The 143,845-nt window shown below is 39.7% G+C and overlaps 14 protein-coding genes across 14 annotated transcripts; 9 read left to right on the top strand and 5 right to left on the bottom strand.

Annotated features, from left to right (window-relative positions):
• Positions 1–7,463: 7,463 nt before the first annotated feature.
• On the top strand, positions 7,464–9,924 carry LOC128017583 (sterile alpha motif domain-containing protein 9-like). The gene is made up of 2 exons (XM_052603026.1): positions 7,464–9,311; positions 9,448–9,924. Coding segments are annotated over exons 1-2 (1,797 nt in total). The 5' UTR covers positions 7,464–7,516; the 3' UTR covers positions 9,450–9,924.
• Positions 9,925–28,395: 18,471 nt separating this feature from the next.
• Positions 28,396–32,747, top strand: LOC128016375 (uncharacterized). The gene is made up of 8 exons (XM_052600852.1): positions 28,396–28,408; positions 28,538–28,609; positions 28,750–29,289; positions 29,566–29,670; positions 29,992–30,141; positions 30,326–31,062; positions 32,274–32,369; positions 32,478–32,747. Exons 1-8 carry the CDS (start codon positions 28,396–28,398, stop codon positions 32,745–32,747), a joined length of 1,983 nt encoding a protein of 660 aa, XP_052456812.1.
• A 2,724-nt stretch (positions 32,748–35,471) lies between these two features.
• Positions 35,472–35,937, bottom strand: LOC128017612 (histone H2B). The gene has a single exon (XM_052603058.1). It carries the CDS (start codon positions 35,892–35,894, stop codon positions 35,520–35,522), a length of 375 nt encoding a protein of 124 aa, XP_052459018.1. The 5' UTR covers positions 35,895–35,937; the 3' UTR covers positions 35,472–35,519.
• A 1,282-nt stretch (positions 35,938–37,219) lies between these two features.
• On the bottom strand, positions 37,220–37,639 carry LOC128017657 (histone H4). Its single transcript, XM_052603102.1, has one exon. The coding sequence runs from the start codon at positions 37,577–37,579 to the stop codon at positions 37,268–37,270; it is 312 nt and encodes a 103-aa protein (XP_052459062.1). The 5' UTR covers positions 37,580–37,639; the 3' UTR covers positions 37,220–37,267.
• A 64-nt stretch (positions 37,640–37,703) lies between these two features.
• On the bottom strand, positions 37,704–38,827 carry LOC128017626 (histone H3-like). Its single transcript, XM_052603072.1, has one exon. It carries the CDS (start codon positions 38,759–38,761, stop codon positions 38,351–38,353), a length of 411 nt encoding a protein of 136 aa, XP_052459032.1. The 5' UTR covers positions 38,762–38,827; the 3' UTR covers positions 37,704–38,350.
• Positions 38,828–39,759: 932 nt separating this feature from the next.
• On the bottom strand, positions 39,760–40,302 carry LOC128017645 (histone H2A-like). The gene has a single exon (XM_052603091.1). The coding sequence runs from the start codon at positions 40,270–40,272 to the stop codon at positions 39,886–39,888; it is 387 nt and encodes a 128-aa protein (XP_052459051.1). The 5' UTR covers positions 40,273–40,302; the 3' UTR covers positions 39,760–39,885.
• A 4,312-nt stretch (positions 40,303–44,614) lies between these two features.
• On the top strand, positions 44,615–53,697 carry LOC128017577 (NLR family CARD domain-containing protein 3-like). The gene is made up of 10 exons (XM_052603021.1): positions 44,615–44,711; positions 44,799–46,556; positions 47,033–47,200; positions 47,821–47,994; positions 48,161–48,337; positions 50,155–50,343; positions 51,728–51,883; positions 52,183–52,356; positions 52,622–52,668; positions 52,748–53,697. Exons 1-10 carry the CDS (start codon positions 44,641–44,643, stop codon positions 53,368–53,370), a joined length of 3,537 nt encoding a protein of 1,178 aa, XP_052458981.1. The 5' UTR covers positions 44,615–44,640; the 3' UTR covers positions 53,371–53,697.
• Positions 53,698–66,261: 12,564 nt separating this feature from the next.
• Positions 66,262–67,434, top strand: LOC128017607 (histone H1-like). The gene has a single exon (XM_052603052.1). The coding sequence runs from the start codon at positions 66,493–66,495 to the stop codon at positions 67,105–67,107; it is 615 nt and encodes a 204-aa protein (XP_052459012.1). The 5' UTR covers positions 66,262–66,492; the 3' UTR covers positions 67,108–67,434.
• Positions 67,435–68,207: 773 nt separating this feature from the next.
• On the top strand, positions 68,208–68,641 carry LOC128017632 (histone H2A-like). The gene has a single exon (XM_052603078.1). It carries the CDS (start codon positions 68,208–68,210, stop codon positions 68,592–68,594), a length of 387 nt encoding a protein of 128 aa, XP_052459038.1. The 3' UTR covers positions 68,595–68,641.
• Positions 68,642–70,404: 1,763 nt separating this feature from the next.
• Positions 70,405–70,888, top strand: LOC128017628 (histone H3-like). Its single transcript, XM_052603073.1, has one exon. The coding sequence runs from the start codon at positions 70,437–70,439 to the stop codon at positions 70,845–70,847; it is 411 nt and encodes a 136-aa protein (XP_052459033.1). The 5' UTR covers positions 70,405–70,436; the 3' UTR covers positions 70,848–70,888.
• Positions 70,889–72,638: 1,750 nt separating this feature from the next.
• On the top strand, positions 72,639–73,026 carry LOC128017664 (histone H4). The gene has a single exon (XM_052603110.1). It carries the CDS (start codon positions 72,665–72,667, stop codon positions 72,974–72,976), a length of 312 nt encoding a protein of 103 aa, XP_052459070.1. The 5' UTR covers positions 72,639–72,664; the 3' UTR covers positions 72,977–73,026.
• Positions 73,027–73,838: 812 nt separating this feature from the next.
• On the top strand, positions 73,839–74,276 carry LOC128017615 (histone H2B). The gene has a single exon (XM_052603061.1). The coding sequence runs from the start codon at positions 73,854–73,856 to the stop codon at positions 74,226–74,228; it is 375 nt and encodes a 124-aa protein (XP_052459021.1). The 5' UTR covers positions 73,839–73,853; the 3' UTR covers positions 74,229–74,276.
• Positions 74,277–85,032: 10,756 nt separating this feature from the next.
• On the bottom strand, positions 85,033–89,102 carry LOC128017609 (apoptosis-associated speck-like protein containing a CARD). Its single transcript, XM_052603055.1, has 4 exons — positions 89,000–89,102; positions 86,525–86,792; positions 85,659–85,736; positions 85,033–85,437 (listed from the first exon to the last, which is right to left on the bottom strand). The coding sequence occupies exons 2-4, from the start codon at positions 86,781–86,783 to the stop codon at positions 85,187–85,189; spliced, it is 588 nt and encodes a 195-aa protein (XP_052459015.1). The 5' UTR covers positions 86,784–86,792; positions 89,000–89,102; the 3' UTR covers positions 85,033–85,186.
• A 14,293-nt stretch (positions 89,103–103,395) lies between these two features.
• LOC128017585 (NACHT, LRR and PYD domains-containing protein 1 homolog) lies at positions 103,396–124,963 on the top strand. The gene is made up of 13 exons (XM_052603028.1): positions 103,396–103,508; positions 110,175–110,274; positions 114,256–114,410; positions 114,551–114,641; positions 120,043–120,107; positions 120,216–120,427; positions 120,749–121,005; positions 121,392–121,511; positions 121,635–121,761; positions 121,847–121,873; positions 122,034–122,063; positions 123,218–123,379; positions 124,339–124,963. The coding sequence occupies exons 1-13, from the start codon at positions 103,468–103,470 to the stop codon at positions 124,587–124,589; spliced, it is 1,638 nt and encodes a 545-aa protein (XP_052458988.1). The 5' UTR covers positions 103,396–103,467; the 3' UTR covers positions 124,590–124,963.
• Positions 124,964–143,845: the final 18,882 nt, after the last annotated feature.

Here is a 143,845-nt window from a genome sequence, read left to right on the forward strand (position 1 = left end):
AGAACTGGACAACAGCTGACTGTTAGCAGAACGGTAAGACTGCATGCATTTTATATTTATATACAGCAACTAATATAGGACATATGCCTACTTCCAAATTATCTTTTTCACAGACTGTGATGGCGGTTTCCAAAGTTATTAACATTTAAAATAAGCTACAGTCTTTCACTCTTTTTATTTATTTGTCTTCTCTCCTCGGTTGCTGAGTTGCCATTGTTTGTTAAGCTGATAATTACTGTCAGTCTTTATGCTTTAGCTGGTATGTTGTATTTATCCCGGATTAATCTTGTTGTGGAATATCTTATTTCTGTTGATCAGCGGCCGCTTTGTGACTAGATCCTTCAAATTCATCCTCGTTTGCCAAACCGTAACAGCTCACTGTAAAAGTAATTTAAGTTTAGGGGAGACCGGGTATGGTTGTAACACTTTTTTCTTCAGCGCCTAAAATTATCTTTTTTTTTTTTTTTTTTTTTTTTTTTTTTGCTACACATCTAAAACTTCTAGACAAAGTACCCACATGTTTATACTACAAATGGCAACAATTTAAATTCATTCAACTATATCACAGACTTTGTGAGATGATGACAAATACAAGGTGGTCCTTTGTTACAACCTACCCCACTACTGGGGTAGGTTGTAACACATACTGGGGTAAGTTGTAACAGGTAGACAAAATATACAAAAACTAAGGGTACTCCAAGTTATATGCCACAAAAACAGTTTTATTTTAAATGTATGGCTGCAACAATAAATATGTTTGAATATGGGGAGTGTATGAGCATATTGTGTTTTTGTGCATGTGTGCCTTTGTGTTTGTGCATGTCTGTACGTGCACATTCGTGTGTGTGTGTGTGTGTGTGTGTGTGTGTGTGTGTGTGTGTGTGTGAGAGTGAGTGTGTGCTCTGGTTTTTGTGTCATATCAGGACGCAGCTCTGTATAATGACATGGGTATGACACAGGTATTACAAGGAGAGGGTGACTTATGAGGACATAACCCATGTCCCCATTTTTCAAAACACTTATAAATCATACAGAATGAGGTTTTTTTTTTTTTTTGAGAAAGTAAAAATGCACAAAGTTTCCTGTGAGGGTTAGGGTTAGGTGTAGGGTTGGTGAAGGGCCATAGAATATACAGTTTGTTCAGTATAAAAACCATTACACCTATGGGATGTCCTCACTTTTCACAAAACGTGTGTTTGTGTGTGTAGAGAGAGAGAGAGAGAGAGAGAGAGAGAGAGAGAGAGAGAGAGAGAGAGAGAGAGCAAATTAACAGACGTATGTTTATCCCCACTCCAGAGAATGAACAAATGAAATGCATTCTTTACCAGTCACAATGGTGACAAGAACAAAAAAAAAAAAAAAAAAATCACTGAAAGTCTGGGTTTCCGCTTCATCAACGAGCCAAACCAATCAGGCCCTGCCATTTTCTTCTCATTTTCTTCTCTGGCTTATGACAAAGACTCCTCCTGCTCCCTGGTGGAGACCTGGTGAGGACTGTAGTATCCTACACGAGGAAGGTCCCTCAATCCCTGGTCTTTCAGTTCTTTATATTTCTGCCAATATCTGTTCAAGGTTACATGGCAGATTCCGTGGGATTTTCCCGCTGTCCTAACAGACTTTCCTTTCCAAACTTTCTCTGCTGCTCTTTTTAAAAGACTAGCATCGACTCCAATATCTGTTTTTCCCAACCAAGTTCTAGGCATTCTGTGGTATTGTTAAAATCACTAAAATGTTCTTGGTTGTATGTAAGGGGATGGTTGTAACACTTTCAAAACACGTGTTACAACCTACCCCTTCACTGTCACCCAATGTTTAGCAAGCTGTATTAGCATGGTGCTTTGAAATTGGCAGAAGGTTGATACACCATTCTTTACTAGAGAAACTACAGTTTGACCTGATATAACTCATACAACATTATCTACAACGGTAGAAGTACTAAACAAAATATTATCTTGTTATTTTTTTTACTTTCTAACCTCAGAATTAGATTTTCTGCTGTAGCTTCAGGAGAGATAGCAACACAGACTGGAAAACCTCCATGTGGGATTGTAAAGGAAGCCTGATGAAACTGAAATTGTCACATGACTCCTATCTTGTCCCGGATTCATGAAATTGGTAGTGTTACAACTCTCCTCGTGTTACAACCATCCCCGGTCTCCCCTACTTAATTAAATTGTGCAAGCTCGTTGCCTTAATTCAATTAAAGGGATAGTTCACCCAAAAATCTAAATTATGTCATTAATAGCTCACGCACTGTGTGTAGGGCACCAAGTGCTTGGGGGGGCACCAAAAAATCTGAGTCGTGAAAAAATAATCACAATTGGCTACTAGTATAAATAACAAATAAAATATTTCTAAAAACATGTTAATATACAAAAGCAATACAAAAGTAATATAGGCCTAGACCAAATTAGTCGAGAAAAAGATGACGTCCAGATGACGTTCAAGTTGGGTCATGGTTGCACATCGAATACATGTTCAGGAATGGTCATGGACCGACAGACCTAATATAGACATGATAACACCCTCTTTGGTGATAATGGGATCTTTGAATTATTTTGTTTATTGGTGATTGCTCAGTCACTATTTTTTAATTGTCCTAGACCATTGAAGTACTCATGATGGAATAGATAGCAAGTGGTCTGAAATTCACCATCAGGATTGTGGAATATTTGACAGAGTTAGCAGACTGAAGGACTGTATATGTAATGCGGTCGAAGGGTCACATGATCTCCGACCTTCTGAATTTCTGTCTGTGTCTGTTCCCTGAACTAGAAAATACAAATAACATCCAAAACTATTTAAGAGTAACAATTTAATTTTGTAAATGATATGATCACTGAAGTTAAGCTATACAAGCTCTGTTTGACAGAAACCTGGCCAAAACAAGATGATTACATTATTTTAAAGGCCATGTTGCAGGGTTAATTCTTCAATGAATTTGTGCAATTTACATGTTGGTAATAAACATTTAAACTGCTATCCATTGTATTTTATGTTGTTGGGTATAACAAAACGGAATATAATATGAAAAAGTAGGTACTATCTTACAGTGGTCTCCTTTCCCACACGATGCATTGCATCACGTCACGTTGAGGAGATAATTTACCAAAGCCCACCTTGAGAGCATTGAGAGTCACTAGAGAGACGAGAGTATTCAGATAGCGCAGATTATATATAAAGATAGATAGATAGATAGATAGATAGATAGATAGATAGATAGATATTGACCAAAAGCGACCAAAACGCACTCACTTCCCTACAGCACAAGCTTTCCAACACAGTTTCCATGGGACAGCACGGGTTTGACTGCCGTTCCAGTGCACTTTCACGGGTTTAAGATTGGAAAAACACGGGTTACGGGTTGCCTGGAATGCGGCATCATACTAGGCTGAGGCTATCTTTCCTCCACTTCTCCCCAACGTGACGTCATCACCGAATTGCGTAAACAAAAAAAAAAAAAAAAAACTTTTTTAATACCAAAAACTTAAAAAAATGGTCCTTAAGAGCATTTTTGAGACATTTTTTTTTATTATAGTATACATATCTTGAGTGACTTTTGTACCCATTAATCGACAGTGGTGGCTTACCTGCAACATGGCCTTTAAATGAGTCCCCCCCACCACCACTACCAATATTACTTTTATAAACATGAACCGGGTCCAAAAGGTAAAGGGGGAGGTGTTGCTACAATTTATACAAATATTTTTAGTATTTCTCAGAGGGCGGGCTTCAGGTATAACTTGTTTGAAATAATGTTGCTTCATATAACATGTGCTGATTTTATATCCAAATTAGTGCTTGTAGCAGATTTTAATATCCAAGTTGATAATGAAAAAGATGCATTGGGATCAGCATTCATAGACATTTTGAACTATATTGGGGTTAAACACATCTCAGGAACTACTCATTGTCGAAATATATTTAATATATTTAAAACTCACATGGAATTGATGTTTATGGTGTTGAAATTATGCATCCAAGTGATGATATCACAGATCATTATCTAGTCTTGTGTAAACTTCATATAGCTAAAACTTATAGCTAAATTCTACTCCTAAGCATCACACCTACCACAAAAGGCTACTTTGCAACTAATCTCCCTTAACCTTAGCACATCCAAAAACTCGATGATGTAACAGAAACTATGGACTCTCTCATTTCTATCATTTTAGATACAGTTGCTACTTTACAGTTAAGGAAGATTAGGGAAAACAGTATCACACCATGGTATAATTAACACACTCGCACCCTGAAGAGAGCAGCCCGGAAAATGAAGTGCAGCTGGAGGAAAACAAAACTATAGGTATGTCAAAATTGTAACCAAGCAGCCATTAGCTACAATATCACATCAGACAGTGCAATACAGATTCTCTGAGGAACAGTTCCACTCATTCTCTACTATAGGAGAGGAAGAATTGTATAAACTTGTTAAATCATCTAAACCAACATGTTAATATTATACCCTATTCCATCTAATCTTAAAAAGAGGTGCTTGCATAAGACATAGATCCTCTTCTGACTATTATTATTTTTTCATTGTCATAGGGATGTGTCCCCAAAACCCTCAGTCTGCATGTTATTAAGCCTTTTATTTATATATATAAAAAAATAAGAAAAATAACACTAGACCCCAAAGAACTAGTTAATTACAGTCTGATCTCAAATCTTCCTTTTCTGTCCAAGATAATAGAAATTGTAGTATCCTAACAATTATATGTGTCTTTGAGGCTTTCCAGTGAGGATTATGACCATATCGTAGTACTGAGACTGCTCTCAATAGAGTTACAAATGATCTGCTCTTATCATCTGATCGTGGTTATCTCTCTATTAGGGCTATTGGATCATAATCTTGAGTTCCACATTATTGAACACTCTTTTCTTGAATACACTAGAAAAAATGTCTGGCATTATTGGAAGTGCATTAGCATGGTTTAATTTGAACTTATCTGACTGCTATCAATTTGTTGCAGTGAATGAAGATGTATCATATCAATCAAAAGTGCAGTATGGAGTACCTCAAGGTTCAGTACTTGGCCTGTTACTTTTCGCGCTTTACATGATAACCTTGGGAGATATCATCAAGAAGCACAGTGTTTGATTTCCCTGTTATGGTGATGATACTCTTTGCTTTGCAGAGAAACATACCAATTTGAAAAAAATATGGAATGCATAGTTGATATAAAAACCTGGATAAGGAGTAATTTATTGCTGCTAAATTCTGGAAAAAACAAAACAAAAAAACAATAACAAACGGTAATTAATTATAGGACATAAAAACTCTGCATGCAATAACCTAGAACACTGTCTAAGACTTGATGATTGCTCTGTCAATTCTTCGTCATCAGTTAGGAACCTAGGTGTGCTACTTGATCGCAATCTTTCCATTGAAAGCCACATTTATAGCATTTGTTAAACTGCATTTTTACATCTCAAAAATATATCAAAATTCTGACCTATTCTCTAAATGTCAAATGCAGAGATGTTAATTAATGTGTTCATGACCTCAAGGTTAGATTATTTTAATGCTTTATTGGGTGGTTGTTCTGCATGCTTAATAAACATACTCCGGATAGTCCAAGATGCAGCAGCTAGAGTTCTTACTAGAACCAGAAAATATGATCATATTATACCATATATAGACAGATCCACAGTCAAGACCTTGTTTCCTAGATGGCCATCGGGACAAGACATCAGGAAAGAGATGATTCTTTTGCACAATCTGACTTAAAATTGAACTGTAGGACCCCCAACTGCGCCTGGTTCTTCCAAAGGTTTTTTTTTCTTTTTTTCTCTCTCAATTCTGTCACCGATGGAGTTTTGGTTCCTTGTCCCTGTCGCCTCTGGCTTGCTTAGTTGGGGACACTTAGTTTCCAGTGATTTCATCAACTTCACAAATACTATTTAAACTAAGCTGGATGATGGCATCACTGAATTCAATGATGATCTTCCTTTTTGCATTATTTACACATTATTTTCCTATTTAATGATGTTCATTTGCTTTGTCCCAATCTATAGACGGTTTCATCGGGCGCACGTGCCTGGACCTAAGTTAACTTCCGGTCTGTGTCGTGTATATCGGTCTGGCTGCGGTGCCATCTACAAATGCAGTTAAAGCCAAGGTGATGAGTAGACTGAAGTTGGGCTCAGGTGGCTGAGCTGCGGGATGTGTTTCCCATACATTTATTTATTTTTGGAGACTCGCAACAATTTTAAAACTGATCGATTTTCAAAAAGGCTTCTTTTAATAAACATGAGTAATGTAACGTTACGTAACGTACTGCACTTATAATAATAATTCCTTACATTTATGTTTAAATATCAAAACGAGGCACGGGTGTTTTTATATCGCTGTATTTCTGAAAGAAGACGTGCATGTTATATGCGTGATAAAGCAGCGTGTGAGCGTACCAGCTCTGCTTTGTTTACAGCTGTTACTGGGGAAACCTCTATTTCTCGCACTTTATGTCTATGCTTTAAAACATCTCCTGCTGGCAAATAATGAATTAGCATTTTCATTAAGTTCGCCTGATCCCCACAGAAAACACATTTTGTTTGTTATCAAAAAATATCTACTCTAGAGGGACTTGACTGTTGTTATTGATTCTATTTGGAGTCTACCGGAAGTTAAGTTAGGTCCACAAAAGCGCTCACGCGCATTAACGTTTGTTTATGTTGATGCCGTTGAAACCGTCTATATAGTTAAAAGTGCTAAAGGTGACTGGACTTGTATGAGGAGCGTTGTCCTCCTAATGTCCAGAGTTCAGTAGAATCTCTCCTGAGGCTAGTCGTTTCTGTCCAGATTGTGTCCATGTAGTCTCATTAACTCCTAGCAGGGTGAGGTTGTAATTATTTGTCTCCGCTGCTATTTTTAATGTCTTCTCTAACTCCCATATGGTTCTTACGTTCCATGTACCAATGTTGGTTGCTCTGGTCAAAAGAAGGGGGGGTATCGGCCTTGTAGATCCCAGAGTCTAATCTGGAAGCTACAAGGCTTCCACTACCAGTTGTCTTAATCCCTCCATTTCCAGGGCTAAGTTTCCTTGTTGATTCTTTGTTGGCGTATCTGTAGCAGGGTACATTTTATGGGATGGGGTTGCTAACCTTATGCCCTACCCTCCTCCTTTACCCAGGCTTGGGACAGGGAGGTCTGTTTGGTTTGGAATTTGGTTAGGGAATATAAGGGTGCAGGAGTCATATTATTTACATAAAATGAAATAAAATCTGTATATATGTCTCTCTATCTATTAATTAATGTCAAGTAATGTTTTTCTAATATCTGCCTTAGTCACATTTCTCTTTTTCTCGACAATGAAACTTCCAGATCTCTGCCAGGTGTAATATTGTTTAATATTGTATCATTGTTCTTTCATTTTTATTAAGCCATTATTTGTATTTATTCTTGCATTATTATAATGCCCATCTCATCCTTCTTGATTTCTGATTTTCTATTTACAGAAAAGACTTGAAAATTGAACAAAAGGAAGTGACACAGAAGTTTAAAGCCTTTAACATAATGGAGGGAGGTTTCCGGAAAGAAGATGCTGAGAAACTGATCACAGCAGAAATGTTGAATCATATTGGAAAGGACATGAAGTCCAGCAGCACAAGACTCCTCAGTTTTTTGGCTTTGATAAACTCATATGTCCCAGATTCACATTTATCGAAGCTTTTTTGTGAGGAATTCATTTCCAAAACAGAACAGCGATTCAATGAGGAAAACCCCAACCTTGAAACGATAATGAAGCCTTTTGAGGGTCTCATAATAACATACTCAGAAGGAGAACAAGAAGACCAGTGCATTCGTCTGGCACATCCAATGATTGCTGATGCCTGTCTAAAAATACTAACTGAGCACAAACTGACAAGATTTGACATTGCTCTTGACTTCTTGAACAGCATGGTGAAAGGAAACGAGAGTAATTATGGACAAATTTGCAAGAATATATTAATCACAAGACAAGGAAAGGAACAGTTTTCCAGACTGATTCTTGACATCATGTATGAAAGGGGAAATAATCGTAAACAATGCATTCATTTGTTGGAATTGGCTGCAAATTTGTTTTCCACAGAGCCTTATTATCCTCAAACACTTGCACGTTTTTATTACATTAAAGTAAAAGAGGACAGCAAATATGAAAAGGCAGAAGAATGGGCAGAAGAGGCCATTAAACGAGATCCTAATAATTCTTGTGTTAGGGACACATTGGGGCAAGTTCTCAAAAACCAACTGCTGAGTGAAACTAAAAAGCCATCCTCAGACTTTGAAGAGTGTTTGGCCATTGCAAAGTCTGCCATTGATGCATTTAAAAAAGAAGAGGAAGCAGCTGAAAATGACCCAGAAGACAACACCACATTCAACTATAGCGGGCTGTTGGGGTTTCTCCAGGTTTGCAAGATTATGAATGATACAAGGTTTGCTAAATCATACGTGCGTAATAAGCACATCGATTTCATCAAAGCTGTCAAAGGTGATATTGAGATGAAATATGATTTCTTTGAATGGTATCTGGCATTCTCAAAACCAAGGATCAATAAAGAGGAACCAGTCTACATTCATAGAGATGTTGAAAATTGCTACAAGAAATATTTTAAACAGAGAGAGCAGACTGATGAAGCGACCCTGAATGAGAAAAAGATGAAGTCTTTCGGAGGACTGCTTCATTTCCTAAAATCAGACATCAATGTGCTTAAACGACATAAAAGTACATTTGATAACCCACAATCTGATGATGAAACCCAAACCGTTCTCTACATCCTTGCTAACATCATCTTGAGTCAATCGGGTGATCCGTGTGAAAAAGCAGAAGATCTTCAGGCCAGGTTACAGAGACTTTGGCTGAGAGAAATGCAAGACAGAAGCCCAGAGTTTTACCTCTTGATTCTTTTGCTCTTTTGGGCTGATGAAGCACCGCCAGGAATCACAAACCCTCCAAACCTTGAAAAGTGTCTCAGAGGAATGCATCATTCATACAAGAGTAAGTATCAGAAATACCTCCGCGGTCGCTACCTGGTGCCTCTGTTCTTCTTTGGGAAAGGAAAAGGTTTGCGGAGACTGGTTCACACCTCAAAACTAAATCAAATTGATCTGGAGCTCCTCACTGAAGGGGATGAACACGCAGACGTCGAATGTCTTCAGCGTATCAATGGGGAAGTCAAGAAGGACAGAGTGTTTGCTGTTAAAGATGGACAACAGATTAAACTCACTCCTCACAATCCGTCCAGTGTGTGCAAACCAGGCCAGGTGTCTTTCTACCTGGGCTTCACCATCAGAGGACCAGTCGCCTTCAACATCAGATATGAAGAGAAATGTGAGTACAGCAACACTTTTTACTATTTCAGACTCATAAAACACTGTAATATACTTCAAACATTCAGTAGTATTGAGCGAACTGTATTTTTATTTTATTTTTTTCAGTGAAAAATGTAATTCCCTTTTCTCTGCAGAGATCATGTGAACTGTGTGATTAAACAGCTGGAGACGGTGACTGTGGGACCGAACGAGTCTCCGAACTCAAATGTCCTCAGATGGCACAAATATTTAAATGTCTTCTTAATTTTTGTGTTTCTTAGTTCTGAGGAAAGAAAGGGAGAAAGACAAGTTGGTATCATTTTTAGTTATAAGTAGAGTTCAGTCATGGTTCTATTCACTTATTTTTAGTGGAATTCATGTATGTTTTAGTGTTTCTTATATATATATATTGGTGGTTTTGGTGGTGGATCTGGTGGTTATAATTATTTTCAATTGTTTAAAACACTTATTATTTATTAACCTAAATGCTGTAGCACACTTTATGTTTTATTTATGTCAAATACACATGAGATGCACTTATTATTATGTGTTATTTGTTTTGTTTCTTGTTTGGAATTCTTGTTTGGCCGCATTTATTCCAGTAGAAGCCAGATAAATTATTATGTAATTTGCATAGTATGTAACTTTGAGATCTATGTGTTATAGTTTGATGAAGGTCGCAGGTTCTGGTCTTGGTGCTGGCAGTAGTGGTGTTTGTTTGGGGGTGGGGGGGGGGGATGGACAGCGCTCTCCTCCTCCCTCAACACTTCTCACTGCTGCGTGCGTGCACTTGGATGGGTTAAATGCAGAGCACCAGCTCAGTGTATGGTTTACCATATTTGTAAAATGTAAAACTTTCACCTATTAAAAAAAAAAAAAACACTAAAATGGCACTTACTCTCCCTCTGCATTCAGAATGTATATTTGGCAAAACAGTACACAACAAATACAAACAAAATTATGTATCATTGTCATAAGAGTGGTGTTGTTCATAATCATAATTTAATCAGCTGTTCTTTGTGTTTAGCTAAAGTCACAGACCAACACAGATATTGTTCACCATTTATATTGTTAGCCTAATGATGAAGAGTAAATTGAAATAATTAACAACAAAGAAGAGAATTACCACTGAAACAAACAGTGCCAGATTGCTGGGTCATTTCATGATTTATATGATGTAAGAGTCTTTAAACATGACCAGCTTGTTCTATACGTGAAGGAAATACTGATGTTCACTTTTATTGAAGCAACACAGGTAACTAGAAGTAAATTTGAATATATCCACAGCTGAATGTCTGAAGCACATATCTGGACAGAATTTAACTTGAACAAGTGAATTTAGATTTTATGACACATTAAGACCACATTTTTGGCGAGAGGAGAAAACTAAAATCTTTTTACATATCTCCTGTTAAGTGTATTGACGTTGAGGAATCGGTAACGGTTGGAGGAGACCAGAGAGTAGTTCCTTGGGAGTCTTGGATTGAGCACACGTTTGTCAGGTATTGACATAGGTTACCACATCTCTGGTCATCGATGGCCATCAGAAGGAGTTTTTAATAGGTGGAGAGTCGAGAAATTCCAGGATGTCCTGTGCTCAGAGAGGTGTGAACCCATTGCATAACTCTGAGACATAATCTTTGAGGCACAAAATGTTTGTTTGGGGGACTGTTTGCTGCTGGTGGTTCCTGATGATGGGCTCATTGGATTTCTTCCATGATGTATATATAATAAATAATTATGATCTGTGATGACTTGGAATGGATGGACTGCTCCCTCAAGCCAATGCCTCCACCCTTCTATGGCTGCCTTCATGGATAGAAGTTATTTGTTGCCTACATAGTAGTTGTGCTGAGCAGAAGTCAGTTTTCTTGAGAGGAATGTGCAAGGTTAGAGTTTTCCTGGTTGACCATGATGCTGGGAATGAATGGCTCCAATCCCAGAGTCAAATGCATCAACTTCTAACACAAAGGGAAGGTTAGGATCAGGATGCTTGAGAATCGGGGCTGTGGTTAAATTGTTCTTGAGTTTGGTGAAAGCTTGGGTAGCTTCTTCAGTTTTCAACAGAGTTTTGATGGTTTGCCTTTTAGCAGTGAAGTTGGGTGGGGTGGGGGGGGGGGTGCAATCAAACTATAGTTATGAATGAAGCATTTGTAGAAGTTTGCAAAGCCAAGAAATCTCTGAAGTTCTTTACTGTAGTGAGTCGAGGCCAGTCTGTGACTGCTCTGACCTTGGCATCATCCATCTTGACACCTTGATGACTGATGTTGCACCCCAGGAGGAACTTTGCTTGACATGAAACTCACATTTTTCTGCCTTGACATATAGCTGGTTATCCAGCAGACGGGAGAGTATGGTCTTGAAATGTTGGATGTGTTCGGTTTCAGACATGCCATCACAGAGTGGTTTAGCAGGAATGTCATTAATAAAAGACTGGAAGAGCATTAAGAAGTCCAAGTACTCATAGTGCCCCCTAGTGGTGAGGAAGGCAGTCCTCCATTCATCACCTTCACAAATCCTGATCAGGTTGTGTGTGCTTCTGTGGTCAAGCTTTGTATAGATCTTGGATCTTAACGAGCAAACAGTTTAACAATCAAAAAATGTGGGGCAGAAATCAGAGTCGTGGTCACAGGCCAAGAAGTCATATCACAGTAATCAGTCAAACTAGCAAACAAGTATAAGGGAAATCCAAAAGGCAAAATCCAGAGAAACAGGCGATAAATCATACACATAGCAATCAGAACAAGGCAATGTAAATGCTCGGTAAGGCAGTGATACTAGCAATACTTTGAAATGCCTGTTTGGCCTGACCATGCTTAAATGCCTGCTTAAAAGTAAGTGATCACAGAAGCAGCAGAGGGAAGTGATAGGAGTCAGAACTCAGGCGAGGGCTCTCTCTGCTGGCGTGGCATTACATCAATATTTTTGAGCTACTGTATGTGTGCTCATAGAATCTGTCTTCATTGTCATTAAACATCTTTACAGAATATCCAATAAAAAATGTAAAAAAAAAAAGAAAAAAAAAAAAAAACAACCAAAACAAAACAAGTAAAGAAATTATATTTTTGTGTCCTGTGTCTCACTTCATGGGCTGCATCAGGTCTCGATGTGCAGACGCAGACAATGTTACTTCCTCAAGCCCAGCTTGCGGCATTATTTAGAAGATGACATCAATCAAAGTTAAGTTTGACACAGATAAAGGGACAGATGCATGTACTTCTAACATGTTTGGTTGTTAAAATAAATGTTGTAAAATCAACTCGGAGCATCTTCCGTGCCTGGAATGGATGCATTCTTGAGTCTTTAAGGTAACAATAATATAATAAAATAACCTTGTTTGAAATGGGTTTGGCTAAAAATAAAATTTTGTTTTTGTCTATACTACTAGATACTATATTTACTGGGTTAAAGAGAATTGCATTACTAATAAGAGACTAAAATGAAAGTTAATTTAGTAAATTTTCATTGACTAAAACTAGACTAAATGTCATCAGTTTTTGATGAATGTGATCATCAGTGTAATGAAATGTGTTTGTGCGGTTTAAGGTTCAAAGAACACATTATTTTCCACATATTGTACATTATCGTTTCTCCTCTATGCCTCACCTTCTGAAACGCATCGATTTTTACCAAGCTCTTCGTTCTGAAAAGCGAGGTTTGCTCTGATTGGCTAGCTATCCACTGCATTGTGATTGGCATGTGACGGAAATGTTATGCCCCTTAACATACTATGATGACCTGTCATGCCGGAGAGATGAGACATGAACATAAAATCCATTATAAACATGATATAAACATGATTTATAGTCGTGCCCTCTTTTGAAAGGCCAAACAAAATAGTTTTGCTTGCTTTCTCAACGAAACAGCATCACACACCACGGCCTTGAGTGAGCTGATGCTGGAGTGATCCGTGTTGAATCGATTGTCATTAAAATTGAACCAGATCATCTTCAGAGCACGCTGGCAAAAAAGTTATGAAATTAAATTTGATTAGTCATACAATTTCTGAAAAGCACGTGAACTAATTATATGAAAAGCATGCAAAAGTGGATTTGAGGCTATATCTCCACAATGGTTTGGCATATTGAGACCAGTGATGCACGGGTTGATCCAAAATGAGCATTTTCCTGCGATCACCCGTTGTTACGAGTCATCCAAAAATATTTTTTTATGATATTCGGGTCGCGGTCAGTCAGGTCGTTTGCAGAGCTGGGGACTCAAGTGCGACTTAAGTGGCACACACAGTGACTTCAGACTCGACTTGAGACTCGTCCTCGAAAGACTTCAGACTCGAATCGGACTCGAGCTGCGGGACTAGTGAACAATGTTAATTTTTAGTAAACGTCTGATGAGCTCGCTGTTATTCCCTCCCTCCGTTACCTATATAACCTGCCCATGTAACACGTGACGTACTACTATCTGCTGCGTGCGGGCGCAGCCACACAGAGGACAACGAACGAACAAACATGTCGACTACTGTGCCAGTGCCATTCATTGTTAGCTTTGGATTTATAAACTTCAAACAGGACAGCACAAACAGAAGAAGCGCTCAATGCAAAATATGCGAAATTAGGATAAAAGATTCAGGCTTAACCACATTAAATTTTATCAGGCATCTGAAAACGCATCATGATAGGTCAGTAAACATGTTTAGCTCAGCGTTGACCATCCCTTAGCTTGCTTCTTGCTTAGCTACTACGACCTAACATTAACTCCAGAGGTTAACTCCGACTGTCTGTCTTTCTTATGAAAAATAAATGATCGTTTGTTTAAGCCTTGCTGTATGGTGTTCTGTAGGACCCCTTTTCAAAAAGTGGGAAAAAAAAAAGTTTTTTAAAAGTGTGGAAAATCCTCTATAACGATTGCTCGTTCAGTGCCATGACCGCTGATGTTATTTATTTGCTATCATCTCCGTGCTCTCTGCTCTGCATCGAGTCTGAATTTGACCACTTAAATTAAGATTAAACAAGATGGTTGATTGATATTGTAAAATCTAAAGCGCGATTTGGCAGTCCCTCACTTGAAGCTCTGGTAACTGGTTGCCATAGAAACATGAACGCGCTTGAGACTGCACATGCTCGCTAGCTGGATCAACCTAAAATATTTTATTTTGAGTGTCCTAATTTTACAAGTTCCAAGTTACAAAAAAAAAAAAAAAACACAAGCAGTGTCTAATCACAGCCGGGTTTTCTCCGAGTCTGATCTGATGACTGGTATTACATACATATGTTAAAACAGACAGACCCGGGACCCGAAGTAATTGATTTGGACCCAACCCGGCTGATCATTCACTGTGAAGACCTCACAATACTGGGACTCTCCATAATCGTAATGGTTTTACTAATGTACAAAATGTATAATCTATCCTCCTACACTAATGTAACCCTACCAATCACAGAATACTTTTGGCCTTTTTTGAATTTCAAAAAATAAAATTTAGTAAGTTTTTTAAGCCATTTGGGGGATGTCCTCATAAACCATGTCCTCATAAACCATGTTTACGTTGAAAAACCCATGTCATTGTACACATTTGTGTCCTCATAAACCATATACAAGAACAAACAGACACTTACAGCAGGCCCTGACATAAAAGTACACAGGACCTACAATTTCCACACTTTTATTAGCCCCGTACAGTGGGTCTCATTCATGAAACATTCGTAAATATACAAGTAAATATGTGAGTGATTTGCGCGTAAAGAGAACTTCCCGAAAACTCTTCTCCTGATTCACAAAAACTTCGTAAACTTCAGATGTGATAGTGAAATGTGTGTGTGTTAATGAATTCCAATCAGTCGTAAATGGGATGCGCGTGTACGCTCATTCTCAATTATCATAAATCCCGCCCATTAAATCCAACTGACAACTATATATGAGCATCATATTATGACACCAAACGAAGGATTTCAACATGTCTTTTCAAAAGTGAATGAAAAATTTAAATTTCTCAGCTGCAGAAATTGAAGTTTTACTATCAGAAGTTCATTCAAAACATGAATTTTTTTTTCAAGCGTATATAGTGGCGTATCAGGTCCTAAAAAAAGGAAGCTTGGCAGCATATTACAGATGCTTTTAATGGAGTTTCATCTGTTAATCGAACAGTCCCAGAAGAGAAAAGAAAAGCCATATGTAATTACTATATACAGTATTGTTCAAAATATTAGCAGTACAATGTGACTAACCAGAATAATCAAGGTTTTTCGTATATTTTTTTATTGTTACGTGGCAAACAAGTTACCAGTAGCTTCAGTAGATTCTCAGAAAACAAATGAGACCCAGCATTCATGATATGCACGCTCTTAAGGCTGTGCAATTGGGCAATTAGTTGAATTAGTTGAAAGGGGTGTGTTCAAAAAAATAGCAGTGTGGCATTCAATCACTGAGGTCATCAATTTTGTGAAGAAACAGGTGTGAATCAGGTGGCCCCTATTTAAGGATGAAGCCAACACTTGTTGAACATGCATTTGAAAGCTGAGGAAAATGGGTCGTTCAAGACATTGTTCAGAAGAACAGCGTACTTTGATTAAAAAGTTGATTAGAGAGGGGAAAATCTATAAAGAGGTGCAAAAAATGATAGGCTGTTCAGCTAAAATGATCTCCAATGCCTTAAAATGGAGAGCAAAACCAGAGAGACGTGGAAGAAAACGGAAGACAACCATCAAAATGGATAGAAGAATAACCAGAATGGCAAAGGCTCAGCCAATGATCACCTCCAGGATGATCAAAGACAGTCTGGAGTTACCTGTAAGTACTGTGACAGTTAGAAGACGCCTGTGTGAAGCTAATCTATTTTCAAGAATCCCCCGCAAAGTCCCTCTGTTAAAAAATAGGCATGTGCAGAAGAGGTTACAATTTGCCAAAGAACACATCAACTGGCCTAAAGAGAAATGGAGGAACATTTTGTGGACTGATGAGAGTAAAATTGTTCTTTTTGGGTCCAAGGGCCACAGGCAGTTTGTGAGACGACCCCCAAACTCTGAATTCAAGCCACAGTACACAGTGAAGACAGTGAAGCATGGAGGTGCAAGCATCATGATATGGGCATGTTTCTCCTACTATGGTGTTGGGCCTATTTATCGCATACCAGGGATCATGGATCAGTTTGCATATGTTAAAATACTTGAAGAGGTCATGTTGCCCTATGCTGAAGAGGACATGCCCTTGAAATGGTTGTTTCAACAAGACAGTGACCCAAAACACACTAGTAAACGGGCAAAGTCTTGGTTCCAAACCAACAAAATTAATGTTATGGAGTGGCCAGCCCAATCTCCAGACCTTAATCCAATTGAGAACTTGTGGGGTGATATCAAAAATGCTGTTTCTGAAGCAAAACGAAGAAATGTGAATGAATTGTGGAATGTTGTTAAAGAATCATGGAGTGGAATAACAGCTGAGAGGTGCCACAAGTTGGTTGACTCCATGCCACCCAGATGTCAAGCAGTTTTAAAAAACTGTGGTCATACAACTAAATATTAGTTTAGTGATTCACAGGATTGCTAAATCCCAGAAAAAAAAAAAATGTTTGTACAAAATAGTTTTGAGTTTGTACAGTCAAAGGTAGACACTGCTATTTTTTGAACACACCCCTTTCAACTAATTGCCCAATTGCACAGCCTTAAGAGCGTGCATATCATGAATGCTGGGTCTTGTTTGTTTTCTGACAATCTACTGAACCTACTGGTAACTTGTTTGCCACGTAGCAATAAAAAATATACTAAAAACCTTGATTATTCTGGTTAGTCACATTGTACTGCTATTATTTTGAACAATACTGTATGTAAATATGTACCCGATTATGAATTAAAATGCAGCCGTATTAATGAGCAAAACATTCAGACGTTAAACGCACTATTTACGCGTGGCTGGGAGCAGGTGTAGATTTATTTCGTACCAACTAACATTTGTAAAATACGAACGTTTTAATGAATCCGAAAATTTATGCCAGAACCACTTTACACGCGATTTACACAAAAATTAGTTCTGCTCGTGTTTCATGAATGAGACCCAGTGTGTGGTCATTGAGAAGATATATATTCTTCACAGAAAATGAGCCAAGGCCAATGAGTCTGAGTTAAAAAAAAAATATATATATTTAATCGTATAAAAAAGTTATTTATTGCTTATAAATTTTGAGTTGGCTAACATTCTTGCAGTTCAGAACCTTGTGGTTTCAGATGGGCTTTGTTGCACATAAAATTGTTAGCTATAAGGTAAGCATCTTACTAGTTGTCTTTTCATATTCATTGATGACATCTTCAGGTTTAATGAGTTCAACAAAGCAAAGAAAGGGGCCAGTGCACAGGGACAGAACAGCATTGATTCATTCTTAAGCCAGACAAGAGGTGTGCAGCTATACAGCCAGGGGCATCCCAGACAGAAGGCTATTACTGAATCCATAATAGAGGACCTCATCATTTCATGCAACCTACCTATATCTTTGATTGACAAGCCTAGCTTCAGGAATTTATGTCAGTGGTAGAGGAGAGATACTGCCCAGTAAGTCAAAGCACCGTAACCAGACGTCTGAGTGAGCTAGTAGCAGAAAAAGAGTCCAAGATAAAATGTAAAATACAAAAGACTGACAATGTGTCTGTGACAGTGGACATCTGGACTGACAGGAGCATGCGTGGCATCTTAGGGGTAACAGCCCACTTCATGGCTTAGGCCACTGAAAGACACCTAGAAGCCAGAAATGTTTTTGTGGCCCGGTTAACCAGTCTAATCTCATCCTTTGGATTTTTATTTTATTATTTCTAAACATTTTGTTCTTAACAAGTTACAGGCCATAAGTTGGTAAGTTGCTTCACATTCACTCTAATAATGTTGAGCGTTTGAATGTTGTGCTATCCAGCCACTAAGTAAATAACAAATAATTGAGGATTCTCTGTCATAAGGAAGTGTACAGTGCGTGCAGAATTATTAGGCACATTGATTTTTGATAATTTTTTATTACCAGGCACAATAAAAGAAAATCAACGTGCCTAATAATTCTGCATGCCCTGTAGTGTGTTAATTTTTGTGGATAGTATGGAGAGTTCAGATGCAAAAGCCTCTAAGTGCAATCTGAAATTTTCTTCTAGAATAATCATTTTTATAAAGCTTGTATATTTAAGTTCAGTAATTTCACTTAAATGACAATTAATTTGCATTGTGATTTAAGTGAAATTATTGAACTTAAATGTACAAGCTTGATAAAAGTTATTATTCTGGAAGAAAATTTCAGATTGCACTTAGAGGCTTTTGCATCTGAACTCTTCGTATATTTCACATTCCAACCTGACTCGATTCCGGAGAGTCCACCGGAACCTGACTCGACTCCTGAGAGTCCACCGGAACCTGACTCGACTCCTGAGAGTCCACCGGAACCTGACTCGACTCCTGAGAGTCCACCGGTACCTGACTCGACTCCGGAGAGTCCACCGGTACCTGACTGGACTCCGGAGTGTCTGTGAAGACCTGAAGTGCCTTGGCTTCGGGCACTGTCTCTGGAACGGTCTCGGGCACCGCCTCGGTCAAGGCATCGGGAGCGGCCTCGGACACTGCATCGAGAATGGCCTCAGGCACCGCCTCGGTAACGGCCTCGGGAGCGGTCTCGGGCACTGCATTGGGAACGGCCTCGGGCACCGCTTCGGCCTCCGGAACCGCCTAGGTCTCCGGTACAGCATCGGGCGCCGCCTCGACCTCTGGAACAGCATTGGGCACCACCTCGGCCTCTGGAACAGCCTAGAGCACCGCCTCGACGTCCGGAACAGCCTCGGGCACCGCCTCGGTCACTGCATCGGGAACGACCTCGGGCACCACCTCGGCCACGGCATCGGGCACTGCCTCGGCATCCGGAACAGCCTCGGGCACCGCCTCTGCATCGGGCACCATCTTGTACTGTGGCGCTGGACTGACAGTCATCTTGTGCTGTGGCGCTAGTCTCGCGGCCACATTAGGCTGTGGCGCTAGGCTGACGGCCATCTTGGGCTGTGGCGCTGGGTTAGCGGCCATCTTGGGCTGTGGCGCTGGGCTGGCGGCCATCTTGGGCTGTGGCGCTGGGCTGGCGGCCATCTTGTGCTGTGGCGCTGGGCTGATAGCCATCCTAAGCAGTGGTGCTGGGCTGACGACCACCCCGCCGGAAGAGAGAGGAGTGGCTGGGGCATCCCACCGACACCGATGCTGCAGGTAGCGCACAAATTCCCAGAATTCCAGTGTCTCTAATTGCGCCATCTCATCCTGAGACACTGGATCATCCAGCCCATCATTAAAATAGTCCTTAAGGGCCGCATCGTTATAGCCCATGCCCTCGGCCAGGGAACAGAACACCTGAGCCAGGGCACCCACTTCATTGCCCTCTTGGCGGAGGGTGGTCAACCTCAGATACTTGACTCGCCTCTCTGCCATCTTGGCTGGGGAACGGAAAAACGACATACCGCTGGTTCTCGTGTTGACGGAGTCCATCTGTCACGGCATGTGATGCAATGAGGCATGGAGATAGAACAAATTGCAGGTAGTCATTTATTTAGGGATAATCCAAAGGGGTAAACAGTCCAGGCAGGGTCAAAACCAGAGAATCCAAATCGGAACATAAACAGGACACGAACACGGGGCAAGGCAAGGCAAGGCAAGGCAAGGATGACGGACATGAAATAACATACATTAAACAAGGACTCCGTAACACAGACTAAGACAGACTGGGTATAAATAGACAGAAGGATAATGAGGGGACAAGAGAACGGTAGGGGACAATCAATTACACAACAAGGAGGAAGGTGACCAAATAAGGGAGGAGGAAGTGATCTGGTGACAGACACCGTGAGCAAGGAGGACATCTAGTGGAACCCCAGGGAACAACAACCCAGACTCTGTGACACTATCCATCTAAAATAGTATGCAAAACTAGAATTAGTACGTCCCAAATCGTAGTATGTTGAAAAGAGTATTCCAAAGATACCCGGATGGTCTACTATTTCCGGTTAGAATTCAAAGTGCAGATCAATGCACACTCTAAGTGCTAATATTGCCCACAACCCATTGTGTGCGGGCGGGAGGAGCTTTGCAGTGATGTAAACATGGCAGCCGGATGCAGCAGCGGAGATGTGCCCTCAGCTTTTAAGTGTAAGAATTAAAATGTTTAACCCTAATTAAAGTTATATTTTATTTCGTTAGACACATTGCACATGAACGTCAGAACCAGCTGCCTCACAAACGACCTGTGTTTCGTTCTACGCAGTGGTGGTAAGTAACGAAGTAAAAATACTTTGCTACTTAAGTATTTTTTTTCGGGGATCTGTACTTTACTTGAGTATGTTTTATTTTTATCTACTTTCACTTTTACTCCACTACTTTATTAAAGACAAAGTTTACTTTTTACTCCTATACATTTCCCCATGCCCGCTTCAAGTATGTATTACACTGATTTTACAAACCAATGAAAAATTTGATTTTCTTTTGAAAAAAAAATGCGCGACTTTGTGAGTTCTTTGCCAACATACGCTCAGGCAGCAGTTTGTTCGAGGTGGAAGATGACTGCTAAATAGGTGATAGTGCAGCTCTTGCTGCCCGCAATGATCCCGAGTTTCCCATAGGGTGACCACCCATCCCGCGTAGCACCTGCGCACAGAGTTTGAAGCCCTATTCAAGCATCCCACAAATTGACACTTTGTCACATATAATCAATGCTTGCTCAAAAAAAGTTGGTCACTCATCTATATCTGGAGTCATCATCCCGTCAATCACGGTTGACAAGTCGATCTTGGAAGCATTTTAAGTCGATCGCGAAGATTTTTCAAAATCTGAGAAAAAAAGGTGTGAGCCTCTGGTGCGAGTTGGGAGGTGCGAGTCTCCGCTGACTGCGCGCGCATCTCCTGAAACAGACGAGACATTTATACTTGATGCAACTGTTTTAGACTGAACATGAAACATGACAGATAAAAAAAAAAAAAACCTGGACAAATCATTCACTCTTGTTCGACGCAAATACTGTAGTAATTTATTCTTAAAGTGAATAAATTGCAATGAAAAATAAATCAAATTAAATAGCTAAAGTAAATCGTAAGTGGAAGTGCATTTGTCAATTCTTTCATAAGCATACAGTACATCAGCAATTACACATGTTTAGGCGAATAGGGCATTATTAATATACCATGTAAGGTGCTATGTGCTAGAAATGGGTAAACCACTATCAGTGAGTCTGCCCATGGGGTGGGGGCACCACCGCGCAAGGCAGTGCCCCACATTGTCCCTCAGAAACATACCCCTTGTCCCCCCTTGGGTTTATTAGCAGGTGGTCACCCTAGATTCCCGACAGGGATCACTAATGGCCATATCTCAAGGATATGTTTGAATTCACTGAAGTCAAGGGAGATTCTTATTGGCTGAGATGTCTTCTTTGCCTGCCACGGGTGAATGACATTTCAGTAGTGGCTGTGCAAAAAATCGAATGTGATTTTCATGCTCATCTCATCAGTAACGCTCCTGTAATTAGTGTATTTCCACCACTAGCAGAGGATCATCCGACAATGAGGTATATTCATAATAATAATATTTTCCAATTAAATTTGGATAAGACAGAGATATTAATTATTGGACCAAAAAACACTACACAGAATCTTGTAGATTACAATCTGCAACTAGACGGATATACTATTACTTCCTCTACAGTCAGAAATCTGGGTGTTATATTAGACAGCAATTTGTCTTTTGAAAATCATATTTCCAATGTTACAAAAACTGCATTCTTCCATCTTAGAAACATTGCCAAGCTACGAAACATGTTATCTGTTTCTGATGCAGAAAAGCTTGTTCATGCATGGACTGGATTATTGTAATGCACTTCTAGGTGGTTGTCCTGATTCTTCAATAAACAAGCTACAGGTAGTTCCAAATGCAGCAGCTAGAGTCCTTACGAGGTCAAGAAAATATGATCATATTACCCCAATTTTACAGTCTCTGCACTGGCTACCTATTAAGTTCCGTATCAGTTACAAATTATCATTACTTACCTATAAGGCCCTAAATGATTAGCTCCTGCGCACCTAACTAGCCTTCTACCACGCTACAACCCATCACGCTCCCTAAGGTCACAAAACGCTGGACTTTTGGTCGTTCCTAGGATAGCGAAGTCCTCTAAAGGAGGTAGAGCTTTCTCACATTTGGCTCCCAAACTCTGGAATAGCCTTCCTGATAATTTTCGGGGTTCAGACACACTCTCTCTTTTTAAATCTAGATTAAAAACACATCTCTTTCGCCAAGCATACAAATAATGTATCTTTTAAATTGTGAGTGTAGTTGCATCTAATCAAATGTGCATTTTTATTCATTAGCTTGGGTTAAACTAATTTTACTTTGTTGGATCAGCAGCTATGCTAATGATGTCTCTATTTTGTTTCTATGATCTACACAAGCTCCAGTCTGGATCCAGAACACCAGAGAAGAGATGATGCTAACCCTCAGGGGACCCCAGATGATGCTAACCTTGAATCAACAAACAGAACTAACAATTATTGCTAAATGTGTGACTGCATCATGTAATAACTATTAATTACTAATATTGATAGTTCATCGTCTAGCTGACTACGTCTTCTATTATTATTTGTTTTTTTTTTCTTAAATCCTGTCAAACATGCACAAACTACTAGCTACTACTAAATATTTTAGAAACATAATTTTCTGTAAAGTTGCTTTGTAACAATTTGCATTGTAAAAAAGCGCTATACAAATAAACTTGAATTGAATTGAATAAGGTCTTGGCAACGCAATATGACCCTCTAGGATTCTCCATTCCTTTCACCACCCGAGCCAAGGTTCTCGTTCAGAGACTCTGGAACAAACCAAGGGATTGGGATGATCCGAATCTTCCTGCAGACCTGCTGGAGAAGTGGAAAGTATGGGAGAAGGAGCTGCCTGATCTCTGTAAGCTCCAGCTTCCAAGGTGCTATCTTCCTGCCGACTTTGATGTGGAGAAATCAAAATTAAGCCTTCATGTGTTTGGCGATGCATCCAAGGTTGCTTATGGGTGGGTGGCTTATCTCCGTGCAGAGCAACATGGTAAGTTCCCCACTACCTTTGTCATGGCTCGCTCTAGGGTAGCCCCCAAGTGTCAACTGTCGGTGCCACGTCTCGAGCTGTGTGAAGCATTGACTACCGCTCAGCTTGCACAGTTTCTCAAACAGGAGCTAACCATTGCCATAGAGACAGTGACATTATGGACTGACTCGACTACAGTGCTCACCTGCATCCAGTCTGAGTCCTGTAGATACAAGGTGTTCGTCGAGACAAGGGTGGCAGAAATACAAGAGTTGACTGAGCTCCACTCTTGGCGATATGTTGACTCCTCGAATAACCCGGCGGACGATATTACCAGAGGGAGAACGCTCAAGGCCCTGGCTAACTCTGACATGTGGAGTTGAGGCCCAGGATTCCTCCGTGAACCGCCAGATCATTGGCCAGTCAAGCCCCTTGCAGAGGCCCGAGAGGATACCTCAGAAACAAGGAAAGCTGTTTTCTGTGGATTAGTCACAGACGATCGAAATCCAGACATGCTTGATGCATCTCAGTATACTTCTTGGAGTGCCTTAGTCGACGCGACCTACCGGTCCCTCCATGGGGCGGCCGCCCAAGATACTAGTAAAGCATCCGTAGAATACAGGCGTGCAGAAGCTCTCATCTTGAGTCAATGTCAGGAGGAGTCTTTCCCAGAGGAATTCAAGACTTTAAAATCAGGGAACCAGGTGCCCACAGCCAGCCGTCTGAACACGCTTGCACCCGAGTTCGACCCTGAGTTCTGTCTAATTCGTGTGGGAGGTAGGCTACGCCGATTGGATGGCTTCAGCAAAACCGAGATACACCCAGTGGTTCTAGATCCCCATCATCAGGTGACAAAACTCATCGTTAAGCACTTTGATGAGCGTCTACTCCATCCAGGACCTGATAGGGTCTTCGCAGAGCTACGTCACCATTTCTGGATCCTAAGGGGCAAGCAAGCCATCAAACGACACCAGAGAGAGTGCATAGAATGTCAGAAGTGGAAAGCTAAGCCGACTCTACCTATTATGTCTGACTTACTCTCAGCTCACCTACGATTGTACCAACCCCCCTTCTTCTCTACTGGATTCGACTGCTTCGGGCTATTCATGGTTAAGATTGGCCGTCGGACGGAGAAGCGATGGGGCGTCATCTTCAAGTGCCTGACAACCAGATGCATTCACCTTGACCTGCTCAGCAGCATCGACACTGATGCATTCTTACTGGCATTAAGGCGCTTCATAGCATGCAGAGGAACCCAATCTGAGATCAGGTCAAGTCGCCAAACTTGTCAGACTTCTGGCACTTCCGGACGGAGGTGAAACGGACTCCAATGACTTGGGAATTTATCATTAACATATTAGCTATGCTAATCTGGGGGCGGCTGTTCTAAATTCCCTATGTGTGTTTATAGTGGAAGGAGTATTATTATGAATGTGTGCCGCTAGTTTATGTGAGTTCCGCTATTCCGGTTTCACTTTCATTTCCAATAGCCGATTGCTCCGCCATTTTCATCAGGTGTTAATGCACGTGATTGAATGTAAGTTTATTTAATCATTCCTGATTATAGGTCAGCTGTGTTTATTTCGTTGTTGTGTTTAAATATTCAACTTGTGTAATCGAACTTTACATTGTTTATAATGTTGTTATATTTAAGATATACCGTGATTCAAATGTGTATGCTGACTACCGTTAATCCTCTCATGTTGATTAATGTATAATGTGACAGTAGCAAGTTGTTAGTTCCACTACACGACTGTGATTTACATTTAGCAGATGTAAACTGATGTTTGTTTATTCTGTTTATTTCAGAAAGACCACATTTAACACTTTGTGGCCATAACTTGTACACTATCCAGTCTAATTGGAGCAATGTTGTGCCATCTGCTGTGAACCCTAAAATACTTCAGATAAAGAGTTGAACAGTGCCCTGTCTCCTGTCACACTTCTTACCGGAGTCCCGTGGTGGATTAGCATCAACACCCCTACCGATCTATTAGTCCCGTTCATATATAAACATATATATTAGTGGTGGGCCGTTATCGGCGTTAACGTGCTGCGTAAAAAAAAAATATCGCCGTTAATCTATTCTCAAAGTTGGGTTGGTAGCTGGGTCTATACTAAGCAAGCTATGATGACTTTCACCTTGATATTTTATATAACCGACTGGCTGAGGCCAGCATAAAAGACAGCGACACGGAACCGAGCTCTCTTCTGCGAAGTTCTCCTAAAAGTCCCTCCTGCACAGGATCGAACAAATACAAATCGCAGTTTGAAACAAACAAAAAGATGTGAAAGAGCCCAATTCAGTACTCACGGTGTTCTGGTGTTCAGGGCTCACGCAGAGAAAGGCGTCTCGACGCTAAAAATAATGGGACGCTAAAAATGCTAAAAAATAATGCTAAAAATAATGGGATGCTATATTGGATGCGTTCATCGTCTATGAAAGTGACCGCGCTTAATTTAGCTACTGGCTGCTGTAATGTTAATCCAAGAAAATGAAAGAAAGAAAATCACTCACTGCTCTTGACTACTTTGTAGTTTTAACAGTCAAACCAAAAAATATTCATACACCAGATATATTTTTGATATATATAGCAAAACTGTAATAATGTGAGAAATGTTGATGGTGTCTGAATAAATGTAGGTTTTATTGCATAATTCATTTTTACATTGAAGACTTTCCAGTGCTTTTTTACATTTAATTATTTAGTTTCTGTACCTTGACACCTACAAACTTGAAAAAAAAAAAAAAAAAAAAAAACACCTTAAACATTGTGTACATAGCACAAATAAATAAAAATAAACAAACATACAGATTAAACAATTTCAAACAGGGCCCACTGGTACAACCTTCACCGGGTCCCCGCTTGTGCAATGTGGAATTAGTTTACAGCTTTTTCAAGCAGTTTGTGATGCATTTTGGAAACAGGAGATGTACATTTCTAATGCACCATCTAGCTTGATAAACCCTTTCTCAAAGACTTACTGTTTGTCAATTTTATTTGGGTAACACACATATTCTGAATGCCGTCGGCAAAATTCAAATGAGACATTTTAATCTAGATTAATCTAGATTAATTTCAAGATCACAGTGAGATTAATCTAGATTATTCGCCTTTGAAACTGCCTTGATTCTATGTGGCATTGATTCAACAAGGTGCTGAAAGCATTCTTTAGAAATGTTGGGCCTAAAGTGTTCCAAGAAAACATCCCCCACACCATTACACCCCCACCAGCAGCCTGCACAGTGGTAACAAGGCATGATGGATCCATGTTCTCATTCTGTTTACGCCAAATACTGACTCTACCATCTGAATTTCTTAAAAGAAATCGAGACAGATTTCATCAGACCAGGCAAAATTTTTCCAGTCTTCAACTGTCCAATTTTGATGAGCTAGTTCAAATTGTACGAGTGTTTATTTCAGTCAAAGTTACTCTTCTATCAGCTTAAATCAGTCGGCCCATTCTCCTCTGACCTCTAGCTTCAAAATGGCATTTTCACCCACATGACTGCTGCATACTGGATGTTTTTCCCTTTTCACACCATTCTTTGTAAGCCCTAGAAATGGTTGTGTGTGAAAATCCCAGTAACTGAGCAGATTGTGAAATACTCAGACCGGCACGTCTGGCACCAACAACCATATCATATCATATAAAACACAACATCATATAAATATATTAAAGGATTCACAGATGGAAACTCGGTCTTAATAGCGCTCGGTCTTAATAGCTTTCTTATTATATGAATAAAAATAGTCTTACATAAAAATAAAGGCTAGGTTTTATTGGACTGACACTTATGGATATGGCATTTTGATGTAATATTCTTTGGTTTTATTTGAAGAGATACTAGTAAAACCAAATAAAATGTGTTCTAAGTACAATGAAAAATAAAAATGGGGTCAATGTTATAATTTATAAATCTAGTAAAATCTTTCCAAAATAATTTAACATCATAGCAATGCCAAAATAAATTAAACAAAGTTTCAGTCCTCATATTACAAAAAATAACAATTCAAATCCTTTTTAAATTTAATAAGAATTCTATTTACTGGGTAATATCTATGTAAAATTCTAAAAGTCACTTTCTTTTGAACAGTCCAATGCACTGACAGAAGCAAGCCGCGATGACGTGTGACGCAGGATCCCGATCCGCTGGTCACGTGGAATCAAACGACTCTTCTGATTGGTTGACGTCTTTAGTCAGCGCTGAGCGTGGTTTATAATCTCGGAAACGCGAGAGAGTGGGCGGATCATCCGGCGGTGAACGCGGCTCTTCTTCACAACAAGAGAAGAATCAGGAAGAATCCAGCGAGGCTTCACTCGACAGCGACTTTTAGGTTTGTTTCAGATGATTTTACTCGCGTGGCATTATTTTATAGGTCTGTGTAGAACTAGCGACTCAACAAGTGCATCAATTATTTCAAAAATATAATTATTATTGCAGCTCAGAGATGAAGAGGCTTGTGTTGTCTCAGTTTGTTTGGGTTTGTTGTGCTGAAGCAGCTTCTCCAAGTGTCTAGAACACGAGGGAACCACACAACAGTGTGTTTTGTGACTGAATGGAAAGTGTGTGTGTTGTGCTCTTCATTGTGCTTCTGTCAGCTCTGTGTTTGAGGCACAGCTTCATCATTTCAGGAAGAACAACCGAAAGCTGTCAGATATTTACAAATCCTCCTCAACATCGTCTCTGAAAGGATCGAGCTCTAATAATCTGTTCCTGATATTAATCTCTGATAAACTCTTTCTGTTTCTGTTCCATCTCTTCTTCTGAAGGTAAGCTGTGTTTTCATTTTAATCTTAATTCACAGAGTTATGTTTCTTTGATGAAGAGAAAGATCACAAATCAGCATTAATCTGACACTAAAAGCTTTTGTAACATTATATTATGTAAGTTATAGTAATTGATACTTTTATTAAGCAAGTATGTCTTTAAATTGATCAAAAGTGTTAATAAAGTCATTTATAATGTTACAAAATATTTATATTTCTGATAAATGTTGTTCTTCTGAACTTTCTATTCATCAAATAAACCTGAAAAACTAAATCTACTCAGCTGTTTTCAATAATAATAATAATAATATTAATCAGACATGACAGTTGTTTGTTTGTGTATTTATTTTGTTAATATGTAAAGAAGCAATATGTGAATTTAGAGTGACATGATGTTGGGGTAAACTAGTCCTCACTTCTCGGGCAAGAAGCAGACTGTATAGTGAGTGAGGGTCTCTCCAGACGTCTGCTGCGCTCCTCTCTCCTCTGGTCGTCTCTCCTCTGCTCGTCTCTCCTCAGGTCGTCTCTCCTCAGGTCGTTTCTCCTCTGGTCGTCTCTCCTCTGGTCGTCTCTCCTCTCCTCTGGTCGTCTCTCCTCAGGTCGTCTCTCCTCAGGTCGTCTCTCATCTGGTCGTCTCTCATCTGGTCGTCTCTCCTCTGCTCGTCTCTCCTCAGGTCGTCTCTCCTCTGGTCGTCTCTCCTCTGGTCGTCTCTCCTCTGGTCGTCTCTCCTCAGGTCGTCTCTCCTCTGGTCGTCTCTCCTCAGGTCGTCTCTCCTCTGCTCGTCTCTCCTCAGGTCGTCTCTCCTCTGGTCGTCTCTCCTCTGGTCGTCTCTCCTCTGGTCGTCTCTCCTCTGGTCGTCTCTCCTCAGGTCGTCTCTCCTCAGGTCGTCTCTCCTCTGGCCGTCTCTCCTCTGGTCGTCTCTCCTCTGGTCGTCTCTCCTCTGCTCGTCTCTCCTCTGCTCGTCTCTCCTCAGGTCGTCTCTCCTCTGGTCGTCTCTCCTCAGGTCGTCTCTCCTCTGGTCGTCTCTCCTCAGGTCGTCTCTCCTCAGGTCGTCTCTCCTCAGGTCGTCTCTCCTCTGGTCGTCTCTCCTCAGGTCGTCTCTCCTCAGGTCGTCTCTCCTCTGGCCGTCTCTCCTCTGGTCGTCTCTCCTCTGGTCGTCTCTCCTCTGGTCGTCTCTCCTCTGGTCGTCTATCCTCTGGTCGTCTATCCTCTGGTCGTCTATCCTCTGGTCGTCTATCCTCTGCTCGTCTATCCTCTGCTCGTCTCTCCTCTGCTCGTCTCTCCTCTGCTCGTCTCTCTTCAGGTCGTCTCTCTCCTCTGGTCGTCTCTCTCCTCTGGTCGTCTATCCTCTGGTCGTCTATCCTCTGGTCGTCTCTCCTCTGCTCGTCTCTCCTCTGCTCGTCTCTCCTCTGCTCGTCTCTCCTCTGCTCGTCTCTCTTCAGGTCGTCTCTCTCCTCTGCTCGTCTCTCCTCTGGTCGTCTCTCCTCAGGTCGTCTCTCCTCTGCTCGTCTCTCCTCAGGTCGTCTCTCCTCAGGTCGTCTCTCCTCTGGTCGTCTATCCTCTGGTCGTCTATCCTCTGGTCGTCTATCCTCTGGTCGTCTATCCTCTGGTCGTCTCTCCTCTGCTCGTCTCTCCTCTGCTCGTCTCTCCTCAGGTCGTCTCTCCTCAGGTCGTCTCTCCTCAGGTCGTCTCTCCTCTGGTCGTCTCTCTTCAGGTCGTCTCTCTTCAGGTCGTCTCTCTCCTCTGCTCGTCTCTCCTCAGGTCGTCTCTCCTCAGGTCGTCTCTCCTCTGGTCGTCTCTCCTCTGCTCGTCTCTCTTCAGGTCGTCTCTCTCCTCTGCTCGTCTCTCCTCTGCTCGTCTCTCTTCAGGTCGTCTCTCTCCTCTGCTCGTCTCTCCTCTGGTCGTCTCTCCTCAGGTCGTCTCTCCTCTGGTCGTCTCTCCTCTGGTCGTCTCTCCTCTGGTCGTCTCTCCTCTGGTCGTCTCTCCTCTGGTCGTCTCTCCTCTGGTCGTCTCTCCTCAGGTCGTCTCTCCTCTGGTCGTCTCTCCTCAGGTCGTCTCTCCTCAGGTCGTCTCTCTCCTCTGCTCGTCTCTCCTCAGGTCATCTCTCCTCTGCTCGTCTCTCCTCTGCTCGTCTCTCTTCAGGTCGTCTCTCTCCTCTGCTCGTCTCTCCTCTGGTCGTCTCTCCTCAGGTCGTCTCTCATCTGGTCGTCTCTCCTCTGGTCGTCTCTCCTCTGGTCGTCTCTCCTCAGGTCGTCTCTCATCTGGTCGTCTCTCCTCTGGTCGTCTCTCCTCTGGTCGTCTCTCCTCTGCTCGTCTCTCCTCTGGTCGTCTCTCCTCAGGTCGTCTCTCCTCTGGTCGTCTCTCCTCAGGTCGTCTGATGATGGCGGCGTCTGCTGGAAACAGCAGCGTTCTGGAGGAGGAGCTGACGTGTCCCGTGTGTCTGGATCTTTACCGTGATCCACACCTGCTGCCCTGCGGTCATAACTTCTGCCTGCCCTGTCTGCGCAGACTCAAGAGCCGCTCGGACCGCGGCCGTCTGCGATGTCCCGAGTGTCGACAGAGTCACCGCAGCTCCTCCAACTGGCAGAAGAACTTCAAGCTGGCCAACATCGCTGACGGTTTCCGGCGTGGAGACCGATCCGAGCCCTGCCCCCCGAGCCGGAGCGACCAGGTTCACTGTGATTACTGTCCCGAGGACGCCAGCCGAGACGCCAAGGGTCCAGCCGCGGTTAAAACCTGCCTGAAGTGTGAAGTGTCCATGTGCTCTCAGCACGTCCAGCCTCATCTGGAGCTGCCGGCGTTCAGAGAGCATCCGCTGGTGGAGCCGCTCGGAGACATGAGGACGAGGAAGTGTTCGGAGCATGACGAGATGTTTCGCTACTACTGTCTGGATGAGCGCTGGTTCCTCTGCAACGCCTGCACCATCGAGGGAACGCACTCGGGACACGCCATCAAAACACTGAAGAACGCCATGAAGGATTTCAAGGTAGGTCTCTGTGTTCACGCTTCACACTTACTCCTCCAGATATGATTCGCTAATCAGACCCTTTACACTTCATTGAGTGTTTTACAGTCATGATCAGACACAGTGATTGTTCACAGCAGAAGAGTCTCAGATTGTGATCGCTTTCGGTTTGCGTCGCAACTCACTTGAAGATGTTCAGCCTGTCTTTTATCCCCCTTCTCCCAAAACAGCTTATACTACTGTTTCAGATATTAAAATAGTTTTGTATGTTTGGAGCATGTTTTGGTCGTTAAGTTTTTTTAAAGTAATGTCCATCAGCTGATCATAGCCTATGTTTGATCAGTTTAGCTTTCTCAAATCATCACGACTAGTCTAAAATAAAACAGTTCAAGCATATAACAATGTTTTAACGTTAAACCCAGATAAATGTGTGCTATATCCAATATTTTTTGTGGAGATTGCAAGCTAAAGCACGCTTTCTGGGACATAGAGGTGCCAGCGCAATCATAAAATAAAATAAAGAAATATAAAGAAAACAAACATGATACACTTTCTGCTGTGTCGTCTTTGACAGGAGCACTTGAAAAAATGAACCGAAACTCAGCGAATACATGCCTCACAGACATGATAAATATATCTATAAAAAGCTTTAAATTACTACTTAACAAAATAAAACCAATCAAAACCAGAAACTCTTTCGTTATAATCATAATCTGTGAAGATGCACTTCTCTCTAAAGGTGCGTCTGAGGAGATGGAGAGTCAGATTGGGCAACTTCATCCTGACGACACTGACTCAGAAAACACTAGTTTATTAGTAAATAATTAATCTCCTTCCTATTTCCCCCTATTATTAGCATCTTTGATAATGTAATCTGGAGATTGAGAGAGCGATACATGACATTGATGATCTTTCTTACTCTTCTTCTTGAGAATAAACACATGTGTCCGAATTGCTCCGGTTCTGGCGTTCATCATTGAGTAGCATTCGCTGCTTCAGATAACGAAGTCAGAGACGAGCCGGTTTGTCTGAGCTCCTGTAACTGAATCATTTGTGTATTCATGGTTATATTTATAGTTACAGTTACATTCAGCTCATTTTAATACACAAACCATCCATTTGATGAAGTGACGGCGGAGGGGAAGTTTGCGAGTGCGTCTAAAGTGAAGTGAAACTAAGCAAGTGCTGCATGGTCCGTCAGATGTGAGTCTTGTTCTCTCTGTTTTCTCGAGGCCTGTCTTGACATTCAGCTGCACAAGACCAACAGAAAGATCCTCAAAGCAGAAAAAAATCGACTGGAACAAAAAGAGATTGAACGACAAAACAAGGTGAAGTTAGTTCTGTGGCATCAGCTTCTTTTTCAGACTGAGCGCTCGGTCCTTGCTGTTTAATGTTGGGGAAGTTTCTAGTTTGTCTGAACTGCTGATCTCTTCTAGGCCTACCGCGACGACACCAACCAACACCTGGATGCTTTCAGAGAGACGTCTGTTGCACGCCTGGATGCTTTTCTGTCCTCGCTGCGTGACTGTATCAGCTCTCGTGACGGGGAGCAGTGTTCGGGAATCCAGCAGAACCTGAGTCGAATAGCACAGGATCAAAGCCGTCTGCAGGACGTTCACTCGGGCGTCCAGAGGCTTCTACAGGAGAGCGACGCTTTCCACTTCATCAAGGTACATCTACACACAAGAACTGAACTATTAACATGATCTGGGACGCTTCTTGACCCAAACCTGAACTGTTCTGTCGTCAGACGGAAAGAAAGACTCTGATGTCTTTAGTTTGACTGTCAGCATGAAGTCTGGTCCACTCTGAATTTATTCTGATCCAGGACTGACCCGGAAAAGCAAACAACTACAGTTTTTTACAACTACAGTACATTTTTTACATGACGATTTCGGGTCAGGTTTATCTGAAATGGTTTCTGTAACAAGAGTAGACAGATTTGATGGGAAGCAAAGAGTTAAATCACATCTGCACATGGCTCTCCAGAAAACACTGAAGATGAAGTCCGTCTGTAATCATGACTCCAAAAGCAATGGCTGCGTTTGCCGTTGTCAAACACGTAAATCTGCTTCTCACTGGATCTCTGTAGTGCCTCAGTTCAAGTGTGAAGCGATCATCTCTTTACTACTAGTTATAGCACAGAATAAACATGAAGGAGCAACAGAAGATATCGTCTGCTCTGTGTCAGACAAACGGCAGATCTGCTGTTATGATTGGTCAGATCACCTGTCAATCAAACAAAGGGTGAATTCCAACCAATCACAACTCAAAGACGACAGAGATAACTTTCTTAATATCAAATTATGAAGCAGATGTTTCCTGCATAACTCACACAAACACAGCTTCTTTTATTGAGGCAGAAACTGTATTTATAGCTAAGAGACAGAATAAAAAGAGACAGCGCGTGAAATCCTGTAGATGAACCACCAACATCAGAGACGAAGTCTTCTGCTAGGAGTCTGTGGATAGTTATAGAAAACATGCACATAATGCAGAATAATTATCATCCAGAATATAATACCTTTTGATTAAGTTCATAAAAAAGTGTGACCAACGAGTATTGGTCAGTTTGAACAAAACCTACCTTTAAAAAAAAGTCTAAATCCTAATATTTCTGGGTTTCTTTTCAGGAATACAATTCATCTATAAAAAGGTAAAGCAGAGATTTAATTCAGAGGTTCTTTCATACTAGGACTGTGCCAGAAATCGAATGTGATGTGATTTAAAGTCTCTCGTGTGATGTGAGAAGCAGCTGGACAGGTTTTGTTGTGAAGCAGAAGAGCCTTTACTGAAGAGAGGAGCAGGAAAATCACATTCGGTCTCTGACACAGCACTCTTTCATACATTTGCACAAGTGTATTCAGTTTGTCCACAGTTACATTATCTGTTAAAACACGGTGTGTGTGTGTGTGTATTTCTATCTCTCTCTCTCTGTGTGTGTGTGTGTGTGTGTCTCTCTCTCTCTCTCTCTCTCTCTCTCTCTGTGTGTGTGTCTCTCTCTCTCTCTGTGTGTGTGTGTGTGTCTCTCTCTCTCTCTCTCTCTCTCTCTGTGTGTGTGTGTGTGTGTGTGTGTGTTTCAGGTACCGGCGGCTGCTGAGAAAGCCTCTGTTTGTTCCTGATGAGGTCACGGTGGACACAGAGCCGCTGTTTGAGACACTGGAAGGAAAGATGTGTGAGTTCATGGCTGAATTGCGGCAGGACGCCCACACACTCCTCAGCAGCATCTGTGAGTCTCACACACTACTGAACTAAAATACTGTCTCTTCTTATTAGACACAGCTGCCAGGATCTTCTTTCCTCTATATATGACACCTGATGATCCAGTCTCCAGCATTTAAGAGCGTCTTTTTCTTTCATTTCTGAAGGTGAAATAGAGGGAGGAGATGCTGAGGAGGAGGAGGATGAAGATGATGATGAAGAGAGTTGTGATGATGAAGATGAGGAGGAGGAGAGTGAGGAGGAGATGAGGAGTGAGGAAGAAGAGGAGCAGCAGGACCTCACTGACTCTGGAGATGAAGAGTATTCACCGGAGGAGGAAGAGGATGAGGAAGACTAGCAGAAGATAATCTGCTCTTGAGTTTGTTGATCTGAGGGAAAATGATCTCTCAGACTCTGTGATGCTCTGAAGAGTGTGTGAGAGTCTGCTCTCAGTCCTGAGAGAAACAAGTGTGAAACAGAATAATATTAAATTAATTAATCAAAGAGAAATCCAGTCAGGTATGTTTAAAAGCTCAGGGCACATGAGATGGGCTCCTTCTGCACTTTTTTTTTTTTTTTTTTTCAAGTTCCAGTATATTTTGCTTTTTCTTTCATCAAGAAATAATTAAAATGTAATAAATTGTGTTTGAAAATGTATAATAAAATATAGTTTCAAAACTTAAAAATCGACTAGTTTATAGCCAAATCATTACATTTGTTTGTATATACACACACAAACACACTTTTTTCAGTAAATTAACACCTAAATATGTAGACACTTGGAAACAGAGGAAAATAATAAAATAAAGATTGGTTGATTGTTTTATGTATTTTAAACAAACAAAAAAAAAATATATATATATATATATATATATATATTTAAACCCAGAACTAAGAAATACAACACAATCGAAAAATCTAGAAACTAGATTAAGTGATGTAAAAAAAAAAGGTTATATTCTGCACAAATTTTTTAAAGACTTTTGAGTTACTGTATACACAGCATGCCAGATTAAGGACTATAATTTGATAATTAAAAGTCTAGTTACCGGAACACAAGTTACAATAGGATTATGCAATAAATGCGTTTTATTTTCATTATCTGGATTACTGTAAAGTCCGAGAAAGGGTGGTTTATTTCTGTAAGCAAACGATGCTTAGCTCAATCTGGTTTAATATACGATTGAACCTTGAGATAAAATATTAGTAGACGCTCTTTCAGTGAGAAGTTGTGTGGCTCTTAAAAGAGCCTTTGTGTGTGGAGCTGCAGCGGAGCTCTACTTGGAGCTGGTGTACTTGGTGACGGCCTTGGTGCCCTCGGACACGGCGTGTTTGGCCAGCTCCCCGGGCAGCAGCAGACGCACGGCGGTCTGGATCTCTCGGGAAGTGATGGTGGAGCGCTTGTTGTAGTGAGCGAGACGAGACGACTCACCGGCGATGCGCTCGAAGATGTCGTTGACGAAAGAGTTCATGATGCCCATCGCCTTCGAAGAGATCCCGGTGTCGGGATGAACCTGCTTCAGCACTTTGTACACGTAGATGGCGTAGCTCTCCTTCCTGGACTTTCTGCGCTTCTTTCCTCCTTTCGCAGCGGTCTTGGTGACGGCCTTCTTGGAGCCTTTCTTCGGCGCGGACTTCGCTGGTTCAGGCATGATGCTGCTGGAGATCAAAACCTCACGAGACAATGATGAGAGAAAGCAGGACAGAGGCATTTATTGATTGGTCTATGCTAATTATCAGAGAGATGGGGAAGCTTCTGATCGCGTGTTTTCAATTGGACAAACCCGTGAACTCGTGTTTAATTGGACAACTCGAAGAATAACGACTGGAATGACGGCCAATCAAAGGCGGCAAGATTATAACTCCGCCCACATCTCCTTGTTTTACCGACACCCCCCACCGAGTCAGTTTCTTTTGTTTCAATTCCCGCTCTTTTTGTTCGTTTTATTCTATTCAATGAAATAAGTCTAAAATATCACACAGAATCAATATCAAACTGTGTAATGTTTAAAACCTCCAACAAACAAATCAAACCAAAGAGAATCTGGAGAAAAAAAACATTGTCATTTAGCAGATGCTTTCATCCAAAGTGACTGACAGATGGGACAGTGGAAGCAATCAAAAACAAGTCTGTTAGCTTAAACACAGTACACTTTTAAATAATATAATGAAATAAAACAGAATAGAAAAAGAGTAGAGCAAGCTAGTGTTGGGTCTTTTTTATAATTACATAATAAATGAAAATAAAATAGATTACAAAAATATTATAAAGGTAGTTGGATTTTTTTAAATATATAGAATATAATAGTGTAGAATAGTAAGTGTTAACGTTAGAGGATCAAATAAAGAAGGAAGAGATGTGTTTTAAGCCGACTCTTGATGATGGCTGAGGACTCAGATGCTGGGATTAAGTTGGGGAGGTCATTCCACCAGGAGGAACATTTAATTGAAGTCTGTAAAAGTGACTTTGTGCTTCTTTGGGATGAACAATATTGATGGGTATTTCGGCTCTTTTTCGTGAGCCGGCTCGTTTGACTCAGCTCACTGAAAAGAGCCGGCTCTTTTGGCTCTCAAACGGCTCTTTAAAAAAAACAATGTTTTGACTATGCTAGGTGTAAAAACAATTCGAATTAAATTATTAAATGAAATCATAGAATTAGAATAGTGAGTGTTAAAGTTAGAGGATCAAATAAAGATGTCATATATATCAAGTAAAGATGATCCGAGTTTCCCCTCATCAATGCAGACTTCCACTTAAATCTATATAGACAACATAAAACTCAAGTCTCTTTATTGGAGTGTGTGCATGAATATAATGTTCAAGTTTCACTTTTTTAATGGAATTACTGAACCGATGTTTTTGATGATATTCTAATTAAATGACTCGGAACTATAATGTTCATAGACAGACATCGTATTAGTTTTCACGAACAGCACCAACAAGAATTAAACTTTTGTCTCTTCAAGTGAAAGTGTGGGTGGCTCTTAAAAGAGCCGTTGGGTTTGTTTTCTGATCTGAAGCGGTTTATCCTCCGAAGCCGTACAAGGTGCGTCCCTGTCGTTTGAGCGCGTACACAACGTCCATGGCGGTGACGGTCTTTCTCTTGGCGTGCTCGGTGTAGGTGACGGCGTCGCGGATCACGTTCTCCAGGAACACCTTCAGCACACCGCGAGTCTCCTCGTAGATCAGACCGGAGATGCGCTTGACTCCGCCGCGGCGAGCTAGACGACGAATGGCGGGTTTGGTGATTCCCTGGATATTATCGCGAAGCACTTTACGGTGACGCTTAGCGCCTCCTTTTCCGAGTCCTTTACCACCTTTGCCTCTTCCAGACATGATGAAATCGATTCTTGTTTCAGTCGAGCGACGAAAACGGATAAGAAACGAATGCTAAAGGCAGGACTTTTATATCTGCTTACAGGACCTGACTGAAACCAGCGCGCGTCACATGACGCTCCCCCCCTTCATTAGTTGGAGCAGGAAACAATGAGGTTAAATTCAAACCCTGAACTAACGATTTAATCCAAGTTTGAAAAGATTTATTTGATAAAGATGTATGAGACATTATCTGCAGAATATTTACAGACATAACTGTGAGATGCTTTTAATCAGATTAACTCATAATCGAGCGGCACGAACTCACACCAAATGGCGCTACAGATGTCCTATCAAACATTATAGCAGTAGTTCTCAATTTATTTTAAATAAACACCTACGATAACCAAATTACTTGTATTTTCACCTTAAACAATGCAACAGACGTTTTGTCGCACATTCAACTTGACAATACATAATATCTTAATATTAACCTTATACATAATTGCACTTGGCTGTATTACACACAAACTTAAGTATAAGGCATTTTCACTATTATAGCATTTAACTGCAGAAGTGTCCAACGCACATGGACGTCATGTCTTTGCATGTGTACTTTCTTGTTTAAATTAGGGATTCATAAACAAACAAGCAGAAAAGATTCATTGAAAGCCTAAGTGTAATGTTATAGTGATTTACAGTCAGTTCCAGTGGAAACCGTCTCATTTAGAGTGATGTGGTTGGCTCTTAAAAGAGCCTTTGGGGTGTGACGCGGCTGACGCAGCGGCGGGTTTAAGCGCGCTCTCCGCGGATGCGGCGGGCCAGCTGGATGTCTTTGGGCATGATGGTGACTCTCTTGGCGTGGATGGCGCACAGGTTGGTGTCCTCGAACAGACCGACCAGGTAAGCCTCGCTTGACTCCTGCAGGGCCATGACAGCGGAGCTCTGGAAGCGCAGGTCCGTCTTGAAATCCTGAGCGATCTCTCGCACCAGACGCTGGAAAGGCAGTTTGCGGATCAGCAGTTCGGTGGACTTCTGATAGCGGCGGATCTCTCGGAGAGCCACGGTCCCGGGTCTGTAACGGTGGGGCTTCTTGACGCCGCCGGTGGCTGGGGCGCTCTTCCGGGCAGCTTTAGTAGCGAGCTGCTTTCTCGGGGCTTTACCACCGGTGGATTTACGAGCGGTCTGCTTTGTTCTTGCCATCGCTGCAGTTTAATCACTGTAGAATACGAGTGTAACCGTGCATCCAACACAGCTGGTTTTAAAGCATCTTAGGATGGCGTCATGGTCCAGAAGCTTGTGATTGGCTGATGTGTGGCGCCTGTACAGGACTGCTAGCCAATGAGTGCGCATCTCACGTTTTCAAACGGGGATCTGTTTGTTTCCCGCTCAAAATGCTTTGTTCAATTTATTAATTTATTACGGATCAAACAAATACTCTACACTATATGTACAGTTAGTCATTTTATACACGCTTTTATTCAAAGAGGTTTACAAAAGCGATTCTTCTTTTTTGAGGCAAACACACACAGTGCTTTGAATTCTAAGTTTTAGGCTTTGTTCAAATAAGTACACAGTAGAAAGAAAGGGAATAAATAAAGAGAACGGCACAAGTAAATATATCGTATTATAAATCCCTTCTTAAATAAAGAACACGGTCAAATACAGTAGCATTACTGCAGGAAGGGAAGACAATATAGCAGTGAGCTCCGCCTTGTATGTGATAAAAACACATCTCTACTTTTGTACTCTTTAGCCCATTGTTTCCTATGTCTCTAACACCATATATACCTCATGTGTGACAAATACTTGATATTTCTCATTATTCACATAATTCTCCTCATCAAGCAGGTGATTGTGACATCTCCTTGTACTCAGACCCAGCAGGCCTCACATGCGAACACTCGCATAACATTTCATTATATCAGAGCAATATACCACTTAATATATGGCACAACTGCTTTCTACACTTGCATATGCAACACAGACTTGCTGATCTCAGTTTACATTTTATTTTCTATCTTTCTGTGCGTGCGTGTTTATTCGTAATAGGAGCAAAATTGTTTTTGCTTACCCTCAGACAGATAATACCATTATAATTCGCCATTGAGTGGCTATACGGTTTGTGAATAGTGGTTATTAAAAACTTTTTTTTTTGTTTAAGTTGTTGTAAGTTCATATACGGTTATAATAAATGTGACTTATTTTTTGGTTGCATACATTTGTCATTTACGAACAAATTGTACAACCAGAAAAGTGCTCTCTCGGAGATGAAATGTGTGGCTCTTAAAAGAGCCTTTTTGTTTGAAAAACCGAGTTGAATGGGTCTACTTGGCTTTGGCGGGTTTCTCGGTCTTCTTGGGCAGCAGCACGGCCTGGATGTTGGGCAGCACGCCGCCCTGAGCGATGGTCACTCGGCCCAGGAGTTTGTTGAGCTCCTCGTCATTGCGCACCGCCAGCTGCAGGTGACGGGGAATGATGCGGGTCTTCTTGTTGTCTCTCGCGGCGTTTCCAGCCAACTCCAGGATCTCAGCGGTCAGATACTCGAGCACAGCAGCCAGATAGACGGGAGCTCCGGCACCGACGCGCTCGGCGTAGTTCCCTTTACGGAGAAGTCTGTGAACACGACCAACGGGGAACTGCAGCCCTGCTCTGGAGGAGCGAGTCTTGGCCTTCGCTCTCGCTTTGCCGCCAGTTTTGCCTCTTCCGCTCATTGTTAGGAGTACGATATTTCTACGTTAGAAATGCAGATAATGATAACACGACCCCCGCTCTGATGTATTTACAAGAGCGTGCGAGTCTCTCATTGGTTTAAAGTCTGTAAGATTTCAAACCAATCACTGAACTTCCCTCCAACACCGACCTCCGAAGCCACGCCTCCACAGCCGGTGAGCGGATGATTGTGCAGCTTCAAGAAACAACATGACAGAAAACATTGAGGAAGTTGTAAAGGAGCTAGATTTTAAATTAATTGTCAAGGCAAATCCCTAATTGAAAAAATAGGAATGCTCTCCCATCACCGAAGTGGATTTTGTAATGGGCACAAAACAATGGACCCAGTTATTTGTCTATAAAATGAAATCAGGAAATCTCAAGTTAGCAAAGAAGCTGGTTTGGTTATACTATTGAAAAACATATGACATGTTGTGGAAAGGGGATTTTAATTAAGTTAAATAAGATGGGTATAGTTGGCAGGAGCAGGATGTTTACCCGGATTCAAGATTTTCTGAATAACAGAACCATAGAGGTAAGAGTATAGGATGGCATTTTCAAGAATATATCAAATAAAGAATGGTACTCCACAAAGAAGCGTCTGACATCAACTTCAGAAACCATGATCCACTTACTATACATAATACATTGCCATGTATTTGTTATTAAATGATTTACATTTCGCCAGATTACTCTTCATAACATTAGCTCAGAATCAGTTCAGAATCAATCACCAAAAGAATCAGTTCGGCTCAGTGAGTCAGTAGGGTTCACGCTGAGTCACGCATGCGCAGTATCATCAGCTCCTTGAATCGGACGCGTCCGAAAGAAACGGTTTTTGGTTCAGTGTACTAATGATCCGAAAACCGTTGCAACCAGTTCTGTTGCGATAATAATCGCTCTAACGTGCTGCAGTTCAGTATCATCAGCTGCTCTACTCGTGTTCATGTTCTGTTTACTACAAACTCAGTTTGTGAATGTGTCATCATTAACTATTAATACAGTACAGATATTTCATAAATCATCCCTTATTCATATTAAACATAGAGTCTTTTGAGTCTTAATTATTGTTAAACTTCCCTGAAAACCCCATTGGCCTATACATAATCTACAATATACAGATTAGAAACATTCATCTAAAAAATGTAATTAAATAAAAAAAATCATGACCTTTAACAGTTACTATCAATAACAATAGACAAAAAGTTTTTTTTTTTCTCTTTGTTCAATATGTGAAATGGATACAATAATAATAATAATAATAATAATAATAATACTAATAATAATAATAATAATAATAATAATAATAATGATAATAATAATAATAAAATGTCCAACATTCCACACTTTTTTTTTTCCGGTAAAGTGCATCATCTGGGTGTTTAAAGTGCACTTTTTTATTTTTGGAATTTTCAGAGTGAACACACTATTTTCACAAAATGTCACAGAGTAGTGCATTAGTGCGTGATTTGGAGCACACCTTATTGTGTATACAGTACTCTGTTATATTTGAATGTACATACAGTTTTATGTAAATACTTTAAAGGGATAGTTCACCAAAAACACAAACAAAAAACCTTGTACCCACAGGTTTGTAACAACTTGAAGGTGAATAAACAATGACATCATTTTAATTTTTGGGTTAACTATCCCTTTAAAAAAGTGCATCCACCCTGTTATCATAGTGCCCCTTCCTTATAATGATGCACAAGTCCACAATCAAAACGACTCTGCCGTCATGACATCATCATCCTTTGGGATGAATATCATCAGATGTGAACTCTTCAACTCCTCTTTTAGTTTTTTTATGGGCCAATTTGAAATAGTCTACCCATTTTCCCATGATTTCATAAATTAAACAACAGACTATGAAAACTATTGAACCACTGCATATTCTCCTTTCCTAACAAAACCTCATTTAGAACAGTCATAATGGGATATTATGTGAATATGCTTTCTTTTTTTATTCCCCCTGTTCCTCCCTCAAATAAAGTTTATCAGTGGGTTGGCAGTGGAGAGTTTGCTCTATGCATCAAACAGTTTCCAGGAAGATGTCAATGGTTTCCTGTCGCTCAGTCCACACGGGACGTCCGAGCTCTGCTCAGATCTGCCTATTTTCTGACCTTTTCATTTCTGTGCTAACAAAAAATGTCTCCAAATATAAAAACTGACCACTCAAAAAAAGAAAACACACTCACTTTGAGTGTTTACTCTAACCACATGACCATCTCCGAACAAGATGTCCTTTCTTTCACAGAATGTTCTCAGATTGGCAAGATACAGGGATGGAAGCACCTACAAAACAATTAAGTGATAGAAATGTGTCAGGAATATTCAGCATGTAGTATAAAGCATACTACAATTTAATTAAAATGTGCATTAACTGTAATTATGTTGCTGGTAGGTTTTTGCCAGGACATTTTAGGACAAGTTTAGATATTTTCATTTAACCCTAAGCCAGAACATGATAGACTAAATTATGTAAAACAACCATAAAAATAAAACTACTGTTTGTTATCAGTTACACGAGATGTGCGTGGTATGAATTACTGTACTATCACTTTACCAAAAGCATTTTCATTAAAAACACATTCAAATATACCAACACAGATGATGATCGGTTTGAACATTAAGCATTAGCTCAAAGTTCAGTTCTTGAACAGCACACACAAACACAGACCCCAAACATAGCACTGTAAAATCTAAGTTTGATGATAGGAATGTTGTTTGAGGACCAACAAGAATAAAAATATTCATCTATAGCGGTCTCAATTAAAATCATCTTATAAAAAATATATATTTTGATAATTTACAGGATAATTCGAAATTTAATTCAATAAAAACCAATGTCACACCTGTAGATAGGCTAAATATATCTCTATAATGATAAAGTTTTATAAATCGTTCCAATTCTAGAGAATAGTGAAGCACACACAACACTGATGATACAGAGGAACAATATAATATAGAAAGTAATATATTACTTTCAGACCTTTATTTTTCGCAGCGCATGATTGATAACAACATTGACAGCAAATACAAATCCATCCAACTTAAAAGAGTTGAGCTTTATAATTATCATTCTTAAGACTGTTTCTACTTGATGTTTCATGAGCACGACGCAAGCTTTAGACTTTCTTCATATGAGATGTTTTAATAAAGAAACAGGAAGCATCGTCTATGAAATATGTATATTTCAAACTATCATTAAAAGTCCTCTTTCATGTTCCATTTAAGGAACAAATACACACAGGCACTTATTAGCTCTTGCTGCTGAAACAGGAGGGGATCCAACTTTGAGTTTGCAATATGTAGCCTACCTATATGCTATCTTATTATAAAATAAAAATAAAAATAAAAAAAAGGGAGTAAGTAAATAATGACACAATTTGTATTAACTAATCTATTAGATAACATATTTTCCATTTTCTATACATGTAGCAACAGGTTTCACTGTCCCTTCTTATTGATGGGATTCATATTCAGTTCTACCAGTAATGAAACTATAGGTTCTTGTGGTGAGAGATATGTGCATGCCAGAACGAAATACTCCAGGATTTAATTCACGCGTGAACAAGAGCCTAATTTAGTCAGAGGAAAACGGCCTTTCTGTGTCCTAACTCACACTCGGATGAAACGCAATGCAACATTTACCAGAGAAGAAGCACGCGATATGCGTCACACAGTCCACCATCAAAACGAGCACAGAATGAAAAGGGACGAGGCTTGTTTATCGTGTTTGGTGTCTTCCGCAATCGGACACCGCAATTAATCTCGGAGCGAAAACTGTCTGGATTTTATCCAATCCGTGTATCATTCGTTCTTTTGTTTCTCTAATTGAAACAACAAAAAAAAAAAAAAAAAACTTCCACCCGCCTGAGCTGTTTTTCTTCCTCATACTGCGTGTTTCTCGGTAGTCACGCGTCTTGTGCAGCGAGACATCGAAGCGGAGAGACTGACACTGGGCTTGCTGTCAAAAACATCAATTTATCATCGCTTTTCTGCGGTAATCCAAGTTTACACGGTTGTTTTGATACCACGGGTAAAGTTTACAGAGAATGTGTATAACAACGAAAGCAGTAAAAAGCGAAAGTAAGAAATCGTAAACACGGTTACATTTTTAGACTGCTATTTATTAGCTATACAACATTTATACTTTTTTGTGCTCTTGTTGTTTTAATGCAGAATTTAACTTCTCTGTTTCAGAATAATGTCCTAACACATCTGGTCTAGATTCGTGTTGTTTTGTGAAACAGGTGTGTTTTCTCTGGAGCTGATTTCGGACATTTTATGTGTAGTATTTTAGCCACTTTAAAGAGCCTGTGTATAGAGTGTGTATTTTGTATTTTCAGTAGGCGCTGTTGACTACAATGGCATCAACCCTAAAAGAAAATGTCCTTCAAGACCAAACAAAAATGAATGACCAGTCCACAGAGTCATGGTAAATGTTCTCGTGCTCACTTTTATCTTGTCTTTTCATATGGTACTCTATACAATCACACTGAACACATTTCTGATACACTTCCAGCTCTTCACTCAGTGTTGAAGAAACCAAGGAGATCCAAACTTTGAAGGCTTTACTGCAAGAAATCTTAAGAAAGCGATATGAAGATGCTCTAAAGTCTCCAGACGGCATTCCTCTGAAGATGTATGAGTCAAACCGGACACATTTGGGTGGCCAGATTGTCCATGAGATGCGTGAGATGGAAAGACCCTACAATGAAGATGTTAAAGATGAAAATGTCATTAATTATGATGATCTCCTGAAGCCTCGTTCTTCTACAGACGGTTGTATCCGCAGCATTATGATAAGAGGAGTATCTGGATGTGGCAAGTCAACAGCTGTGGTGAAGTTTGTTTTAGATTGGGCACATGGCAGAACACACCAGCACATTGATTTTGTGTTTCCTCTTCACCTGTGTGAGCTGAACATACTACATGACAAAAAACTCAGCCTGATAGAGCTCTTGGATCTGATCTTTCCAAAGTTACCAAAGCCAGAGACCCTCGAACGGTCTCAGATCCTCTTTATATGGGATGGACTTGGTGAATTTAGATTTCTTCTTAACTTTAAGCGCACCAAGACATGCACTGACCCAGTGTCACCGGTCTCTGTTATCTGCATGCTGGTGAATCTTCTCAAAGGGAACCTTCTTCCCTCTGCCCAGATCCTGGTCACTTCAAGGCTAAAAGATGCAGGTCTAATTCCTCCAGAATATATTCAGAGGGTGGTTGAACTTCATGGGCTTGATGACTTGCAATGGGAAGAACAGATCAGAAGTGAAGTGCGTGACCAAAACGTTGCTTCAAGAGCGACTGTTCACGTGAAATCATCCAGATCCCTGTACATCATGCGCTCCTTGCCATTCTTCTGTCAGATGGCTTCCACTGTTTTAGAAGAGATTTTTAGTAACTGTTGCAACATAGATCCTCCTCTCACCCTAACAGAGATGGTCACACATTTCCTCCTGATTCAGATGAAGAGACATGTGGAAAAGTCCTCTAAATCAGGCACTGAGGAGATCCTGAAGTTGGGGAAGCTGGCTTGGCACATGCTGCAAAGGGACACGCTTACATTTATAGAGAAGGACCAGAGAGAAACCAATACTGATCCTCTTCTTCTTGTCAAACTCTCTGAAGATTGGCCCATGTTTTTTAGGAAACAGAACATGATGGGTTTAGGGAAGATGTACCGCTTCACGCATCCTAGTGTCCAAGAGTTCCTGGCAGCATTGTATGTTGCTGTGCATTATGAACCCAGCAAGGGAAATATAATGTCTTTTCCACTTGCAAAAAAAGCTAAAAGGTTGCTCAGTCCTACAGACGTACCACTTGAAATGGACAGAAGAGCAGTAGACAGAGCTTTAAGGAGCAAAACTGGCCAACTAGACATCTTTCTCCTCTTTCTCTTGGGCATCTCTGCAGGTCCAAGCCACAGGCTCCTGTCCACCTTTTTCCAAAATACATCTCTTCATATAAGAACAGAAGATGTAGTCAAAAATGTTTTACAGAAAGTCAAGGCAAAGCCATTATTTGAGATCTCAGTTAATCTCTCTCGCTGTTTGGAGGAGCTTGACGTAGCCCTGCCTGTGGTTCAGAATCAAAGCCAGGTTGAATTCGAGACAGATGGGGACGTCCACGTCACTCCTTCAGAGTGGTCACATATAGCCACTGCTCTGCTGACCTCTGAAGAGCCATCACTGACGTTTGATGTCAGCGAATACACTAATGCAGATGAAGCCATGATGAGACTGCTGCCTGTCATCAAGATCTCCAGAGTCCTCAGGTGAGCACAGCGTGTGTGTGTGTGTGTGTGTGTGTGTGTGTGTGTGTGTGTGTGTGACCCCATAAGCCCTGGAGATCCAATGCGCTGCAAAGTTTAGCACCAACTCTGATCAAAGTCACATGCCTGTGGTTTTCTAATGATCCCAAAGACATCGATTGGCATCGATTGGCATGCTCAGGTCTGTTTGATTAGAGTTAGAGGTAAACTCTGCAGGAAAATGGATCTCGAGTTCCAGATTTGAGGATCCCTGCCACAAACTGTTTGCTAAAGATTCAATTAGTATTTGATTTCCTCAGTAAAGTGTTACATGCAAAGAAATGAATTGTATGTTTTTGCTTTAACATAAATGAAAATTCAGGATGATCGGCGTGTAAAAACAGATGCCTAAACAACATGAAACGTAATTTATTTCAGCATTTTACATCATTTAACCTATATATATATATATATATATATATATCTTTTTCTACCTTTAGACTGGATGAGGCCACAGATCTGAGCTGGGCACTGATCGCCTCAGCTCTCAGATCTCCAGCCAATCGTATCAGAGAGATCTACATCGAGAAGAAAGCCTTCTGTTATATAAACTTGAGTCTATTATCCGATGGTATGAGAAGCCCTAATTGCATAGTGGAGACACTCTGGTGAGTCCATACAATGGCAAAAAGTGTGGAGTAACACTTTAGATTAGGGGTGGTGTTGGCACAGAGGATAAGTCACATGTCTTCGGTGTTAGAGACCCGGGTTCGAATCCACTGTGAGACACCAATGTGTCCCTGAGCAAGACAATTAACCCTTAGTTGCTCCAGAGGCGTGCGACCTCTGACATATATAGCAGTTTTAATTCGCTTTGGATAATAGCGTCAGCTAAATGAATAAATGTAAATGTTATTGCTATTATGCTAGTAATATGCATGCCAATGAGCAACTAGTTAACAGTGAATAGTGTTCCCTAATCTAACATGTAACTCATGCTTTCTGTTGTGGCCTTTGCAGCAATCCTGAGAATGAATCATTATGAATTGTAGTCAGAATGCATTTTGTAACACAACGCACAAAAGGGCTCAAAACTTTCTCTGAGTTGGCATTAGTTGCTAAGCTAATTGTTTTAATATGTAATTTTAGCTCTAAATAAATAATGTACACTGAAATATGGGGTAAAATTACACATTTTAATTACCTCCGCTGAATTAAAAGATTCTTAAACACTTAAAAACTTAAATCCTAGAACCTGAATAATCCTTCTTTAAAATATTTTCTTTAGGACACCATATTTTGGTCTTCAAAAGTATGGTGACCATCTGCTCTCGGGGATTTTATTGAACCCAACACATTTGAGAGAGCTGAAGCTGCTGGATTCATTCAGAATGAGTGACAGGACAGTGGAGAGCATCTCTCAGATCTTAATGGACCCGGATTGTCGCTTGGAAAATCTCACGTTAGTAAAAATGTTACTTTATTGTTATTAGTGGTCATTACCGGTATTTATTGTAACAAACCACTTAATCTAGTATTACACTTCTGCTTCATTTTTTGTTTGAAAAAAGGATAATAAAAAGCACTTCCTTTTTTTATTAATCAGTATTGTGTTTTGTGCTCCCCAGTTTAGAAGGAATAGAAACCTTAGAGAGTTGTAAGATCTTGGCCGCAGCTCTCTGTAGCAGTTCTTGTCGTCTGCAAGAGCTGGACCTGATCAGATGCTGTCAGGGATCTGAAGATCAGGCTTTACAGCTTCTGTCGGAGGCATTCAGACATCCGAACTTCAAAATAACTGTTCTGAGGTAAACAAAGCAGTAACTAGCAACACAGATTGATTCCCTTAAAGCTGAAGTGTGTCATTTCTGCAGGTTGAGGTACTCAAAACAGTTTTTTGATAATAGATGAGAATCAACTATTTGTGTTTACCGCTGTCCCTGCATAATAATAATAATAGATGATAATAAAGTATATAATATCTAAATAATTGCAGAGTTTAGCTATAGTCATAAAATACAAAGAATATTAATATTTTGAGATCATAGATGACCCAGTTTATTTTATTTTATTTTTATTTTTTACAAATTCCACCACTAAGTAACTACTGTCACGTAAGAATTGAAACACATTTTCCTGCATTTTTTCCTGAAAATATTTAGCACACTAATCTACACACCACATCAGTTAGATAATATGGTTGCCATAGTTAAAATGGTCATGAACTACATTTTTTCATTATTTTATAATATTCTCTGAGGTCCGCCTATTATGTTAGCAAAGATTTTTACATCGAATCCTCTCTACAGAAATGATTCATTTAAGAATCAGAAGTAAAGGCCCACATCTATAACTAATGGATGCTTTCTCACTGCATGGTACGGCTCGGCTCGGTTTTTGTTTCCACTGCAGTTTTCTAGCGCTTTAGAGTTGGCGGGATTATAGACATGCCGTTTGTTGAAAAAAATATTATTAATTCCACGTCGTCTCATTAAGCTCTCGCTGGATCCACTCCTTGTTGATCAACTAGAGGAATGTCTGTAAATCCTCAACAGACCATGAAACAGCCAGTATTTTATTGTATAAAAAAGGTTCGCTCATTTGAAACTGTTGCGTTCGTTTAAAAAAAAAAAGGTTGCGTTTGACCCTCACTGGCTGTGATGATTTACTCTAGTGGGTCTAGTGTCTCATGTCACAAGTTCAATAACACAGGAAGTGGCTATTCTCTTCGTTAAATCAGTGATCAGCAGGGTTAATATGACACATTTTGGTAACGGTACGGTTCACCTGGAACCCAGGCCGAGGTGGTACAGAAAAAAGTACCATGTGCTAGGTACTGTACCCAGTGGAAAACCCCCCAAAATTGAGCCGTGCCGTAACAAGCAGTGAAAAAATTTCACAGAAAAAAATATGTATAACAACATGGGTCATCGGAGTTAAAAATTATAAATACTATTTCAAAGTATATTTCAAACAATCTGGAAAAGACAATGCAATTGTGTTAAAAACACATTTACTCACACTTATGCGTTGCGATTAGGCTACTGTTGGACCAATTATAGTCAGACTCAGCACAGCAGTGTTTCAGTGACACAATCTGGAGTTCTTCGCTAGTGTTACTTCATGTCTGCACCAGACGTGAGTGACGCAACATGACAAAAGATAACAGAACACATTACAATTAGTGATACCGTCCATACTGGATGTGGCAGTGTTAAGATCACAAGGATGCCGATCCTAAACGTTTTTCACCGTTTAAGCTACACACTGTCTTGGAATCTTCTGTGAAATCTCTATGGTTTTTTTGAGTAATCCTGTGTTTGCATCTCTTTAGCATCTTGTGAGTCAGTGGATGGGGCTAAAGAGACTAAATGTAGTAGTAGTTAATTTTCTTCTGCAGAGACAGTCTTTTAGCTTGGTTTTAATAATATATTCTTTTGAACTAATGAGAAAGTTTTGTGTTCTAAAACTCACAGGATGTTTTTATAGTACATTGACCTGTTACATGTCAAAAGTGAAAATGTAATTTCTCAGTTCATGACCCCTTTAATGTGCTGTGTGCTCATTTTTAATCTTTTAATCTACAGAGAAAAGTTTACATGAACTCTCCTAACTCTTTTTGCAGGTTGGAAGTCTGTTCTATAAGCCAAGAAACGGCATCAGCATTATTCTCTGCTTTTCAAGAGAACCCTTCACACCTGAGAAAACTTGAAATAAGTAGCTTTTTGCGGTTGACTCTTGAACTTCAGCAACTTTTCTCTCTGCTGGCGGATCCTTGCTTCAAACTAGAGACATTGCGGATAGTTCACCTACGGTATGATAAGTAATCCAGAACAAAACCTTACAACAAACCAGCCTAAATTCCTTATTCTTTCTCCTGGTGTGTGTCTTAGAATTTGACTTTTTCAGTTTTCAGACTTTTAGTCTGTGACATCCGATCTTATTTTCATTTTTGAGGATTGGTTGCTCTTGCTTTAAACACAATCCACCAATAGCAATACTGACCACTATTTATACCTCTTAATTGAACAGTTTTTTTTTTTTTTTTTTTTTTATTGTTTTTTTTATCTATTAATGGAACAATACTGAAAAATATTTAAATCTCTCAAAAGAATGAACTTGCTAGACATCTGTAACGTGGGGAGGCATGACAACGCCGTAGTTGATCCAAGTGCAGGCTTTATTCCAAACAGCCAGGGTCACCCAACAGCAAACAGGTACAATCCAGGGCGAGACAAAATAGTAATCCAATAAAAGGGCTAAGGTCAGGGCAGGCATCAACAATCAGAAATCAGAAACAGTCCAGGGTCAAAGACAAGTAAAGACAAGGCAAGGCAACAAGGAACTAGGAGGCCCTTTACACATTGATTGGCATTGATTAGCATGCACAGGTGTGTTTGTTTAGGGTCAGAGCTAAACTCTGCAGGAAAGTGGATCTCGAGGTCCAGATTTGAGGATCCCTGAACTAGGAAAAGATGGGACCCTGAGAACGCTACAGGCTAGCCCAGGGGTACCCAACCCTGCTCCTGGCGTTTGACTGTCCTGCAAAGTTTAGCTCCAATCCTAATCAAACACACCTGAAGCAACTAATTAAGGTCTTGGGATCACTTAAAAATGAAAGGCAGTGTGTGTGATTAGAGTTGGAGCTAAACTGGAGGGTTGGAGCAGGGCTGATCATCCCTGGGGTAGACAATACTGAGCAATCTGTGTGAGAGCGCAACCTTTATAGTACTTCTAATTGGAAACATGTGGAGTCTGATAACATGTTCCTAGGCAGAGGGTTATGGGAAATGGAGTCTGTTGTTGAGTGGCAAGGGAAAGGGATGAAGTGTCCTCTAGCGGACCTCATGGGCACCCCATCTGGTGATCAACAACTCTATGAATACAATAAAACTAGACCTAAATCTGTAGAATAACTTTCATCATCGTTTATAACATGCTAGTTAGCAAGTTCCGTGGTTAAAATAAACCGTATCATGAGATAGTTTTAGCCTGTGCTGTTAGTAGATTACACACACCTGATTGTGTTATTCATAATGTAAGTGTGCCGGCTGTCCCTTAGTGTGAGTGTCTGATGAATCACCATGTTATTACATATCATATAAACACTGATGAGATGGGAAGTGAGCTGAGATTGTCTACAGCTGAAAAAGACACCTAACAATGTAATGTAATCACTTTTTTTTTTTTTGTCTCAGTCGAATACAGGTTGATTCTCTTGTAACTCTGGCTTCAGTTCTTGGATGTTGCAGCCTCAGATCTCTGGATCTCAGCACGTGTGGTCTGACAGATTCTTCTGTTTTGCTGCTCTCTGCTGGACTGAGTAACCCTGGCTGTAAACTGGAGATACTCAGGTGTGTCTAAACATGAAAAGATGAAAATAGACTAGAATAATAACTGTTTTCATTAAAACTGTTTTACTTATCTTAAATATTTCACATATACAAGATTGACAAGATAGATCATGGAACGACACAAGGGAGAGAAAACTCGTTTATCAAAGTGGATACACAGATATCAGTGAATGCTAGTATTCTCAATATTATTGAAATGTTAATGGCAAATTGACTAATTGACATGTTATAACTAATACATAGAACATATTTAAAACAGATAACAGTATTTAATCATTATAAGCTCCTTTTCCCTGAAGGATGACACACTGCAAAATCACAGAAGTAGGAGCTGCTTGTTTGGCGAAGGCTCTCTCTTCCAACCCATCACACATGCGGGAAATAGACTTGAGCATCAATCCTGTTAAAGGCCCAGGATTTGACCAGCTCAGATCCGTTTTGGAAGATCCAGCAACCCGATTAGAGAAATTAATGTGAGTCTAGCAAAATAATACATCTGTGTGTTTTTTTTTTTTTTTTTTTTTCATAATATTAATGGACATGAGCTAACATGAACAGTTGCATTTTATTAACTAAGAGTAAAAAATAGTAATAAATAATGTAACACATTTATTGTTCATTAATATATGCTGATGCATTAACTAACTTTAATTAATGGGACTTATGAAGTGTTACCACATTTATTTATTTTATAAATTAATTTATCTTCGAATTTGACTCTTCAACATTTATCGACAGTGTGGACGGCCTAGAGGAGCAGCGTGACATGGAAACTCTTCAGCAATGTTAGTCAGCCGTTTTCTTCTGAAATTTGATGTTATGAAATCATATGGTGCGTTCATAACACTTTATTTAAATTTTCAGACACGTGCAAGCTGACTTGGGATACAAACACCGCTTCTTCAAGTGTGCAGGTGTCAGAGGAAGATGAGGCTCTTGTGAAACGTCGCAGAAACCCAGAACCTGATTCACATCATCCAGAAAGTTTCAAAAATCAAGACCAAATCATGAGTCGGGAAGGTCTGAGCAGCCGTCATTTCTTCCAGCTGGAGTGGTTTGGCAGGTGGGCCACTATTGGAATGGCTTATAAAGATATAAGCAGGAAGGGAAGTTCTACAGCCTGTAGCATTGGACTTAATAATAAATCCTGGGGTATTTTGGTGAGTAACCCCTCTTCTCTCTGTAATGCTCTTCATGGAGGAGTAGAAATCCGTCTTCCTAACTGCTCACCCTGGAGAGTTGGAGTCTATCTAGACTGGCCGGCAGGAACTCTGTCCTTTTACAACACCACACGTGACAAGGCTGAGCTCATCCACACCTTCCATGCTAAGTTCATCAAGCCTCTCTTTCTGCTGGTCAGTATTAGTGCTGGAGTGAAGATCTTACCAGACGTGCCTCCTCCTGTCTGTGTCCATGACCACGATCCTTGGGATGTGTTCAGGGGCTACAACGAATGTAAGGGATGTAACGGATCAAAGGCTTGCTAGATAAACCAATGTGCTCTCCTTTTGTGAAATATCTGATGGTAGTGTTTTTATCCATGATCATTTGGATTTCAAGGACATATTAGGAAAGGATTCATTAAAGGGTTAGTTCATCGAAATATCAAAATTATGTCATTAATGACTCACCCTCATGTCGTTCCAAACCCGTGAGACCTCCGTTCATCTTCTGAACACAGTTTAAGATATTTTTGATTTAGTCCGAGAGCTCTCAGTCCCTCGATTGAAGCTGTGTGTACGGTCTACTGTCCATGTCCAGAAAGGTAAGAAAAACATCATCAAAGTAGTCCATGTGACATCAGAGGGTCCGTTAGAATATTTTGAAAAATCGAAAATACATTTTGGTAAAAAAATAGCAAAAAACTACAACTTTATTCATCATTGTCTTCTCTTCCGTGTCTGTTGTGAGAGAGTTCAAAACAAAGCAGTCTGGATATCCGGTTCACGAACGAATCATTCCATGTAACCGGATCTTTTTGAACCAGTTGAACCAACTGAATCGTTTTAAACGATTTGCATCTCCAATACGCATTAATCCACAAATGACTTAAGCTGTTAACATTTTTAATGTGGCTGACACTCCCTCTGAGTTCAAACAAAGCAATATCGCGGAGTAATGCATGCACTCAAACAGTACACTGACTGAACTGCTGTGAAGAGAGAACTGAAGATGAACACAGAGCCGAGCCAGATAACGAACGAACGATTGACTCGTTCACGAGTCAAGAACCGGTTGCATCGGTTTTCGGATCACCAGTAGTTCTTTCGGAAAGTTAAAATCAATAAACTGGTTGAAGAAAAATGTTCACCAGTTCTTTTGTGCTCGACATAATGGCGTTGACGCGCTGAACAACGTAACTTGCTCATAACATTAGCACAGAATCAGTTCAGAATCAATCACCAAAAGAATCAGTTCAGTTCAGACGCTCTGTGTGTCGGTCTGCTTCACGCTGATTCACACATGCGCAGTATCATCGGCTCCTCGGTTCTTGAATCGGACGCGTCTGACAGAAACGGTTCTTGACTCAAGAACGATTTGGTGAACTGGTTCAAGAAGATCCGGTTACATCGAATGATTCGTTCGCGAACCGGATATCACAAACTGCTGTGTTTTGAACTCTCTCTCACAACAGACACGGAAGAGAAGACAATGCTAAATAAAGTCGTAGTTTTTGCTATTTTTGGACCAAAATGTATTTTCGATGCTTAAAAAAAAATCTAACGGACCCTCTGATGTCACATGGACTACTTTGATCATGTTTTTCTTACCTTTCTGGACATGGACAGTAGACCGTACACACAGCTTCAATTGAGGGACTGAGTCTTAAACTGTGTTCAGAAGATGAACGGACGTCTTACGGGTTTGAAACAACACAAGGGTGAGTTATTAATGACATAATTTAGATTTTTCTGTGAAATAACCCTTTAAATGTACTTTGACAGAGAGAGAGAGCAGTTGATACACAAGAGTGAGACATTCTCTCATAAAAGCTGATCTTAAAAGAAAATGATCATTTTGCCATCATTACTCCCCCTCGTGTCGTTCCAGACCTGTATGACTGGCTTTCTTCTGTGGAACACAAAAGAAGAAATGGTCCAGAATACCAACCGTTTTGGTTCCCACTGACTTCCACTTTCTAGACAAAAAACACTTTGAAAAGTCAAAGGGAACCAGAACTGTTTTGTTCCCGACATTCTTCAAAATGTCGTCTTCTGTGTTTCACGGAAAAAAAAGTAAGACATACAGGTTTAAAACGACGTGAGGATGAGTAAATGATGACCGAATGATCATTTTTGGGTGAACTATCGCTTTAAGATCAACATTATTCAAAAAATCTTTTGCACATATAGTCAGTTAAACAGGTTTGCAATAACATGAGGAAATTATGACAGACTTTCATTTTCATTCATCAACTGTCTCTTTCAGTACAGTGAGGTGGTTTTTACCAAAGTGATCTAAAATTTATATTTTATTTTTTTACTGGATAGGTCACATTGATAACTCCAACTGACAACATATTTGCTGAATGAAATCCAATGCTACTTTCTAACATTTTTTTTTTGTATAGGTCACATTGATAACTCCAACTGACAACATATTTGCTGAATGAAATCCAATGCTACTTTCTAACATTTTTTTTTTGTATGTGAATGATTCTGAAAATATTATTTAATGCCTGATCCTGATTTCCACGTTTCCACTACTTTGTATATTGTAAGGTAAATTACACCATTTTGAATCCTTCATTTTGTCATTAAAACTGAAACTTTTGTCCCTTTGTTATTTCATTATTTTGACTTGAAGATTTAAGCACACCGACAGTGACTATATGTAATTATCAATGAAGATTCGGGAGGAGCGCGTCAGATACTTAGCCTAATCATCACAGGTGGACCGCAATCAAGTAATCAATCCCACAGTATAAATATCGCTGACTTACCTCTATCCATTGACGGTTTATCAGCACGCTGGTTCGCCTCGTCAGTCACCTTATCACAGACCCAATTTTCGTACCAACGAAGAGTGCTACACAGGGGATTTATAAGACCTGCTGCTTTTGCCGGACCCGAGATCATTTCTACCCAGCCAAACACGGCCGTTGAGCAGCATTAAGCGTCATCGCGACAGCTGCTATCCTCGCCAAGCCACACATCGTGGCCAATAGACCGTGCAACTCCTAGCTTGCCTTGCTCGATACATGATCGTGCCGCCTGAGACCGAGCTCTCGTCGAGCGCTGGATTGCAGCAGAAAGAATCCAACCACGACTCAGTCTTTCACCACGGCATTCCGGCCGAATGGCAGTTTGAGCAGTGTTGCCAACTTCTTTCAATGGAAAGTAGCTAAACCCTGCCTGAAAAGTCGCTAAATGTCGCTAGATGACGTCATATGCTAATTAGCATATTCATGACGTAAGTGCGTCATATTATCTCGCCCTTTCTATGCTCATGTACTGCGTTTTAAGGCAGCCAAAATTCTCAATATAAATTTTTATAATTATATTTTAATGTTTTTGTTGTCCGACAACGGAATTAATATTATAATGACTGAAACGCGGTCCATTAAGAATACATAACCAGCTCTCAAAGATGTTAATCTCTGCACTAAAATCCTATTCACGACATTGTCTAATTAAATCACATACACATAAGATTAAGATAGTGATTGTACTGTGATTTCGGCTATACTTGTATGTAAAATAGAGTTAGAAGCAACAGAATATATTTTTTTAACAGAAAGTGCTGCTCCTTTCTGCTCGCTGAACATAGCAGAAGCAGATGCAGAGAGAGAGAGGCGTGTGCGCATGCTGGGAGAGAGAGAGAGAGAGAGAGAGAGAGAGAGAGAGAGAGAGAGAGAGAGCTCGTGCGGCAGTACCGGAGAGTCTCAGAGACTAAATAAGGTCTGTCAAAAAAAGTCGCCAGATTTGTCGCTAGTCGCTTTTTTGGAAAAAAGTCGCTATGGGGGTCTGAAAAGTCGCTAAATCTAGCGACAAAGTCGCTAAGTTGGCAACACTGAGTTTGAGGCCGCTTCCTCTAGCGGCGCGCAGTCTAATACATTTCCAGGCGAGCACGCAAAAAAAAAAAAAAAAAAAAAAAAAACAGGTTCTTCTTTTTTCTTCATTGGATTTTTACGGCAGTTTGCATTCAAAGTGTTGCATCTAAAAGCAGTTTTGCGGCTAAAGTTTTGTTAAACTACGTCTTGACGTAGTTCCGTCTTCTTCTAGTAGCGTTTTATGGCGGTTTTGGCAAACCAACGTAAAGGTGCATTACCGCCACCCGCTGATCCGGGGTGTGGATCCCGCATAGATTTGGACTACATATACACCGTTCCGTCGGATGATGATGCCACTTTTTAACCACGAAGCCAAAGGCATTAGGTTAGATTATTGTAATGCCTCGTTCTCAGGCCTTCCAGCTAAATCGTTGAGCAAGCTTCAGTATTCTGCCGCACGCTTGTACTTCTCCTCGTGAACACATTACACCTGTTCTTTCACAATTACACGGGCTTCCCGTAAACGTGAGAATTGATTTTAAAATTCTTATCTTAACATACTAGGCACTTCATGGGACTGCACCTGAGTATCTTTGTGAACTCATCAGTCCTGATATTCCATCACGCTCTCTTTGTTCTACTAACTCTCTTTCACTTCACCAGCCATAATGTGAGCTAAAGACCATGGGGGAAAGAGCCTTTTCATATAAAGCCCCTAAGCTATGGAATGTACTTCTTCTGCACGTCAGATATGCACCTATGTTGGGCGATTTTAAAAAGTTGATCAAGTCACATTTATTCAAGACTACCTGTCTTTAATGAATTTTTGTTTTGGCGTTTGTTCCTACACATAAAATAATAATAATAATAATAATCATTATTATTGTTACATTCGCCTTACCGCGCACGTTTAAACCTCGCCGAAATGATACAGACATAAGTTCAAAAAAAAAAAAAAAAAAAAACTTAAGTCTCTGGATAAAAGCGCCCGCTAAATGCTTAATTTAAAATTTTAATTTCCATGCAAGTCTTCTGGTAGGACCAAATCATTTAGGGACCTATTTTACCATTCACTGGCGTGATCACCCAAAATTAATCTAAAACGCATCTGCCCTCGTGTTTTGATGCAGGATAGCAAGTGTGAGTAAAAATTACCATCGCATTTTAAGGACCGTAATACGGAAAAAACGGAAAGTAAATCTCTTTAGAAACCACTTGGAAGCGAATAGCACATAACTGCTGTTAACCCATTTGCTGCAAGCATCGCCAACGGCCCCACTCGGTTTCATTTTCACAGCACGTTAAACATCACTCTCTTACTTGATCTGGATAAACCGCGCATCAATCGAAGTCCAAAGACTTTGGCTTTTATATTTGACCAATATTTCGATAAAACATAATTCCAGTGATTAATTTTCCATCACGTCAGGAAAACTATTCCTATTCCTGAACGGTAAACGTGAAAGTGTTAGCTCGTGGACAAATGTTGATCACGGATCTAGTCAGAAAGAATCATGAACAGAAACCTCTTTATTTTGGGTATATAATTTCTGCCTCCATGCCAAAAATGGGGGGTGTCTGGTAAGGGGTTAACGTTACTGCTACAATCATGTCTTTCGGTACAACGCCTTACAAGACTAAACATGCTCAATCGTTTCCAAAAGCCTCTGTTTCCACAGTCCATAATACAACGTGAAAACAGCGTTCCAAACGTATCCGCTCAGGAGTCCGTCTAAAGAGCCCGGAGGCCAAATGAGAGGAAAGATGCTTTTCCAACAGGAACATAATAAGGTGGACAAGGCCCGAGGAATTGTCAAATCAGGCAACAAATTGCTAAGCTGGTAACACAGTAGGCTACCCATCCATTTTTAGCTTGCCTCATCAAATATTACTAACACTTTTTACTCTTCCCACAGCCAACATCTACAGCAGCCGAAGCAAGTAGCCTTTCATGTACCTCCTCACTGCCGCTGCAGTGTCTGCTCCCGCAGGAGCCTTTCCCGTATCTCCCCACCGCCGCTGCAGTGTCTGCTCCCGCAGGAGCCTTTCCTGTATCTCCCCACCGCCGCTGCAGTGTCTGCTCCCGCAGGAGCCTTTCTCGTATCTCCCCACTGCCGCAGCAGTGTCTGCTCCCGCAGGAGCCTTTCCCGTATCTCCCCACTGCCGCAGCAGTGTCTGCTCCCGCAGGAGCCTTTCTCGTATCTCCCCACTGCCGCAGCAGTGTCTGCTCCCGCAGGAGCCTTTCCCGTATCTCCCCACTGCCGCAGCAGTGTCTGCTCCCGCAGGAGCCTTTCCCGTATCTCCCCACTGCCGCAGCAGTGTCTGCTCCCGCAGGAGCCTTTCCCGTATCTCCCCACTGCCGCAGCAGTGTCTGCTCCCGCAGGAGCCTTTCCCGTATCTCCCCACTGCCGCAGCAGTGTCTGCTCCCGCAGGAGCCTTTCCTATACCTCCTCACTGCCGCGCAGTGTCTGCTCCCGCAGGAGCCTTTCCTGTACCTCCACACTGCCGTAGCAGTGTCTGCTCCCGCAGGAGCCTTTCCCGTTCTCCCCACTGCCGTAGCAGCGTCTGCTCCCGCAGGAGCCTTTCCTACACCTAAATATATATAAAAAAAAAATGCGGTGATGGCATCATGTATCGACAATAGCCAAGACGATATTAGGCCCATTCTCCAACCAACGTTTTTTATAATAATCATTAGGCGGCCTACCTTAATTCGGCTATCAAACCGCTCCGTTATCCCATCTCAGCACTGCATTTCCCGCTCGCCCCTGCTCTCAAAGGATGATGTGAGCCCGTAGATTAAAAAATAAAAAATAAAAAAAAAATAATAATAAAAGTGTATCAGTACGTCCGAAAGTATATTTTTTGATTATTGGTGATTCCATAGGCTCTTTTCGTGCACCTGCATGGTCAAAATGGTAAATAGTAAGCTCAGACAGTATAAAGAATCTTTCTCTTACTCCACCCATGCACGATTACATCGTTGATATGTACCATCGATCTCACGTGCTGACGTGATGACCACATCGCCGATACATGGCACCTATTTGGGGTACACTGGCACAGGAAATCCAATTTATTTTTGCACGCTTAATTTCGGATACTATGACTGCACCAAGATTTTTTCGGACTCATTATCGGAAGCAGCTCATTGGATTCGCTAAACTATTATTCAAGTAAGCCTCACAGCGTCTACCCTCGTAGACAAATAAATCATCCTTAGTATCGAACTCCCTGCCAGGCGCTGCAAGAGGGCTCCCGGTTGAACCAACCTTTGCCTTCTCCATTCAACTATCAGCAAAGCTTACTCGTTTGACATCGCAAGTATTAAAATCCTGCCAGATGCTTTCCCACTTAATCAATCTTGGACTTTCCATCTGACCACCAGCGAAGCTTACCCGATTAAAAAAGGCCGATTAACCAAAAAAAAAAAAAAAAAAAAAAGCAACATTTACCTATCGAACACCAATGAGTACATTGCAGCCCAAACAAATTTTCCCTCCGATGGCAAGTACCCATCCAATACCGCAAGTTACGCTTTCGCCGAACACTAAGGGGCTCTTCGCAGATAAAACAATCTCAATTTTCCCTCCGATGGCTGGAGAGACTACCCATCTGGTGTCGCAAATTTTAATAAATATAATAAATAAAAATAAATATAGAAAATAAATAAATAAATAATGAATAAAAAGACACCGGATGCTGGCCATAGCCTCCCGACCAGATAACCTTACCTTTTTTCAATCCTATGGCCGGCAAGGCTTCTCTCTTCGATGCCAAGAGCTTGAGCTCCCATCGGATGCTGACGAGAGCCTCCCGGCCAGACAACCTCACCTTTTCCATTCTGCGGCCAGCAAGGCTTACCCGTTCATTGCCAGGAGCTCACACTCCCTTCGGACGTAGGTGAAAGCCCCGGCTACCTGCTTTGCCATTCTGTCTTACGTACGGAGAGGTTTACCCATCCAATGCACGGAGTCAGGGCTCCCATTGAATGTAGGTGAGAGCTTCCCGGCTAGACAACCTTACCTTTTCCGTCCTTTGGCCAGCGAGGCTTAACCGTTCTATCTGGGAGCTAAGCTCCTGTCGGACGAAGGTAAGAGCCTCCCGGCTGGACAACATTTTCCGTCCTTCAGCCAGAGAGGTTTACCCGTTCGATTCCTGGAGCTAAGCTCCTATCGGACGTCGGTCCGAGCCTCCCGGCTAGACAACCTGACCTTTTCCACCCTCGGCCAGTGAGGCTTACCCGTCCGATGCGAGTGCTCCCATCGGACGCTGGCGACAGCCTCCTGGCCAGCCAACCACGACCTTACCACGTGGTTTAGGTTACAGACCTACAAGCAAGCTGTTCAAATGCTGCAAGTACCAAACACACAATAAACTCTCCTTCTTTCCTATGGTCGCCAAGGCTAACCCGTCTCTTGCCGGGAGTAGCAAACTCCCTTAAAAAGCTGATGACAGCCTAACGACCACACAAACTTACCTTTTCCATCCTACGGCCTGCGAGGCTCACCCAGTTTTGTCCCCGCCGGACGCTGGCAAGAGCCTCCTGGCCACCTATCGTTACCTTTTCTGTCCGCCATCCGGAGAGGCTTACCCGTTCGATGCGTGTGCTCCCTTCGGATGCCGGCGAGAGCCTCCCGGTTAGACAACCTTACCTTTTCCTTTTCTATGGTCAGCGAGGCTTACCCGTTCGATGTGTGTGCTCCCTTCGGACGCTGGCGAGAGCCTCCTGGACAGACTTGCTTTACGTTTCCACTCTACGGTCGGCGAGGCTTACCCGTTCGATGTGTGTGCTCCCTTCGGACGTCGGTAACAGTCTCTCGGCCACGCAACTTACCTTTCCATTTGACGGTAGGCGAGGCTTAACCGTCCGACGCTACGAGTCTAGTCCTCTCGCCAAATCCTGCAAAAAAAAAAAAAAAGCTACCCTCAGCTACTCTCACATCTTTTAACCCCGTCTGGCGAGGCTTACCCGTTCGATGTTCTGAGTTAGAGGCCCCATCGGATGCTGCGAGAGTCCTCCCAGTCGGGTTTTCCTTTTCCAACCCTCCCCGTCCGCCGAGGCTTACCCGTCTGGCGAGAGTCTCCCGGACGGGCCTATGCTTGCCAGCCGCAAGCGAGTCTCATCCATCCGATGCCGTGAGTCGGGATCTCCCTTCGGATGTTGCCAGAGTCCTCCTTGTCGGCTAGCCCAAAAGCTTTTTATCTGCCAAACCGAGAGGACCCAGACGTCCGTAATCCTGAGTCTCAATCTCCTGTCGGAGGCTTCATGGGCCCTCTCGGTCAGCATTAGGCCCTTCACCCACTGAATAGCAGGGGCTATCAGCCAGTAGGGCCCGTACGCCGACACCATGACCTATTCCGGTCGAGGCAACTCGGGTCCTCCCGGTCGGGCACCACAACCACGCTGCTCAGCATATACACATACCATACCTCAGCTAATTATAACTAGGATTTAAACAAGCTCCAGTCTGGATCCAGAACACCTGAGAAGAGATGATGCTGACCCTCAGAGGACCCCAGATGATGCTAACCTTGAATCAACAAACAGAACTAACAATTATTGCTAAATGTGTGACTGAATCATATAATAACTTAATAATATTGATAGTTCGTCGTCTAGCTGACTACGTCTTGTATTATTATTATTATTTTTTCTAAAATCCTGTCAAATGTGCACAAACTACTAGCTACTACTAAATATTGTAGAAACATAATTTTCTGTAAAGTTGCTTTGTAACGATTTATTTTGTAAAAAGCGCTATACAAAAAAAAAAAAAAAAAAAAAACCACGCTGCTCCTCCTCATCGGCCGGTAGGGCTCACCGTTCCAATGCCAAAAAGCTCCAGTTGAGCATCGGCCCGAGCCCTACCGACCGGGCGCCAACAACCACATAGTTCACTAGCTGCAGCCGGTAGGGCCTACTCTCCCAACTCCCAAGTCGCTCCCTCCGGAGTACGTAGGCCCTTCCAGCCTGCCAACGAGTCAACTTCTCAGAAACCAAATCAGCCCCCGCCAGTACTCTGATTTTTTGGGGGGGCATTCTTTAAACTGGCGGCTGTCCTCTTGTACACTTGCCTTTTTGGGGGGTACTCTAGGTTCGGGCAATTCCCGAGCTCGGAGCCCTTCCCCGGACAGCACGCCAAATACGCATACCATACCTCAGCTAATTATATGTAAGCGTGAACTAGTGAAATGTAATTATCAATGAAGATTCGGGAGGAGCGCGTCAGATACTTAGCCTAATCATCACAGGTGGACCGCAATCAAGTAATCAATCCCACAATATAAATATCGCTGACTTACCTCTATCCATTGACGGTTTATCAGCATCCCTCCTCCACCCCATCTCCTCACTTCAAGTTCACTTTACAATATACGGGGAAGGGGGGGGGTACTCTAGGTTCGGGCAATTCCCGAGCTCGGAGCCCTTCCCCGGACAGCACGCCAAATACGCATACCATACCTCAGCTAATTATATGTAAGCGTGAACTAGTGAAATATAAATATATACAAAAAAAAAAGAGAGTATCATTATTGTATAAGTATTATACATGAACTGCAGCTGCTGTATAGAGAACTGCTCAACTACAGTGAAGCCTATTTAATTTAATTTCATGAATCCTCATTTCACTGAGGATGTGTTGCCTGTTCTTAAAGATGTGTCCTTCCACTTCTCTAGAGATAGTATTCATGCTTACGGTTGTTTCTCACTGAAGGAAGGTAATTGTAATAGATCACTGGGCTCATTACAGACACTAGTGTGACCTTGTGAAACAGCACAGATCCACTGCCAGCAGGAACACTAAACCTCAGTTACATGTGGTCAAGATGTCATCTAGGATACTTTAGAGATGAAGCTTGTTATTTTAAGCAATAGAAATATGGATGTTCCCCGTGAGATGTCTGTGTGTTGCCCACCTAGGAGGACATGTTAGACCACACATCACTCAAAGCAAAGGCCAGCAGTATCTACAGGGGCTCGTTCTGACAAACAGGTGATCACATGACACTGAATGATCATATTTATAATTAATGTTGCTTTTCAAGTGTCGTCCTCTGAATCACTTCTCTGGTCTCCCTAACTCCTCCTTGCATCTTTTCTGTGTCTTACTCCTAAAAGGAGGAAGAGCGCAAGATGCAACGATCACCTCCTGGACCCTGGCCCAGTCCTCAGCCCTGGACGAACCCGGCCCTGCTTTTCCCTTTCTTCCCAATGTCAGCCTGGTTCATCCACAATGTCTCTCAATGGCCATCATCACTGCCATCAAAAACTGCTACATATGTCCTGCCATTCAAACAGGATCTCATCCGTGCTCACATATTCCTTGTACATTCACATAATTTCTGTGAGGAAACAAATTAATGGGGCCCAAATATGGTTCATAATCTCTCCACTCCATACTCGTGGTAACAGGGTTGTTATGTCCAGACAGAAAGACCTGACCAGAGACCAGAGCGCTGTCTGCTGGATCAGAAGACGTCAAAGAAAGAAACAAGGCTAATGGCGTACTTCAGGCACGCTTTTAAACTGACGGTCACACCGGTACTGACACCATGGACTGATGCTGACCAATGACACTTGATTTAAACACATACTTCAGACACAAGCAAGTTCCCATTCAAAACTTATTTCAATTACCGTTTTTTTTTTTTTTTTTTTTTTTTTTTTTTTTATTTATTTTGTTTACAGTAATAATAATTTTTCTGAGAACAGTGGGAATGACTAAAAAGACTATATATATATATATATATATATATATATATATATATATATATAAAAAAATGTAAGAGAAGTTGGGATGAAATGGGCATGAAGTCACACTATAAATAATAGTAGGTCTTTAAAGGGTTAGTTCAACCAGATAGCAAAATTATGTCATTAATAACTTACCCTCATTCGGTCCAAACAGGTAAGACCTCTGTTCATCTTCAGAACACAGTTTAAGATATTTTAGATTTAGTCCGATATATGCAATATATATATATATATATATATATATATATATATATATATATATATATATTTATATATATATATATATATATTTATATATATATATATATATATTTATATATATATATATATATATATATATATATATATATATATATATATATATATATATATATATATATATGTTAATGCATTAGTTAATTATCTTTTCAGCATAAACTGTTTAATAATAATAATCATTATTATTAGTAGTAGTAGTAGTAGTAGTAGTAGTATAACAATATTTTGTTAAAATGTTCAATTTTGTTTTTGATTTATTCATTTACAGGAAACTTGTTCTAAATTGTAACACATAATATGTCAACAGTACACATTTTACATTGATCTTCTTTTGATCATTTTTTAATGTATGTTCCGTGTATTTCAATTTAAATTGTATTTAAAATAATATATATATTACGTAGTAATTTTACTGTTGCAATTTAAATGACATGCAATGACACAACGTGTATAACAACATTTGAAATATTGCAATGTTATTTTTTTGAAGTTACATTAAAACAAATGCAGATCTAAAGCAGACACACACTGATGAAGTGAGTCAGTGACTCTGGAAAGATCAATCACTCGAGTTTTAATTTAAAGTTTAATTTACCTTACATCATTAAAACAGCGGCAGCTGGCCAATGTACTTTACAGCATCAGATCAAATATAAATACAAGCAAAAATAAAATAAAAATCACAGATACAATAAAAAATAAACTATTGGCAGGATATCGAAAGAAAAACAGTACAAGAACATAAATCAACTAAAAATCAATCATCATTGAAAGAGCAATGGAAAAATAGAGCTGGTGAAGGGTTATGTGGAGAAGCTCAGATAGATAAGAGGGGTTCAGATGTTTAGGGGCTTAAAAATAAAAACTTGGGGTTTGAACTCTGAACCGGACAGAGAACAATCAGCACGAAGTGAGACCAGGTCTGTTATGATGAAGTCCTTGTTGATTGAAGTGACACATGAGTAATACCACAGGATTATAAGTATTTCTGATCAAAATACAATAAGCATTGTTAATAAAAATATAACAAAAACACAAATCCACAGATGATGTGATGATGACAAGCTCCAGACACAGACTCCGGGAGGAGCGGACAGACTGTGCTTCAATCAGGACAAAACAGAGACTGAAGGAAACACTGCACACGTCCCTCAGTGATGACCATCGACCTAAACTGACTTTCAGACTGTTTGCTGGACACACAGATGAAGATTTCAGTCTGTATCAACCTTTTCACTTAAACATGGCATCGAATTTACACGAGACTTTTCCTCCGTGACTGCTGCTCGCGTTTGATTCGTTCTGACGGAGACAAAATAAACATTTCCTCGTCGAGTCTTTTACTCTCCAAAGAAAGCCAAGAACCTCTGCTTGGTGTTCACTATATTTTTACTGCCTTAAACCACTTCACCAATCCAGTTTTGACCAAAATGTAAGAGAAGAAAACACAAGCGAGGGGCGCTTCTGGAGGCGCACAGTCGCAGAGCGATCAGGTTGAGTCTATAAGGTTCTCATGTCCTGTTTAAGAGCGCGAGCGGAGCGCGAAAGTCTATCATTACTGAACAAAGCGTTCGGAAGACTACAAATCCAGTACTAGAGATGGCAGAAACCGCCCCAGCTGCAGCCGCCCCGCCGGCCAAAGCGCCTAAGAAGAAGTCCGCCGCTAAAGCCAAGAAAGCAGGTCCATCTGTCGGTGATCTGATCGTTAAAGCCGTGTCCGCATCCAAGGAGAGGAGCGGCGTGTCTCTCGCTGCTCTGAAGAAAGCTCTCGCCGCCGGCGGCTACGACGTGGAGAAGAAAAACTCCCGCATCAAGCTCGCCATCAAGAGCCTGGTGACTAAAGGCATCCTGCTGCAGGTCAAAGGAACCGGCGCCTCCGGATCTTTCAAGATCAGCAAGAAGGAGACCGAGACCAAGAAGAAGCCGGCGAAGAAAGCGGCTCCTAAAGCCAAGAAGCCCGCGGCCAAGAAACCCGCTGCTGCCAAGAAGCCCAAGAGCGCAGCGGCAAAGAAGCCCGCCGCTAAGAAATCCCCCAAGAAGGCCAAGAAACCCGCTGCCGCCCCCAAGAAGGCCACGAAGAGCCCCAAGAAGGCGAAGAAGCCCGCGGCGCCCAAGAAAGCAGCCAAGAGCCCCAAAAAGACCAAGGCCGCCAAACCCAAGACAGCGAAGCCTAAAGCTGCCAAGCCTAAAAAGGCAGCTCCCAAGAAGAAGTAAAAACTTGCTGTTTTATTCCCCAACGGCTCTTTTCAGAGCCACCCACAAACTCGAAAGAAAGAGCAAAACTATATCTGCACTTTGTGGAAAGTGAATTATGAGAAGTGTATGTGAGGTTTCCTTGACTCACAAATCTTTACACCTCGACTGCATTTAGAAAAGCCAGAGTTTTTATGGTTATTATATTAAAAGCTTTAATGAATCATTGATCTTAACTTAGTTATGTTACAAAAGCATTTATTAGAGGTTTTTGCCTTGACATTTTTTTTTAAATACTTTATAACACACTGACTGTCGTCGGTCATGTTGCTTCCAGAGCTGCCCACTAATTTTCAATAACTTTTTATATATGGTAATTTAGATCTGTTTGCAAAATAATATGCATAAAGTAATATTAATATATAAATACAATATTTGAAAATTCGTTTATTGTTGAACAATAAACATTTTTGAAAGATTACAATTAAGGTATTTTTTTAATAGCTAGTTATCTAGTAGTTATACACCTTTCCCAACAATTATGCTTTAAGTAGTGTATAAATAGTGTGCTACACTTCAAAATAAATCTGTCTATGTTACAAAATACAATCTACAATGTTAATATTAACAAATTTTCCGTATTTATATATTAATTTTACCTTCATTTTAAATAACGCCCTGTGTTTTCGGGTTACAAGGAATAATAGCAGTTCACCGTTCATCTTTGGTTTCCTCTTTTTGTGTAATTTGGCTGAGTGGATGTGTTATTTTATTGTCTGAATCACTTCTCAAAACGTGCTTAAAGTTGCAAAATAAGTTTTAAAAATTGCTGAAAATGTTGATAGCTGCTTTTGGGGAAAAAAACTTTCTAGGGTAGTCTGGAAAGTTGCTAAATTTAGCAACAAAATTGCTAAATTGGCAACACAACGCTGCACAATCCGCGCGCCGACTGTGGAGGCGTGGCTTTGGCGTTTGGTGTTGGAGGGAAGTTCAGTGATTGGATTGAAATCTTACAGACTCTAAACCAATGAGCGACTCGCACTCTCTTTTAAATACAGCAGAGCGGGGCTCATGTAGACATTGTTTCTACGTTTTTACTGTGGAGAATCATATCTTCGAAAATGAGTGGAAGAGGCAAAACCGGCGGTAAGGCGAGAGCGAAGGCGAAGACTCGCTCCTCCAGAGCAGGGCTGCAGTTCCCCGTCGGCCGTGTTCACAGACTTCTCCGCAAAGGAAACTACGCCGAGCGCGTCGGTGCCGGAGCTCCCGTCTATCTGGCGGCTGTGCTCGAGTATCTGACCGCTGAGATCCTGGAGTTGGCTGGAAACGCCGCGAGAGACAACAAGAAGACCCGCATCATTCCCCGTCACCTGCAGCTGGCGGTGCGCAATGACGAGGAGCTCAACAAACTCCTGGGTCGAGTGACCATCGCTCAGGGCGGCGTGCTGCCCAACATCCAGGCCGTGCTGCTGCCCAAGAAGACCGAGAAACCCGCCAAAGCCAAGTAAACCGAGTCCGCTCTGTTTCTGAAACAAAGGCTCTTTTAAGAGCCAACCATTTTATCTGATGGAGAGAGCTTTTTTCTTATTTAACCAGTAGTGTCATGTTCTCGCTTAATAGGTTACATTATCATATACACATTAAATATTCATATAGAATAAATATAAGTAAACATAAACCACAGCCAACTGTGGAGTAATGTTATTCTTTGGAGGGTGTCACAAAGCCTCTTTTAAGAGTCACCCATTTCAAGTTGATTTTAATCCGTGGAGTTACGTCGTTTAATAACACACATCATTAAATGTCCAATGTTCATGAATAACTACATTGAAATAAAAAAAAATATATATAGGCGCTAGCTGTGGCACATTGCATTTGTAAAATATATTTTTCTTTGGATGGTGTCTTTTTTTGGTTGTGATTGTATACAAATAGTAAGGAAATTCAGCAAATACAACGTAAATACGAAGTCTAAGTAAAGAGTGCTTGTGATGCAGAAGTAGCAAACCAGGGGGGTATTCCAGAAAGCTTGGTAATGATTGAAGTGTACAACACAAATATAGTAAAAACGAAAAAACAAAAATTGTATAAAGCAAATCATACCCTGCTGAAATGTCTGGCATAATGATGACTCGCGGAAAATTCTGGCATCATGCACAGATCCTGGCCATTTTGCCTCGACATTGGTGATGATTTGGGTTGCCTCACATATTACCTATAGTTAGTGGAAAAAGTAATGACTTTGATGATTTTAAGAAGGGGAAAAAATTAAGTTGTTACCTGCACATTGATACTATGAATAGATTTCCTATTAACATAGTCTCCCTCATTTATTGATGGAGCTTTAATAGGAATGTGTGTGCCATCAATGCACCCAATTACATTTAGAAACCCTGAAACAGAAAGTTTTGGAAGTATGAAGTGTGTGCATAAGGAATACATGTATAGATATTAATAATATGACTAAATATTAAATATGCGTCATATATTTTACTACAAAGGACAAACCTGCCACTCTGTGGAATTCGTCTTTAATAACAAGCAGAGGTTTATGGCCAGGGAACTGTACAAACGTGGGTAACAACTGTTTAAGTGCCAGACACACTGTACGAACGGCTCTACACACAGTTGCCTTTCCCACATGCTCTGAATCGCCCACACTGTACAAAAAATGGCCAGACGCAAAAAACCTAAGTGCTATGCACAGAATGTTTTCTGTGCTAAGCGCAGAGCCGCGGTTTGTCACATTTGCGATATGCGGTTTTAAAAGACGTGTTAAATAAACTAATGAATCTTTTGAAAAACGATAACGCTCTTTTAAATATTCATTAGGGTAAGCAAACACATCAATACGCGGTCTTATAACCCTCTCCCGATGAAAAAAACCTCGTATAATTTGTGCTTCAACGTCCACAGGATCCTCGTCAAAAGGGCACGCCATGCTCACCAACCTTCTGAAACGAAGTTACACTGAAACATAACCTGCTCTCGAGCAGGTTATCTTCAGAGAGTCAGTTGCTATGGTTACATACATACCCAGAAAGTGACCTCTGTTTTTGGAACCGAACGTTGAGGTTATCCACGAACTTACCCTTATACATACCCAGGTATGTCACATAACCTGCTTTTTGGAATACCCCCCAGAACTATGCATTTTGAGCGGGAAAGAAAAGGTTGTTTGAAAACAGGAGGTGTACATTCATTGGCTAGCGCAGATGTCACACATCAGCCAATCACAGACCTCAGCACCTTTATGACGCCAGAAGCTGTGGCTGTACACGGCTTTAAAAGCAAGCGCATTACATAGAGCAGCATTTCTACTTACTCAGAAAGAGAAGTATATCTCAGCGATGGCAAGGACCAAGCAGACCGCTCGTAAATCCACCGGCGGTAAAGCCCCGAGGAAGCAGCTTGCTACTAAAGCCGCCCGGAAGAGCGCCCCAGCCACCGGCGGCGTCAAGAAGCCCCACCGTTACAGGCCCGGGACCGTGGCTCTCCGAGAGATCCGCCGCTATCAGAAGTCCACCGAGCTGCTGATCCGCAAACTGCCTTTCCAGCGTCTGGTGCGAGAGATTGCTCAGGATTTCAAGACGGACCTGCGCTTCCAGAGCTCCGCTGTCATGGCCCTGCAGGAGTCCAGCGAGGCTTACCTGGTCGGTCTGTTCGAGGACACCAACCTGTGCGCCATCCACGCCAAGAGAGTCACCATCATGCCCAAAGACATCCAGCTGGCCCGCCGCATCCGCGGAGAGCGCGCTTAAACCCGCCGCAGACAAACACCCCAAAGGCTCTTTTAAGAGCCACCTACATCACTCTGAATGAGACCGTTTCCACTGGAATGATTGATGGAACACACGGGGAGTAACTGTCTTAAAATTTGAAAAGAATAAGACAAATTTTCCTTGATTTAGATGTTATGCGTTTTAACAGTTCTACTACAATAATCACAAGGATGAAATGTAGAAAATGTGTTACTTTTTTGTGTAATGGGGTAGTTCTTTAAACAATTTATAAGAAGGAAATGCCTTAATTGCTTGTGATTGTTTAATTTAATGGTAGAGATAACCTTGCTTTAACCGTTAGTTATGGGGGGAACTGAGCAGTACTGATTTTTGTGTAACCCCGTTTACTTCAAGACACATTCCTGCAGCTCTAGACAACCAGTTTATGAAAGTCAGAGCATGTATTGACCTCTACAAGTGAGATCATTAGGAAGATGAAAACTTGATAACTGATGGGTACAGTAACTGATCCTGTGAATTTACTTTAAAAAATACTCTGAATTGCTGTGGTTATGTTACCCTCAACTTTGAATATATATATTATATATATATATATATATATATATATATATATATATTCACTAATTCCATTCAAAAAGTGAAACTCGTATATTGTATTCATTCATTGCACACAGACTGATATATTTCAAATATTTATTTATTTTAATTTGATGATGATAACTTGCATCTAAGGAAAATCTAAAATTCAGTATCTCAGAACGTTAAACCATTGTGAAAAGGTTCAATATTGAAGACACCTGGTGCCACACTCTAATCAGATAATTAACTCAAAACACCTGCAAAGCCTTTAAATTGTCTCTTAGTCTTGTTCTGTAGAGCCCCTTTCACACTGCCATTCCGGGAAAATACAGGGGTAAAGTGTTCCTGCAATTGTTCCCGAGTCGCTAGATTTTGCACGTTCACCCTGTCAGTGATGACCCGGGATATATGTGCATGCTTTCAAACAACCCTTGAAGATCCCGTAACTACACGTGACATCAGCGCGAGTCATTACGAGTCGAAAACACTAGGCCCGTTATACTTTCACTGAAGCAAGTAAATGATCTCTGCGACATGTGCATTCTTAATCAAATTAAAAGTGAGAGAGAACAATGTTTGTGTTGTAAGCAAACATTACTGGAGTAAAAATAATTAAAAAATTCAACAAGTCATTTACATAAATACGAAATAGCAATGGTCCAAGCATGTAGCCCTGAGCAACCCCACAGCATAGACTTGCTTTGCTGGAGTAACAACTTGTATTTAAAATGCAATTCTTCAACCATTTATATGTAGAATTGCGAAAGCCTTATTTGTGCAACTTTCCAATAAAATGTAATGATTGACTGTATCAAAAGCTTTTGGCAGGTCTAAAAATGCAAGTAAATTATTGATTCTTGAAGTTTAAGAGTAACCTTGTCAATCAAGTGAAGCAAAGCCATATAAGTACTAGTTTATTTTTGTTTTTGTTTGTAGTTGTGGTTTGGTCGACAAGACCTGTTTGGCCCAAAGGTCTCCTGAAGCCAAAACCTCACAACATACAAATATTTTTAACATGATGCAGATAATCTTATAAATGCTTTAAAACATGGTTTTTGGTATGAAACACAGGGCAGACATCGTCAGTTCAGGTTTAGATTAAAACTAATTGTTTCCTGCTCTAACTAGCGGAGAGGGGAGCGTCATGTGACTCGCGCTGGTTTCAGTCAGGTCCTGTAAGCAGATATAAAACGCCTCCTTGCAGCACTTCTCTTTTATTCGTTTTCATCGCTCGATCGAAACTAGAAATCTTCATCATGTCTGGAAGAGGCAAAGGCGGTAAAGGACTCGGAAAAGGAGGCGCTAAGCGTCACCGTAAAGTGCTTCGCGATAACATCCAGGGAATCACCAAACCCGCCATTCGTCGTCTAGCTCGCCGCGGCGGAGTCAAGCGCATCTCCGGTCTGATCTACGAGGAGACTCGCGGTGTGCTGAAGGTGTTCCTGGAGAACGTGATCCGCGACGCCGTCACCTACACCGAGCACGCCAAGAGAAAGACCGTCACCGCCATGGACGTTGTGTACGCGCTCAAACGACAGGGACGCACCTTGTACGGCTTCGGAGGATAAAAGACGAAAACCACAAACCCAACGGCTCTTTTCAGAGCCACACACTCCCACTTAAAGAGACGAAGTTCAATTAGTGTTGATGTAGTTTATAAGTTTAAGTTAATATAAAAATATAAAAAAAAACAATTAAAATAGAAAAAAAAATGGTTATGTTATTATCCCACTTTTTTTGGTGTTCCCTTGAAAACTGTAGAGTAACATTACTGTTTTGAACGAAATGGTTATAAAATGTGGAGCAAATGTTATTGTGGTATTCTGAGTTTATGGGTATTTAGTTGATTTTTAAGCACAAGCTCTTACTCCTAAAATCAGAGCTCGTATAATTGTTCTTAAAAACCTAATTATTTTTGTCGTTTAAGACGTTTCCGTTCGTTTAGCATTTTTTTCTTTATTTGAATAGAGTTGTCTCCAAGTCGAAAGAAAACATTTAAGTGCAAAGGTAGTCAAACCCAAAAGGGAAATTGGCAGAGGAACATAAAGTGTCCTATCTTAAAAATGTTATTCTCTCGATGGATTTTATGTTTTATGAATTAAAGTTTGATATTGATAGTGTGTAATATTTGGGACGCATTACACTGTACAGAATACAAATAAAAAGAACGTGAATTGAAACACAAGAAATCGATTCGATGAGGTGGTGTGTGTAAAACAAGGAGACGTGGGCGGAGTTATAATCTAGCCGCATGTGATTGGCTCAGGTTTTAGCCATTATTCTTCGAATTGTCCAATTAAACACGAGTTTTTGGTTTTGACCAAAGAAAATACGCCATCAGAAACGTCCCTGTCTCTCTGGTAATTAGCATAGACCAGTCAATAAATGCCTCTGTCCCGCTCTCTCTCATCATTGTCTCGTGAGGTTTTGATCTCCAGCAGCATCATGCCTGAACCAGCGAAGTCCGCGCCGAAGAAAGGCTCCAAGAAGGCCGTCACCAAGACCGCCGCGAAAGGAGGGAAGAAGCGCAGAAAGTCCAGGAAGGAGAGCTACGCCATCTACGTGTACAAAGTGCTGAAGCAGGTTCATCCTGACACCGGGATCTCTTCGAAGGCGATGGGCATCATGAACTCTTTCGTCAACGACATCTTCGAGCGCATCGCCGGTGAGTCGTCTCGTCTCGCTCACTACAACAAGCGCTCCACCATCACTTCCCGAGAGATCCAGACCGCCGTGCGTCTGCTGCTGCCCGGGGAGCTGGCCAAACACGCCGTGTCCGAGGGCACCAAGGCCGTCACCAAGTACACCAGCTCCAAGTAGAGCTCCGCTGCAGCTCCACACACAAAGGCTCTTTTAAGAGCCACACAATCTATCACTAAAAGATGATATCTAAAGCAATGTAGCCTAAAATTAGTTTTTACGGGTTGACTAGATGCGTTTTGGTTTGGATCTCATCTTTATAGTATTGAACTTTGATTTCTTACTAGAAATGGTCAGGGTTATATATAAAAAAAAGTGCAGAATATTTTAAACGATCTAGCTAACCAATGGTCTTTCTGAAAGAAATAGTCTAATTTTCTCCATAAACTTTAATTCTATTAACTTTTTTTTTTACTTTTGTTGAACTTTATTATGAGTCACGGCGCTAATTTCAACCACAATATACATTTCGAATCTATGAATTTGAATGTACATACGAATATTTTCACAGGGGAACACTTTCCTTAAGACAGCTTTGTTTTTGAAAACCTCATGAAAACACATTTATACATGTGTATGATGCTGCATATACATGAACATGTAAGGGAAATCGTGGCCCAATGGTTAGAGAGTCGGACTAGCAATCGAAGGGTTGTGGGTTCTAGTCTCGGGCCGGACGGAATTGTGGGTGGGGGGAGTGCACGAACAGTTCTCTCTCCACCTTCAATACCACGACTTAGGTGCCCTTGAGCAAGGCATCGAACCCCCAACTGCTCCCCGGGCGCCGCAGCATAAATGATGAACACTGCTCCGGGTGTGTGTGTGTGTGTGTGTGTGTGTGTGTGTGTGTTCACTGCTCTGTGTGTGTGCACTTCGGATGAGTTAAATGCAGAGCACAAACTCTGAGTATGGGTCGCCATACTGAGGATATCTGGACGGGGTTTGTCCCATATTTTTCAAAGATGAACAATTGCTGTATGAGTGCAGATCATTATTAGTTAATGTTAATTAATGTAGTTAACTAATTTACCTTATTTTAAAGTGTTAGTGATTTGTTTTGTTTAATACGGTTAAGGTGTACATTCAGACACATAAGCATTATTTTAATAAGAGACAAGATAGATATATTTTATAATAAAAATATAGTGCCTAAGTGAAGCAAATAAACAACTTAACTAATTTTAATGATTGCATTATTCAAAAGGCTACTGTAGAATTAACAATATACTATATAAAATAGATTAACTTACCAATAATAATATTAAAAAAATTGTGTGTTTTACATGAATTTAGAAATATTTGTAGGTCGGTTATTTATTCTGTGGTTTCACTGTTAAGATGGTGTTACTGTCTGCAAACAATGATAAATATTTTATCCAAAATCATTGTTCACGCCACCTTACACAATTACTAAGGTTCATTAGGGTGATGTATGCTGTTACTTGCCACTAGGTGGAGACCTGTACATGTATCTTTGTTATGACAAGTCAAGCAGAACAAGAACGACATTGACAGTGAACAACTTGTGGTGTGTCTTCTCTTTATTATATTTTGTTTTCCTAAACGTTAAGCCTAAACAGATAGCTAGGAGTTTACCATAAGACATTACATGGTGTCAGAAGTTCACAATGGATCAGCTAAAACCTCCAAAGAAACTGAGTTTTGAAGGAAATGCCACAGAAAACTGGTGAACCTGGTTACAGAAGTTTGAGTTACATCTCATTGCAAGTGGAACATCTGAGAAATCAGGCAAGATAAAATGTGCTACTTTTCTCCATGTTGCCGGTGATGAAGCGATAAAGGTATTTAATACCATGGTTTTTGAAGAGGAGGAAGTGAATGATTATGAAGCTCTGAAAGAACAATTCAGGCATTACTGTGAACCAAGGAAAAACTTAACATATCTGAGACACAAGTTTTTCACTCGAGCTCAGAGACCAACTGAATTGATTGATGCTTATGTGACTGAGTTAAAAACAAAGAATGTGAATTTGCACAGCTGACTGATTCACTGATCAGAGACCGCATAATGTGTGGCGTTAACAATGATCAAATTAGAGCTCGACTCTTAAGGGAACCGCATCTGGATCTGAACAAAGCCGTGGATATCTGCAGAGCCAAACCAAAGCACTCCACGAGGAAACTGAAGTGACTGTGAACAAAATTAGCAAACTAAAGCTAACTAAGAAGTCACCTGGAAATAGTTCTTCTTTCGAATGCATGGTCAAAGAAAGAAAAGGAATGCACCAGATGCGGTTAAAGGCACGAACCGAGGAGGTGTCCTGCATGTGGACAAATATGCAAAGTGTGTACTCGAAAAAAATCAGTGGCTGCCCTTAAAGGGGGGGTGAAATGCTCGTTTTCACTCAATATCCTGTTAATCTTGAGTACCTATAGAGTAGTAATGCATCCTTCATAACTCCAAAAAGTCTTTAGTTTTATTATATTCATAAGAGAAAGATAGTCTGTACCGATTTTTCCCGGAAAAACACGACCGGCTGGAGGCGTGACGTGTGGGCGGAGCTAAAGAATCACGAGCGCCAGTAAGCTTTTGCATTGAGAGCGTTTGGAAACTGTGACACAGATCCAGAGGCTGAAATGTAACAAGAGCAGCATCAGTAACGACGTCTCTATGTGGTATGTACTGAAACTGTATATATTTGCTTAGCGGTTTTGGAAAATGACTAAGTTCCACTTTGTTGTCTTTTTTTTTTTTTTTTTTTTTTTTTTTTTTTTTTTTAAGCTGTAACGTTAACGTTACATGTGGAAAGTGCAGTTTGATGACAACATCGCATGTTGTTTACTTGATGTGCTTACACGCAAATAGCTAAGTTAATAACACAGAGATATTTGAAGCAGTTTTACTCACCGCCTGTGGTTCCAACACACGATCGTGACCCTTTTTCGTTGGGACTGCATTATCCTTAAGAAATAAACGATACGCAAATCCGTCGTCAAACTGGGCCTTGTTTGTAAAAAGAGCATCTTCGATATGCAGGGAACAAACAAAAACACTTGATGCTCTGTAAAAATAAACTCCATCCACTGGTCCCTTAATGCTGTTTCTCTTTTCAATCAATCAATCACCTTTATTTATATAGTGCTTTAAACAAAATACATTGCGCCAAAGCACTGAACAACATTCATTTGGAAAACAGTGTCTCAATAATGCAAAATGATTTTTGGTAATCTGTGCAGGGTTGTCTTGCCCTGGCAACCAAAAACACACTCCCTTTGTGACATTTTGCGACGTCTCGCTCTGATCAGTGAAGTCTGTTGTGCTCTCAGTGCTCTGCTATACGGGAGCACGCTCTTCCGGCAGAAGTGCCTCAGGACCCATATAAGGAAATTCCGCTCCATCTAACGTCACACAGAGACATACTCGAAAAAACTTTCCGAAACTTGTGACAAACCGGAAGGAGTATTTTTGGAACAAAAATACTCCTTCAAACGTACAACTTAATTTTTGAAACTTCGTCCATGTTTAGCATGGGAATCCAACTCTTTAACAGTGTAAAAAACTCAGTATGCATGAAATAGCATTTCACCCCCCCTTTAAAGAGATGCTGACTGGAAAGAAAACGGGGACACAAGTTAATGAAGCAACTGATGCCACAGTTGCACAGGAAAAGACAAGTGGACAGAAACACTTAAAGTAAACAAAAGAGCACTTTCTTTTAAACTGGATACTGGAGCGGAGTGCAACGTGATTTCATATAAAGACTTCAGAGCAGTTGCAGGAAAATCCATGTCAATGTGCAAGTCTAACTGCGTGTTAGTAGTGTACTCGGGCCACAAGATGGAGCCAAAGGGCAAAGTAAAGCTCATTTGCCAGTTCAAAGAGAAAAAAGCTGAAATTGAGTTCCAGATTATAGAGAAAGACTCGCCTGCTATCCTGGGAATGTCAGCTTGCACAGAGTTAGGACTAGTCAAGAGAATCTACAAGGTGGACTGTGAAGAAAACACGACAGTATCTCCGGTGATACATCCACCCAGAAAAGTGCCGATCGCACTAAAAGACAAAATAAAAAGTGAACTAAGCAGAATGGAAAGTCTTGGAGTGATCGACAAACAGACAGAACCAACAGATTGGGTCAATATTATGATGACGGTTGTGAAGCCGAACAAACTTCTAATCTGCATTGATCCCAAAGATTTGAACAAAGCTATAAAAAGAGAACACTTTCCACTCAAGACAGTTGAAGAAGTGGTGGGTCAAAAGCCAAATGCAAAAGTTTTTTTCTGTGTTGGATGCTAACCATGGCTTTTGGCCAATTCCACTGGATGAAGAGAGTTCCAAGCTTTGTACATTTAATACACCTTTTGGAAGATACTGTTTCAAGAGGCTACCTTTCGGTGAATCATCAGCCCCAGAAGTCTTCCAGAAGGGCATAGCACAAAGGCTCGAAGACCTGGAGGGAGTCGTGAATATCATGGACGACATACTCGTGTGGGGAGAAAATGCGGAACAGCACGATGAAAGGCTCAGGTGGCTTTTAGAGAGAATCAGGAGTATAAATCTAATGTGAGCTTGCAGGTATTATTATTATTATTATTATTATTATTATTATTATTATTATTATTATTATTATTATTATTATTATGAGTGGTAGTAGGCCTATCATCATTACTAGGCTATTGCTATATAGTTATATGAGGTTACATGCTTTATTATTATTATTATTATTATTATTATTTTTATTATTATTATTATCAACAGTTGGCCTATTATCATTACTAGGCTATTGCTATAATTGGGAATTGCACCAGACCTCTGATATTAATTCATGCTTTATTATTGTTATCACTAGGCCTAATAGTAGGCATCATCTGTATTTTTTACAGAAGCTTGCAGGTAGGTGATGTTAATGTGAGATCTGAGCCTGCTTTGCCTTGCAAAGATCCTCAATTCTTGTTTCAAAGTTTGATAAACATAGCATCATCATCCTCATTTTGTTCACAATTGTGGTATTTCGTTTTGAGTGCAGTCATTTTTGAGAATCCTGCCTCACACAAGTATTTTGACGCGAAAGGAAGGACAATCTTCAAGGCAAGATCACTGAGTTAAGGGTGTTACTGCATCAGTGCTGCCCAGAATGACGAAAGAGGGCAGTAGCTGAAGAGTTCCTTCAGTCTACTGTCACGCTTCAGCTCAATAAGCTGTTCCTGCATATCGATTGATAGCTCGTTTGCTGTGCACACAAACGGATCTCGAACCCACGCAAAAGAGAAATAATCCTCTTTAAAATTTGTCGCAAATTGTTTTCTCATTGCTGACAAGTGCTCAGACACTGATTGAAATAGGGAGGAGAAATTGTGTGACATCAGAGATAAAGTCTGCGAGGCTGAGGAACAGGTCGCAGTTCCCTCGACTGATGTGGCCATGCCAGAGGTCTAGTTTTTGTGTGAAGGCGTGCACTTTGTCTGCAAGGAGCAAAATATGAGTTTCATGGCCTTGGAAAGACAGGTTGAGGCCATTCAAGCGATCAAATATATCGACCAAATAGGACAGAGACGCAAGCCACAAAGTGTCATCCAGATGCTTCGCCAGATCTGATTTGATTTCTGTCAAAAACCACTTCACCTCCTCTCGCAGCTTATACAACCGCTGTAACGCCCGCCCCCTGGAGAGCCAGCGAACTTCAGTGTGCAGAAGCAGCTGTTCGTGCCCTGACCCCATCTTACATACTGCAGATGGAGTGATGACAGTAGTCAAGACAGGATGGCCTAAACAAATCAGACATTTGCCAAATGCAGTAAAAAAGTACTGGACATTCAGAGAAGAGCTGACCATATCAGAAGGACTGTTGTTCAAAAACACAAGGCTCGTGGTTCCACAAAGTCTTCAAGCAGAAATGCTGGAGAGGATTCATGAAGCTCATTTAGGGGTTGTTAAGTGTAAAGAGAGAGCAAGAGATGTATTGTTTTGGCACGGCATGGGAAAACAAATTGAAGGTATGGTGTCAAAGTGTGCAACACTTTCAAAAGGAACAATACCAAATAACCTCTTGTCAGTCATGAATTACCAGACAGGGCGTGGACAAAGGTAGGAGTTTATCTTTTTCACAAAAGCAGATTACTTGCTATGTGTTGATTATTTCTAAAAAAATCCTGAAATTACAAAGTTGACACAGACAACAAGCCAGCATGTAATAACAGCACTGAAGTCAATATTTGCAAGACACGGGATTCCAGATGAAGTTGTTTCAGATAAAGGACCACAGTTTGTGAGTGCTCAATTCAGCAACTTCAGAGATGACTGGGAGTTCAAACACTCAACTTCAAGTCCAAGGTGTCCTCAGTCTAATGGTCAGAGTGAAAGAGCTGTACAAACCATCAAAAACCTACTCAAGAAGGTGCAAGAAAGTCAATTAGATCCGTACATTTGTTGTGAGTACATGAGTACAGTTATACGCTGCTAGGTGGAGAAAAGTTATCTCCTGCACAGCTACTTATGGGCCATAGATTGAAAACCAGAATACCAACAGCGAGTAAACTGTTACAGCCGCAGCTGCACAAAGGTGTTCAGCAAAGCCTAAAAGACAGGCAGCTGAAGCAAAAGTTATACTATGATCGTGGGGCTAGAAACCTGCCTTCTCTGAGTGAAGGAGAAATGGTGAGGCTGAGAGCTGAGAATTGTTGGCAGCCAGCTGTAGTGGTGAAAAGTCTTGACAAACCGAGGTTCAAACACAGGGTGGATAAATCTACAGAAGAAATCGAAAACACCTGCTAAAGACCAAAGAGTTGAGTTTCCACAATTCACACATTCAGGACTCATTCGATCCAGTTATAAATGACTGTGTTCCTGATGTGGTTGATACAAAGCAGGCATTGCTCCCTGTACCGACTCCTGCAAAGATGTCTCCAGTGCCTGAAGGTGTTGCTGAAGAAACTGTGAAGGTGACGCATTCTGGTAGAGTGGTTAGACCTCCAAAGCGTTATTATTGCTAAAGTAAGCAAGTAGTTAATTAAAGTTTAGTAGAGGTTGAGTTCTGTTCAGAGATCTCAAGACATTACAATTAGCAATTAATATTTTTATGAAAACATGTTTTAAGTTTTAATTTACCACTACTGGCACGTCATTGGAGCTGTGGTCATCATGGCCCCGAGGGATGCCCCCCCCCCCCCCCCCCCAGGCATCCCTTATTTTTATGTATTGAAGGTGGCAACCCTAACAGAGAGTTCCACCGTGTTCTCATATCGAGTATGAGTGAGTGTCGGGGCAGCTCTGACAAAAACAATAACATCAATTTTAAGTCATATTACAAATGCTTTTTATCCTAGGAGACAAACAATACTTTTGTAAAATTGGATTATAATACTGTAGTACTACACTACTGCAGAGCTCATAAATATCTATAAAGAAAAGTTTGTCGAGACAAACTTTAAGTTGCCTTGAGAAAGCCTGACCAGAAAGTTTAAAGTATTTTGAAGTTTAAAGTAGTTTAAAGTTATATTGATAGATAAGTTGAGAGAAAGAAAGATATATTAGTTAGAAAGAATGTTGTTAACTTGTTTCTAGCATGATTAACATGTTGCTAGCTTGTCACCAGTATTTGAAAGAATGTACACTACTAACACGAATGTTATAGAAAGAATGTTATTAACTTGTTTCTAGCATAATTTGCATGTTGTTAGCATAATTTGCATGTTGCTAGCATGATTAGCATGTGACTAGCATGTTTCTAGCATGACTAACATGTTGCTAGCATGATGCTAGCATTATTTACATGTTTCTAGCATGATTAGCATGTTTCTAGCATGACTAGATTGTTGTTAACATTGCATGTTGCTAGCATTATTATCATGTTGTAAGCATGTTTCTAGCATGCTTAGCATGTTGCTAGCATGTTGCTAGTATGTTTCTAGAATAATTAGAATGTTGCTAGCATGTCACTAACATTTTGATAACATGATTAGCATGCGACTAGCATGTTGCTAGCATGTATCTAGCATGATTACTATTTGACCAACATGTTTCTAGCATGATTAGCATGTCACTAGCATGTCGTTAGCATGATTAGTATGTTGCTAGCATGATTAACATGTGACTAGCATGTTTCTAGCATGTTTAGCATGTTGTTAGCATGATTAGCATGTTTTGCTACCATGTCGCTAACATGTTTCTAGTATGATTAGCATGCTGATAGCATGTTGCTAGCATGATTAACATTTTACTAGCATAATTAGCATGTTACTTGAATGTTTGTATCATGATTAGTTTGTTGCTAGCATGTCACTAGCATTGTTTCTGTTGCTTGCATGATTAGTATGTTGTTACCATGTTTCTATGTTTCTGCTCGCATAAAATTCAAGGCATTGATGTTTGCCTACAAAACTACCACTGGCTCTGCACCCATTTACCTAAATTTGTTACTTCAGAATTATGTGCCTCTAGAAGCTTGCGTTCTGCAAGTGAACATCGCTTGATTGTGCCATCCCAAAGAAGCACAAAGTCACTTTTACGGACTTTTAAATTAAATGTTCCCTCCTGATGGAACAACCTCCCCAACTCAATCCGAGCAGCTGATTCCTTAGCCATCTTCAAGAATCGGCTTAAAACACATCTCTTCCATCTTTATTTGACCCTCTAACTTTATCACTCAATATTCTAATTCTATTCTTAAAAAAATCTAACTACCTTTCTAATCTTTTTGTATTCTATTTTTCTTTTAATTTATTATCCAATTATATATTTGTGTGTATGTGTAAAGACCTCTAACTAGCTTGCTCTATTCTTTTTTTTTATTCTATCTGTTTTCTTTTTATTTATTATATTATTTATAATCCCATGCTATGTGTACTGTGTTAACCTAACTGAGACTTGTTAAAGCACTTATATATCATTGCTCTTTTTGTTGTTTTTGATTGCTTCCACTGTCTTCATCTGTAAGTCGCTTTGGATAAAAGCGTCTGCTAAATGAATAAATGTAAATGTTTCTAGCATGATTAACATGTTGCTAGCATGTTTCAAGCATGATTAGCATGTTGCTAGCATGTCGTTAACATGTTTCTTACATAATTAACATGTTGATAGCATGTCGCTAGCATGAAAACATGATTAGCATTTGATTGTCATTGCTTCTCTCCAAGAACCACCTTTGCCATTGAGCAAATCTTCATCCACACAACAATGGTTCGGAACTTAACCACCCACTGCTTCATTGAATTTAGGGAGTATAGACTTTGTGCTGCTAAATTAAGTGTGTGGGCAAAACAGCAGTTTTACAATTCGCAGGCGTTTAATAGCCACATCCATTTTGGCAGCATTATCAACAGTGACTGCTAAAATTTTATCAGATATGCCAAACTCTGACAGAACATCACTAATTTCCTCTGCAACAACACAACCGGTCTGTGCTTTGTAAACAGCCTTTGTTTTTAGCACTTTTTGCTGCATTTTGAGTTATCACGATGTCCATTCAAACTTAAACAAACATGTAACGTTGCTGTTACGTTTTAAGGGAGCGTTTCCAAAACATAGTTAGTTTTTATTGCAACTTTGTTGGTTGCAATACAATTTCCCATTGCCAACCAAAGTTGCTAACAGGTTAGCAACTATGCTTTTGGGAAACGCACCGTAACTCAGTATCAATTAGCTGAGCTCAACCGTTATTGCTTAACTAACCTTAATGTTGGTGATTCCACCTCTGAAAAGTTGCATTTTGCAAAGATTTTGTTGTGTTTACAAAAGTGAAGCCACAATTTGGACCGCCGACGCACACTCTCCATGTTCGACTTGCTCGGTTATGCCATCACTTCCGGTGGACGCTTCTTTGTTGGTGTCCAGCGGTTTCTTCTTCCGGTCGGCGGACTGTGAATCGAAACTAGGAATCGAAATGTAAACTTTTGAACTATTACTCGATACTCGATACCCAAGCCTACTTATTTCAATACATTATTGGTATCTTTAAAGGCAGTATCACTGATACCAATATACTTCTTAACTAAACTTAAATGATCATTTACTAAAAGTAAAATGTTTCATGATAACCACTTTGTTTAAAATGCATTTTAAAATCAATACACTTTAGATGTAACATAGTAGATTATATTTTAGTTTACACCTGATTCAAAACTAAATACTAAAGTTGAACTGTGGGTACTCAAGCAAAACCAAATGGTTCATTTTCATAATGGACGGCCAGTGACCGGCTGTTGCATGCATAAAATGCAGCTTTTTGATAGTGTGTTATTTAAATTAATATTACAGATTACAACATGATATTTTGTAATTGCACAAACTATGTATGCTAGTTTCAATTTGTTTATTGTGAAATAAATTCAAAACATGTATATAGTTTTTTTTTTTTTTTTTTTTTTTTTTTTTTTTTTTTATGCTGATAAGCATTGTTCAGGGTTGCTGTTTTGAAATGCTTTAAGATAAGATACTACAAAGCTCTGTTAGAATGCTCTGTCAGAACAGAGTAAACACTCTCTGTGATGGGTTGGTTCTGTCATGCAACATTTGTGTGGTCAGATGAACCTACACAATTATTTATTTTATCTCAGAATCAACAATTTAATTGCTTTTGATTGGAAATAATGTGTGTGTTTGTGTGTGTGCGTGTGGGCATGTTTTTGTGACATATCAGGACACAACTCTGTATAATGACATGGGTATGACACAGGTATTACAAGGAGAGGGTGACTTATGAGGACATAACCCATGTCCCCATTTCTCAAAACTCTTATAAATCATACAGAATGAGTTTTTTTTTTTTTTTTTTTGAGAAAGTAAAAATGCACAAAGTTTCCTGTGAGGGTTAGGGGTAGTGTTGGTGAAGGGCGATAGAATATACAGTTTCTACATAAAAAACCATTACACCTATGGGATGTCCCCACTTTTCACAAAAACAAACATGTGTGTGTGTCTGTGTGTGTGTGTGTGTGTGTGCGCATTGGTAAAAAAGGTTCCTGAGAATTCTGAGTTCCAAATATTGTATTAAAGGACAAGCAAACAGTGACATCATGTTACAGATGTTACATTTATCAAAAACTGTCCTGTCTGTCATTTGCAGTGAAAACATATTGAGTTTCATTGTGCCTTGAATGACAATAAGCCAAACTAAACCCATCTACCCAGAACTCTGCAAATCTTCAACAAGGAAACGCTCATGTTTTAGAAGACTCTGGTAAAGTTGGTCTTTCAGTCTAGCACTTGTCAGGAAGTTCATAAGAGCTCTCATTTGTGCTGGTCTTGTTCCTGAGTTTAAGATGATATGGTATTTTTCGTCACCGATCAGAGGTTTCATGTCATCTGCTATGGGGTCCACCAGAGAGACTCCGTTGATCAGATCGGTCCTGTGTTTCTCTACAAACTCAGCGCCTGTGGACACACATTGATAAATAATCTCTGGACAGCAGAATAAATGTGCAGCACGACATTACACAAAAGCACAACATTTAAGTATGTCATAAATATTGCTCACTAGATCAATAGCTGTTTATAATGCATTTATAGATAGATAGATAGATAGATAGATAGATAGATAGATAGATAGATAGATAGATAGATAGATAGATAGATAGATAGATAGATAGATTTACCAGGTTTGCATCCCTCTTGTTTCTGTGCTGTACCAGCCTCAGCAGTGTGTTTGGACTGCAATGAATCCTCCTTTTTACCTGCGTGAAGATGATAATAAGAAGAAAATAAATGTGTATTTATTTATCTATTTATTTAGCAGGCTATTCCTTACATACATAGTTAATAAATGAGGTTATTACATACAATTGATTCTGATTGGTCAATCGCAACAATTCAAGGTATGTTATCCATGGATAACAACCGGTAATAACACGGGCTCAGTAACAGTAACAGTAGTCGGCGCTGTACTCTTGCTTGAACTATTTTCTTTTTTTTATTTTGTTTAGCTGATAAAATATTAAAACTCGAATCAAAATGGTGTACAATTGTTTATTCATGTCATCCTGGTATCGCGGACTTGCTCTCGTTTCATATAAATGCAGCTGCTGCCATTTTGCTATGATTGTTTTGTACACTGTAATGGATTATAAGAGAACTAACAAACAGTTAAGGTTTTAATACATTTTTGTAAAACAGTAATTATTTTATTGCCTCAATTATTTCGTGATGAAATGTGTAACAAATGGTTTCCCATAAATGTCGGTTTAGTTTGAATCTTCCACTTGCACGCATGTGCGGTGTTCACCGAAGCTTATGTGGCAAGTAGCATGTAATAAGCAGGATAATGTACATCCAGCCAGTTGTTATCACAGAATAACCTTTGCTTCGAGTCTGGGTCCTGATCACCCTGTCTGAGTTATTCTGCGATAACAACCGGCTAGATGTACATATATTTGTCTTTTGTATGAAATAAAACACTGCATTGTGTGTAGGCACATCTTTAAGTGTTGTGTTGTAATGTGTATATGTGTTATATGTCATTTACCTAACTTCTCCTGCAGCTCTTTTGCAGAATTCATCTGATTCATCTTTTTCAGAACGAGCAGAGTGAGTTCCCCAGCACCATCAGTTTGAAAACGGTTAATCATACACTCAACAATAGCACACCTCGGTTCATTCTCCAGCTGGCTCTTGGGAATTTTGGCGAATTCGTTTACTCCTTGAGTTAAGTGCCATTTAAATATTTTCAGCTCATCAGAATCCAGGTTCTCCAAACAGTCCAGGAGGATTTCATGTACAGCCATGCTGGATTACTGTTAATCACACACAGACACACACACACACACACACACACACACACACACACATTTTATTCATTTTATTGCAAACTTGATAAAAAGCTAAATATTGTGTTTAAAATATAACACAATATCGACTTCTCACTGAACTGTTGTATAAAATCTAATTAAAACGTGTGATATTCAGGTAAAAACAGTACTCCTGTAACAGCCTACTGTTCTCCCTGCTCATGTGATATTGATATTGTATGATAACAATATGAGAAAAAAACACATAAAGGCTATTTATTTATTTATTATTTATTTATTATTTTTATTTATTTATTTATTTATTTATTTATTTATTTATTTATTTATTTATTTATGTTTATTTTATTTTTATTTTATTTATTTTGGGGGGGGGGGGCATGTAATACATGAGACATTTATTTAGTTTATTAAGCATAATATGACAAAGTTATGTTGGCAGCCCTGTATGATGTTCAACGTCTCAAGAGCTTGGTTGTTGCTAGTTCAACTCACCGTCAAACTTTGTGAGTTCAACATCACCCCTTAAATCAAGACAGATTCGACATAACGTTCATCTCTAACACTTTACAAAGGGTAACTTATGTTGAAAGATATAGAACAACTTATTGAAATGAACCATGTCTCATGCAATTGAACACACCTACTTATCTAGATCCAATCAGGTGCTAGTTGGAAAATAAACCACGCCCACTATTTTCCTCTCTTATTATTCCGTTTCTCTCGGAAATATGTCACAACAGCTGGAGAAAAGTCGTTTGCAACTTCAGTTTCACTGGGACTTTAATTATAAAGAATATTAAGGCTTAATTTAATTTTAAAGGATGTGTTCTGAAATAATTCACCCCCCTCACAGTTGACATGAAGGGCTAAATAGAACAAAATACTGTTTGGAACCAGGCTGTAAAGGTTTTTTTTTTTTTTTTGTTTTTTTTTTTTTTGTTTTTTTTTGCTGTAATGTTGGGCATTTTAACATGTGGAGTCTATGGGACTGACTCCCTTTTGCAGCCAGTCTCTAGCGGCCAGTCAATGAATTACAGTTTAAGTTATTTCCCTATGGGCTTCACGAGAGAGAGAGGTTGCTGCTTGAACAGAACACAGAACATCGGCAGCTAATACTTGAGCTAATGAGAGCATTGGAGTGATGTCAACACCCTCTTCGACTGATTGGCTAGAGGAGGAGCTGTCAATCTAGTACTAGTGGACCAATGATTACGCTTAAACTCGCCTTGATTTACATGAAACTCTAACTGCAACATTTGGAAAATCAAGCGCATAAGGTGGAAACGAGCGCAGAGAAAAACAACATATAAGCATATAAAATAAAATGAGCAAAAAGAACAGTTAAATATACGAAAGAAAACAAGATTTGGTGTGCAAGTTGGATAATTTTGCATTCATATTTTAGTTTATTTATTTATTTATCACTTTATTATTATTATTATTATTTATTATTATTATTATTAGTAGTAGTAGTAGTAGTAGTAGTAGTAGTAGTAGTAGTAGTAGTAGTATTTATGCGTTATTAAATGTTTTATTTACGTCTATTATTTTTCGAGCCGTGACTATTGTTTGCTATTCTGTAATTTTGCAAATTAATTAAAGTTCATGTTTTAATTTTGTGCAATACAGGCTATATTTATTTCGTTTTTAAATTTGAGTTCCATGTTTATTAGCTATGATTATTGGTAGTAGTAGGCTATATTTAACCGTGACCGCAAAACTTTGTGCAGAAAAATGATCACGCACATTAAAATTAGCATTAAACCAATACAAAATAAATAAATAACAACAAATACAAATATAAATTGTTTGTTTGTTTTTGTTCTTTTTTCTTTTTACGCAGGTCCGTCTTTAGTGCTTTCTAGACGGATTTGTTTCTCAGCCTCCTGCACAAAGAGATCAAAATTAGGTCTTGTTTTGAGAATAATTAGGTTGTTGCTCGTTGTGTACATTATTAAGATTAAAGATGCGTTATTTGTGTAGAAACAACTTTTATATTTCACAAGTTATTGATCTAGGAAATTATCATGTTGCCAACTTTACTGAACTCGAAGTTCCGATTAGAGTTTTGTCTGGAGCGATCACTTCACTCGATGGGTATATAATTAATGTTCAACAAAACACAGCTCTAGACCTGTTTCAGCTCGAATTAAGGCTTATTTTCCCTTCTCTACGAAATGACACACACTTACCTTTTTTCAATGATCTACTAGACCAAGTGGAACAGCTATTTAAAAATATTCCCGTAATGTGCAGCGAACCTGTATCCTGTACAAACCTCTAAAAAGTAAAAACGATTTCTCCACCCCTTTATAGGGCGTATAAAATATGTTATTTTAACCCCGTTGATATCACATTTCAATAGGAGGAGAGCTTTTGGCATCTAACTCGAAATAACTGCTTTCAACAGATCTGCTTTCAACAGATTTATTATTTATAAAAAGTCGAAGAATATTTGATGCAAAACTCCCAAAAAAGTTGCATCTAGTTTATAATCTCTTGAATATGAAACACAACAAATCAATTTGACTTAAAGTGTTAGGACATAATTCAGAAGAAAATGCAGCCATTAAGTTGCCCCAACAGGCTATTGTGTATCAAAAAGTAAAAAAAAAAAAAAAAAAAAAACAATAAAATAAATAATAAATAAATAAATAAATAAATAAATAAAAATAGAGTGAAGAAAATATTACATCCATGTAAAAAAAAAAAAAAAAAGGGTATTCATGAAAGAAAGGGGCACAAGAGGGGCCACAGTTAATCTTATGTTGTGTATTTGGTCATAATTTATGGTCCAAATCTCGCTATTAACAAACCATTGACTACAACGTTTTCTCAATAAACTCCTAATATGATGCTTATTAATTGTAAGTAAGGTAGTTGTTAAGTTTATGTATTAGGTAGGATAAGGGAAGTAGATGGTCATGTAGAATAAATTATTTAAAATCACTAATAAATAGACAATATGTAATAATAGACATGCTAATAAGCAAACTAAAAGTGAGAACTTAAATATATATTATCTATAATAATATGCAAATATGTATAAATTACTACAATTCCAAATTATTGTAACAATTGTTTTGTATTGAACAGCTGCTGAAAAAGCAAAATGATGATGCATTATCAGTTTTATATTTCTATAGCATGCTTATCAATAACAATAACAGAGAAAACAATTTTTCAAACATAATATTGTTCTAGGTTCCTACCTGATGACAACGAATTGACAGAGCAACCATCAAGTCTCAGACCGCGTTCTTAATACATATACAGAGATTTTAGGTCCTATAATTAACACACACACACACAAAAAAATAACTTATATATGTATGTATATATATATATATATATATATATATATATATATATATATATATATATATATATATATATATATATATATATATGGGTATATGGCAGTATGTACGTGGTAGGTTTGCCAATGTTATTGAAAATGATTGTACATCATGAAACCAGAAGCAACCCTACTTGTTTTTTTAGGGTACAGTAATAGTCTTGAAGCAAATAGTTGAACCATGCAAGTCAATATACTGAGAATAAAACAGTCTGACATCGCTTCTGGCTCTGGACTGGCGTTCTTGGTCTGATGAAGTCAGTTTGATGGCTTGGGAGAATCCTCTTGTTAAGTCATGATGTTAGGATTGCTGTTTCCGGGTCCAAGCCTTGACTCATTTCACTTGAGAATACTATCTCAGCAGCCATTTATTAACACTATTTCATTAATATTACGTATTTCAGCTAAGCGTAATTTGCTGTGCACACTACAGTCTCCATGCTCACAGTGTCTCAGACACTAACATTTTAGCAGAATCAGTTTGTTGTTTTTTGGGGGGTGTCTGGCAGAGCGTTAGGTCTCAGAAGTGGGGAAGGATGATGTCAGACGAAACAAGCAGATATTCTTAGTGGGGTCCTATTATACTTTTTCACTTTTTGAATTTTAGTCAGCGTGTAGTGTGCATGTTTGGGCATAACAAAGATCTACAAAGTTACACATCTCAAAGTCCACTCCAAAAGGAGATATTTATTTGTATATTTATTTATATCAATATCAAATTGATATCATCCTTATCAGAGGGATCTTGCTGCTTTGGCAAGGGGCAGGCATTACTGAAACAACAGATCAGAACAGATGCCTAAGCCACCTCAGCTGACTCCTCTTGATGTGGAGGAATAGCAGCTATACTCTGAGCTCTTCCCGAGTGGTCGAGTTCCTCACCCTATCTCTAAGGGTGCGCCAAGACACCCTACGGAGAAAGCTCATTTCGGCCACCTGTATGTGGGATCTTGTCCTTTCGGTCATATCCCACAGCTCATGGCCATAGGTAAGAGTAGGAATGTAGATTGACCGGTAATTAGAGAGCTTCAATATGCAGCTCAGCTCCTTCTTTACCATGACAGACAGGTACATCTACCGCTTCACTGCAGAAGCTGCACCTATCCGCCTGTCAATCTCCCGCTCCATCGTTCCCTCACTCATGAACAAGACCCCAAGATACTTGAACTCCTCCACTTTAGGCAGGAGCTCTCCGCCAACCTGAAGGGGACATGCCACCCTTTTCTGGCTTAGAACCATGGTCTAGGACATGGAGGTGCTGATTCTCATCCCATCCGCTTCACACTCAGCTGCAAACCATCCCAGAGCACACTGAAGGTACTGGCCCGATGAAGCCAACATGACAACATCATCTGAAAAAAGCAGAGACTAAATCATGTGGTCCCCAAACCAGACACCATCCGGCCCATTGACTATGGGCCAAATTCTCATCTCCAGTACCCTGGAATAGACTTTCCCAGGAAGGCTGAGGAGTGTTTACCCCTTTTTAGTTAGAACACAAACTCCGGCCCCCCTTCTTAATAAAAGGGACCACCACCCTGATCTGCCATTCCAGAGACATTGTCCTCGACCACCATGCAAAGCTGCAGAGAGCCAAGACAGCCCCACGACATCCACAGACTTGAGGTACTCAGGGCTGATCTCATCCACCCCTGGTGCCTTGCCACCGAGAAGCTTCTTAACTACCTCAGTGACTTCAGCTTGGGTTATGGCCGAGTCCACATCTGAGGCCTTGACCTCTGGTTCCTCAACGGATGACTTGTCGGTGGGGTTGAGGATATCCTCAAAGTATTCCTTTCACAATTCAATTCAATTCAAGTTTATTTGTATAGCGCTTTTTACAATTCAAATCATTACAAAGCAACTTTACAGAAAATTATGTATCTACAATATTAAGTAATAGCTTATAAGTGGTGACTGTCAGTTTGTGCACGTATGACAGGATTTTTTGAAAAATTAATACAAGGCGTAGTCAGCCAGACGATGAACATTATTAATATTATTAATAATTAATAATTATTATATGATGCAGTCACACTTGTAGCAATATTTGTTAGTTCTGTTGTTGATTCAGGGTTAGCATCATCTGAGGTCCTCTGAGGGTCAGCGTCATCTCTTCTAAGGTGTTCTGGACACAGACTGGATCTTGTGGCTACGATGACCTCGGAATAAGAGAGAAACAGACTAATATTAGCGTAGATGCCATTCTTCTAATGATGTAGCAAGTACGGTGTTATGTGAAGTGTTTCCGGTTCCGGTTTACCTAATTAATGCAGCCTAAAAATCCTTTAACGGATTTGGATATTAAAAGCATATTAGTATGTTATGTGTAAGCCAAGTTAAAGAGATGGGTCTTTAATCTAGATTTAAACTGCAAGAGTGTGTCTGCCTCCCGAACAATGTTAGGTATGTTATTCCAGAGTTTAGGCGCCAAATAGGAAAAGGATCTGCCGCCCGCAGTTGATTTTGATATTCTAGGTATTATCAAATTACCTGAGTTTTGAGAACGTAGGGGACGTAGAGGAGTATAATGTAAAAGGAGCTCATTCAAATACTGATGTGCTAAACCATTCAGGGCTTTATAAGTAATAAGCAATATTTTAAAATCTATACGATGTTTGATAGGGAGCCAGTGCAGTGTGGACAGGACCGGGCTAATATGGTCATACTTCCTGGTTCTAGTAAGAACTCTTGCTGCTGCATTTTGGACTAGCTGTAGTTTGTTTACCAAGCGTGCAGAACAACCACCCAATAAAGCATTACAATAATCTAACCTTGAAGTCATAAATGCATGGATTAACATTTCTGCATTTGACATTGAGAGCATAGGCCGATTACCTTACGATTTAGCCCACTTGGTTAATTTGTACGAATCAGTACGAAATCGCCATGAGATAGGGTTGGGATAATCAAGCATTGAATCAAGTTTATTTGTATAATGCTTTCCACAATACAAATAGTTGCAAAGCAACTTTACAGAAAATTTGGTTTCTACAATACACTCTAAAAACTGCTAGGTTGACTATAAATAAGCGCCAGGAGAACGTCATTCTCTTCTTCATCTTCATTGACTATTTTGTTTGAAGCGTGCATTTGAGAAACTATCACAGTAAGAGCGGTCTTTCTCTGTTCATCATGGCCTCCACAAGCAAGGCATCTAGATAGTGTGCACGGCGTTATTTGACACCTGGAGCCCGTTCTTCATATGTCGCTAACTCGGTTAGCTGGATTTGAATGTTTACGATTTGGCATGATTGGTTCTTTGAAGCTCATCCCGAAGTTGCTGTCATAGCAACAGGTCCGTAAACTTAAACTTAAAGCCTTACTGGTGGAAGGTTGAACGTTTGCAGAATGTTTTCAGCTTCCCTGGTAGCTGCTTCAAGTGCAGCATTGGCAGCTTTGAGTTCATGCTCCCTCTTAATACTTGCAGCTTCCTGACATAACTTGTCAAAACTTGATTTCTGACAAGATGCCAAACTGAATAAGATAAAGAAAGAATAGAAAGAAATATGGGCAAAAAAAAGTGAGAAGACAGACAGAAGGCCGAGGAAAAAAAAGAGGTATAGAAAGTGAGGGCAACCATGTGTGTGTGTGTGTTTGTGTGTGAGAGAGAGAGAGTGTGTGTTAATTGGTGTGTGTGTGTGTGGGAGAGAGAGAATTAGAGCTTTTGCTAATGTTGGCTCTTAAAAGAGCTGTTGGGTTGGATTGTAGAGTATGGGATAGAAGAAAAGGGTAGGAAAGTGGAATGGGATCTGAAGTAACTGGAAGACAGACAAAAATATTAAACTACTTTACAATTTTTGCATAAAGGAGTTAACATTAAGGCAAATGTTGTGATAATTATGCTTTTACAATACACAACAAGGTAGAACTACTATACAGTCATTGTGATAACTCTTTGTGTTTTGGCTACAAGATACAACCGTTAAACCACAGTGGCTATTGTAAAAGCACAGTAAGGGTTATGATGCTGTAATAGAAGTACAGTGGCAGGCTGGGGCGCTGTAAAGGGGGGGTAAACGATGACGATTCTCGGGGCCCATGACTAAGAGGGGGCCCAGAGAAGCCCCCAATAAAATTGTGGTGCTAAAAAAAAATATTTGATAGTAAAAATTATTAACTTTAAATTATTCTATTTGCGGTTTCCTGGTGTCAAAAAATTTATTTGTTTAGGAAACACAAACGTCCGTGGGCCCCTCTCCCCCTCTCGATTATCATAAAATGGTTTAGTCCGCCCAAATTGTATCCAGTAACCAAGGCAACACAATAGCGCCGGCAGATTCAACTTGACAGAGGATGTGAAAATGCCTGAAAAATCTGGAAGTCAAAAACGGAAAGAGAAAAAAATAAGAGAAGTGAAAGAGGCAAAGGGTCGACAGTATGTTACCCAACATTTCACAAGAAAAAAAGTGGGTTTGTAAGTAGGCCTAAATTGTTAGTGGACCGCCCGTTACAATGATCATAACCTACGGCACTTTTCTGTGCGTACGCACGCGAAATTTGTACATGAGGCCCTAGGTCTCTACTGTAGCATTTTTCGATAAGTTGGCACGTTTGGATAGAGCAGGGTGCAGAGGGTGCACAGCTTTGCCTCACATGCAGCCGGTGTCGGCATCTTTGTACGAGGCGGCGCCCACTTTCAGCACCCTGCTGCGGTCCACGCTGTTGCACCTGTCTTGCAAGCAGTAACTTCATGAACTCGAACTATCAGCTGTTTGTGAGGTTTCAGTGCCTCTCTTGAAGATGATGTGGAGTTGTATTACTACACTGTCCTCTATATTGTCAAATACAGCATGATTCATCTCTGCCAACCATCTTCACATAATACTTTCACATTATCTGATCCAGACCGTCGGCAAACTCAATTTAAACAGCGCAAAATCACTGCCTGTGGACGTTATAGATAGAAATTATTATATTTCTGTTTTTATTCACACAATAAGTATTTAAACTAGTTTTAATGAAAATTCGTGTAGTTTTAGGAAAAGTCAGGGAGCAGCAAGGCTTTGTGATTTATTTAAACAAAGTTACTGACTATGCAAATTTCAAAACGGTCAAAATGATGCCATGTTCATTCTAGTGTTAAAGATAATTACCATAAGTTTAAATGTTGCGGTTAAAATTAATGCTGGTGGCTGTTGGAATGTTAAAAGTGCATGATAAGGGAACTCAATTTTCTCAAACGCACTTCAGTGTTTCCGTTACATTTCAACTGTCATGTTAAAAATATCAGGTTAGATTAGATTAACTTTATTGTCATTGCCAGTGTACAGTACAAATATTCATACAAATATAAATATATGTGAATACCACTGATCTATATATATAGATCAGTGGTGAATACACTATATTACACATGTACAGCTATGCACAGTATATACATTATACAGTACTGAAGTAGTGCAGTATTACAGAGGACAAATTACAGGTGTGGATGGACATGGGATGGAGTTCAATTGTCTGATTGACTTAAATATATGAGAATGATAGTCAAAATACCATAAAAGAGCATGATTTTATGTAAATTAATATGAAAAAACTCTCAGCTGTGTTGGGGGCCCTGTCAAGATTCTTTTCATGGGGCCCAAAATCCTCAGCAGCGCCCCTGGTGGCAGGTAATACTTCAATTAATTCCATCAATACACTCTAAAAAACGCTTTTTTTTTTTTTTTTCAACCCAAATGCTGGGTTGAGACCGTTGGGTAGGACTTTGGGTTGTTTTAACCCAAGTTTGGGTTGAAAATCGGTCTCGATTTTAAGCCAGCGGGGCTGGGTTGGGAACGCGGACGTGAAGGAGAGCACACATGTCATGTAAAGATCGTACGTCTCCAGTGCGAGCAGCCACCATTTTCTCAGTGTGAAAGAAGCGAGAAGCGAGTGAAAGACTACGGTAAGTAAATATTCAACATGTAAAGTTATCGTTTATTGTTTACCGGTGTATGAAAGGCGAAAGGTTTAATGAAAGGTGGAAACAAAGGAGCTTAACGTTTTATATATATATATATATATATATATATATATATATATATATAATTCGCCTCAGACAGGGAGTGCTTTACGGCCTCATTTAACGTAACTGAACGGAAGAAGTACTTTTAATATAACGTCCGTGAATGTCTTATGTCATATTTACATAAGATTTTACATTATCTGCACTTTCTGAGGTGTTAATAGATGGTTATGGTTAGTTAAACTCATGTTCATTTGTTATCTTATTTTTTGCTGTTAAACTGAATGTATGTTAGTCTGCTAAAGGAAACGGCATTGTGTAATAAAGACTAGCATAATTATTTTGAGGCTGTTGAAGTGGTAATTGGTAAAAGTATGTTTTGCATGTAATATTTCAGACTTGTCGAGCTCGTGTTTGTGTGAGGAGTCACAGATCTGTGTGAGGATGAGGAGGAGGTGTTCTTCTGAAGAGAGGGACAGACGGTTTAAGGAGAGTAAACTTCAGAATAACATCGTTATCTTTACTAAGACTAAAATGTTTGTTTTGTAGATGCTGAAGTCCAGAGACAAGATAACGTCATTCTTATGAGACTGATGTGAGTTTTTCTTTCTTTCTTTCTTTTTTTTCTTTTTTTTTTTCTTTTTTTTTTTTAGAAAATTTATGTTTCTTTTGTGTCATCCCTGTTTACTTCAAAATTTGATGCAACAACAGTGTGATTACATGTTAATATTTTATTGAAACCATTGATGTCCCTCTTTGCAGAACTCAAACTAACTGCAGTTAAGGACACACAAGTCTGCTTGTGTGAGGGAGGAGGTTTTCTCAGCTTCTTCTGAAGAGAGGGAAAGATCGTTTAAGGCAAGTAAACTTCATAATTTCATGTTATCAGTTGTTGTTGTGTTTTACTAAGAGTAAAATAATGATTGTTTTTTTTGTTTTTGTAGATGTTAAAAGCAAGAGACATGGGAGAGCATCATTCCTTTGAGATTTTATGTAAGTTATTTTTAGAAAATAAATGTTTCTGTTGTCTCCTGCCGGTTTACTTCACATTTTGATGCAACAACAGCATGCTTATGTGCTCATTTCATTAAAACCATTGATGTCTGTGTTTTTCATTTCAGAACTCAAACCAACTTATACTTGTCTGATTTGGAGGGTAATTATTCTTGGTCTTGGCTCTTAAAGGTAAAGTTCACACACACACAAAAAAAATTATAATTTACTTGCCCTCATGTCATTCCAAACCTATAAGACTTTTGTATGTCTTTACAACAATGAATGTTCTCATAATTTTGTTAATCCATTTATAGTCTAGATAATCAGTATTTTCAAGCCTCATAAATACAGAGTTATTGTAGAAGTAATTAATTCTGATATATATATATATGAATAAATCTTAAATTATATGATAACAAACATGTATGTTCAAAATAAAATACTGGTCTCCCAAACTAGCAATGGATGACACAAATTAAGAGAATATTAAATATATTCATTTGTTTAGCAAAAATGGGCAGAATTTTTATAGGTCTGGAACAATATGAGGGAGAGTGAATTACGACCATTTTCATTATTTGGTGAACTAACCCTTTGAAGAGCAGCCCTCCACGTACATGAACATTTGTGAGGTATGTGAATGTCATGTCTGTTTTAATGTTTCAGTAAAGAAGCTTTCTGAAAGCAATATATGTATTCAAACAATATCACCTGCCCTCACAGTAGTGCTGCTATTATAGCATTCTGGAGCGCTGTGATGGACAGAGACCTTAAACGACCACACAATGTGTTGAAACTTTAACACAGATTATTTACCTCTCCTTGTGATTACACCTCTTTCTGAAAATGGATAGAGTTTAATTAAATGTTTTCATTTTTTTCAAATGTGTTTCTCTTTCTAGGCCACTGATGAAGAGCAGGCGGTGACTGGGATGAATGCTGGTCAGAGAGGAGAATCTTCTTTCCCCTAAACTGATGCACCGGTGGTTTTAAAGGAGGACGCTGCCCTGGATGATGTAGAAGATGCCACATGTGCTGATGGAGCTTCTTCATTACTACATCAATTATACTGATGAGATCATGAAAACTGACATTGATGCATGATCTGTGTTCATGGACTATGAAACAAACTGCAAGTGCATAGTTTGTAAAAACAATGTTAAATGCTTGTTCTGTGTTTTTTAGTAGAAGAGTTTACACTGTGTCATTCATACACATGCTCACATTCTTTCACAAACACGTCTGTTAAATGTTATAATATCAATGTTAATGTTGCAGTTTATTTGTGTACTGTCATGCCAGAATAGTTGGTAAAGAACCTAACTAATTGTACATTTATTGTATAAGTGTTTTCATATATTTTATACGATATATAAAATTTAACAAAGTCCAATTTGATCTTAAGTTATATTCAACAAATGTTCAATGCTTTATTTATGAACTCTAACTAACTAACTAACTAACTAACTAACTAACTAACTAACTAACTAACTCTAACTCTAACTCACAAGTCCAAAAATACTACTGACCTTATTGTGCATCAGTCACTCCTATCTTCTTTCTCTGCTAATGTCTCCACTGCTAAAATGACATTCTACCATAACAAAATTAACAATTCGTCTAACTCTCGCATGCTTTAAAAAAAAAAAAAAAAAAAAATTCTCACTTCTTTGTCCTCCTCCTCGCCTTCCTGCTTCATCTCTAATAGCTGACGACTTTGCAATGTTTTTCATTAATAAAATTAAACACATTAGTGCACAATTTTCCACACCACAAGCAGTCAAGCTCATATCACCAGCAAACTTACACTCATTTACATCCTTCTCTTCCCTCTCTGAGGCAGAAGTCTCAAAACTCATCCTTTCTAATCACCCTACTACTTGCACGCTTGATCCTATTCCATCTCATCTCCTTCAAGCCATTTCTCCTGAAGTTGTACCTGCACTCACTCACATCATCAACACTTCCCTCCACACTGGTGTTTTTCCCCTCATCATTTAGACAGGCACATATAACTCCACTACTTAAGAAACCCAACCTCAACCCATCTCTTTTAGATAACTACAGACCAGTTTCCCTTCTTCCTTTCATTGCAAAAACGCTTGAACGAGCTGTGTTCAAACAACTCTCTACATTTCTCACACACAACAATCTCCTTGACAGCAACCAATCTGGCTTCAGAAGTGGACATTCAGCTGAGGCGGCCTTGCTCTCAGTTGTTGAAGCTCTAAGACTGGCAAGAGCAGAATCCAAATCTTCAGTACTTATCCTGCTTGATCTGTCCACTGCTTTTGACACGGTTAACCACCAGATTCTCCTATCAACCCTACTGGCAAAAGGCATCTCAGGAACCACACTTCAATGGTTTGAGTCTTACCTATCAGATAGGTCCTTCAAAATATCTTGGAGAGGTGATGTGTCCAAGTCTCAACATCTAACTACTGGGGTGCCTCAGGGCTCAGTTCTTGGACCACTTCTCTTCTCTGTCTGCATGGCATCATTAGGTTCTGTCATTCAGAAACATGGCTTTTCATACCACTGCTATGCTGATGACACTCAACTCTACCTCTCATTCCATCCTGATGATCTGACGGTAGCTATTCGCATCTCAGCTTGTCTAACTGACATTTCTTGCTGGATGATGGACCATCACCTTCAACTCAACCTTGCCAAGACAGAACTGCTTGTGATTCCAATAATGCTTTTCACAATACAAATAGTTGCAAAACAACTTTACAGAAAATTTGGTTTCTACAATACACTCTAAAAACTGCTGGGTTGAAAACAACCCAATTTGGGTTATTTTGGCAACGCAGCACTAGGTCAAAAAGGGACGAACCCAATGCTGGGTTCAGTGTTGTAGTCGAGACCAGCTCAATCGAGTCTGAGTCCAGATCGAGTCCAGAGAGGGTCGAGTCCGAGTCAAGACCGAGTTCAGAAAGGGTCGAGTCCAAGTCAAGACCGAGACCAGAGAGATTGGGTCTGAGACAAGACCTAAAGAAATCTTCAAGAGTATGTCAAATGTTTGGTGGAAACAATAAAGTTTAAAAGGGCCACATAGTATGTGGTGTAAAGGTAATTTTATTAGTATTATGAAGTGTTACTTGTCAATATTAAGTGCTCATTTTCACATAACATCGTTGTACCACTATACACATCCATATAACCTTTCTAGTACACATAACATTACTGTACGACTCTATATTGTAATTCTACATAACACTTCTAGTACAAGTAACATTACTGTACCACTATACCCGTAAATGTTCAACTGTAACAGCTTTTACATAACTTTTAACATTGAAGCTTAACTAATGACTGCTAATATCCTTACAATGTCTTGGATTATGTGCACTTTAGATGTTGTGAAGATTACAGATGGGCATAATTACTTTTCAAAAAAATAAGTGAGGAGACCATCCAGCTACCCAACCAAGCACGATGTGGTCTCATGATCAATCCACCCCGACTAAAAACACTCTACTGGCGCAGAGGAAGCGGGGACTGACAACAGTCACCATTTTATCACTTTCTGTAACAGCAACGGATAATCTAATGCTAATTTCCCTGGATGGTGCGTTTTAATGCAGGGTAAAATACACACTATTTTTTTTAGTTACGGAGGGCATACACACAAGAGCCGAGTGACTGTCCAGGAAAATTTCATCCAAAAGTGTGTATGTGCCAGGGGAAGAAAGCTGGATCAAATGCCATATAAGTTCAATGCATTCTGTCAGACATTGTTTTTGAGGGGGAGATGTTTAGTGTTGAGACAGTCAGTCTGTGTTTGTATTCATTATATAATTTAATTAAACAATATTTGTTTTTTTTTCTGTGACCATTTTGTCCTACTTTGTAAAAATAACACAGTTGAGAGAAATAATGTAGCAATGTGGCTTTCTGGAAAGCGGGATCACTACAGGTGGATGGCAGGAGGGTAACTTAAGGCCGGTGACACACTGGCTGCGTGGCGTCTCTACTGCGTGCCAGAAACGTGGTGGCTGCTTCGCGTTTTCTGTGTCTTTACACACCAGAAGCGTGCCTGCATGCGGCGCTTGGCGCGCTGCTGCGGCTGTAGGTGACATAGAGAGAGGCCGCCAAAAAACCAGGCTCTTGTCTTCATGACAACAATATCAAATTTATTTTTTTATTTTTTTACACACCTACTGATAAGACACCATCAACAGTATTGACGGCAAAATAGAGTATGTTTGACAGGTGCAATATTTGAAAATCGATCATTATTAATTTATTTTTAAAATTACATTTATATCTGAATTTATGTCAACCTATAGACTTTCAAATATCAAAATGTCATGAATTAATATGTATTTGTGTACAAAATGACATATAAACATATTTTCCTAGTATATTTTGCCTGGAAACGCTTCCAACATGCACGCGTGTCGCGTGAAAAATAGGCGTCGGTTCTATTTCTAGCATGCACGGGTTTTCCGCGCGTCTCACGCAGGCAGTCTGACTCTGCAAGATCTAACCTGTTAACATGGGAGCCGAATTAAAAACAGACACGCCACGCAGCTGAGACGCTTGCGCCACGCATCCAGTGTGTCGCTGGCCTAACGTCTCACGTCAAAAGAAAATCACCAGTCATTGGATGTGTCAATCATACATCAATTTAAATAGACATTAACATACAGTAATAATCATGAAATATTTGGACTGGGACTCGAGTGGACTCGGGCATAAGTCCGATTCCTAATATGTTCGAGTCCGAGTCAATACCGAGTCAAAATGCACACGAGTCCATGACAAGACCGAGACCATTAAAATACGGTCTCGAGACTGAGTCCAAGACCGAGTCCGAGTCTCGAGTACTCAACACTGGCTGGGTTATTTTAACCCAACCAGTTGGGTTGTCATGTTTAACCCAGCCTGCTGGGTTGCTTTTTTTATGGTTTAAAATGACTACATTGCAGGGTTTCAAAAACCAGAGCGGGTGTTTTTTTATAACTGTATTTCAGAAGAAAAACTACTGTATTTAGAAAATGTTCAAATTAATTTAGCATGTAATGCTTGATAAGGCAGTGCTTGTGAGCTCAGCGTGCTTTGCAGCCGTTACCGGTGAAACCCTTACCTCTCCCGCTCTTAGTGCTTCCTGCTGGAAGAAAATAAACTCACAGAGTGCCGCCACCGATTGAGTGTAAGGATGTCGGAAACAATGCATGCTAGGTTAAAATGAACCCAAATTGAGCTAGGCATTAAACCTACAATTATTGTTTTATTGTTTATGATATTTTAAATATCACCTTTACACACAAATAATAAGTATCAAAAGGAAAAAATATATATATTAAAATCAATAGAAAAGTCAAAAAGTAACCTAAGAAGAAATGCAGAAAATTATTATTATTTTTATGTTTTTTTTTTTTTTTTTTTTTTTTACATTTTGTGCAGAAGATTTCTACTAGCTAGTATAACAAACACGGATTCTAGGAATAGCTCAAATATATTTAGACTTTTTGTAAGTATAAGTCAAGTATACTTAAATGTCATTTTAAGTATATTTCTGAGGAGTACATAAAAAGTAAACTAAAAGCATACTTTCCTTTTTATTATTAAAACATTTACTTATTTTTCTTAAGGGTGTACATAGACAGGTTTCTCCATTAATACCATTTTCTAGGAGTTTGTACAGTAAACCATCATGCCAAACTGAGTCAAAGGTTTTTTGTTTGTTTGTTTTTTTCTTTATTGACAAACCACACAAATATTTTAAGATGTTAAGATTAAGATGTTTATATTAATTAGTGTATGAAGAGAGTAGATGTGGTCAGATGTGTGAAGTTTTGGTAGAAAACCAATTTGTGCTTTATTTAAATTATTATACTGTAGAACAGCTTTCCCAAAGTACTGCTAATGCAGATGCCATGATGATTATTGGGGTCAAATCGATCACATTTGTTAAATATGGGGGTGAACAGTCCTTCAGAACAGATCTCAGGGAAACCAGACTGAATAAATTGGCTAGAGCTTTAATCATGCTGGGACTGCTGAGTTTAAATCATGTTAACTTGTCCACATGCTTTTCATAATTTAATATATATATATATATATATATATATATATATATAGTTTTTTTTTTTTTTTTTTTTTAAGTCTTCTAGCAGTTTCTTTATTGTACTCTGAGGTTTCTAAACATTTCTAAACAATGACAAACAAGTCGATGCAAAAGTACATGGACGGTAGTTTCTCTTTTGTGCAGTGTGGGCGTTATGTTATGTGTGTATCTCTCCTGGAAGACGCTGCAGGTATTAAATGACAGACACCAGACAGAGATCGTAAGTGTGCAAAACTAAACTAAGCAGACAGTGTTAAGAAACTCTGCAACTGTCATCATGTCCAGAGCAAAAAACTCAGAAACCGTCAATGAAAACAGGTCAGTGGCAACCAGATACTTTCTCTGTAAGTTTAGTTGTGCTGTGGTCCTTTAAATGCATCAATTGTATGTCTGGTTTCAGCTGTAGGCTACTACTTAGGGAACATGTTCGAATGTAATCAAATAGAAAATTGTCAAAAAGCAAATCACGTAGTTACAGTTTCTGTCTGTTATGAACAGAATAGATAAATATCTATGAAATGCATATCCAAATGAAAATACAGTAATTTAAATGTGTTATTTCCTATAGTTAATGTATTATTATTATTATTATTGTTATTTCTAATATTATTATTATTATTATTATTGTTATTATTATTATTATTATTATTATTATTATTATTGTTGTTGTTGTTGTTGTTGTTGTTGTTTTGGTTGTTGTTTTATAGTAATCTGCATATTATTGTCCTTATTTTATGTAATTCTCAAGTTACACCTTTAACAGAACAGACTACAGTCAAAATGCATGGGGGATGTTTAAAAACAGCTACATGGTTAGGGGTAGAAGTGTTATTGGTGTGACTAGTTTAAACAAGCATGAACCTCTGATGGTTTGAGAGATGAGTCTCTAGACATGATTTTTGTTTCAGCAGGATTGCACTAATATTGTGAAAGTAGTGAACGTTCATTCACTGTGACTCTAGAAGGGATAGGAATGTGGTTTCAGTTTTTGAAATTATTTTTACTGGTTAAAAAAACAAAAACAAAATCTAGACGTGGTTTTCAGATTAGGCAATATGTTGTGGTGTGGTTTAAATGAGCTCGCCTGAGCTTGTTTAAGGCTTGTTTGACTTCTTTTGATATAAAGGCACTGCACACCTGCAAAACCTTAAGCTATTTCATTGCACTGAACTTAAAATCCGGTTTATATTTTTTCTTTTGTATATTTTGCCTTTGGGAACACGTCAAGGAAGGGAAGTGAGCATCAAATAGGCTTAATTAAATTAACTTAATCTCAGATCAGATTGAATAACTTTTTGTAACAATTGAAACATCGCTGTTTGTGCCAATGTTTGTGTTATATAAATCTGGCTATTTTATTTTATTTTATTGTTCCTTTAATATTTGTTTGTGATTCGATAATTTACTACAAGCTGCTAATGTTAAAACAACAGTTCTGCAATTTATTTATTTATTTTATTCCTCAATATGGTTCAGCTAAGAGAGTACTTTTGTTACAGGCTATATAACAGATCACCTCATTTATAAAATGTTGCACAGATCCATACTAAAATTGATCTTCTCCAATATGCAAACGTATGATTCAAAGAAATTAACTTGTACGCAAAACACACATACACTTCTCTTTCAGATATGAAATCAATTCTTCCAGCTACCAGAAGGACAGTGGTTTTCCCATAGACTTGGCCTACACTGTAGCCACGGGTTGTTTTCCATATCCATGGGTTGAAGCGACACCAATAACACAATATTTCGCCCCTGAGATGCTAATTTTAGGAGCCCCAGAAACCCGTATTTGATAATCGAGATGTGAAAAACTCACAGTAAATACTGCTCAGATTTAATCAAAAATATTATTATAAAAGTCTCACACAGACACAACATGCAGAGTATTTTGTTTTGTGTGAAAACATGACTGAAGGCAAAGTGATGAGGGAAAGAATGCATATGTGTATGAAATAATGTGTGATGGAATTGCATAACAGGAAACCGACTGTCTTCAGAAAGTTTCAATAGCATTTGCTTTCAATCTTCCCTTTGTGTAATGCATATTTCCAGCACATTTTAACAATGTAATGTACATCAGTTTGGATTCATTTTAAAGATATTTGAGTATTGTATAACACTGGTAGCTCTCAAAGTTTTCATTTTTAAATGCATTTCTCCCTGCTGCACTGATAGTAGTAAGGCTTTCCTCTGTGTGTACATATTCTTACGAATTCAGTTTTGCTGGCCCCTCCCATGCCAGCCCTAAAGAAAACATCCTGGATCCACCACAGCATTCCACATCACTTGGCACAGACATCAGATTTCTTATGGGAAAATTAATCAAAATGCAGAACGGCTGTTTGACATTGGCAGCCTATAGTGGTGCCTTCAGCAAATTCTATAGAAATGTTGTCTGATAGTGCAGAGACATGTCGAAAATTCATCAGAAACATATTTGACTACATGCCACTATGTTCAAAACGGATAAAAAGGACAGACAGTATGCCATCTGATCTAAATGCATCTGTCTTTTCACCAACTTTATAGAAGGGTAAAAAATAAAATAAAGCACGTCATAATAAATACATAGTTTGAATTGACTTTGTGTAATGATTTCAAGCATTTATAATAAAACAATACACACGTGGATGACAGTTTACTTACTGAACACTATTTTAACATTTATTATTATTATTTTATTTATTTATTTTTATAACAAATCACATGCACCTTTTTAACTCCAAAGTTTTATTCAATTTTGCATATAAAAACAGGCACAGCTGAAGACAGTATTAACAAAGCATTGCATTAATGAGTTTTAATGCAGAAAGGCTGTTTGGCATTGGCAGTCTAGCATAGTAGTGCCTTCAGCAAATTCTTTAGAAATGTTGTCTGATAGCGCAGAGACATGTCTAAACTTCACCAGAAACAAGTTTTAATAACATGCCACTATATGCAAAATGGATTAAGATTACAGACAGTACGTCATCTGATCTAAATGCATGTCTTTTCACCAACTTTACAGTAGGACAACAAAAACAAACTAATAACATAGTCTGATTTGTATGAAGTTCTAAGCGGCCATGCATTATAATTTTTTTTTTTCCTTTTTGTTTTCTCGTTATAACGACTTAATTTTCTTGTTATCTCGACATAACGAAGTTCGTTTTCTGGTTATAACGACTTCTTTTTCTCGTTATCTCGACATAACGAAAGTTTGTTTTCTCGTTATAACGACTTATTTTTCTCGTTATCTCGACATAACGAAGTTCGTTTTCTCGTTATAACGACTTATTTTTCTCATTATCTCGACATAACGAAGTTCGTTTTCTCGTTATAACAGCTTATTTTTCTAATTATCTCGGCATAACGAAAGTTTGTTTTCTCGTTATAACGACTTATTTTTCTCGTTATCTCGACATAACGAAAGTTTGTTTTCTCGTTATAACGACTTATTTTTCTCATTATCTCGACATAACGAAAGTTTGTTTTCTCGTTATAACGACTTATTTTTCTCTTTATCTCGACATAACGAAAGTTTGTTTTCTCGTTATAACGACATGACAGTTTTACTGTTGCTATAGTAACGAACTCAACTTTGACAGGCATCTGATGGACAGCCATGCAGGGGCTCTTACTGTAGCCTATATTTCAGCAAATTTAGCTTCGCATAGGTAATAACGTCTACAATACTGTATATAAATAAAGGTTGATCAATCACTGTTGATTTTTCCAGAGACACTACAACGAGCATGTAGTTTTTTGTAATTAACATGTTTTAATGGCAACACCGCGCCATTAGAGCTGCTTGGATTAAACTCACTTTTCATTTTCCCTTTATTTGAAATAAAATTATATATAATTTGTAATTTGTAGTAGTCATTATATGATGTGGCAGATATCATGTGTGTTACAAGCTTCTGTTTGAAAAGAGCGTTCATGTGTACGTTTAGTGTATGTGTGTGTAGAAAAAATGATTACAACATTATAGAACAAAACTGAATTAAATTGGCCTATGGATTTTACATATACATCACATTTCTCATCAATATGGTTAACAATAAAGAATAGTAATAAGGAATAGAAGCACATCAGCCTACATCGTTAAATCCCGTCCTACTGTAGATAAACAGAATACAGTGATGTCAACCTTGGTTTTGATAAGCAGTTATTTTATGACACAGAACGCGTTGGTGAAACTCATGCATCTAGCAGGAACTTAATACACAAAATATTCATATTGATTCAAGCATTTAACATTTATGAAATAATTAAATGTCAGTAATGAACAAGACTGCACAAATTATAGCGATCACGAGGAAGGTCCGCGCACAGTAAAGTGGACAGTGTACAACACCCATCAGTTATATTCAGGTCTATAGTGCCACCTGCTGGCGCAGTTTTGTAACTTCTTAGAGAAAATTAAGTCGTTATAACGAGAAAACTAACTCCGTTATGTCGAGATAACGAGAAAATTAAGTCGTTATAACGAGAAAACAAAAATAAACTAAATATATAATGCATGGCCGCTTAGAACTTCCGTAGATTTGGCTTTGTATACTTATTTAAATAATTTATAATGAAACAAATGGATATGGAAATGGAAATGGATATATATATATATATATATATATATATATATATATATATATATATATATATATATATATATATATATATATATATATATAGCATTATAATCAGTAATTATGTCCCCACTTGATGCAATAAATTCCTCCTTTGTAAGGTTTTTTTTTTTTTTTTTTTTGGTGTTGTCTTGTCGCTCGGGAAGGGTCTTAACATTTCTGTCATATGCTTGAGGCATCCGGCCAATCACAATGCGCTGGACAGCTGGCCAATCAGAGCACAATTCAGTTTTGAGACCGATGAGATTTGTAAAAATCTGTGTTTCAGATAGCCGGCCATAGAGAAGAAACAATGATGTACTGTATGTGGAAAATAAAGTGTATTTTGAGCCTTAAACTGCATGAACACATTTCATTACACCAAATACACAAATTATTGTTTTTTGTTTTTTTTAGCAATGTCATTTGACCCCTTTAAAGAAGATACAGATTTTCAAACAATACAGACATATAGGTATCCCCTTGAAATTAATAAAAAGATAATCTGTTCACCAATTTGACCTGAAAATACTGTTTTCATGGGCAGTTTTTCATTTATTATTTCCTTTCTTATAATATTTTTACATAATGGCACATTATTAAAAACCTGTTAGATCTGTTTGAGTGTAATTTGTTTCTCAAGAAATTAGGCATGTCTCTGCACTGTCAAACAACATTTCTTTAGAATGAGCTTAATTAACTATGCTATGCTAGGCTGCAGTAAGGTATTTTTGTTTTTTGTTCTCTCTCTCTCTCTCTCTCTCTCTCTCTCTCTCTCTCTCTCTCTCTCTCTCTCTCTCTCTCTCTCTCTCTCTCTCTCTCTGTGTCTCTCTGTCTCTCTCTCTCTCCAGTGTGGTATAGCTAAGATAACAAGAAACAAGAAAATCTGTTTACCATCTTGACCAGAAAATACTGTTTTCATGGTCAGTTTTTAATTTATTATTTGCTAATGCTGGTGAATTTTTACATTAGAGTGCACGTCCAACTGCACTGCATTTCATACAAGGAGCGGCTGGAAACTAGCAAACTCTCATTTTGGCGCTAGTATTAACATAATAAACCAAAAGAAGTCTTAACATGACTGGCTTGCTTTTCAGATGTTTTAAAATTGGTAATCCAAATTTAATGTGATCCAGCGGGCTGTACTAAAACACACTATACAGCCCGCGGGCCATCAGTTGCCCATCCCTGCATTAGAATGTCAAGTCAAGTCACCTTTATTTATATAGCGCTTTAAACAAAATACATTGTGTCAAAGCAACTGAACAACATTCATTAGGAGAACAGTGTGTCAATAATGCAAAGTGATAGTTAAAGGCAGTTCATCATTGAATTCAGTGATGTCATCTCTGTTCAGTTAAATAGTGTCTGTGCATTTATTTGCAATCAAGTCAATGATATCGCTGTGGATGAAGTGACCCCAACTAAACAAGCCAGAGGCGACAGCGGCAAGGAACCGAAACTCCATCGGTGACAGAATGGAGAAAAAAACCTTGGGAGAAACCAAGGTTTTTTTCTCCATTTTGTCACCGATGGAGAATATAAGTTCATGTTAAAGGGATACTCCACCGTGTTTTCATATTAAACTATCTTTTTCCCTTAACTAAGACGAGTTGATACATACCTCTCTCGTCTCAGTGCGTGCACTCAATCACTTTGGCGCGCGATGACACTTTGAAAGCAATTAGCTTAGCCCATTCATTCAATATGGGCCAAGCAGAGAAGCTACCAAACACCTCCATGTCTTCCCTATTTAAATACAGTTACTCGCGTAGTGTAACACGACCCAAGATGGTAACACAAAACAAAACGTTGCACGTTTTGTATATATTATTATTATTATTATTATTATTATTATTATTATTATTATTATTATTATTATTATGCTAAATGAAAGCTCTTGATGAGCCATTTCTACTGCAGATGGCATATGTTATTTTTGCACATAATGGCACATTAGCAAAAACCTGTTAGTTCTGTTTGAGTGCAATTTGTTTCTGATGAAGTTTAGCCATGTGTCTGCAATGTCAAACAGCATTTCTCTAGAATTAAATGAATGTAGACTTAACTGAATGAACTATGCTAGGCAGCTGGTGTTTTTATTTCTCTCTCTAATGTGTGGTTCAGTTAAGATAATATTTTTGTTAGTACCATGGTTATCCTACAATAAATCTGAAGTCCAAGCCCTGTATTGATTTTCAGAGCATATAATATAATTGTGGTAAGTCATATAACTGAAGTAAAGTGTTCTGTCCAAGATGCAGAGATTCAGCATAACAAACCTAGTCTAATTTGCAGTAGTATTTTGGAAATATCCAGATCAAAACGTATATATTTGCTACACTGATAACCATGTGTTATTCTACCTCAGACCACCTGTCACATATTTAGTGGCCTTGAATGATAAGTTGCAGATGAATGCAGACAAATTGGAGAAGAACATCATTGAGACAAAAAATTTGCTCAACAGGGTAAGTACAGAACTGCTTCCATGGATCACAAATCAAAGACAAAGAGTTTGTGTTAAATCTAACTAAAATATATCAGTTTAGGGGTTATATGCAGAAAGTGTATGCCAGTCTTATTTGAGTATTATGTATATACTAATATAGCATTTTGAATTAATCTTTGTTTTTACACTTTCGATTTTCATTTTAATTTATCATTTTGTTAGGTGCTTTGTCATTTTGTCATAATTCAGATTTAGTTTTATCTTAATCCAATTGATTTCCAAAGCAACATTTCTATTTTCTGTTAAATTAAGTAAAAACAAATAAAATAAAAAAGCATTTATTTTAATGTACTTAAATAAATATTAGTATAATAATAAGTATTAGTATTAGTATTTATTTAATTAGTATGAGTATTAGTATTTAAATAATAATAATAATAATAATAATAATAATAATAATAATAATAATAATAATAATAATAATAATAATAATAATAATAATAATAATAATAGTAGTAGTAGTTTTAGTTAACTTTAACACAATGTCTAGGGTTACCTATGTAATCATGGTTCCCCAATATTAAACAAGACGCTGTGTCCTGATGGACACTTTAGAGAATGCTGCCAGCATGACCAGTGTCTCAAACATTTGTAAAACAGCTCCAATCCTATTGGTCTATGTGGCTTTTGACATCACAGACAGATACCCAAATAGCACTTGCTGAATATGTTAGCAACTCATTTGTCTGAGGAGATGTAAACAGGCAGGCTGAGGCATGGCAAGGAGATGCAGTGTCTTGTTCCCTCTCAGGAACTATGGTTGCAAAGGTAGCCTGAGACTTTTTTCTTCTAGGGAACTCAACACTGATTCCGTATGAGGAGGGAACCCTAAACAACCTTTCTAAAAGCTGCCAAGACCAAGGGGATGGCTATCTACTTAAAACACAGCAGTGGAGAAACACTGCCCAGGCAATTGCTTAGGAAGACCGCTAATTAAAAACCCTTAAAAGGGGAGCAGTCAATGAGCTAGCAAAAAGCTATCCTCAGATAACTATATACCTAGGAAGGTGCTACCTGATGGGATCAAACTAATAGAAACCCTTATAGATAGAAGATACGTTAATAGATAGAAATGTAAACCTTCCAGTGAAGCTGCCCCAGAACACAAAGAGTGGGCTGTCTACTTAAAACCATAGCAGGGGAGACAGCATTGTCTAGGTAAGGGCTCAAGGAGACCACCACTTAAAAACCCTAAGAAGGGGAGCAATCACTGAGGCATCAAACAGCTAGTCCTGCACAACTAGCCTAAATAACCAGGTAAACCCTCATATGAGGCTGCCCAGACCACAAAGAGAGGGCTATCTACTTACAACCCTAGCAGGAGGGATAGCACTGTCTAGGCAAGGGCTCAAGCAGACCACTACTTAAAGGCCCTAAGAAGGGGACCAGTCACTGAGCCAGCAAATATATTTCCTCAGATAACTACAAGTGAATTAAGGGCTATCAGAATGGGGACTGACTGAAAATACCCAGACCACAGAGAGCGGGCTGTCTACTTTCAACCCAAAGAGGGGAGACAGCACTGTCTAGGTAAAGGCTCAAATAGACAACTACTTTAAACCCCTAGGTAGAGGAGCAATCGCCAAACTAGGAGATTACTATCCCCGGATAGTTAGGCTGTAGGAAAGGGGACCACTGCCACTTAAAAAAAGCATGGGGAGGCATCTCATTTCTAAACCCCAATTGGCTTTTAACTGGAAGGAACATTCCCCATAGCCAATCTAGGTCCATGAACATTGCTCTAAACTCAGGGATCCAAAGAGGAACTGACATAAATAAAGAAACTCTACTGACCTCAGTGTGAATCAGCCTCCCATCTCTTTCTTCTTTGCAAATGTCTTCACTGCTAAAACATCCTACTACCACAACAAAATGAACAACTGTTGTGACGCTCGGACACTCTTCAAAACGTTCTCTTCTCTTCTCCATCTACATGACATCTTTAGGATCTGTCATTCAGAAGCATGGCTTTTCTTATCACTGCTACGCTGATGACACCCAACTCTACTTCTCATTCCAGCCTGATGACCCAACGGTAGCTGCTCGCATTTCAGCCTTTCTGAGTGACATTTCTAGCTGGATGAATGACCATCACCTTCAGCTTAACCTTACGAAGACAGAACTCCTGGTGATTCCAGCTAACCCATTGTTTCATCACAACTTCTCTATAGAGCTGGGTTCATCAACCATAACTCCTTCCAGGACAACCAGAAACCTAGAAGTTGTGATGGATCATCAGTTAAGCTTCAAAGACCACATTGCTACAACGACCCGGTCCTGCAGATTTGCCTTATACAACATTAGGAAGATTAGACCCTTCCTGTCAGAGCAAGCAACCCAACTTCTTGTCCAAGCTCTTGTTCTCTCCAGACTGGACTATTGTAATGCTCTCCTGGCTCTTCCTGCATGTACTGTCAAGCCTCCGAAATGATCCAGAATGCAGCAGCGAGGGTTGTCTTCAATTAGCCAAAAAAAGCTCATGTTACTCCTCTCCTCTTCAGGTTACACTGGCTACCAGTAGCCCCTCATATTAAATTCAAGGTACTGATGCTTGCCTACAAGAGGACCACTGGCACGGCACCAACTTACCTAAACTCACTGGTTAAATCCTATGTGCCCTCCAGAAGTTTGCGCTCTGCAAGTGAACAACGCCTTGTAGTGCCATCCCAAAGAAGTTCTAAATCACTCTCACGGACCTTTTCCTGGACTGTGCCCAGCTGGTGGATGACCTCCCAATCTCAATTCGTACAGCTGAGCCTTTACTCATTTTCAAGAAACATCTAAAGACTCATATTTTTCGTCAGCAGTTAACCAACTTATACTAGCACTTTTCTTTCTTTTCTTGTCTTTCATATAAAAACAAACCTGGCTATGCATTCTGTACTAGACTAACTGGGACTTGTCATGGCACTTGCATACTGTTGTTGTTCTCTTGTTGATCTGATAGCTTATATTGTTCTCATTTGTGAGGAGCTTTGGATAAAATCATCTCCCAAATGATTAAATGTAAATGAAACACCCTGGGAGAGAAGCTCGCAAGCAGAGCATTCAATACATCCAAGCAAAGCAAGGTTCCCTACGCACAATAACATGCATATTAGAGAGGCACAGCTGAGCTGACTATAGCTCCACTTGTGATCTCACAATCTTGCACGCTCTGAGCTAAAAACAATTCACACGTCATTGTTATGGCAGCATGATCAATATCCACGGCAAAATCATTATCTGTAGTACCAGACAACCCAATATAAAGGGTATGTGTTCACCGCACATCAAAGCAATTACTGCGAGCTGAGATAAAACTGTGCCATGGCAAATAGCCCGAGACACAAACGCTTTGGCTTGCATCCCTCTGCAATAAGAACAAGTGCAAGCGGAGCATTATCACTGTGACTCATCACAAAGAGCTCATATATGCAGAGACAAGACACACAAGCTAGAATATGTCCTCAAGTGTTAGAATCCAAAAATGGAGGTACACATTCCTTAAGGTGCTGTTCAAATCACCAGGATGATGCTTCACACATGTGAACAAACATATAGCTCCAAAGACAACAGAAGTTTCTGATGTATTCAGCAGGTGCCCTTGTATACTTTGGGGTCCCCGACTATGTACCCGACACATGTTACGTGGACCAATAGGACTGGTGTTGTTTTACACATGCTTCAGACACCGTTCTTGCTGGCAGCATTCCAAAGTGTCCACCAGGACTCAGCATTGAGTGCAGGCAGACAACTAGCCAGTGGAAAGACAAAATAAAAGGACAGTTTACCAATAAATTAAAATTGTCATCTGTTACTCAACTGCTTCTTCTATGTAAAACAAAATAAGATATTCTGAAGGTGTTCTAAATTATAGTTGTTTGGAGTGACAAAGGGGTGAACTATTCAATTATCAATTATTACATAGCTTAATTACATTGCTATTTGATGTGTCTAGGATATCAAAAGGATTAATGAAGGGAGGAAGCCCCTGTACCAGCAGGACATTGACAGGTCAATCCCAAATTTGCTGGAGCAACTGATACCTCTGGATAAAGATGCAGCTGAAGCCTCTCGTTTGCAGCACCCACATTCTGAGATGATTGAGAAAGAGTGAGTACAAACCTCATAACTCTGTATCGCCTTTAAACTGAAATATCCAATTTCTTCTCATGCTTCATGCCATGCAAGCAGAATTATATGCTGTGAATATGGTTTTGTGGATGACTCATGTTTTCTCCTCAATGGAAAAGTATTAAACAGCTGCGACAGCGTGTGACGAGTCTCCGTGAGGAACATGATCGCATTTACCATTTTGCAGAATCGAGGAAGCTTCCCACACTGGTGTGTATCTAAACATACCTCTCTTTCTTTCCTTTGAATATTCGGATGCAAATGCAAATAATTCATGTAGTGATGGTGAAGTGAAGCATTCTGAGCCAGTGATGATTTTAACATTGAAATCATTATTTGAAATCATTGGTTCATTGTTTGAAGGTTTTAACACTGTTTATGTTGTGGCCATCTAATGGTCATAAAAATGAATAACAACTTCCAAAGTGCTGTATTCTATTATAGCCTCCAGTTTCATAACTGTTTCTACAACTGATTCTTCGTTTATTATTATTATTATTATTATTATTATTATTATTATTATTATTATTATTATTATTTAGTATTATTATATTTTTTATTGTAAATAATGTTCTTTGTCAAAGTAATTAATTTGTGTTGGCGTACTGCCAATAAAATAAATGAAACAATTTGTAAATTATTTAATTAAGTCTGTAATTTGTCTGTTTTAAATCCGAATCAGTCCTTCTACTCTTATAGCTGCCATATATACTGCCATTTGAATATCTTATGTAAATTACGATATGGGGCTAAAGCATTATGTATTTTTTATATTATATATTTGTTTATTTTTTACCTTTATTTAACCAAAAAGTCTCAGTGAGATCTGGCCAAGCATTCATACAGCAAGACAACATTTTAAAATACAACAAATACAGATTTGAACGATATTTAAACACCACTCCCCTCGCACCTAAAATAAATAAATGAATAAATAAATAAAAACACAAGCCTCCATTATGACTCTATTTATGATCCCTATTAGTTCATCAAATGTATCTAGATCTTTTTGCTAATTATTCCATGCCCAGTGTCAAAATATGTAAATGCAGTTGTTCGCAGTTCTGTTTAAACTTAAATATATTTGAAAAGCAAACAGTTGGAAGACCATAGCTGGTAACAGCTGGAAATAAGACAAAGAAGGGAACATAGATAAGCTGGAAGTTTACCTAACATTGCTATATAGATAAAAATGAACCAGTGTTGTTTTCTAGGTATGGTTAGTGATGAGCAAACCATCATCTCATGTACGATGATGATTAAGGGATTTTGCATTTGAAATAAAATATTATGAAACATGGTACACTGAATCAAGTCTTGTTAAGATGTAACTGGGAGCCAGTGTAAGGACCTGAGGACTGGTGAGATATGCTCAGATTTTCTGGTTCTAGTCAGAATCCTGGCAGCAGTGTTCTGGATGAGCTGCAGCTGTCTAATGGTCTTTTTGGGAAGGCCAGTGAGGAGCCCATTACAATAGTCCACCCTGTTGGTGATAAAGGCATGAACAAGTTTCTCCAAGTCTTGACTGGAAACAAAACATCTCATTCTTGCAATGTTTTTGAGATGATAGTATGCTGATTTAGTTACTGCTTTGACATGACTACTGAAACTAAGGTCTGTCTCCAGAATCACACCAAGATTCCTGACTTGATTTTTTGTTGTTTGACCCCTAGATTCAAGGTATGCATTCACCTTGAAAACTTAATCTTTTTTTTTTTTTTTCAAATGCTATCACTTCAGTTTTTTCCTTGTTTAACTGAAGAAAGTTCTGGCACATCCAATTATTAATTTCACCAATGCATTGGCAGAGGGAGTCAATGGGGCTGTAGTCATTTGGAGATAAGGCTAGATAAATCTCGGTATCATCAGCATATCTGTGATAGGCAATTTGGTTCTTTCTCATTATTAGCCAAAGTTTAGGATAAGATTTTAGAATCGGCACATAATAATGCTACTGGTCTCCAATTTTTGATTTCTTTCAAATCACCTTTTGTTGGAGCAAGGTTAAAGCTGCACTTTTACAACTTTTTGGCAGCTGTCCTCCATTCAAACTTTCATACAAAACTTCAAGTAAATCAACTCCCAAAATCTCCCAATATGACTTATAAAAATCAACAGGAAGACCATCAATTCCTGGTGCCTTGCCTTAAAAACTTTGTAATGAAATGAACTACTCTTTTGACAAAGGTTTCATAAATTCTTCAAAAGATTATTTTGACACCTGAGGAATATCTTTATACAAAATTTGTCCCAGAAAATTGCAGATGCTGCGTCACATCATCATACTCCCAGAAACCCTGCCGGCGCTTACTTCCCTACTCAAAGCTGAAGCCAGCTACGCGGCTCATGCTTTTATAGCTTCCTGGTCACTAGGTCACCCAGCCCGTGACGTCATGCCCTTCCATTGGACAGATTGCACACGATATTCAGAGTTGGTCTTGTCAAAGGCATTTCCCCAAAGCGTTTGACACAGCTTCTCGTTTCTTCACGGAACTAGGGTTACATTCGGAACCTTGGGATATTCCTCTGCAGGTTCTTCAGCTGCATTGAATGCTTGGGGAACTATGCACCCATGCTGCCAGACTTCCAAAGCTGTATACGAAGAGCATAGCTACGGTGAGAGAACAGAAGAGCCAGGAGTGGCTTGCATATCTAGATTGTAAAATCTAAAGTAGGACATGGACCATCCTGCAGCGTTGCAGATATCCAATAGGGACACACCTGCTAAGAAGGCCTTAACAGCTACCACACCCTGTGTAGAGTGAGCCTTGGCTCCAAACAGCAGGGGTAGACCCGAGGACTCATTGGTAATGTTGACAGCCTCAACTGTCCAACAATTAAGGTTCTGCTAAGTTGCAGGAAAAACCCCACTTTGGGGGAACCATGGCACACAGGTCGTTGGTCTGTCTTTGTCCACAGGGTAGCTCTGTGGATGTATGTGTCCAGGGTTCAAGCTGTTTACATACAATTAGCTTCTTCTGGTCTGACGTAGATCTAAAATTGGACGTAACCCCCCATCCTTCTTTGGAACTATGAAATACCGGCTGTAAGTCCCAAATTCCCTGTCTTGAGGAGGGACCACCTGGATGGCCTCCTTCTTTAATAGGGTATTCACGTCTTGTGGACTTCAAACAACTTGGGCTATGAGTTTCTCAACCCTTCCTCCAGACTCTAGGACCTTGGTTCCTAAGTGAAATAAAAAAAACTTGCCCTCATCTGAAAAGAGGACTTTGGACCACTGGGCAACAGTGCAGTTCTTCTTTTCATTAACCCAGGTAAGACGCCTCTGACGTTGTCTTTGGTTCATAATTGGCTTAACAAGAGGAAAATGTCAACTTTAGCCAAATTTCTTGACACATTTGTATACCTTGACCCCAGCTTCAGTCCATTCCTTGAGAACTTCCTTCAAATTATTCAATCGATTTTGCTTGACAATCCTTATAAGGCTGTGTTCTCTCGGTTGGTTTTGCATCTTTTTCTTCCACACTTTTTCCTTCCACTCAACTTTCTGTTAACATGCTTGGATACAGCACTCTGTGAACAGCCAGTTACTTCGGCAATTAATGTTTGTGGCTTACCATACTTGTGAAGGGTGTCTTCCCCGTGATTGTGTAGCATCAACAAAACTGAGAGACCATTTTGAAGTCTCAGGAATTACTTTGAATTGCTGAAATAAATAAAATTTTTCCATGGCATTCTAATTTATTGAGATGTACCCGTACATAACAGCCAACCACGATGAAATTAGAGACTTTCAAAACACCCACTTTAATGGCCAAAACCTCAAACTTTTGAGCCCTAGTATTTGACAAAATCACAGATATAACAAACTAAGATTTGGCTGAGTTTGGCTGAGTTTTGCTTCATTTGAACAAGGTACTGAAGCACTCACATGGTTTTTAGGTGAATTAAGCTTCAGATGACACTGTCTCACTGAGCCCTGAAGCATCAGGGGTGGCAGGGGTATCAGTGAAGCTCCCTGAGGTAACTGAGGAGGATTGGGCACAGTATACTGAGGTGTGTAAGGCCGGCGACACACTGGATATGTGGCGCAAGCGTCTCAGCCGCGTGGCATGTCTGTTTTTAATTCGGCTCCCATGTTATCAGGTTAGAGCTTACAGACCGCCTGTGTGAGACGCGTGTCTCAGGCGCGGCTCGAGCAGTGCGGAAAACGCGTGCATGCTAGAAATAGAACCGACACCTATTTTTACCGCGACACGCGCGAGTGTCGGAAGCGTTTCAGGTCAAAATATACTAGGAAAATGTGTTTAAATGTCATTTTGTACACAAATACATATGAATTCATGATATTTTGATATTTGAAAGTCTATAGGTTGACATAAATTCAGATAATAATGTAATTATAAACATTATAAAATAAATAAATAATTATCGATTTTCAAATATTGCACCTGTCAAACATAATCCTTTATCAGTAGGCGTAGGTGTAGGTATGTAAAAAAAAAGTTGATATTGTTGTCATGAAGACAAGAGCCTGGTCTGTCAACGGTGTCCCTATACAGCAGCAGCGCGCCAGGCACAGTTCCGGTGTGTAAAGACACAGAAAACGCGAGGCAGCCACCACGCTTCTGGGACGCTTCAGATACGCGACGCCACGCAGCCAGTGTCTCACCGGCCTAACTCTCCTCCCAATGGGGCGTTGCACTCAGGGCCCTGAAGATGGTGGTGTTAAGGCCCTTGGCAGACGCCAAGCTGGAATGCCACCATCTATTTCTTTGCTTCTTGAAACCTACCACTAACAGTATCGACTGTGCCACCATAAAGACCAGAAGGCGATAGCAGGGCATCCAGGAGCAATTATCCGTCCTTTTCTTGTAAATTGGACAGATACAACCACAGGTGTCTCTCTGTAGCCACCAGCACTACCATGGAACGGTTGATGGCTCTGGTTATTTCTTTCGTGGCCCGAAGTGACAGGTCTGTGGCCCGAAGTAGTTCAGCAACTATGTCGGATTTGACGGCTGTATCACCCCCATGGTGTGCAGACATGCACAAGCCTGACATTTTTCCGTATAAACTTTCCCAACAAGGCTGGATGTGAGCTTTCCTTGCCTGGCGGTATGCTTCAGGACCTTCAGGGACGATGTCCCTAATTTTTGTTTCCATTTTTTTTTCTTTTTTCTTTTTTTTCTGATGAGCGTTGTTCAAGGTCTTCCCAAAAGTATCAGTGCTTTCTTATGATACTTTTGGGAAATGCAGACTTGTTTGAATGCACTGTCAGAAGTGAACAGAACCTTTCTGTCAATGATTGATTCTGTCTTGCAACATCTGTGTGTGTTCAGGTGAGCCGAAAAAAAAAAAAAAAATCCTTTCATACAGAATTATCAACTAACATAGGGTTTTCATCCAATTCAATGCATGTTGTAAAATTTGATGTTGAGTATCAATACTTTCGGTATTCACATCAGTGTAGATGTATTGATAGCCTACTTCAGGATCGATACGCTCATCCCTACCAAGAATATGAATAGTTATTAAAAAAAAAATTGGCAGAAGAAGTTAAAAAATTCTATTGAAACTTAGCATGTATCTACACTTTGGTGGCTTTCAGTGTCTTTATTCGAATGATGATTATTTTTCTCCCTCTCAGGATGATACTGATTGGGATGTTAAAATACCTTCAGAGGATACGTCACATTCAAATACTAAGTACAGGTACAGAGAGAAACCTTTATGAAATCTAAAATACTTTAATTGGCATTACTTGTATAACAGTACATCTTCTGAGAGCATCTTTATAAGTACTATATTTGTGTTGTTCAGTGTCAGCTCCTCAGACGGGCAGCATGAATGTTCAGAGACTGGCCTTCGCTGGCGATCTGACACTGATGTCAGTTTGGAGTATCGCTTTGTTGACTGGAAATCACTCAGTAAAGATGTTTTGAAGAACTACAAGCCATGTGGACCTCTGATGGACATCACTGTAACCTCTGGCTCTCTGGAGGAAGTTCAGTTACCTCACTTCGTCTCTGTAGGTAAGCCATATCTCACTCCAGATCCAGTCATTTCAACACGCTCTCTCCATGCTCTCTCACCATGATTTTGTAGTTTTGTTTGTAGTTTGTACTGCAATTATACTAAAAGTGAACTTATAGGTATACTGGCAGTTTACTAATTAAATACTTTGTACATTTTGAAGTATAGTCCCAGTAAACTACTCAGTAAACAAGGTTGTTGATCCAGGAACATGTTGTACTTGGTGAAATCATGATCACCACATTAAAACCTTTTAAAGCCAGACCTATAAGCTCTAGTCCTTGAAGACTATCTAACATAAACTGTATTACTGTCCACAGACTCTGAATCTTCCTCAGATGATGTGGTGAAAGCTCTTCATGTGAAGGACGACGGTACTGTTTCGTTGGAAAGATGTGAATTAAGCGGATTCCATGCCAAGCTTGTCAATCCCACCTTCTCGTTCCTGGCAATTGTTGTAGAGGTGCAACAGTTCCTCACCATGAAATTTCACTGTGAAACGTTGATTTATCGCAACAGAACATCTCCCCTCAACCTTCACGTGTACCTGATTTTAAAGGATAAAAAGCTTAAGAAGGTAAAATCTAATGATAAGCTTCATGCACCATGTGACAGTGTACCATATGTACACATATTTTAACATTACTTACAATTGTAGAAAGTAACAACCACTTATTAGATGATTTTATTCAAAAGAGACAATAAGCAAACTGTTTTGAAGGGCTAATTAAAATCTTGTCATTATAGGATCCCCTCAGGTCCCTCTTTTGTACTCAATAAAAGCAAACAATACAAAACGATATATATATATATATACTCAACAGGTTTCAGTATTTGAGATTTTAAAGGTGTTGTATGGCTTCAGGGGACTTGGAATGAACCAAACTATATTTTTGCTTTAGTGTAACACTATTTCTGAAAGTACATGTTTAAGTAACAAACTATTCTGTTTAACACTGTTAGAAAGTGGAGGAGAAAGAGAAACATAATATGGAGATTTTAAAACCAACACCAGATGAAGCTCTTAAAATCGATGAATCTTTTACGCTGAAGACATCTTCTGGCTGCAAAATCAAACCTTCGGTACCTGGAACAAGTTTGCCTTCACATTTTCACTTTATTTATCTATTTATGTATTTTGGCTGGAAAATGATCCAGACTTACATGCTGCTTCTTTCTAACATATTTCAATTCACTTCTCGCCAGAGTTTAAAATTGACACCCAACAAGACCAACTTCTTTGATTTACACATTCAAGATCCAAATGAACCGATAGAAATCTCTATGATGACAAAAGACGGCCAAAACGTATGGGAAGTTTATTTAGAATCAGGTAAACAACCCACACATCTTGCAAAGCTCTCTACAGATCAGATCTGTATCTTTTATATTTTAATTGTTTGTCCGTGTTCTTTCAGATGAATTCAACATAGACAGTTCAGCATGTAAGTGGCAGAACAATTTCATAAATCATACAGATCAACACATGCTGTAAACATGAATACACATATACATGCTTTAAATTCACGCAAGTGTTTTTATGTTCTTCTGCAGTTAGGATAATAGTAAACATAGTTAATGTACATATTTTTGGCCTCATTTCAGCTCAATGGAGGCAGGGGAGCTCTTCAACAAGTAAGTCACAATGGCAAGTTAATTCAGTCATCGATACACGTTCTGTATCGCTCTGCAAAGGTTTTTCATTCTTTTATTTTTATTTTTTTCTTGGAAATATATCTGAAAAATAAATAAATGCATAAATAAATAAATAAATAAATAAATGCGGTTGTATTAAATTCAGGGTCTAGACTTTAACATGTCAATAATACACCCACGACAATAAATGGAGCCAAATACTAGTAAAAGGAGCGTGCCAAAAAATACGTAATGTAGGCTGCTGTGTGTCATAATGTTGTTAGAAGATCGCAAGTGAAAAAAAAAAAAAAGAAAGCTTACAGCTGAAAGAGTCATGACTGTCATCTTAACCTGATGGGACCAAACTTCCTCTGTAAGTGATTTTAAAGCGTAAGACAATACTCATATTGAAAGATATCACTTCTATTGTTAAATGCATTTTGCTAGTCTACTATGAGGCGGATAACCTGATTGTTATAATTCATACATTTGTTTTGTATTTTTATGGTAGGCAAGAAGTATATATTTTTAAAACGTAACTGGTGCATTTTAATGTATTTACCATACTATCAAAAAAACAAAAAAATAAATAATAAGAAGAAGAAAAAAAAGGAATGGCATATGAACGTTATTTAATATTTTATTATTATTATTATTATTATTATTATTATTATTTTATATATTAATATAACTTAAAACACAAGATTTGGTTTACAAGCAGCCTTTTTTTTCCCAACAGATTAATCTCATAAAGTGGAATTGTTTTATAACCAGGGTCGTTCTATATTCGGGTCAATACTGTATCTTTAAAAAATAATTAAATGTGTGTGTATCTTTAGCCACTATATGTAAATGTTAAAAGTAGGCTACCGTCCGCCATCTTATTTAAACCATTGCACTCTCATCTGATCTGAGATCATGGGGCATTCTGATATTGCTTTCGTGTTGAAGGATAAATTAACTGCTTTCCAAGAATTTGGCCAAAACTGCTGTTTAGCGGAGTACAGTATACATTTCGATAAGCAGTTTCTGAATGTGCAGCAAACACTTTCTTATATGATTTCAAAAGCCTGGACAATAACTGTGTTCTATTATGAGTTGTGTTGCTCTTGTTGTTTGTATGTTCTTCCTATTCTCTTTGTGTGTCGTTTCAGTTAATAAATCCTCATTTATTATGCAATGGATGCGCCGCCTGATAGAGGCTATGGGACAGTCAGCTATCGCTCGTTTAGAAGCGCCTCATATGCCCTCCACAAGTGAGATGAAGAAACTTCGAATCAATCGCAAGGATCAGGAGCGCGGTGCTGGTCTGAAAGGTGGGGGACCAAACTGTGGTTTGGTTTTAGTCCGTTTTAGTGCCACTATAATATGCAATGCATTATCAAAATGAAAACGGCACGAAGAAAAATTTAATTTTCAGGAAATTAGTATTAATACAATGTAAGGATTTTTTTTTTTTTATTGTAAATAGTTTTTGACTCATTGCAATTTAATAAATGACAGGGGACCAGACTGTGACCACTACATTTTCCAGCTCAAGCGCTGTCATTTCTGTTGCATGTAAGAAACAACATAAAAGCATTAACACAACCGTGCTACTGTACAGTTTATCAGCTCAGACCAATACTTGAGCGAAGCACAAACAACCTGGTCCAAGAGGTTTACTGGAAAAGCAATGTTTACTAATGTCACGGGCACAGCTGTGAGATCTCTGTTATATACAGATCAAACAGTGCTGATGTCCATCAAACAGATGAATACATAAAAAATAAAAAAAATAGAAAATAGAAAGAATTTATAACACTAACTATGGTGTTGTGGCAGAAAGAATTGAATGTTATCACATTATTAATTTCAGGGTTTCCTACAACCGTTTGAAAGAGTATTGATCCTGACTCTTCATCAGCCGCCAGATCAAAGACTCCTGCTCGTGTTTATTAAAGTTGCTTCATGCTTATTATGTAGTCAGTGTAATAGAGACCGTGTGTGTGTGTGTGTGTGTTTATTATTATTATTTTTTTTAGGTTAATTACATTGATTTATTTTCTAGACTGACCTTATTTGTTGTTTAGGTCTTTGGGTCTCTCTGAAGCCTGGTTTTTCCACATCTCTTAAATAGATTTACACCTTCAATTTTGATTAATTAAATTAATTAAATTATTTTAGTCATCAGTCTGCTTTAAGCATAAATATGCTTAAATGGTGAAGGTAAAAATAATTTATAAAAAAAGATCATTCTGATGCAGATTCTTCATACAATATTTTGTCCATGCAGGCGCTGAGTTTGTGGAGAAACACAGGACAGAGTTGATCAACAGAGTCTCTCTGGTGGAGCCGATTGCAGACGACATGAAACCTCTGATTCGTGACGAAAAATACCAAATCATCTTAAACTCAGTTACACCGCAAGAAAGAATGAGAAAGCTTCTGGGCTTCCTCACAACAAATAAACTGAAAGATCAAGTTTACCAAAGTCTTTTAAAACATGAGCACTCCCTTGTTGAAGAGTTGCAGCATTCTGAGTAGATGTTCTTGCAAGCGTCGGAAGAATTAACTCATTATTATTATTTTACAGGAGACAGGTTATTAATAATATAATGTGGCCTGGGGTATAATGAGATGTGGAGTATACAGTTCTGATTTTGTTTGTTTGTTTGGATTTTTGTTGTTGTTGCCTCCTTCTTTATCAACGTATTACAAAAGTCTTTATACAGTTCCTTAACTTGTTTAGATGTGGTTTGTAAAATTTAGTTAGACAGCTCATTTTACATATTTACTGAAAGTGAATTCCTTATTGTTTTGAATAATGAATAATAATAATAATAATAATAATAATAAATTTGTCATAGATTTCTATAAATTGACAAAATTCACTGATACTGATGATGTAAATGCTTTTTTTTTTTTTTTTTTTTTGTAATACTGAGAGTTTTGGATGGATTTGTCAGAGTTTATACATTCATTTAATGAATATTGATTATTGCTTTACTTTAAAGGGTATTAACTTGCATTATGAAAACAAAAGTGATAAAGATCTATAATTCCTTGTTAACCTTTGTATTTTATAAGCAACATTTCACATACTTTAACACAACTATTTGACATTGACTTTGACATTTTTAAAATACTACAGTCATGGCCAAAATATCTGCATCCTTGGTAAATATGATCAAGAAAGGCTTTTCAATATTCATCTGCATTGTTAATCCTTTTGAACTTTTATTAAAAAAAATCACAAAAATGTAACCTTTCACTGAATAGTACTAATGTAAAATGGAGTTTTTGATCTCAGAGAACCATTTTTGTGTTGTTTTTTAGGTTTGTGTTTGGATTATTGTATTGCTGGAAGATCCAAACATGGTCCATTATAAGACTTCTAACAGAGTTAGTCAGTCTTTTATTTTATCTGTTGGTATTTGATAGAATCCATGATGTCATGTATCTAAACAAGATGTCCAGGACCTCCAGCAGAAATATAGGCCCACAAAATAAAAAATGCAGCAATATATTTCATTGTACACATGTGGTACTTTTTTTCTCTGTGTTCACCAAACCAATCCTGAGTGTTTGCTGCTAAAAAGCTAATTTTTTTAGTTTCATCTGATCCTAGAAGCCATTCCCATTTGAAGTTCCAGAGGGTTACATACGTAACCTAGATGTTTCCTTTCAGTCGGTCATGTTCTACATTACGTCAGAAAGAGACGAATGGGGTCCCTTACAAAATGCCACATGGCTGTCTTCCAGTGACCAATGTGAGTGATAACACCCTGTCATGAGGCCAGCACAAGTAAGGGCCTATAGCTGACACAGAATACATTGGGTAGCATAGTCCACCTGGACATATGCTAGCATGCTGCCTGCTTGTACGCAGGTACCAACCGAGAGGTCGTGATACACATAAACTCTGAGGTACCAGCCCACAGGGTGGAAGTTTCAACAATAGAGCTGACAAGGTGCTTGACAAGGGAAAGACACATGAGGCTAACTGTGCAATATACACGTGGGATTGCACAAAAGGGGAACCATAACACATGGAGGCACCTAGTCCCACACAGGGCTGACCAATAGGGCATGCACCCAAGTGCTGGACATCAACAATGCTGGAGGAACCCAGGGTTCTGGACTGAGGAACTAACCTGAGGGCAATAGTGCATGCATCCAGTCCGTGGACTGGAATGACGCAGCAAGCATATTGACACCGAGCAGGTCCTACTGGCCCGAAGAGGCGAGTACCCGGGAGCACACTGGCTCTATACAGAGATAATAATATCTTGCAGATGTGTTAAGTGTCACCCAGCCAACAGCTCTACAGACATCTGTTAGCGAGGTGCAAAGCCAGCGCCCAGGGGGAGGAGGCTACACTCCTAGTTGAGTGAACTCTCACCCCTAGGGGGCATGGCAGATCTTGAGCCTGATAAGCCAGGACAATAGCATCCACCATCCAGTGGGATAACCTCTGCTTGGATACAGACTTTCCCCTCTGCTCTCCTCCGTGAAAAACGAAGTGCTGATCTGAGGTCCTAAAGTACTGAGTTATTTCCACTTAAGTGTGGAGCGGATGAACCAAGGATTCTCCCCCGGTTCTCCTAAGGGGGAAGGGTGGTACTGCTACCATCTCCTGATGAGCTGATGAAGCCCGATCAGACTTCCACATGTCTGCCATGTTCAGCCATAGGTGGCGCTCCTGGACCACCAAAGTGGACATCACCTGACCCAAGGAGCGCGCAGTAACCTTTGTCATCTGGAGAGTGAGATTGGTAGCGATGCGTACCTCCTGCAAAACCCCCGGGTCAGAACTGCCCCCGTGCAGCTCTTTGAGCAGTTTGGCCTGGTAGACTTGAAGGGTGGCCATGACGTGCAGGGCAGAAGTGGCCTGAATCGCAGCTCTGTAAGCCTTGGCCACAAGTGTGGATAAGAACTTACAGACCTTGGAGGGAAGCTTGGGACCACCATGCCATGCGGAGGTGCTCTGAGGCCACAATTGCATAACAACAGAATGGAAATTAAGGAACCAGTGGGGGTGCTGGGGATCAGCACTAGCAGCCCCCAGGAACCAATCATCCAGCCTTGAGAGCTCCGGACAGGGTGGAGAATTCAACTCAAGCCCGATGCTCTCAGCTGCCCGGAAAAGCACAGCTTTCAGCTCAGGATCGGACTCGGGCAACGTTGGCACTCCCAAGGGAGGCAACGCAGCCGAATCCTCATCTCCCGAGGACTCAAGCCCACCTTGTGATGCGGCGATCGACATAAGGTCTTCCTCCTGAGCCCTGAATGAGATGTCAGGAGCCTAAGAGTGTCCAGTAACTCATCCAGCAACCGGCTACAGTGTTTGTGAGAGGGGTGTGGCCCGAGGCGGGCGAAGCCCACACAGTAACCCTCAGATCTCCCTGGCCACAAGCCAAAGTAGCCCTCTTATGAGAAGAGGAGCAAGAACTGGGTGTGGCAGAGGGGACTCTATACTTTTTAAGGTAATCAAGTCTCGATCTTAATGCCAAGATAGTCATGTGGCAATCGTGGCCATCATGAAGAGCGATATATTGCTATATATATTGCTTGATATATACCACATCAAGAAACACATGGATGAAATGACATCTTTAAAATGACAAACTTAGCCCGTTCACTCTTTTAGCTCGATAGAAAAAGCTCTTTTAGTGGTGCTGAAGTGCTCAGGGGAACGCAGGAGCTGAAATAGGAAACCCGGACAAACCGCTGAATCGCGCCGTCACACCAACACCAGTTGATTCGTCTTGCAAAACTCCGGTGAAAGCAGTAAGTGATGAAGCTTGAGTGCAAGTTGCTTATGCTGCTCCTTATATACCCGCACAGTGGGGCAGAGTTAGCAATGAAGATTCCGCAGACAAAGGTACTCTGTGTACCATTGGCTTGTTTTGTTACCACTCGAAGGTGATTGGGCTATCGGGTGAGATCCCATTCGTTTCTGACATAACATAGAACTTGACTGACTGAAAGGGAACTCTCTTTCTCACCTTGCATTAGGACGATATAGAAACACATCCTCTTCCAGGCAGTTTTGCAACATTTCCTGTTGGGTGGAAATTCGTAATTATTGCCCTGATGGTGGAAATGGGAATTTTCATTTCTCTAGCTCTTTTCTTAAAGCCACTTCACCAATTTGTGAAGCTCAATTATCTATTTATATTTCTGTGAAACATTAAGCCATGGCTGGATAATTTCATGATTATAATTAATTATAATGTCAGACATTGCTTCAAGCCAGTCAACTATCAATCATACTACAGACAAGTCAAAGAACATTCCTACATTTACCCTTGCATTTAGAAAACAATGAAATGATGCAAATTTGTGTTTATATAAACTAAACCACTTTTATAACACTCTGCTTGTATCTAAGAAAAAAAAACAGAAGGTGCTTTTTTTTACTTAAAATATTTGTCATACTCGTTATAGTTGTATCTAAACAAAAATAAAATAATAATACTAATAATATTAATATAAATTAGAAATAATGACATGACATGAATAGTACTGTTAGAGATCAACTTCAAATACCGTGCAACATTTATTACATCATTGCTTCAATGCGACCAATGAGCCATTGCCAAGAGGAGCAACAGAGCTGAAGATCTCCCTCGAGCTAAAGCCCAAAAACCAGCAGCAGCGTGAGCCTGCAATGAAAGCTCAAATGCTGCTCCATCTGAAAATACCACATTTAATACCATGTTTTTACACCAAACTCACTTCATTACTTAAATTGATTTTTTGAAATAACTCCAGATGATCTTACACAGAATTAGGCTCACACCATATTTCATAATCAGAATCAGAATGAGCTTTATTGCCAGGTATGTTTACACATACAAGGAATTTGTTTTCATGACAAGCTCTGCAGTGCAACACAATGACAGTGACTTGACAAAAACACAGATAATAAAATAATAATAGAACAAGTAAGTAAGGAATAACAATATACAAACTGACAATTGTATGTGCAGGTATAATACAATAGACAGTTTTTGCTTCCCTCGAGGCGGCGGCCTCCACTCTCAGTTAACCTGAGGTGGCAGCAGTGCAGCGTCTGCTCTCAGTTCACCCGAAGCGGCAGCAGTGGTGGCATCTGCTCTCAGTTCTTCCGAGGCAAAGGCAGGTTCTGGTCTCAGTTCACCTGAGGTGGCGGTGGCGTCTGCTCACAGTTCCCCTGAGGTGGCACCAGTGTCGGCGTCCACTCACAGTTCAGTTCCTCCGAGGTTAACCTGTGGTGAACCTTCTTACCTCTTTCTCCAGGCCCTCTTCCACTACTTCAGGGATAGGCAACTTCGGTCCTGGAGGGCCACTGTCTTGCAGAGTTTAGCTCCGACCCTAATTAAACACACCTGAACAAGGCAATCAGTGTTTTCGGGATTACTTGATAGATACAGGCAGGTGAGTTTTTATGAGGGCTGAAGCTAAACTCTGCAGGATAGTGGCCCTCCAGGACTGGAGTTGCCTATCCCTGCACTACATGGACCTGGCCCTCCATCCCTCCCCCTTCTTTCACAGTCTTCAGTATATCTGTCACTGTCTTCTGTGAGTGTTGTGTTTGTTTTGTGCCATGTTATCTCTCTCTTCCGTCTATTTTCTAACCCCGCCTTTCTTGTTACCTTATCATTGTGTAGTTGCTCCACCTGTGTTTCTCCCCTGCTCCCGGACTCGTTTACCTACACTCCGCACACCTGCTCACTCAATCACACTCACTCACACACACAGCTGTTGCCTATTATTACAGACTTTATATTCTTGTCTCATGCACCACTCGGTCTGGCAGTGATATATGTTACTTGTCATTCATGTTTTGCATTTCTGGTTGTTTCTGCTCGTGTCCCTGTGATTTTGTTCTGTTTTGTTTTTGCCTTGTTGGCCTTTTTGTTCCGGTTTTTTAAAAAGTAATTTCTTCCCTGCATTTGGACCAAGACCCTGTTCTTTCCTCTGAACCCTCAACCGCGGCATGACAAAGTAGATGTGTTCAATAAATAAGTGTATGAGTGTATTAATAGTGTTGTGTGTTCCACAGTTATTATCAAGTGTTCATTAGATGGATTGCCTGAGGGAAGAAACTGTTCCTGTGTCTGGTCGTTCTGGTGCTCAGGGCTCTGTAGCGTCGACCAGATGGCAACAGTTCAAAGAAGGTGTGTGTTGGATGTGAGGGGTCCAGAGTGATTTTACTAGCCCTTTTGCTCACTCTGGATAAGTACAGTTCTTGAATAGAAGAGAGGGTTGTACCGATGATTCGCTCAGCAGTCCGGACTACCCTCTGTAGTCTTCTGAGGTCAGATTTAGAAGCTGAGCTGAACCAGACAGTTACTGAAGTGCAGAGGATGGATTCAATGATGGTGGAGTAGAACTGTTTCAGCAGCTCCTGTGGCAGGTTAAACTTCCTCAGCTGGTGAAGGAAGTACAACCTCTGCTGGGCCTTTTTCACAATGGAGTCTCTGTGAATGTCCCACTTCAGGTCCTGAGAGATAGTGGTGCCCAGGAACCTGAATGATTACACTGCAGTCACAGGGCTGTTCATGATGGTGAGTGGGGGGAGAGCTGGGTGATCCTCCTAAAGTCCATATCATCTCCACTGTTTTGAACATGTTAAGCTCCAGGCTGTTGAGATTGCACCAGCTCTTTAACCTCCTGTCTGTAAGCAGACTCGTCGCCATGTTGAATGAGGCCGATGAGTGTGGTGTCATCTGCAAACTTCAGGAGCTTGACAGAGGGGTCCTTAGATGTGCAATCGTTGGTGTACAGGGAGAAGAGCAGTGGGTAGAGAACGCAGCCTTGAGTTGCACGGGTTGCACCCTGAGTTGCACCCGTGCTGATTGCACGGGTGCTGGATGTGTATTTTCCCAGCCTCACTAGCTGCTGCCTGTCTGTCAGGAAGCTGTTGATCCACTGACAGACGGAGGTGGGCACGGAGAGCAGAGTTAATTTGGGCAGGAGGAGGTTTGGGATGATAGTGTTAAAAGCCGAGCTGAAGTCCACAAACAGGATCCTCACATAAGTCTCTACTTTGTCTATGTTTTGACTGCATAGTCCACAGACCTGTTTGCTCTGTAGGCAAACAAAAGAGGATACAGCAAGGGTCCAGTGATGTCCTTCAGGTGGGTAAGCACCAGTTTTTCAAATGACTTCATGACCACAGACGTTAGAGCCACAGTTCTGTAGTCATTTAGTCCTGTTTTTTTTTTTTTTTGGATTTCTTTGGAATGGGGATGATGATGGAGTGTTTGAATCATGAAGGGACTTTGCACAGCTCCAGTGATCTGCTGAAGATCTGTGTGAAGATGGTGGCCGGCTGGTTAGTACAGGATTTCAGACAGGCTTGTGTAACAAAATCTGGGCCTAGTGCTTTTTTCCTAGTATTATTTTATAGTATTCTGTGATGTGATGTGATGAAGGCTGTGTTGATTACCATTGCATTATTATTATAATGAAATATCACTCATCAACTCAGATAATTCCAGGCAATTCCTGGGTTTCTTCTGCATGAAAATGCCCTCTGGCCTTCAGATGGAGATTTACTGCTGATCACAGAACCATGCTTCACTGAAAGGTACGCACGACAATAGCAGCTTCTGCCTAATTGTGATTTATCACCTTTGTAATTAAATTTTTAATAATCATGCAGCCCTGTGTGTGGCCCAGGATACAAATTGGTGACACTGGACAAAGGATGAAGAATTTAAACGGGGTCTGCTCATACCACACGCACTCATGCAACCCCATACCATCAGAGATGCAGGCTTCTGAACTGAGCTCTGATAACAACTTGGGTTATCCTTGTCGTCTTTAATCCGTATGACATGGCATCCCAGTTTTCCAAAAAGAACTTAAAGAGCCACACAGATGGGAAATCAAAAATTACCTGTATTACAGTGTATGATGTAGCTGTCCATCTGTGTAAACAATGTGCAAAGTAATTAAACCAAAAAGTACACAATTCATAAAGTTATTGGCTTCTAAAGTAAGGAGTCGACTCTGAATCATTATAGATTTAAAATCTTTTGCCCATCTCTATGTACGTCACTAGGAACACTTTGCATAATAATCTCCACCTACCATCTTGGGAGAAACGGAACTCTGACCTGCCCTATCTAATGTGACCACGCCCCCGCACTGAACACGCTATTCAGATTCAAACTGAAGCGCACGGCTTGAATACACCCACACAGAATAAAAAGCAGCGAGACTGTTCAAGTTTTTTTTTTTATTTTACTGTTTGCTTCGCGATGAGAGGAATAAGACATAATTCACCCCAAAAAGATGATAACAAATTGTTTACCATGAAGTTGTGTGTGGAACAACCAATCAAAACTGACAATGTTAGTTGACCAATCAGAACACAGTATGCTACCGAAAGGTGGGGTTTAAGGAAACTGAATCTTTTGAACAGCTTCGCGCGAACCGTTTGGGGATCTCTGAGAATTGAGGTAATTTTAAAATGATATTTTGACAAAATGACAATGTTTTTTAACTTTGGATGGATTTAAACCTATTGTACAGGACTTATAAACAGTGATATAAAGCTTCGAATTTTCATCTTACTGGCTCTTTAAAATTTTAATTCGTCTGACCACAGAACAGTTTTCCACTTTGCCACGGTCCATTTTAAATGAGCCTTGACCCAGATAAAACGCCTGCCCTTCTGGATCATGTTTAGATATGACTTCTTTTTTGACCTATAGAGTCTTAGCTGGCAACGGCGAAATAAACGCTGGACTGTGTTTACCGACAACATTTTCTGGAAGTATTCCGGAGCCCATGTTGTGACTTCCATAACCGTAGCATTCTTGTATGTGATGCAGTGGTGTCTAAGGGCCCGAAGATCATGGGCATCCAGTATGGTTTTCTGGCCTTGACCATTACGCACATATATTGTTCCAGATTCTCTGAATCTTTGGATGACATTATGCACTGTAAATGATGATAACTGCAAACTTCAAAAAACTATATTTCTCCGAGAATCTCCTTTCTGATATTGCCCCACTATTTTTCACCACAGCAATTGGGTGAATTGGTGAAACTCTGACTATCTTGACTTCTGAGAGACACTGCCACTCTGAGAGGCTCTTTTTTTTACATAATCCTGTTGCCAGTTGACCTAATAAGTTGACAATTTGTCCTCCAGCTGATCCTTATATGTACATGTAACTTTTCCATCCTCTTATTGCTACCTGTCCTAACTTTTTTGGAATGTGTAGCTCTCATGACATCCAAAATGAGCCAATATTTGGCATTACATTTCAAAATGTCTCACTTTCAACATTTGATATGTTATCTATATTCTATTGTGAATAAAATATAAGTTCATGAGAATTGTAAATTAATCCATTCCCTTTTTACTCACAAAATTAAATTAAGTCTATCAACATGCAGTGGACAGCTTCACTGATCATAATAAAATGTTCTGCTTGCCACACTGTTTACTGTATATAATTAATTCTGAATGTAAATAATGGTTCCTCTTCAGGAACTCAAGCTGCGTCGAGAATGATCGTGCCGTCTCAAAATCGTGTGTGATCAGTCCAGTGGAGACGTCATAGGCGGGTGATGTCAGAGATGAGGAAGCATAAAGCACGAGAGGCGCAGCCAGCATCAGCCTTCTGTCTTCAGAAAGTGCTCTGTGTGTGTTGTACTGTTCAAAACATTTACATTTGTGAGTCTTATTTAGTGTTGTTTGTCATCCCACAAAAGTATGCCAAAAGCACCCTCCAAGACCAAACATGAAATGGGAGAAGGCAAGCAGCATTTCATACTGTGTGTCCCTACCTGTCCTCGCTACATCTCAGGTGGGGATACACACAGTTTGTGCACTGTTTGCCTGGGAGCGGAGTGTAACGCATATGCAGGTCATCGATTCATTGGTTAAAATCAGGCATATAACATGAAACCTTTTTCCACTAAATGCCTGGCCTGGTGCCAGCCTGGCTGGATTTAAATTATTTACGACAAGAAATTCCAGAGTCACGTGGGCGAGCCTCAAAGGGGACATGAAACCCCCCCCCCCCCCCCCAAACATAAGCACACACACGCAAACAAACTTTTCTTCATGCTTTTTATGTAAGGCCTTAATAATATGTATTTTGAATATGTTATGCGTACAATGGTTAATCATTTTTATGCGAGGATTATAATTTTACTAGCTTTTAAGTTGGAAATCTAGCTTGAGATATATATTAATCATATTCCTGATTAATTATTCAAATTCCCTATATATAATTTGAGTTAATTATTATGTACAACCCATTGTTGTTACAGGAGCATGCAGAGTCCCCTCTCGAGGGACGAGGCACTCATTGCCAGCAGCTTGCCCTGCATGTTCTCTGTTCCCGGAGAGCTCTCTTCACCAAGGGAGTCTTCGCTAGCATTCCCCATGGTGCTGGTTCCGCTTCCGCTGAAGCAGGGCGGCGATCTCGCTGGTGGGGTTCGCAGTTGGATTTGGCAAAGGGAATGGAGACGACCGAGTCCCTATCTTCTTCCTCACCTGATTTGCACGCCGAGGTTTGTAAATCGTGGGAAAAACATTTCTCTTTCCACCTCTTTATCCCCATTTCTTATCACTACGGCAACATAGCGAGGATGAATGTGCAGGGTTATAAGGTGATGTCCCGGGTTGAACAGATGCCCGCGAGCTATCTGTCTCACAGCGCGGCATCATCATTAAAGGCTTCAGAGCTGCCCTCAAAGCCGCTGCGTACAACATCAGCACTTGTGTGCAAGGCGTACTCGTCAGCGGGTCAGGCTGGTGCGTGTCTGCACACCATGGCGGTGTTACAGGTATACCAATGCAATCTGCTGAAAGATTTAGATGAGCAAGAGCACGTGAGATCTGAAGATATCACGGAGCTCAGGAGGACTGCTGATTTGTCTCTCCACGCTACCAAAGAGACCTCTCATGCTATTGGGTGGTTTATGGCAGCAATGTCTTGTATAGGATCAAGGATGTGGTGCGCCAGGTCTTCCGGAAGCAGAAAAGGAAAAAAGCACCAGGCCCAGATTGTGTTACACCAGCCTGTCTGAAATCCTGTGCTGACCAGCTGGCCCCCATCTTCACACAGATCTTCAACAGATCACTGGAGCTGTGCAAAGTCCCTTCATGCTTCAAACGCTCCACCATCATCCCCATCCCAAAGAAACCCAAAATTACAGGACTAAATGACTACAGGCCTGTAGCTTTAACATCCGTAGTCATGAAGTCATTTAAAAAACTGGTGCTGGCCCACCTGAAGGACATCACTGGACCTTTGCTGGATCCTCTTCAGTTTGCCTACAGAGCAAACAGGTCTGTGGACGATGCAGTAAAGATTAGACTGCATTATGTTCTGCAACACCTAGACAGACCGGGGACTTATGTGAGGATAATGTTTGTGGACTTCAGCTCGGCCTTTAACACTATCATCCCAAACCTCCTCCTGCCCAAACTAAATCAGCTCTCCGTGCCCACCTCCGTCTGTCAGTGGATCAACAGCTTCCTGACAGACAGGCAGCAGCTAGTGAGGCTGGGAAAATACACATCCAGCACCCGTAGAATCAGCACCGGAGCTCCCCAGGGCTGCGTTCTCTACCCACTGCTCTTCTCCCTGTACACTAATGATTGCACATCTAAGGAACCCTCTGTCAAGCTCCTGAAGTTTGCAGACGACACCACACTCATCGGCCTCATTCAGGATGGTGACGAGTCTGCTTACAGACAGGAGGTAAAAGAGCTGGCTGTCTGGTGCACTCTCAACAACCTGGAGCTGAACACGCTCAAAACAGTGGAGATGATCGTGGACTTCAGGAGAAACCCCCCTGCACTCCCCCCACTCACCATCATGAACAGCCCTGTGACTGCAGTGTAATCATTCAGGTTCCTGGGCACCAATATCTCTCAGGACCTGAAGTGGGACATTCACATTGACTCCACTGTGAAAAAGGCCCAGCAGAGGTTGTACTTCCTCCGCCAGCTGAGGAAGTTTAACCTGCCACAGGAGCTGCTGAAACAGTTCTACTCCACCATCATTGAATCCATCCTCTGCACTTCAGTAACTGTCTGGTTCAGCTCAGCTTCTAAATCTGACCTCAGAAGACTACAGAGGGTAGTCCGGACTGCTGAGCGAATCATCGGTTCAACCCTCCCATCTATTCAAGAACTGTACTTATCCAGAGTGAGAAAAAGGGCTGGAAAAATCACTCTGGACCCCTCACATCTAGCACACTCCCTCTTTGAACTGTTGCCATCTGGTTGACGCTACAGAGCACTGAGCACCAGAACGACCAGACACAGGACCAGTTTCTTCCCTCAGGCAATTATGGACTTATGAACACTTGATGATAACTGTGGATAACACTACACTGCTTATATTAATATATACATACACGTATTTATCCAACACACATAGTTAGTATACACGTACATTTTGCACATAATATACATGTACATACATAACTGCATTTTGTAATATACCTGCCTACAATTGTCAATTTGTATATTTCCATTCACTATCTGCTTATTTGTATTTTTTTGTATTTTTTATTATTTATTATGTGTTTTATGTTCTGTCGCTGTCATTCTGTTGTACTTTGGAGCCTCTGTCACGAAAACAAATTCCTCGTATGTGTAAACATACCTGGCAATAAAGCTCATTCTGATATTAACTTCTTTACTCAATGCATTTTACACTGAACTCAACACATGGTACATACTGCATGTTAAATAAATCCAGTGTTAATTATACCTTAATACGTTAGCAGTCTTGTGGCATGAAGTCACATGTATTTAACATTTTTGTTTGTTTTTAAAGGAACTATTACATGAAAATTACAATATTGCATATTTTAAAATCAACCTAATCCACTGGGCAAAGTTAAGTCCAGTGGACGTCTTTTTATACTTTGCAGACGTAACTTTGCCCAGTGACCACTTTTGTATCCTGTTGTTTTTTTTTTTTTTTTTTTTTTTTTGAAATGAATGATGAAATGATTTATTTCAGGTCAACAAGGTGTCAAAGGTAGGAGACACTACTAAAATATCGTCCATGTAGACAGCACAGGACTTATAGATGAGTCCCGCAAGGATAGAGTTCATTAGTCTTTGAAATGTGGCATGCACGTTGCACAATCCAAAGGGCAAGACCCGAAACTGAAATAGCCCACAGTGGGAGATGAAAGCAGTGTTCTGTTTTGAGTTCTCCGCCATCACATCCTGCCAGTAACCTCTAGCAAGGTCAATAGTGGAAATTAAAGCACCTGTAGTCAGAAAGTCAAGAGATTAATCAATCCTCGGGAGAGGATAGGAGTCTTTGATTGTGAGCTTATTAAGAGCACAGTAATCAACACAGAATCTTGGTTCCCCTGTTTCGGGACAATTACAATTGGAGACTCCCAAAGACCAGAAGCAGGTTAAATTATTCCTTCCTTTAGCATGTCCTTGATTTGAGACTTGATGAGTTCCTTTTTAGCAGGATAAGTGTGGTAGGGGGCAAGGTGAACTGGCCTTGCCTCACCTGTGTTGATTTCATGCTCCACAAAGGTGGTGCATCCTAAATGTCCATCGAACAACCCACTGAAGGTTTCCAGGAGCTCAGTCAATTTGTATTTCTGTTTGATATTCAGGGATGCTTCCTCGACTTTCATGGACAGGGTAGAAGAACTGACCCCTAAGCACAACAAATCAGGACTAGGCATCATTAGGTCTGCACCCTCAAACTCCTCAAGGGGCACTGGCTCATCTCCAAGCACCACTGTCCTGGGCGGAACATGGAGTGTGACTGAAGATCTCAACAGGAAATCCATTCGAACAACAATAGGAGAAGAAAGGCTTTGGAGAACAGCAAAACGATGATAGAAGCGCTGACCCATGAAACCTAAATACTACCAGATGACACCCAGTGGGCAACAGGATGTACCATCCACAAGCTGAATAGAAGGTGCAGACCATGGTTTCACTCGTGTCCCCCCCAGGAATAGTCTGGACAACCACAGATTGCACTGCTGATAGGGAAGCACCAGTGTCAAGAGTGGCATCAAAAGCTTTTCCATTAAGATTAACCTTTACTCTGAATAGGGTATTCCAATGAAACAAGGAAACAACATCCTCCATACGGCACAAAGTACGCTGGTCATTTATGGAAGCATCAGGAAGACAAGACACAATTACCTTCTGGTGGGAGGATTGCCCCCGTCTGAATGTCCTCCCTCCCCTGAAGTTTCCCCTCTGGATCAAGCCAGAGATTAATTTCACATTTCCAAAAGCCTGGTCAGAGCCATCAGATTCAGGTTTTATATTAGCATCGCCTGAAATGTTCAGAGACTCCATAGTTGGCAACCGTTGCTCCACTTTCTGACTACAGTTTGGCCAAGTACGAGTGGTGCAACCAGGAAAGGAGCATTTAAAACAATGAACATTTTTTGAGGGTGCACCGCTTGCCCCTAATTGAGGCGGACACCCCACAATGGATCAAGGACTGCATGCAGCTTGTGAGCCTTCAAGAGAAGGTCCATGAATGACGGTATTGGTGTGCCATAAAGAGTGACTCTGTATTTCTCAAGAACATGTTTCCTTATCAAGTCAATTTGCTCTTGTTGGGGTGGAGGGGTGTTGAGCTTATAGAACTCACCCGACATGTGAGCGACGGAATTTGGCAGTGGCTCATCAGGCAGTTGCATATGGTCTAAAATGCCCCTTAGAGCATGCTCTTGATTGTCTGAAGGCAGAAAGACTGTCCTAAAAAACTCACAGAACTGAGCCCAGGTGGTCACATGAGTGCCAAGGATGTTAAACCATTTCTTGGATCTTTTGACAGGAAACATAGGAACTCAAGGAGAATTTGTGCATTCTGTTATCTTTAATTATTCTGATTTGGGCAAGGTAGGGGGAGGGTGCCATTTTTTCCTGTTTATTGTGAGACAGGGAGAGAGGGAAGATTGATGTTCTTTATTTTCTTTGGATTATCTTGTTCTAATTTATTAAGATTTTTGGGTTAGTTAGCTTAAGTTTTTAAGTTTTGTTTGTTATTTTGGCCTAGCTGTCCCCAGAACTTATTATTTATTTTTATTATTGTTAAACTTTTTTTTTTTTTTTTTTTTTTTTGGTTATCCCTCTTTTGATTTGTTATTCTTTATATTTTACAAATACAAAGATATTATTTGAATTTGTGGTTGTGTGATCTCTGGGACAGGAGGTTGGATTATCCCGGTACTCTCTATTATTTTATTTAATTTAAGTTAGTTTTTTTCATTACCTTGTTACTGATTCCCCAACCCTAGATGGGTAGTTTTGTAACACATCTAAAATATGTATGTAGTAATAACTTCACATGGCCGCTGAATCTAATGTGAACCTACAGAAATGTGCGCTATTGAGTATGTGTGGACACTGAACAGCAGCGTGCTCACAAAAGGACAGATGGAGGCTTTGGAGCTCTCACTTGCTCTTTTTCTATTTTTTACTAATTTTTGGTCATACAGACAAAAGTAATAAATGTTTTGAATCTGCATACGTTTATTTGTGTGCAACAATGAAACATTGTGCTTCTGTAAAATAATCAAGGAAAAACAAGTTGTGTTTTTGCTGTCTCGGTCATGTGAAATTGAGCGAGAAATTCGAAACTCTTGAGTATGAAAAATAAATCTATAGAGATTGAAATGTCTATGTTCAAATAAAAAAAAAAAAAATAGAAAATAGAAAATGTGTGTGTCCTTCAAACGTACAACTTAATTTTTGAAACTTTGTCCATGTTTAGCATGGGAATCCAACTCTTTAACAGTGTAAAAAACTCAGTATGCATGAAATAGCATTTCACCCCCCCTTTAAATTTCACTGTTTGAATTACTGAAATACGTTGTTGATGATATTCTAATTATATAACCCGCACCTGTGGTGTTCATAGACAGACTACTTATTAATTTTTAAGAAAAACAACAATAATTTAACTTTTGTCTCTTTAACCGAGAGTGTGTGTGGCTCTTAAAAGAGCCGTTGGGTTTGTGGTTGTCGTCTTTTATCCTCCGAAGCCGTACAAGGTGCGTCCCTGTCGTTTGAGCGCGTACACAACGTCCATGGCGGTGACGGTCTTTCTCTTGGCGTGCTCGGTGTAGGTGACGGCGTCGCGGATCACGTTCTCCAGGAACACCTTCAGCACACCGCGGGTCTCCTCGTAGATCAGACCGGAGATGCGCTTGACTCCGCCGCGGCGAGCTAGACGACGAATGGCGGGTTTGGTGATTCCCTGGATGTTATCGCGAAGCACTTTACGGTGACGCTTAGCGCCTCCTTTTCCGAGTCCTTTACCGCCTTTGCCTCTTCCAGTAGAGGTGGGCAGATCGATACTAATATCGATAATATGGTATCGGTATTGATCGATACCAACGGGAAAATATCGATACTTAAGTTTCAGTTTCTCTCGTTTTGCCACCTGGCCGTGTTTGTCAAAATGCTGCTACTGTCACAGAGCAGAGCAAGCTCTCAAGAGTGCTGCTCGTGCTCGACACTGCTCTCCTCCCCCTCTCCTGTGTTGTACCGTCACGTGACTCACCACTAGCGCTACTTTCTTTTACTGTCTATGGCTACCACCAGCAGTCAGGCGCGCGCACCGCTCAGCCGCGCATTTCTAACAGCAGTCAGTCAGAGGCGGAGAGAAAGAGGAGCGTTGTATGGCTGTATTTTCAGGCCGATCTACCCTTTTTGTGTTAGCTGTGAAAGTGATACTAGTTTCTATATTTAAACTACACATAGATGTGCACCAGACTTAATTATTTTTATTATTTATTATTTTATCAATAGCTGATTCTCCAAGAGCAGTGGATATTACAAGGTGCCTATCAGAAATGATTGTGAAGGACCTGCAGCCTCTTTCCATAGTTGAAGATGTCGGCTTCAGGAATTTTGTACAAGGAGAATTTGTTTTACATTGTGAAGTAAAACTTTGTGACTTTGTTTTAGAAAAAAAAATCCTGAAAAGAAGTGCACTAAAGAGGAGAAACATTTTTTTTATTAACATGCTACTTGAAAAAATGTTTTTACATTTTTTTTTTTTTATATTTGTGAAGTCATAATTTTGTAACTTTGTTTATTTAAATAAAACAGAAGTAACCAAAAGTTGTTTCTGAACAAAAGCTTTTGTAGTACTGATTAATAACCCAAAATGCAAATCACAAAAACAATTAAAAGTCATGAAAATTCATTTAGATTTAGGTTGAAGACGCATCCACCTTAATTATTAAAAAGTATTGGTATTGGTATTGGTATCGGTATCGGCGATACTGGCCCTGTATTTACTTGGTATCGGATCGATACCAAATCTAGCGGTATCACACACCTCTATCTTCCAGACATAATGAAGATAATTCTTGTTTCAGTCGAGCGACGAAAACGAATAAAAAACGAGTTGCTGAAGGGAGGCCTTTTACATCTGCTTACAGGACCTGAATGAAACCAGTGCGCGTCACATGACCCTCCCCTCTTCGCTAGTTAGAGCAGGAAACAATGAGGTTTAATCCAAACCCTGAACTAACATGTCTTCCAGGTGTTTTATATTAAAATCCATGTCCACTCTACTGGTTAGGAAGATGAGTGGGAAAATGTATAAAAGTATTCCAGTGTTAATAAAAGAAAGTAGATATATAATGACTAATGAAGAGAGAAAAAATCAGAGTCATTAGAAGCTTTCGTTAAGGTTCATAGTCATAATATATTGGGAAATGTGAACATTCAGAGTGAATACATTTATGAAGGACAATCATCATATTTTGGTTTGAATGGATACAGATTTTACAATGTATAAACTGAAGTGGGCAAGTGGTGGCTAAGTGGTTAGAGAGTTTTACTCCTAACTTGTGGGTTTGAGTCTACGCTGGCAATACCACGACTGAAGTGTCCTTGAGCAGGGCACTGAACCCCCAACTTCTCCCCAGGTGCCACAGCATAACATGATATGATATGCACAAACTGCTCTGTGCGTGAGCACACTTTGGATGCAGAGCACGAACTCTGAGTATTGGTCACCATATCACTTTTTCACTTTCTGAAGGAGGTGTTACATGGGTTAAATATAACATCACCGGGAAAAGACAAAATATGTTTTGAAATGATAAAACATCTGTCAGATGTATCTCTGAACATTATTTTAGAGCTTTTTAATAAGAAACGGTGAATTATGAAAACCCCCTACCTCTTGGAAACACAGAGTCATATTTCCAATCAGAAAGTCTGGAAATAATCACTCAAAAGCATCAAGTTACAGACCAATTTATTTAATATCTAATTCATGCAAAGTGATGGAGAGAATGATAATTAGCCAATTAAATGATCTAATAAAAAATACAAATCTAATATGTTTGTATCCGAGTGGCTATAGAAAAAAGGCGTTATACAATGGATTCTATAATATGTTTAGAATCTGACATTAAAATGGCAATAGTGAATAAAGAGGTGTTGGTGTGCTCTTTGGAAAGAGGGACATTTAGTTAAATCAGACAAGAAGGGAATAAAAGGAAAAGGATTATACAAGTATGGATCAGAACAAGTTATTCTAGGATTTACTCAATAGATAATGTGACACCACAAGGAAGTATGTGTAGCCCAGTTTTATTTCAATATAATGATAAATCACATATTTTCAGTGACTGGACAAGGATTTGGTAAATCTTTGTATGTGGATAATGGTGTATTGTGGAAAAGGTAAATAAATTAAGTATATTTGGAAATTAGTACACAGAAAGCAGTTAATGAAGAGGAAAAATGCTTAAATAAGTGGAGTTTTAAACAACTAAAGTGATATGTTTCTCAAAAAAGAAGAAATCATCAAATATTAAACTAAAGATTTATGGTCAAGTGTTAGAGCAGGTTACAGAAATCAAGTTCCTTGGAGTATGGATCGACTAAAAACTAATATTTGCATCACATATTAATCAATTAATAGATACAGGTTAAAAGGTAATATATATTTTAAACCGTTTGAACCATTTATTATTATTATATTGCATGATATTTTAATATACATCACAAAAATCGAAACTTTTCATTAACAAAGACAATTTTTTTTAAAACCTGTTCTTTATTGCAATACTATTAAAAAACTTGAACCTTAAGTAATTACTGTGATGTGAAATGTTGATACTTGCACATGCCTATTACATAATTCACACTTAAACTTTGTTTTACCTGGAATCCGGTGAGCATACACGGTCAAGACCAACTGTAGTAACCTGACAAGTGCAGACACGCAATAACGTTTCAGGTCATCTTCCATGTCCAGTTCCTCCTGGTTCACTAATTGCATCAGTGCCTCTTTCACTGGATAATTCACTCTGTTATTTATTTCAGGCCATATTCTTTCAATTGTGTGATTCTGTTTATTTAAAAGGAAAAAAAAGGAAAACCATTAGACGAGCACAACAGCTACATACAGTTAAGGAAGTTAGTTTATTACATACAATCTTGGACCTCTACAGCAGTGGATCTTAAATCTGGTTGCTTTAAGGAGGTATTTCTACCTGATTCTACATAGAAATTCTAATGTCGTCGTTGTGACCTACTTCAATCAGTTCGTTGAAACATAAAACAGGGGAAAGCCGTTATAACCTTATTGAGTTACATTGACTTAACATACAGTTTCCATTAATGCTTGCTTAGGATGGACACATTCGACACATGTGCACCTGCTAGTGGACATTAAGTGTAAGACCTTCATTGCTCATATAATGAAAGTCACTAGGATTTTTTGAGAAGGAAAAAGTCTGACCAGTTACAGCAACGAGTCAAACTAGTCTGAAGATCTGAGCTGAATTTGGTG

This window comes from Carassius gibelio, chromosome A7, assembly GCF_023724105.1.
Source record: "Carassius gibelio isolate Cgi1373 ecotype wild population from Czech Republic chromosome A7, carGib1.2-hapl.c, whole genome shotgun sequence".
Taxonomy (NCBI): Eukaryota; Metazoa; Chordata; class Actinopteri; order Cypriniformes; family Cyprinidae; genus Carassius; species Carassius gibelio.

Bases quoted from the DNA above. Each gene is read 5' to 3' on its own strand.
- LOC128017583 (XM_052603026.1), top strand. From the start codon at position 7,517: ATGGAGGGAGGTTTCCGGAAAGAAGATGCTGAGAAACTGATCACAGCA.
- LOC128016375 (XM_052600852.1), top strand. The intron at 28,610-28,749 runs GTCGTTTCTCCT...GTCTCTCCTCAG, and splicing joins CTCAGGTCGTCTCTCCTCAG to GTCGTCTCTCCTCTGGTCGT. The intron at 29,671-29,991 runs GTCGTCTATCCT...GTCTCTCCTCAG, and splicing joins CTCTGGTCGTCTATCCTCTG to GTCGTCTCTCCTCTGGTCGT.
- LOC128017612 (XM_052603058.1), bottom strand. From the start codon at position 35,894: ATGCCTGAACCAGCGAAGTCCGCGCCGAAGAAAGGCTCCAAGAAGGCC.
- LOC128017657 (XM_052603102.1), bottom strand. From the start codon at position 37,579: ATGTCTGGAAGAGGCAAAGGTGGTAAAGGACTCGGAAAAGGAGGCGCT.
- LOC128017626 (XM_052603072.1), bottom strand. From the start codon at position 38,761: ATGGCAAGAACAAAGCAGACCGCTCGTAAATCCACCGGTGGTAAAGCC.
- LOC128017645 (XM_052603091.1), bottom strand. From the start codon at position 40,272: ATGAGCGGAAGAGGCAAAACTGGCGGCAAAGCGAGAGCGAAGGCCAAG.
- LOC128017577 (XM_052603021.1), top strand. From the start codon at position 44,641: ATGGCATCAACCCTAAAAGAAAATGTCCTTCAAGACCAAACAAAAATG. The intron at 46,557-47,032 runs GTGAGCACAGCG...TTCTACCTTTAG, and splicing joins AAGATCTCCAGAGTCCTCAG to ACTGGATGAGGCCACAGATC. The intron at 47,201-47,820 runs GTGAGTCCATAC...TATTTTCTTTAG, and splicing joins TGCATAGTGGAGACACTCTG to GACACCATATTTTGGTCTTC.
- LOC128017607 (XM_052603052.1), top strand. From the start codon at position 66,493: ATGGCAGAAACCGCCCCAGCTGCAGCCGCCCCGCCGGCCAAAGCGCCT.
- LOC128017632 (XM_052603078.1), top strand. From the start codon at position 68,208: ATGAGTGGAAGAGGCAAAACCGGCGGTAAGGCGAGAGCGAAGGCGAAG.
- LOC128017628 (XM_052603073.1), top strand. From the start codon at position 70,437: ATGGCAAGGACCAAGCAGACCGCTCGTAAATCCACCGGCGGTAAAGCC.
- LOC128017664 (XM_052603110.1), top strand. From the start codon at position 72,665: ATGTCTGGAAGAGGCAAAGGCGGTAAAGGACTCGGAAAAGGAGGCGCT.
- LOC128017615 (XM_052603061.1), top strand. From the start codon at position 73,854: ATGCCTGAACCAGCGAAGTCCGCGCCGAAGAAAGGCTCCAAGAAGGCC.
- LOC128017609 (XM_052603055.1), bottom strand. From the start codon at position 86,783: ATGGCTGTACATGAAATCCTCCTGGACTGTTTGGAGAACCTGGATTCT. The intron at 85,737-86,524 runs GTAAATGACATA...ATCTTCACGCAG, and splicing joins AGAGCTGCAGGAGAAGTTAG to GTAAAAAGGAGGATTCATTG. The intron at 85,438-85,658 runs GTAAATCTATCT...GTGTGTCCACAG, and splicing joins ACAAGAGGGATGCAAACCTG to GCGCTGAGTTTGTAGAGAAA.
- LOC128017585 (XM_052603028.1), top strand. From the start codon at position 103,468: ATGTCCAGAGCAAAAAACTCAGAAACCGTCAATGAAAACAG. The intron at 110,275-114,255 runs GTAAGTACAGAA...TGATGTGTCTAG, and splicing joins CAAAAAATTTGCTCAACAGG to GATATCAAAAGGATTAATGA. The intron at 121,874-122,033 runs GTAAGTGGCAGA...GCCTCATTTCAG, and splicing joins CAACATAGACAGTTCAGCAT to CTCAATGGAGGCAGGGGAGC.